The 121,896-nt window shown below is 55.1% G+C and overlaps 5 protein-coding genes across 19 annotated transcripts; 1 reads left to right on the forward strand and 4 right to left on the reverse strand.

Annotated features, from left to right (window-relative positions):
• Positions 1-8,491: 8,491 nt before the first annotated feature.
• AKT2 (AKT serine/threonine kinase 2) lies at positions 8,492-53,899 on the reverse strand. Of its 4 annotated transcripts, none has more exons than XM_037516568.2 (14): positions 53,736-53,899; positions 35,386-35,515; positions 27,626-27,754; positions 26,453-26,564; positions 17,266-17,419; positions 16,679-16,810; positions 15,120-15,185; positions 14,085-14,153; positions 13,313-13,435; positions 12,202-12,330; positions 11,812-12,026; positions 11,212-11,299; positions 11,001-11,103; positions 8,492-9,935 (listed from the first exon to the last, which is right to left on the reverse strand). In XM_037516568.2, exons 2-14 carry the CDS (start codon positions 35,429-35,431, stop codon positions 9,856-9,858), a joined length of 1,446 nt encoding a protein of 481 aa, XP_037372465.1. In that variant the 5' UTR covers positions 35,432-35,515; positions 53,736-53,899; the 3' UTR covers positions 8,492-9,855. The 4 variants fall into 4 exon arrangements, with proteins under 4 accessions (XP_037372465.1, XP_054553157.1, XP_037372466.1 ...); XM_054697182.1 differs by lacking the exon at positions 53,736-53,899 and adding an exon at positions 48,930-49,004; XM_037516569.2 differs by lacking the exon at positions 53,736-53,899 and adding an exon at positions 47,440-47,569.
• A 3,918-nt stretch (positions 53,900-57,817) lies between these two features.
• Positions 57,818-81,229, reverse strand: CUNH19orf47 (chromosome unknown C19orf47 homolog). 9 transcript variants are annotated; one of them, XM_037516577.2, is made up of 13 exons: positions 81,191-81,229; positions 79,738-79,832; positions 78,719-78,771; positions 77,392-77,443; positions 75,015-75,102; positions 74,789-74,903; positions 72,810-72,891; positions 71,200-71,337; positions 68,782-68,934; positions 67,036-67,106; positions 65,411-65,759; positions 60,892-60,952; positions 60,688-60,709 (listed from the first exon to the last, which is right to left on the reverse strand). In XM_037516577.2, the coding sequence occupies exons 4-12, from the start codon at positions 77,408-77,410 to the stop codon at positions 60,900-60,902; spliced, it is 1,068 nt and encodes a 355-aa protein (XP_037372474.1). In that variant the 5' UTR covers positions 77,411-77,443; positions 78,719-78,771; positions 79,738-79,832; positions 81,191-81,229; the 3' UTR covers positions 60,688-60,709; positions 60,892-60,899. The 9 variants fall into 9 exon arrangements, with proteins under 9 accessions (XP_037372475.1, XP_037372474.1, XP_037372473.1 ...); XM_037516578.2 differs by lacking the exon at positions 60,892-60,952 and having other exon boundaries at positions 57,818-60,709; XM_037516576.1 differs by lacking the exon at positions 60,688-60,709 and having other exon boundaries at positions 60,717-60,952.
• Positions 81,230-81,477: 248 nt separating this feature from the next.
• On the forward strand, positions 81,478-99,353 carry PLD3 (phospholipase D family member 3). Of its 4 annotated transcripts, XM_037516581.2 has the most exons (13): positions 81,482-81,531; positions 82,967-83,047; positions 91,940-92,029; positions 92,125-92,199; positions 92,284-92,426; positions 92,872-93,055; positions 94,570-94,690; positions 94,774-94,901; positions 95,956-96,156; positions 97,465-97,604; positions 98,107-98,272; positions 98,672-98,771; positions 98,859-99,353. In XM_037516581.2, exons 3-13 carry the CDS (start codon positions 92,003-92,005, stop codon positions 99,044-99,046), a joined length of 1,473 nt encoding a protein of 490 aa, XP_037372478.1. In that variant the 5' UTR covers positions 81,482-81,531; positions 82,967-83,047; positions 91,940-92,002; the 3' UTR covers positions 99,047-99,353. The 4 variants fall into 4 exon arrangements, with proteins under 4 accessions (XP_037372479.1, XP_037372478.1, XP_037372477.1 ...); XM_037516582.2 differs by lacking the exon at positions 82,967-83,047 and having other exon boundaries at positions 81,478-81,531; XM_037516580.1 differs by lacking the exons at positions 81,482-81,531; positions 82,967-83,047 and adding an exon at positions 91,164-91,375.
• Positions 99,354-100,052: 699 nt separating this feature from the next.
• Positions 100,053-105,337, reverse strand: HIPK4 (homeodomain interacting protein kinase 4). Its single transcript, XM_037516579.1, has 4 exons — positions 104,595-105,337; positions 102,975-103,331; positions 101,049-101,885; positions 100,053-100,537 (listed from the first exon to the last, which is right to left on the reverse strand). The coding sequence occupies exons 1-4, from the start codon at positions 105,057-105,059 to the stop codon at positions 100,358-100,360; spliced, it is 1,839 nt and encodes a 612-aa protein (XP_037372476.1). The 5' UTR covers positions 105,060-105,337; the 3' UTR covers positions 100,053-100,357.
• Positions 105,338-107,506: 2,169 nt separating this feature from the next.
• PRX (periaxin) lies at positions 107,507-121,564 on the reverse strand. The gene is made up of 7 exons (XM_037516584.1): positions 121,532-121,564; positions 118,289-118,332; positions 118,107-118,205; positions 117,868-117,991; positions 115,978-116,134; positions 112,094-112,290; positions 107,507-111,642 (listed from the first exon to the last, which is right to left on the reverse strand). The coding sequence occupies exons 4-7, from the start codon at positions 117,892-117,894 to the stop codon at positions 107,701-107,703; spliced, it is 4,323 nt and encodes a 1,440-aa protein (XP_037372481.1). The 5' UTR covers positions 117,895-117,991; positions 118,107-118,205; positions 118,289-118,332; positions 121,532-121,564; the 3' UTR covers positions 107,507-107,700.
• Between the last annotated feature and the right edge of the window lie 332 nt (positions 121,565-121,896).

A 121,896-nucleotide genomic window follows, 5' to 3' on the forward strand; every position in this document is an offset into this window, starting at 1 on the left:
AGAGCCGCAGCCGCACGGCGACCGGGCTCCCAAACTGCAGCCTCGGCCTCCAGCAGCGACAGCTCCAAGAAGTAGGTGGCGAGGAGCCGCACCTGCCAACACCCCAGACTCTCAGGCCACGCCCCATCCATACAGACCACGCCCCCACCCACACTGTCACGCCCCTTCCCCACGCACTGGGGGCTGCTCTCAGGCCACGCCCCATCAACACAGACCACGCCCCCACCCACGCTGCCACGCCCCTTCCCCCATGCACACGCGGGGCTGCTCTCAGGCCACGCCCCCACCCATACAGACCACGCCCCCACCCGCGCTGCCACGCCCCTTCCCCACAAACCGCGGGGCTGCTCCTCGCCAGCTCAGCCAGGAGCCGCAGGCAAAGGAGAGGGCAGGGGTGGTGCAGGCGGAAGTCCAAGCGGCTCAGGAGGCGGCGCTCCGCTCGCAGAAGCTCGGAGGGTGAGAAGGAGCCAGCGCCCAGGAGGCAGAGGGAGGCGGGCTGTGGACGGGGGAAAAGCCACTCGGAGCCTTGGGCCCCGGCTCCTTACTGCCTGCCCAGGAGTGCCCGGGATCGGCGCGGTCCCCGGGCTGCAGAAGGGGCCGTTGGCCCGCTGCCTGGAAGGCGCGGAGCAGACTCGAGTCAGAAGTTCCTAGATCCCTTCAAATCCTGCCATTGCTTTCTGCATGACGTGGACGCGCCCTGAACTCTCAGAACTCGGTTTCCTCGTCCGTGAAACGAGCTATTACTCCCACTTGGAGGACGCACTGGATGTGTGCACAGTCACTACGACGCTCACGCGGACTGTAACGCCTGCAGGTGTTCAAGGTTGAGTCCCAGTCCCAAGCACCAGGCTTTAAGCAAAGGTCTTCCTCTCCCGGGCCTCGGTCTCCTGCTACAGGGGCACCTGGGCAACCCCTACCTCACACAGATATGCTGGGGTTCCCAATTGTACGTAAAACGCTCGCTGGGCATGGGGCTTGGCACCCCATGGGCGTTCACTCGGCCACCCGGCAGGCGGGGGTGGGGTGGGGGGGTGGGTAGAGCGTTCCATCCTCACAAGCCCCACCCGAAATACCTCGGGGAAGACGCACTCTTCCATTTTGCTAGCCACGAACAGGCAGGCCACGCCCAGCAGCTGCAGGCGGCGGAGGCGCACGCGGTATGCGCGCAGGTAGGAATCGAGCAGGTGCACAGCTAGGTAGAGCGTGTCCCCCGCCAGATCCAGGTATTCCTAGGAAAGGGCACGGGTGACCACCAGGGTCCTAAGCTGAGACGCGGGCCCGGCCCTGCCCCCACCCCCGTACGTACATGCACCTGGACCAGCCAGTCCACTACTAGGGCGCGCATCTCCGGGGTCACAGTGCGGGGCAGAGCCCTCCTGGGCAGTGAGCGGCACACCTGGGGTTGGGCGAGACGGCCTCACTCTCCACACCTGGGCCTCGGCTTCTCCGAAGGAGTGCAGCAGCACCCTCGCTCGGGTTGGACGGCGCAGGAACGCAACACCCAGCGGGCCTCCAGTATCTCCTCCAAACGCGCTCCTCTTGCCCGACCCCAGCTGGAGCTCTGGACTTTATTCTGGACTCCTCCCTAGCCACCTCCCCAGCGTGTAGCCCCCTGAACATGGGCACCCCATATATATCTCTCCCCACTTTCCCAGGCCCCACTCTTGGCCACCAACTCTCAGCCCATCCCCCTCAGCATCCAGAAAGGTCTTTCTAAAGTGCAAATCTGACCAAGGAACTCTCCAGGCTAAATCCTTCCATGGCCTCCAGAGAGAATCCTAACTCCTGCAGCCCGCAGGCTCCCCAGGCCCCAACAAGCACCTCTTTCCCTCTCCCCTCCTATCCCACACTCCAGCTCCACCAGCATTCTTTTGACCCTACCGACCTCAGGGCCTTTGCAAGCACTTCCTGTTCCTGCTGCCCACACAAGTCCTCCCCCAGCTTCTTGCGTTGCTGACCTCTTCTCAGCTATTCCAATCTCAAGTAAAATGTCCCTGACTTCCTGTACTCTGCACCCCATCTTTGTCTCTGTAGCTCATCACTAGCAATTTCTTTTCACACATATTTTCACTCTGGAGATAGGCCGCTTGCCCTGTGTATTGTATCTGCTGGCCGCCTTAGGGCCGCCGGCACCAAAGGGCAGGGACTCCTGCCCGGGTCCCAGCTGGATCTCACCTCCTATCAGAGGCCCTCGCTGCAGGCGAGGCGCCCACGAGGAGAGGCACCCACGAGGTGCTGGTCAAGTAAATTCATCCCTTCAGCATTCCTCCCGACATTGTCTCTGTGGTCTTTCTAAAAGGATCACCTCTCAGGGGCTCCCTGGTGGCGCAAGGGATTGAGCACTGCACTATGAAGCAGTCCGAAGCCTCTGCAGCACAAGTTCGATCCCCGGCAGGCCAGGAAGCAACCCACATGGTGCAGCAGACCTCTCCTGTCTCTCCCGCTGCTCCCCTCAGCAGTGTATGTCATCAGTCTGCCTGTTCTGCTCCCCACTCTGTCTCTGGTGAATCCTCTCACCCCCGCATCTCTGGCCTGTGCCCCAGCTCTTGCATGCATAAATAAATCAATCTTAAAAAAAAAAAAAAAGGTCTGTGATCAGGATAAAATAAAACAAAAGGATCACCTCTGTTTGCTTGCTTGAACCCCACCCCCCGGTACACACTTCTGTTGTGCCTAGAACATGCTCAGAACCAACTTTGTTGACACATCGCCAGCGTTTTGCTGAGTGAGTGAGTCTCTGCGAGGGCTAAATCGGAGGGGCTGTGCATCACCTAGAGAGGGTCTGCCCCCGGCCTGCGGGGTCCGGGCTACGGCCTTCCCGGCGTGGAAACCACGAGGTAACGGCCAGGGACAAAGTCAAGAAGTGGAAGCCGGGGGCTGGGAAGTTAGTAGGGAGAGTTGGGAGCCGAGGCGGGGCTCATGGACCCCGAGCCTCTGCTGCCCTCCATTCTCCCCCGCCTCGGGGTCCACTCACCATGACTTCGGCGAAGATGTCCCCGGCGTACTCGCGTTCTCCCTCCAGCCCCAGCGCGCTCAGCGCCTCCTCCAGCCCTGGCGGCGCGCGCGGCGCCCCGGGCCTCTCCCGGCGCCCTGGGGAGACGCTCGGGCCGGCTGGGACGCCGGCGGGGCCCGGGGCGGGCGCAGGCTCCGGGTCGAGAGCAGCAGCGGGACTCTGCAAGCGAGGGGCGAGGGGTTCGGCGCCTGAAGAGAGGCCTGACCCGGAGGGGGGTTCTGACGCCTGCCACTCACCAGCATCCTCCAGGCTGGCGTGGGGGCCGAAACCCGACGCCCACCTCTTCCCACTGGAGTCGGAGGAGCGGCCGCCGCTTTAATTGCGCCTCGGCGCAGGCGCACCGCGGAGCTCGCCTCACCTGGGCAGGTGCCTAGGCCGCGGGAACGCTCCCCAGGCTGGCTCTGGCCCTCCAGGCTTTCTGCGTTCAGGAAGCCGCAGTCAAGCCCTCATCCTGCCACTTTCTGTGTGACCAAAGGCAGCCCCTCTAAACCTCACTTCCCTCAGCTGCAAAGCAGGGATTTGTTCAAAACTTAGCAGACTGTCCAGAGGATCTTGTAAGATTGTGTTAGTTGCATCCCGCAGAGAGCTCAATAGGGGAGCTGTCAAGCCCTTGACAGGTATTTCAGGCGGGCCTCAGTGCTCCATGCAGCCGGGATGAGCAGATGACCTGTGTTCCCTGCCTCTATCACACCTGGAGCTGAGGTTGGGGTGGAACAAACTGGCTAGTCTGGGCTAGGCCTGTGGCCTCTCTGCTGCCCTTCCAGTGGCCCCAGCCCCTCCAGTCTGTCCCCCACAGGCAGCCAGAGGGACTTGTGCACAGCGAGTCAGATCACACTCTGCCTCTGCTCAGAGCGCCATCGTGGCTCCCAACTCCCTGAGTTGAAAGTCCACGAGACCCGTTTTCTCTCTCTCTCTCACTCTCCCCTCACACCTTTCCACTCATCTTCTACCCCTGTCCCCTCGCTCCTCATTCCACACTGGATCATCCTAACCCACAGCAGGCATGCTTCTGCCTCAGGGCCTTTGCACTGGCTGTTCCCTCTGCCTGACATGCTCTTCCCCAAAATAGTCATCTCTTTTAAAGTGTTTGTTCAGATGCTTCCTTCTCCAGGCAAACTACCATCCTGAGCATTTCCTGTCCCCATTCTCTGCGTTTATTCTCTCCTGGTCACCTGTTACCTTCTAACCGTGTATTTATCCTTTTTTTTTATCGCCCTCTGACTAAAGTGTGAGAGCAGAACTTGTTTTTCTGCTTTTTTTTCCTTCTTTTCATTGCTGTATCTCCATTGCCTAGTACAGGAGTTGCCACATAGTAGGTAACTCGACAAATATTTATTGAATAAATGATTGAGCAGACTGGTGGTCTGCAAGGACCTCTCTGAGGTCACCTTGCAGCTGAAACCTGAAGGACTGCAGAGAAAGGGGAGAATATTGCCAGTGGAGGAAACAACTTGAGTCGAGGCCCTGGTGTTCGAAAGAGATTGCACTTACGTATTGAGAGATCAGTGAAGCTAGAAAAGTGAGAATGTGTGATGCAGGCTTCCTGTTACATGCACAGTAAAAACAAAACACTTTTATTGTCCACAAGGCCCATTGTTGCCTTTTAAACCTTATTTCCTTTTGCTCTTTCTCATGCTCATTCTACTGAAGACACCCTGGCCTCTGTGTTCCCCAAACACACCAGGCACCTGCCTGCCTCAGGGCCTTTGCACTTGCCATTCCTTGTGCCTGCAGTGCTGTTCCCCAGAGAACCAGTGGCTCATGGCTCACTCTTACTCAGCGCTGCTCAAATGGCACGTGACCTTCCGTGACCCTCCCCCGTCTGAAATAGCCACCCAGCCATCATCCAGCCGTTCTCCTGATCTCACATAGCTGATGAATTAATTACGTGTCTCTCCTCCAAGAGTAGGGCTGTTTGGTTCTTGTTTATGCCTGTGATTTCAGCACCCACAACAGTGTCTGGCACATAGCGCGTGCTCAGCAATGAGCAGAGTTTTTTGCACCCCTCCTACAGACCAGGGCACCACCCAGGGCAGGCTGACCAGACCCTGAATCCCAACAGTGGGGAAGAGCAAGCATCAGCAAGTGCTTATCAAATGACTGACTGAAGGGCCTGGCCCTGCTCTTGTTGAAGCTGTCCTGAAGGCCAGATGGGAGGGCTGGCTCGAACCTATATTCGCCTCCCCTTCTCTGCCTCAATTTCCTTAACTGGAAAAGGGGTAGGGGTGGGGAAGGTGGCCCTTGTCCTGGAGACTTGCACACATCCCAAGGATTTGGGGCCTAAGTTGGTGTGGTAAAGGCTTTCACATCTGCCAGAGACCCAGCTGATGGGCACCAGCAGGACTATGGGGCTTTAGTGTGAGAGTCACAGAAAGGTCTGTTTGAACTGACAGGCCCGCAGGAGCTCTTTATATTGCTCTGTCCACTTTTGTGACAAAAAGAGCAATAACCACAGGAGAACAAGCGTTCCATTGCAAGACATGAACCAGAACCCCTGTATTTCAAATCTATGACAGGACCACATGGGATGGGAGGGGGGCAGGGAGGAGCCAGTCACGTGGGATCGCAGCATTTGACTGCACACCGCCTACTAACACACAAAACGCTGTCAACAAACACGGAGTCCCCCCCGCTTGTCACGGTGGCCCGAGTTAGCAATTCTGCAGCTGCCCCGGGAATGAGCAGTCAGACCGTGGCCAGCGGGAGGCAGCCTTGGAACGGTCACAGGGTGGACAGACAAGCGGGGAGAGGGTGTGGCACGGGGGTGGGAGAGGCAATCGTGTCAAGGCTGTCTCGCCTTGATGAACGGATGAGGTCCTTATCGAAGCCCAGGTTTTGTTCAGATTCCCCGACTCTGCCTGCCCGGCCTCTGACCCCGGGTGGCCCACCACACGCAGCCTTCATTCCTACGACTTTCCCGGGTGGTGGCTGTTTTTCCACCACCTCTGAGAACGACCGGGCAGGTATTTTGTTAACAGGCTCCTCAAATGGGATTGGCCCGACGTCTCTTCTAACTGGACCGGGGCTATTTGGGGGAGAACCAGAGGTACCACTCAAACTGTCCACATGATTCGTCACCGTTGATGTGGACCCCGATCACCTGAGGGGCGAGTCAGGTTCGGGCACTTAGGTTGCCTCCTGCTTCCCACACTGCACAGCCCACATCTGAGGAAGGTTAGTGCGCCCCCTTGTGGGCAGAACAGCTACAGAAATGACGGGTTAGTGTTCACTGACCGCTTGTGTCAGTGCCTGGATCACTGACCCCTTGTATCAGTACCGACTTGTCTACTTTATACTTTGGGTAAACTCCAACACCACTGCTTAAGTTTTTAGCTATGGCCTCTGGGAGTTTCCAGCTGCCCCCGGCCCTGTGACGTGGCACACCTCCATCAGCGAGCTGGATTTTTCTTCTTTGAGCAGGTTCTTAATTTCGGGCCCTGTGAGATGCTCCATGTCTTGCTCCCCTCCCAGAATCATTTTTATACTATTCTTGAAGAGTTTCAAACTTTTCTGTAACTCTATTTCAAAATCACAGTTAAAAATAAGTGAATCATTTCTTTTTGGGAAAGCTGATATGCTTTAAAATACAGCAGTGGAATGTAGGCCACAAAAATTTAAAAAGCACAAGCGTGGTACAGATGGACTGTTGAGGTTTAGCACAGCACTGAGAGGAACAAAAAAAAACCCCAAGAAACCGGAAACCAAGTCAATTCTTGTCAACAGGGGGCGGCTGACTCAGTTGGGGCTGGAAAGCGTGACAGTGATGTGCCAGCGCACCCCCAATTGCAGTCAGGTGACCGGGGCTCTCCTATTAGTGGCAACACCCCTGATCTGTGGGGGAGGTGGGGTGAGATGCAGAAGAACAGCCTGGGCTTGGCCTTAGTGACTGGGCAGAATCATGCATAAGGGGGATCAGCCATTTTCAGGCTGCCAGGCCATCTGCACAGAAAGTAATGTGAGGGCCCATAGCCTGGTACCTGGGGGCCCTCTTTATCCTCCATGCCTGCATCTAGCGGAGTTCTCCCCCGACACGAACCTCATGAAACCATCTAAATGCACAAGACAAAGGACAGATTCATCTCAAAATTTTTCTAATTGGCAAAATTTTATTCACTCTTCTACCTTTTCCCTTCTGGGGACAAGTCCTCCCACAGAGGTGAGCAGCACCAACAATGGAAGGCCCTAGGTTCAGCCAGGAGAAGCAGCTGATGAGCTGTGGCCCTGCCCCAGGGGAGACTCAGGCTGTCCCCAGGGCGGAGGGGCAGGGAGCACCCCTGAGCTAAGGGAAGCTGTCCCAGGACACCTTCAGGGGCTGGGACTAGTAGGAGCGCAGAAGCTTTTCTTCACAGGCCTCTGCCGCTCATGACTACCAGGCCTTCATTACACACAGTGCATGTGAAGTTTGAAAAAATAATCCGTTGACTCCCAGCTGTAGTCAGAGGCAAACAAATGTCTATGAACAGGCTGCCGTTCCACTGCCCTCACCGCTGGGTCCCCAAAATAGGCCTGCGGAGCCCTAACACCTTCTGGCAATACCTGACATCAAGTCCACCAGTGCATGGCCTCAGCAGCGCCGCTCCAGGCCCCAGAGGGGGAAGTCAGAGGAATCCTAGAGGTGGCACTGCAGTGACCAAACACTGAGGTGCTCCCAGCTAACAGCACCCACACGTCCCCGACACACCCATGATTCTATGTGCGTTTAGCATGTGGAAGGGGACAGGAAGTGCCCTGCTGCAGGGTTCAAAGGCGGTGAATGGGACCTCCCTACTGGGGCAAGAGGTTAAGTACAGCACTATGAAGCAATCCGCAGAGCAGCCACTGCAGCACGAGTTCGATCCCCCCTGGCTGGCCAGGGAGCAACCCACATGGCGCAGCAGGCCTCTCCTGTCTTGCCCGCTGCTCCCCTCAGCAGTGGATTTCAGTCAGTCTGCCTGTTCTGTTCCCCACTCTGTCTCTGGTGAATCCTCTCACCCCCTGCACCTCTGGCCTGTACCCCAGTCTTTGTATGCATAAACAGCTAAATCTTTAAAAAAAAAAAGTTTTGCAACGGACACACCTCTCACTGACTTTGGGGCGCAGCAACACCTTGCACACCATCCTTGATCAGAGCCGCAGACCCTCCCACCTCTCTTCGCCAAAGCAGCTTCTGGGGCCTGGAGACTCACCTTGCCACCCCCACACCAGGCCTGGTGAGCCTTCCAACTCCTCAGCAGCCTCCACCCCGCAGCCGCCTCCCCCTACCAGCCTGAGCACACCCCCACCCACTCCCCACCTCAGCGACAGGGCCTGTGCACTGAGCAGGCAGAGCAGGAGGCCCGACTCCCTAAGCAAGGAAACGCCCAGGGTGGGGGCCCAGTCTGAAACGAGTGTTTTTATTGCTGTACCGTACAAATACAAGGACTGGGGGAGGCCGGGGGGGAGGAGGAAGAATTGTCAGATAAACATACACACACACAGAGGAAAAAAGACCCCCCCCTCCCACCCACACCAACCCCCACCCCACCCCAGGATGTCTTTCTGTGAACTACCTAGTACAGGAGGTGGGGTGGGGAGATCAAAACCACAAAAACTAAATCCAAACACCTGGAGATGTTGAGGGGGAGCAAGGGCAGCAAGTAGGACCTCGGGTGCGGCTCCCTCACTGGGACAGCATCCCTCCCCCCGGGGATGAAATGCTCAGGCCAGGGACAGGCCCAAGCCACATACACCGCGCACACTTGAGGCCGGGGCACCCTTGTCCTCACACACACACACCCAACACGCATGCCACACACAGCGCGTGCCTCGTGTCCCAGACGCCCGAGGACACGGGCCGAGACACACGCGCGCGCCCGAGCACTGACACATGTTCACCTTAAGGCTGCAGAACGTGGCCCCGAGAGGGGGAGGGGGAGGTGGTCTGACACCTCCTCAGAGGCCCCCACCCCAAGACGTACCAGACACCCCCACCCCTCCTCAACCCTGTCTCCGGGGCCCAATACTGTCTCGGTGTGAGATGTGTAACAGCCGAGGCTGGCGCCACCCCCCCACCCCCAAGGAGCGGGCGACCCTGCATGGGGCCAAGGCCAGGCCTGGGGTCCAGCGGGAGGCAAGGCCGGCTGGAAGGAAGCCTTGGTAAGGCACGGGGCTGGGGGTGGGGAAACGAGTCCCCAAATGTTCCTCCTGCCTCCCTCACAGGGTCAGGAGAGCAGCTTGGGGGCCGGCAGGCAGGGCCAGGAGGCAGTGCCCCAACGCCTGCCCCCCCCCACCGGCTCCTTGCAGGACAGAGTGGTCTCCATCCACAAGAGGGAGGGAGCCCGAAGCCCCCATCTGCAGCTTCTGAAGGCCCGGGCCGGCCCCTGGACATTATTGCTTTTCTGCCCCTGCGGAGGAGGGGCTGGCTGCCCCGAGCCAGGCCGCCCAGCCGAACAGGGCGTGGGAGGCAGCACCAGGGCGCTGTCGGCTGGGCGCCCGTCCGCGGGAAGGCAGCCTGCCGGGAGCAGCGCACGGGCAGGCGCAGCGGGCACCCCGGCCAGACACGCAGGACGGCCCACCGCGCCGAGCTGGGCCCTCACTGGGGCTTGTGTGGATTAAAAACTGGAATCTCTAAACCGCCCAAAGGCCCAGTCCTGGGGCAGGCCGCAGAGTCTCCCCGGTCCTGCTCTGGGCACAAAGGTAAGGGCAGGACAGGATCCGCTGGGACCGCTGAGGGGAGTTGGGGAGAGGGCTGAAGAAAAAAATGGAAACGGTGAGGTGAGGGATGGGGACACAAACAAAAAAGGCAAAATAAAAACTTAAAAAAAAAAAAGAAAGCAGCCCCGGTGGTGCTGGCAGCCTGCATGCGTCCGTGTGGGCCGTGCTGCTCACTCGCGGATGCTGGCCGAATAGGAGAACTGTGGGAAGTGGGTCCGCTGGTCCAGTTCAAGGGAGCCCAGGCTGTCATCTGCGGGGGTGGGTTGGAGGAGATGGGCTGAGGTGAACCCAGGGTGGAGGACCCGGCACCCCTCCTACACGGGGAGCCTGGGGAGAACTGCTGGCCGGCCGCCCCTGAGAAGGGGACATGTCAGCTGAGATCCCTTGGCCACAGCCCCAAGCCCGGTTCTGGAGCAAAGGATGCACCCCGCTTCTGCCTGCCCACTCAGCCTTCTGAGCGCCCCACCAGCTCGCCTGCTCTGCACTCCCCCTCCCCACGCACATGGCAGCTCAGCCCAGACCTTCCGTCTCCAGCCCAGTCCCTGCCCCCAACAGCCCACCCTCCTAGTCAGGTGGGGGTGAAGATACGTTGGACTTCCTACAGCCCCAATGCAGCGTTGTCCCTCCTCTGTGCAAAACCCTCCATGGCTTCTTGTGCAGCAAGTCCCCACTCCTCCCAGTGGACCCCAAGATCCTCCTGCTGTGGCCCCACGCCTGCCTGCCCACCCCCATCTACTAGCTTTGCAACTGTGCCATGGTTCCCTGTGCAGTGCTCCCACTTCTGGGCACCAGACATGCTGTTATTTCTGCTGAAAACATATCTAAGCTGCCATGTCTCCTCCAGGAAGTCCTCCTTGGCAGGCCAGAGCAAGCATTTCTTCTGGGCTTTTCTACACCCTAGCCCTGCCACCGTGGGCTACCACTCCACCCAGACTGGGCACTCCCCGAGGGCAGGCTCAGCGCATCTCCATCACTGCTGGGTTTCCAGCACAGCCCAACACTGTGGGAGCAAGAACTCAAGAGCTGCAGAATCAGTGAACCCGTCTGGCTCCAAAGGCCCAGGCAGCTGCCATCCAGCACTGATAACGCCTGCCTGGACCGCTCCCCACAGCTCTGGAACAGGCTGGAGCCATGGCTCCCGGCGACCGTCACCGGTGCAAAGGCAGACCAACTGCAAGAGCCTGGTGAGCAGAGTGCAGGTGCCGGGACACTGAGGAGGGGCCCACACACTTCCGCCCGGAGAACTGGGTCAAGAGCAGACCCCACCCCTCCACTTCCTGGCAGGCCTGCCCGTGACAGGGCTGCAGACACTCACAGCGGTCCGGGGGTGTGATTGTGATGGACTGGGCGGTGAACTCGTCATCAAAGTACCTTGTGTCGACCTCAGATGTGACCTGAGGCTTGAAGGGTGGCAGGAGCTATGGAGGAGAGGAGCCCAAGCTCAGGGACCCTGAGGACAGGAGGCCTTGACCTAAGTCACCCCAAGGGCCGGGCTGCTGTTGGGAGCAGGCGGGTGGTGGGCTCACCTTCTTCTGAACCACATCCTGCCAGTTGATGCTGAGGAAGAACCTGTGCTCCATGACCTCCTTGGCATCGCTGGGCCCCCCGCCGAGCCTGGGCAGAGACGGCCATGAACACCCCCCCCCCCCCCCGAGGCAGCCAGGTTCTGGGAGACGGGCTTTCGTTTCGGCACAGGTCCTGAACAACCTTTAACGAGGCTGTCCTGGCCACAGACCACCGCGTCACAGGATGCAACAGAGGCTCAGGGAGGGGAGCGCTCGCGCCCGGGTCACAGGACGGGAGACTGCAGCCTGGACCTGGCGCCCTCAGTGGATGCTGAGAGGACAGGCTCAGCAGAGGGCCGCTTCATATCCAGCCCCGCAACATACGACTTGGCCACCCCAGCCGGGGCCCTGTCCCTCAGCGTCCCCATAAAACAAGAGTGCCGGCAGAGGGCTAAGGAGAGGCCTCCCCACGGGAGTGCTCCCCAAGTGCCAGCAGCGGGATCAGCGATGCCCTGGGGGACAGCAGTGCACCCCCACGAGCAAGCACACTGGTGGATGCAGCCCCCTCTGGGTGAGGGGAGTGGCAGCAGGCAGGCTGGGTGGGGCGACGCCAGCCCTCACCTCTGCTTGGGGTCCTTCTTAAGCAGCCCAGCCAGCAAGGACTTTGCCTCGGGGCTGAGCGTGCGCGGAAAGCGGATCTCCTCCATGAGGATGAGCTCGAAGAGGCGCTCGTGGTCCTGGTTGTAGAAGGGCAGGCGGCCGCACATCATCTCGTACATGACCACGCCCAGGCCCCACCAGTCCACGGCCCGGCCGTAATCATTGTCCTCCAGCACCTGAGCGGGGAGGGGCAATGAGGGCAGCCCAAACCCGGACCCGGCAGCTCAGGGGCGCAGGGGCGCTCTGGGGCAACAGCGCCCTGCCCTCGGAGGGGCCCAGGGGGAAACTCCGGGTCTGAGGGTCCCCCCTCCCTTGGCCTCACATGCCCCTGCGACCTCCAGCCCCAGACACCTCAGGGGCCAGGTATTCGGGGGTCCCACAGAAGGTCTTCATAGTGGCCCCGTCACTGATGCCCTCTTTGCACAGGCCAAAGTCAGTGATCTTGATGTGGCCATCTTTGTCCAGCATGAGATTTTCCAGCTGTAGGAAAAGTCAATATATCAGGTCCATGTCCTCCCTGTGCCACTTCCTGAACCCACCCCCCCACCCCCCAGAACTTCCCAGGAGAGGGCCTTGGCCTGCTGTGTCACGTCAGGGGCTCCAGGCCGAGACACCCTCCAGGCTAAGCCCTCACCCTCTGGAGCACAGAGGGCAGTACCTCCCCAGCCCCCGCTGCCTCCGGGGAAGCCAGAGAAAGCAGAGCCAGGCCCTGCTCCAACTGGCTCCCCACGGTGGGCCGCAGTCTCCTAGCTTTGGATGTGCGGGACACCCTCTTTCTCCTATTTGTTCCAAAATCACGCAATATACAGCAGGAGGAACAAAAAACACAAGCCACAAGTGGACAACCTAGTGGTGGGCCTTGACCTCCAGTGGGTCAAGAAAACATGACCAGCCCCTGAACACCCCAGAGGCCCTGCCAGTTAATAACCACCCTCCTAGCAGAGAAGGCCCTTCACTGCCTCACTTTCCTTGAGTTTTCACTACCTTTGTCGTATACACCCTTGTATACACCCTTGTGTATGACAGACTCGTCTTGTCTGTTTTGGCATCTCGCTGCAGCCTCTTAGAGGCACCCCACTGCCGTGCGGGGCTCAGCCGCATGAGCACATGGACGCCTGGCTTATCCACATCCCACGGCAGACACGTGGGGCTGCTTCCGGTTTGGGGACAAGTGAGCAGCGCTGCCGGATGCGTGTGCAGACACGGTCTGAGGGGCACCCACCCCCGCCGCACACCCAGGGCAGAACGGCCTGCTCACAGGAAACGAGGAGGCTCTGTTCTGACGGATTCTGCCAAGCTACCTTCCTCAAGTGCTTGTCCCCTCAGCGCACCGAGTACTGGCTGGCTCCCAAGAGGCTAGGAAAGACCCCCCAGGAGTTGTGCGGGAGGATGTGGCCTCCAGAGGGACTGGACAATGGCTCAGCGACGAGACAGGACCCCACCGGAAGGAGCCTGTGCTCACCTTGATGTCTCGATACACCACGTCTCTCGAGTGCAGGTACTCCAGGGCCGAGACGATCTCCGCACCGTAGAAGCGGGCCCGCTCCTCCGTGAAGACGCGCTCCCGGGACAGGTGGAAGAACAGCTGCCGGAGAAGGGAGGTCAGACCCCGGCCGCGAGGGAAGGATGGGACCCAGCCCAGACATGGTGACACCTGCTCTATGACCCACGAGTGAGAGCAACAAGGACCAGGAGAGGGAAAGTGAGCACAGAGAAGCTCGGGGCAAGCATGGAAGGAAGGGTGCCAGCAGGCGCCGCGGGAGGTGAAGGGGGATGCAAAGAGGAACACGAGTTATGAGCAACTGACGAGATGCCCCAAGACCACGTCAGACAGACAAAGTCAAGAATCACAGCCAGGGAGTCACACCTGCACGGAGAAGGGTGTGAGACAGACGAGTGGGTGAAAGAGGGGGGCGTGAGCGACTCGCTGACAGTGAGTGGCTGATGTCTCTGCTCTAGAAGGACTCAGGCAATCAGCAGAATAAAGGGTCTTTGCAACCTTTAAGACACCCCCGCAGCGCTGCCAGCCAACCACCCCCAGCCGTCTCCACACCTCTCTGCACCTCAGGATGGAAACTGCCCACCAACTCATTACAGTGAATCTGGGCAAGCCACTTAACCTCGCTGCATCTCGGTTTCCTCCAGCCTGCTCCAGCTCACTCACAGCTCCTCCCTCCCTCCCCGCTCCCGGGAAGGAGACATCCAGAAAGCCAGGCGGGGGCAGCACAGCTCACCTCACCACCGTTGGCGTACTCCATCACGAAGCACAGGCGGTCGTGGGTCTGGAAGGCGTACTTCAGTGCCTGCGGGGAGCAAACAGCCAGGGTAGGAGGTGGGAGCGGGCAGGCTCTCTGCGAGCCTCAGGAGGCGGGGTGCTGGATTCTGTGCACACCCGCCCTGCCCTAGCCTGGGCGCAGGCCGCCGGGGCTCACACCTCAGCCTGTGGCTCTGAGGGCAGTCAAAGGGGTACTGTATTGAACCCTCCTGTCCTCTGCCTTCAAGCAAGCCCCTGAGAGGTACTGCTGGGCAGAGAGGACGTTCCGAGGAGGCACTGCTGTTTTCACGCTCCTCCTCTTCCTATTTTACAGTGAAGTGTTTTAACATTTTACAGCAGCGCACGCGCGCGCACGCACACACACAAGGTTTGCGGACTGGGAGTTGGCAATGACAATGTCCAACTCCAAAGAAAGGACAAAGAGTTCTCAAACTGTATTCCAAGGAGCCCACAGACCGTTCGTCAGAACTGCTGGGCGACAGCCCTGTTCACGACGCCTCTACACGGTCCTCTGCACGGGGGTACCTTGTAAGGTTTCGTGGAACATGCGCTATGACTAGACAGCAACTGAGCAATGAAATGACCCCTAAGTCACCCTCGGTGTGGTCCATTTAGCTAATGGCTGCTGCTCCTGATGGAGACTGTAGCCAGCCTAAATGAGCAGGTACCAGTAATCCACCTGCTTCCAGGCTTACATATTAAAATGAAAGTAAAAAAAAAAAAACAACAAACCAACATTCCCACTAAGACCAGCTGGATGAAATGCCTCTAACTCATGGGGACACAGTCACGCTCTCCTGGGGCCATCTCAAGACATGACAAGTCAGTCAGCCCACGTGCTAATGTGAACCACCCCCAACCCAAGGGGTGTTGGGTCAGACCATCTGGAGAGCCCACCACCACCCTGCCCTGGCCACCTGATGTCACGTGTGTGCCTTTTGTGACAGGTTTTGGGCCCTTCGCTGGGGCCTGTCCACAGGAGCTGACCACTCACCGTGAGGAACGGGTGCCTGGTGTTCTGGAGGACACGGCTCTCGGTGACCGTGTGGGCAACTTCATCCTGCGGACAAAGGCCAGATGAGGGGCAGTGGACAGCACCTTGCCTACCCACCCCCCACCTGAGGGTGGGGGCGACATCTTGGTGAAATGTGATTCCTTTCCTAGCTGCCATGCGGAGGGGATGGCAAGGGCGAGCATCACCGTCGCCAGCACTAGTGAAATAAAGAATCCGGAGGAGGCGCGTCGGTCGCTCTCAAAACAGGCAGGTGTCAAGGTGATGGAGACTTTACGAAGGATCAGGCCATCATCGCCTGAACCCACAGACTCATTTTAACGCAGATAAAGGAGGGACAAGCAGATGTTATGAGACCCCTGGGGTGGCGCAGCAGGCCCTAGGACTCACCAGCCAGAGCACTCTTGCCCAGAGGAGGACCAGGCCCTGAGCAAGGCGCGAGCTCACGGAGCAGCAGATCTCAGTGTGTGGTTCCCCCACCCCTATCAGCAGTGCCTGGGCACTTGGAGAAATGCATATTCTCGTGCCCCTGCCCAGACCTGCCACATCAGAGACCTGCAGGGGTGTGTCCGGCGGTGGTCTCTCAGGCTCTCCCAAGACCCTAATGCAGGTTCAGGGTGGGGTCCAGGCATGCTGCAGCCACCCGGAGAACTGCTAAAAATCCTGACCCACCTGCCATGCCAACCCTGCTCCTCAAGGGACGAGTCTGTCCCCAGGGACAGCTGCTAACACTGTCTGAAGATATTTCTGATTTCACATCTTAGGGGGAGGGTGCTCCTAGCTTTAGTGGGTGGAGCCGGGGTTGCTGCTGAACATCCCACAAGTGCACAGGATGGACCCACAATGAAGGATGAACAGGCCCAAAACGGCAACAGTGCTGAGGTTGAGAAACCCCTGCCTTGGGCAAAAGACATGGGGGATTGGTGAGTCACTGGATATGATCTAGCATCATGATTATGTTCTTTAAAACCCTCATCTGTTAAAGACACACACCTAGTATGTATGGGTAAAATTATATGCTGTCTAGAATGTGCCTTAAAATACTCCAGGACCAAAAAAAGAATCAGGGAGAGGGTGGAGCTTTGAGACAAGATGGGCCCAATGCTGACAACTGTTGAAAGTGGATGATGGCACCATGGGGGCCATGATATTTTTCCTTTGAAAATTTCGTGTTATGATTGGAGTTTTCCATTTCAAAAACTTTAAATAAGAACAAGAAATAGAGTTCCATTCTTGGCCCAGCTTCATACTGAGACACCCTGAGCCAAGCCTCCACCATTCACAAGCTCCCCACAGGTCCTTTATCATCACAAGGGACCCACTTTCGATCCTGGCAGCTCCTGCTGGGTGAGGCCCAGGCACCAGAGGGTGGGGTGCGGCTAGCCTCAGGCTCCCTTGTCTGAGGGAGCTCAAGGGGGATGGGTCTGGAGGGGAAATGAGCCTTTGGCAGCAGCAGGAGGGGTAGGTATTCCAGTCCGCAGTCAGGCTGGGGATCACAGGCCCTGGAGAGGCCAGCCAGCTGCAGGCCGGGGAGCGCTCACCTTGGCAATGATAACCTCCTTCCGCAGGATCTTCATGGCGTAGTAGCGGCCGGTGGCCTTCTCCCGCACCAGGATGACTTTGCCAAAGGTGCCCTTGCCCAGGAGTTTGAGATAGTCGAAGTCATTCATGGTCTGCCAGGGATGGGGGGAGAGAGGAGCCGTCAGTGCTGGCACATGGCCCATGGGAGGAAATTTTAACAAAGAAAAAGGAAAATCAAAGGCCACTGTTGCCAAATGGCTCGGGCATGAGCAGGAAGGGAGGCTGTGAGCGGCACTGTTCGTTCTGAGGTGGCCTTCAGACCAAGGCTCTCCTGCCGCTCAGTTCTCCTGGGCACTAGGCCCTGGAGGGCTGGGCCAAGAGCTGTGATGTGGGGGTAGAGCAGTCTTCACCACCTCCCAGGACAAGGCTGCCCCCTCCCCGGAGGCAGCCACAACCTGAAATCACCCACCCACACGGCAGTCATGAAGTCGCAGGCCGAGCCCCCGCACACACAGCATGGAAACCCAGGCACGGGGCCAGTGCTGTGGGGAGAAGGCACACAGGCCAGCAGCCCCCACCTCCTGGCCGCCTGCCGCTCAGCACTTACCACCTTGGCCCTGGCTTTACTAACTGCCACTTCCATATCCTCCGCTGCAGAAGAGTCGCTGGGGGAGCCACACTTGTAGTCCATGGGGTCCTCACCTGGGCCCCGCTGCTTGAGGCTGTTGGCGACCATCTGGATGGCCCTCATCCACTCCTCCCTATGTGGGGACACATGCACGACCGGGGAGACATGAGTCCAGGTGAGCTGGGGCCTCAGGGGAAGGAAAGGCTGAGCCCCAGTGCCTCCAATGGACAAGCAATCACCAAACACCTTTGGGCATTTGGGGGAGCTCTGTCTCATTTGAAGAAAGCCAAAGGGGCTGGACTGAACTTTTGCAAACCCCTCTGGCTATGGGGGTGATGCAGTAGGACAGAGACCACCTGAGACAGGACCTGGCCTGATACTCAAGTCAGGAAACAATGATCCAGGAGGGGAGACCACCCTTCTCCACAGCCCCTTGAACATGAGCTGCCACCCCGAGCCTTGGGTGGTGAGACAGCACTCCTCTGACCTCCTCTGGAGCAGACAAGTTCAAGTTTACACAAGTGATCGGTGTTTTGTAAAAGATAAAAGGAAGCACTGGCTAGAAGAGCTGGGTCAGAAGCACGAGCTCACACACACAGACACACAAGTCCAGGAACACCAATACCTTTGGCCGGATGCTCTTGTCTCAGGCCCTGGCTGCCTCAAGTGGGAGTCAGGGCAACGAGAATCTAAGCCTAGTGTCTTCTAACTACAAATACAGAGCTTTCACCCCCTCCTGCATTACAGATGGGAAATCAGGCAGAGATTAAAAGACAAAATCAAGAAACACAGTGATTGGGCCCTCCCTGGTGGCGCAGCGGGTTGAGCGATGCGTTGTGAAGCTGTCCGAAGCCTCTGCAGCATGGGTTCGGTTTCCAGCCAGCCAGGGAGATTCCCACATGGCGTAGCAGATCTCTCTTGTCTTGCCTGCTGCTCCCTCAGCAGTGCTTTCAGTCCGTCTGCCTGTTCTGCTCCTCACTCTGTCTCTGGTGAATCCTCTCACCCTCCCATGCCTCTGGCATGTACCCCAGTTCTTGTATAAAAATAAATAAATCTTAAAAAAAAAAAGAAACACAGTGGTTGCTCCAACCCTGACAGCTGGAAACACAGAGGGCCTGCAATCAACCACCTTTTGGGGGGAACAGGCAGGATATTCTTGGCTTGGTCGATTCCACGGTTTGCTGGACGAAGCAGCCACCAAGCGCACATGGCTTCTCAGGGTAGTCTCACTCCCAAGGTTTCACGCACCAAGCAGAGTCTGGGCCCCCCATAATGCACTGTTTGTCCAGTGGGGGCAAACATGTTGGCACACGGTGCACCCCAGCACCTGGGGGGTACTCAGTAGGTATCTGGATAATGCATGGGGGAGGGAGACAATGTCTTCATGGCCCCAGGTCCACTGTACCCCAGAGTAGGCAGCCTGCACACACTCAGAGCAGCACCGGCCTCTTCCCTCCCCGACCCAAGGTCTCAGCCAGCATTACTCAACTTGCTTTAACCCGTGGCCTCTTTGGAACAAATTATAATATAAATCCCTATGCCTACATTAGATGTCCTGTTTTTCAAAACATGAGGGCAGGGGCAAATCCCGCAGTATTTTATCAGATCATGAAACTGTCCTCTTAGAAAATTTTAAATCTGACTTTAGGTATAAGACCATGAATTGAAAAAAGTCACTAATCTTCTAAGAAATGTGCTAACTATATTAAAAACAAAAACCAGAATGTGTATGTCCTGCGTAGAATCCACAAGCGAGCTGCAGGCCAAGCCCTTCGGTGCGCTGGCGTCTTTGTTCACGAGGAAGGTGGGAGCAGACAAGCCCATCCACAGCAGCCTGAACAAGTAAATGATGGTGCACCCACGCCCCAGGAGCAGGGGAAGGAGCAGGGCTAGGGGTCCTCTCTGGGCTGCAGAGCTGGCAATGAGGAGCATGGCTTCAGAGTCACAGCAGCTGGGGCTCAAATAGCAAGTCTGCCAACTGGGCAAGCTCACCCCACCAGCCTGCACCCCTTCCTCCAGGGCAGACTCCCTGGGGTGCTGAGCTGCTAGTGCACCCCCCCCACCCCCACAGAATGTGCTCATCTAGGAAAGTATTCATGGGTGGGGGCGTGGACCTGTCCATCCATTCTGGCCCCCACTGCCCAGCCCCACAGGGAGCTGTGGAACCCAGGGGGATGCAAGAGTTTGGTTGGGCGACTAATGGGACTCGCCACTGCCCGACAAGCCCCCGATCTGTTCCAACTGGACCGAGGTTGCAGGGTTGCAGCACTCACCATTCCAGAGAAAAAGCAAGGGCCTCCATCCAGAGCACTCCTCAAGGGTTTGCAACATGTTGTCTGGGGCAGAGGGGAGCTCCCACCCAGAGCTGGGGCTGGCATGCCTTTCTCCTCTCAATGGAAAGCCCCCAGAACCAACCTCCTTCCCCCAAGAGACATGCTAAGAAAAGCAGTGTCCCACAGAGCCACCTCATTCCATACTCCTGAGAGTTCTGTGGGCAGGAGTGAGGCACACAGGAGCCCCTGCAGAGGACGCACAGCCGGATCATCTTCCAGGGATGGGTCTAGAAGGGTCAAGCATGGAGCACTGGGGAAGACTCAAGGAACAAGGGACTCCATGTTGTGGGGCACGGAAAGCCATCCTAGGGTGCTCGGATTCAGACCACCTTTTCTAGGAGGCCAGCCCACTCAACAGTAGCACAAAGGCCCTCGGCCTGGAGAGCACACTGACCCAACACCCTATCAAGTGCTTTACCTGCGGTAACTCCCTGAGCAGTCCTACGAAATAGGTTCTGTCACTCAGTTCATTCTTTACATAAACCAAGACACTGAGGCCCTGAGGGGCTGACATTTGCCCAGCTACCTCACTTGGGGTCTGGGGCCAGGGGAGGCACTTTGGGGGAGCACCCTTCACAGGGCAGGCTGCAGGTCAGGGCACAGGCTCAGGGAAACCCTAAGGGAATGACTCCTTGGGGTTCTGTCTGCCCCCTACAGACACTGGACCCTCACAGGGGCTAAGCAGACTTGGGGGTCAGATGGCCTGGCATTCGTGAATCCTAGTTGTGCCCTGCCCTGAGGCCAGGCTGAGCAGGCCATCTGACTTTCGTGTGCCTCAGAAGGCTGACATGTGGAGGGGAGCGAGCGGGCTGTGGAAGGGTGAAATGAGACACTAGATATAAAGTGCTGAGGGCAGTAGCTGGCACAGAGTAATGCCTCAAAGGGTGGTTGTGAGAATTCACCCAGCCAGCCGGCCAGCAAATTATTTCCTGAGTGCCCTGTGCGTGCCAGGCCTTGTTCTGGGTGCTGGGGGCCGCGGGAACAAGCCCCACTGGAGCTCCTCAGCCAGTGGAGACAAGTGTGTAAATGTTCCAGGGCAGGGACCAGAAAGAGAAGCCCCTCCTCAGAGGCTGTCACAGAAGGCCCCTTTGAGGTAGTGGCATGTAAGACATGACCTGAAAGATGTTCCTGGAATGAGAGCGATCCCCAGTGCTGAGAACAGACATTTGGCACACGACTGTGATATAAATGAAGTGGAGGGAAGGAGGCAGCCATGCCAAGTGCTGGGTGGGAAAGGACCCCAGGCAGAGAGAACAGCACGGCCAAGGGCGAGGAGGGAGCCGGGATGTCTGCAGAAGGTGCAGCAGGGCCAGCACGGCAGGAGCTGACAGGGGAGGGAGGGCAGCCCCGCCCACACTGGGTTCCTTGGGTGGCTATGTTAGGGATTTACGTCTTAATCCTTCACATCACGGGGAGTCACTAAAGTGTTTTACGCAAGGGGTAGCAGGATCTGATTTCTGTTTTAAGTCAGCAGCTGCTGCGCGGGGTACTGCTGGGGGTAGCAGGAGGAAGCATGAGGCCATGGCAGTCCTTCAGGCAAGAGGTGCCAGTGGCAGCGATGGAGGAACGAAAAGGCACCAAGTGCGATTCTGTGGGGCGGGCCTGGGCCGGACGCCTTCACATTTGCTTCCTCCTTCATTCCTCATGACAGCCAGGGAACCGAGCCCCACTAGAAAGTGGCACGGAGACCCACCTGACTCCAGAGCCCGGGCCCAGCCCTGGGCGATGCTGCTGAGCAAAACTAACAGAGTAGGGAAGCCTGGTGACCTGGCAGTGGCCAAGCCATCAGCAGTGCACAGGACTGTTCTGGTTGCTGCTCCGCGACTAACAGCCAACTGCCCATCTGATGGTGGCCGGGGGACTTCTCTCCCTTTCCAGGGTCCCCTCTGGCCCCGAGGGGTACTTATAGCTGGAGGATATCTGTGGTGTCTTTCTATTCAGAGGCCCTCAGATGAGCTGAGTTGGCAGATCCAGGGTCAGTCCTGCCTGGTGGGGAAATCCAGACCCCTCCCTCCAATGTTCTCTCTTTACTTCTACAGCTTTCTGTGTCTGTTTCATTATCATTCTCCCTGTTTAATACATGAGGATCTACCTCCCAGAAATGTTGTGCGGACAACATGAGTTGATATATGTATAATCTTAGAAGAGTCTGGCTCAAGAGAAAATTAGTTTCAATTTTATCTTATTTATTTAGCGAACACTTACTGAACACCTATGTTTATTCCTAGCACAAATAAATAAATCAAAAATGTCATGCCCAGGGCCTCCCTGGTGGCGCAAGGGGTTAAACACCGCACCATGAAGCAATCCACAGCCTCTGCAGCACAAATTCGATCCCCGGCCAGCCAGGGAGAAACCCACATGGCGCAGTAGACCTCTCCTGTCTCGCCCGCTACTCCCCTCAGCAGTGTATTTCGGTCAGTCTGCCTGTTCTGTTCCCCACTCTGTCTCTGGTGAATCCTCTCACCCCCTGCATCTCTGGCCTGTACCCCAGCTCTTGTATGCATAAGTAAATAAATCTTTAAAAAAAAAAAAATGTCATGCCCAGTAATAGTTACTGGGAGGAAAAATAAAACAGGTTAAGAGTAACAGAATTGGGAGGGAGGAGCACAGGGGACTGTGCTGATGAGTGAACTGGTGGAGGAACTGGTGGAGGAAATGGGTGAACTGGTGGAGGAAATTCTATGGGGAAAAAAAACACATTGTTTAAAAATGAACAATAACAGGGTCTCCCCAGTGCCTCAGCGGTTGAGCGCTGGGTTGCGAAGCTGCCCGCAGCCTCTACAGTGCCGGTTTGGTCCCCGGCCACCAGGGGAGGGTCCCACATGGCGCGCAGACCTCTCCTGCCACCCGCTGCTCCCCTCAGCAGTGTACTTCGTCAGTCTGCCTGTTCTGTTCCCCGCTCTGGCTCTGGTGAATTCTCTCAACCTCCCGCACTTCTGACTGTACCCAGTGCTGTATAAATAAATAAATCTTTCTTTTTAAATGAACAATGATGTAAAATATAAATAAATAAATTATAAAAAGTAACAGAATTATGGGGATAGGTTAGGGTGCCACTTGGGGCACCAATAAGGAGTTGGCAGATTTGAGGTTAGCCCTGCCACCCTAAGAGAGTGGCATCGGAGCAGAGGCCTCACAAAGCTAAGGCAGGAACTGCATGGTATCTGAACAAAGAAGGTTCTAAGGCAAGGAAATAGCAAGTGCAAAGGTCCTGAGGTAGGAAATATGTTTAAGGAACAGCAAGGAGATCAGGGGGGTCGCTAGAGGAGGGAACCTGAGGTAAGAAATGATTCTGACTGGGAGGCCAGATCACACAGGACTTTGCAGGGTATGGCTCAGGATTGAACTCATTCCAACTGGGGTTGAAAGTCACTCTGAGTTCTAAACACAGAAATTATATAAGACTGACATTAAATAGAGCGCACTAACATGATGTACTATTAAATGTATCTGCCAAGATCAGAGGTCTGCAAAACTCCCCTGAAAAAGGGCAGACAGTAAATATTTTAGACTTTGCAGGCTACACGGTCTCAGTCACAACTGTTCAGTGGGGCAAAGGCAGCCAGGGGCAATTTGTAAACAAATGGGCGTGGTCATGTTCCCATAAAACTTTACTTACAAGAACAGGAAGCTGGGTGGTTGTTTGCCAACCCTGCTCGGGACTTAATGCCTAGCTTACAGGAAATATAGGCACAGAGGAAGAAAGTAAACAGCGCTAAAGGTAATGTGTGGCACCCCCAGAGTGCAGGACATTCTACAAGACAACTAGCCCAGCTCCTCAGGGAAAAAGAAGGACAAGAAGACAATGGATTAATCTATGTTAAAACAAGTCAAAGAGGGCCTCCCTGATGGCACAAGGGGATAAGCACCGCACTATGAAGCAATCTGCAGCCTCTGCAGCATAAGTTCAATGCCCGGCCAGCCAGGGAGAAACCCACATGGCGCAGCAGACTTCTGTCTTGCCCGCTGCTCCCCTCCCTCAGCAGTGTATTTCAGTCTGCCTGTTCCGTTCCCCGCTCTGTCTCTGGTGAATCCTCTCACCCCGACACCTCTGGCCTGTACCCCAGCTCTGAATCTTAAAAAAAAAAAAATCAAGTCAAAGAAATAATATGTTGCTTGAGTGAATCCTGGCTTGAAAAACAACATTTTGAGAATAACAGGTAAAATTCCAGTACAGGATGGATGTGGAGAGGGTGTCAGCAACCCCCTATGAGAAGTGATCAGCTCAGGTGTGCTGACGACACCATGACCCACAGACAACGCCCTTACTCTTAGGAGGTACCTGCTGACGTTTAAAGACGAAAATATCACAGAGTAGGGACAGAAGTTCAAGATGCAGCGTAGAATACAGCCAGGGAAGGCAAACATGGCAAATGAGGAACTGGCGACTCTAGGCACAGGTATCTGGAAGCTCATTTAGTGTGCTATTCTCCCAACTTCTCTGGATGTCTGGAACAAGCAGGTAGGGGCCGGGGCTTGGGCAAGTCCCTGGAGCTGCCCCAAGAGCACAGAGAAGGGCAGCAGAGACCAGGGAGCAGGCCCCTGTAGCATCTGGGAAGGACCAGTCGCCAGGGTCACCTGGCTGCCTCCAGCCCCTTCTCTCGTCCTCTCTCCAGGCGCAGGCCATTGTGGGGCAGGGGTTGGTGAGGACAGCCATGAGCAGATCGGCCTCCCTCTTGTGGGGTTTCTGGTTCACACCTGCCCCAGGGTAAAGTCAGGAATCTGGGGTTTGGTCTCAGAGCAGTCCCAGCAGATTCCTCTCCGGTAGCAGTGGCAGGTGCTAAGTAGAGGAGGAAGGCAGGGGTTCTCCAGGCCCGCAGCCTTACTAAAGGGATTTTTTCCCCCAGCGAAGGACACGGCATCTCACTAAAATGGAAACCAGAGTGGCTCTCTGGCCAACAACACTTTCCCAGCTCCCCACTGCTCCTTTTGCCGGGCTTACAAGCTATGGGTCAGGGTCTGGCAAACCAAGGGTTTCCTCTTTATCACCACCCCCTTGGACCTTGCAGAGGCCCCACGGCATGTGCCAAGTGACTCCCTGCCTGCTGAGCCTGGGAGGGTCTCCATCTGGAGTCCAGTCCAGGCTGGGTCCGCTCGCTTCAGGCCTCCACTTCCCCTCTTCCAAGACCCCTATCCTTGATTCTCCGGTGACACAGAACCCCTGAGATGACCACCTGTCTCACCTCCCAGCCTCTGCAGATTCAGGTCCCTTTTTCTGGAGACTCCTCCTCCTGTCTCCCTGCCCAACTCCTACTATTTTTCAAAACTCAGTCCAATGCCCAGGTCCGATATACCTGGCCTGTCCCCTTGGCAGGGCACATACACTTTAACCTTGGCAAGGTCTGGTCACTACAATACAGATTGTGGCAGCAAGTATTGTGACTGTTTGTGAACGCTCTGGAGATGTGTTGCCTGGAGGGGAGGCACGACCTTGTGCGATCACTGAAACACATTACAATTTACAACTTCCATCCTTCGGGCACTAACCACGTTTCAGATGTTCCAGAGGCACGTGTGATGGCTACCATGCTGGGCACTGGTGCCAGAGAATGCTCCTGCAAGGCAGAGTTCTCTTGGAAGGCACAGCTTTAGGGGTCTCCAGAGGGTAGGCCGAGACCTCAGCCCAAAGGACGAGCTAGAGAAATGTTTCTCAAGGTGAGGTGCGAAGGGAAAAAGTGGGAAGAAAAATTCTGCTACTCATTAGCAGCTCCTTAATATAGGAAGAATTTCTAGAAACAAGAAAAAGATCAACAACCCGACAGAAAAATAGACAAAGGATCCAGACAGACAGGTCAGAAAGGAAACGGGCCAACGTCTCGGGCCCGTGTGGAAACGGGCGGAAGGACACTCAAACCTTCTACAGGAGAAAAGGACCAGTTTAAACTACCCCGAGGAGCCATTCCCCACTGACCTGACAGGTAAAAAATCCATACACCTGAAACCAAGGCTGGGCAACACTGAGACATCCCCAACAGCTACAGTTCTCAATCACCAACACGGATTTCCCGGGTCCCAGCTACGAATTCACTTCACAGATTTACCTGCGCATGTGTCAAACGAGATAAGCCCAAGGTACTTCTCTGTGGCATTGCCTGTGAAAAGTCAGAGGCTGGAAACAAGCCACTCTCGATTACAAACTGCTAAATTAACCTGGGGACAGGACACCGCGGTTGTTTGTAATACCTGTCAGCAGCAGCAGCTTTCCATACATTAAAGGAGAAAACTTCTCCCAAGATGCACGAAGGAAAAAAGTTCTGAACAGTCTGTACAATGCTCTCTTTTGTGTAAAAAAGAAAAAATGAGGAGTAGGGTGCAAACACGCTCCGTGAACAAGTGTGGCCATGTGTGAAGGAGCTCCCCGACATGAAGAACAGCACCCACTCGGGGTTACGGGTGGGGCAGGAGTGAGAGCAGCTTTCCCGAGACCCTGCCTCACACCACTGGATTTCTGCACTGGTAAATCTGTACCAATTCTCTCATTAATAAAATGATCTTCATTTTAAATTGAATCTCTGGACCACCTGCCTCAAAATCAATGGAAATGCTTATTACAAATGCAGCTTCTTGACCCTCCATGAGTCTCCTTAGGCCCCGTGGCCTGAGGTCAGGTCCAGAGCTCTGTGTTGTTAACATGCTTCACCCCATTCCAACACAACCTCTAGTCTCAGACAAAGAGGAGGGTCTATAGACTAAAAATGCTTCCCGTTCCCTGCTCCCAGAAGGGCTAGGACAGGAAATTCCAAAGCAGGGGCCCAATCTATCCATTTGCACCTCTCTCACACTGGGCCTGGCCACGCTCAAAGGGCAGACACACAGAGGCCCCAACTCACCTCTCATCGGGAGAGTCTACATGGAAAGTCCTCTCAATGACTGTGGTCCACTGCAGGCAGCGTATGACAAAGGTGTTGGGCCGTGGCCTCTCCGTCTTCATCAGCTGGCACTCTGCAGGCAGAGGGAAGGAAGAGCTGAGAAGGTGAGGGGACATTCTGCCCACCCATTGCTCACACCCAAGTCACCTCCTATGTGCTATCCGTGTACCAGGTGGGTTTAGGGACACCTGAGTGACCAAGACAGCTCTAGCCTTGTGACCTCACAGGGCTCAAGGTCCAGTGCATGTGTGGAAGGGAGCAGCCACCAGCTAGTGAAGGCTCAGCCATCAGAGCTTTAATGGGGAAGCCCTGAGGAGGTAGCTAACCTAGCCCTGGGGTGTGGGGATGGGGGAATGGCAAGGGAGGGCTCCCCAGTGGAAGGGGCATCTCTTCACTGAGGCTTGCCTGAAGGAGGAAGAGGGTGTGGTCAGGGAGAATGAAACATCTGTAGAGAAGCCCAGAGGTGGGAGAGGGCCCAACAAGCCTTGGGGAATGGCAAATACTCTGCTCCCTTTGCCACGTAGAGGACTGAAGAAGGGAGAAGTGAGAGACAGGCTGGAGAGGGGTCAGGATGAGGAATCTGGGCTCAGTCTGGGGACGGTGGGAGCCATGGAAGGCTTAAGTAGGGCGGGCACATGAACATATTTAGACAGATCCCTTGGGCTGCCACATAGAGAAGGCAGAATGGAGGCCAGGAGCCCAGAGAAGAGGCTGGGACTCTGCCAGTGCACGGCCATGAGGAGGGAAAGAAACAGCAGGGAGACGGGCCACAGGGGAGGCAGAGAGGCACCTAAGTTGAAGCCCAGGTGTCTGGCCTGAGATGGAAGCAAGGGGCAGGAGATGGCTGGGGGGAGAGGGGATCTGAAGGACAGTTTGGGACATGGTTGGTATGAGGGACTTAGAGGATAACCTCTGGAGGAAACATGTAGGAAGCTGATCAGGGCAGGTTCGGAGTTCCCGTGAGAAGCTGGGGCTGGAAAGAGCATTATCGGGGTCACTAGCACACAAGGAAAGCAACCAGGATGAAGCTACAGGCCCTGGCCAGGCCTAAGAATGGCCCAGTCCTATGTGGCCTAGAACCTAGCAGCGGTTCTTCTGGCACCTGAACTTTGGCCCACCCACCCCGAGACGCACCTGCGACAGAGAAGTTGTTTAGGGGGGGTAAGGTCTGATCGGGGGCCTCAGGCCGCTCCTTGTAGCCGATGAAGGAGCCGTCACTTTTCAGCAGGAAGTACCGAGGTCTCCAGGTCTTGATGTATTCACCTGAGCCGAGGCAGGGGGAGAAAGCTCAGGGCAAGGGCGAGCATGTGCCGTGTTGACAGAGCCTCACAAGGGGTAGCTCAGCAGGAGGAAGATGGACAAGAGAGCGGGTAGGAGAGTGCCTCTCACAGAGAAACCCTTGAGGTGGCCCCTGCTGACGCAGGCTGGGCACTGGGCTGGGCCTGACTGATCCAGAGGTCATGCCTGACAGGAAGGCGCCTGCTGAAGGGCCCCAGGGCCCCAGCTGCCTCAGCATGTGGCCAGCAGCACAAGCCTTCCCTGCCAGCACATGGCCCAGCCCCAGGGGAGGCCCAGGCTTCCAAACACACATGCCCTGTGGCCCTGTAAGGCCAAATCCCAGGGGTTGGTATTCACAGCACAGCTGTGCAGGTGGATCAGATGTCAAAACACTGTGCCAGGTGGGCTGTGACTGCTGCTGTGCCCTCCGAGTGCCCCTTGACTCCTTCCATTTGTTCTGAAGATGAGCACTCAAGCCCCCTGTGTGTGTACATACATACACACACACACACACACACACACACACACACACACACACCCCTGCTCGTCAGAGGGCTGCTAAGGATGAAAATAAGATGGTAAAACTTATATACACCCCAAACTTATATAGAAATGTCTATAGCAACATTATTCAGTTTAGAAAGAAGTAGACACAATAGAAAAATCCATCAATTACAAACGGATAAACAAAATTTGGCCTACTCATACAATAGAATATTATTTGGCCAGAAAAAGAAATGAAGCGTGGGTAGGCGCTGGAATAATAGCGGTGAGCCAGCGTGGTGTGCAAGGAGCTCATCACAAAGGACCACCGTCTGTGTGATTCCGTTTACATAAAATGTCCAGAACAGGCAAATTTAGAGAGGTAAGAAGTAGACCGGTGGTTGTCGAGGGACGGAGAAGGAGAGAGCCCAGAGAGTGATGGCCAAGGGTAGTGAGAATGTTCTACAGCTGAGTGTGCTGATGCACATCTCTGAAACCAACTAAACTTGACATGGCTGAATTGTACGGTGTGTGTAATTCTCAAGCTGTTAAACACGACAGCAGTCATGAAGTGCCACTGAGGGCCATCAATGCTCTTCACCTCAGCCCACTGTGCAAGCAGAGCGTACTGGGCCCTCGACTCGCAGCAGACCCAGGGAGACAGGAGGGCGGGGCAGACTCTCTGAGTTGTGTTTGCTATGTGGTCACCAGAAAGTGACTTCACTCATGGGGATCACCACTAACTGGTGAAATGATGATTAGATGCTACAATGTGACTGGCTACTCTGACCAGTCACTGTCCTAAGTATCTCACAGTTTTAACTTATGAAATTCTTTCAAATACATATACTAAGTGATTCTATGCATATAAAGTACAGAAACTAGCAAAATCCCATATTCATCAACAAACTGAAAAGATCCTATACCATGACTAAGTGGTTTTATTCCAGAAATATGAATAGAGCAATATATGAATAGAGCAATATATGAAAATCAGTCAAGATGATATGCTATGTTAATAGAATGAAGGAAAAAAATCAAATGATCACCTCCAACTGACACAGTTTTAAAAAAACAGAGGGCCTCCCCGGTGGCCTAGGGGTTAAGTCTCACTGCTGCAGCCCGAGTTCGATCCCCGTCTGGCCAGGGAGCAACCCACATGGCGCGGCAGATCTCTCCTGTCTCGCCCGCTGCTCCCCTCAGCAGTGTATTTCAGTCAGTCTGCCTGTTCTGTTCCCCACTCTGTCTCTGTTGAAGCCTCTCGCCCCCTGCATCTCTGGCCTGTGCCCCAGCTCTTGTATGCATAAATAATTCTTTGGAAAAAAAAAATTAGACAAAATCCAACACCTTTTCATGATAAAAATACTCAGCAAGCTAGAAGTAGAACGCCATTTTCTCCACACAATACAGGACATCTCTGAAAAACCCACAGCTAACATCGTACTCAAAACACTGGGTGATGGGGCCTCCCTGGTGGCGCAGCGGTTGAGCGCTGGGTTGCGAAGCTGCCCGCAGCCTCTGCAGCACAGGTTCGCTACCCGGCTGCTCCCCGGCCACTGGAGGAGGGTCCCACATGGCGCGCAGACCTCTCCTGCCGCCCGCTGCTCCCCTCAGCAGTATATTTCATCAGTCTGTCTGTTCTGCTCCCCGCTCTGGCTCTGGTGAATTCTCTCACCCTCCCGCGCTTCTGACTGTACTCCGTGCTTGTATAAATATAAACAAATAAATAAAAAATATTAAAAAAAAAAAAAACCACTGGGTGCTTCCCCAAAGATCACAAACCAGACTTGTGTTTCCCCCACTATCTAACTACTGGAACCTCTAGTCAAAGAGGGAAAAATAAAAGGAAAGGAATACATCAATCTTCATTTCCAATAACATGATCCTGTATATAGGAAATCACAAAGTATCCACAAAGTTGGTTCTAAATCGTTAAAACCAACAAATTTAGTGAGCTCAACATACAAAAGAGATCAACTCACGTTAGTGAATTGTGTCGGTATATACCAGCAACGAACAACGCAAAAAGGAAATGAAGAAAACAATTTCATTTACAACAGCGTGAGGAGATGAAAGACTTGTACACTACAAACTACAAAACATTACTAAAAGAAATTAAAGACCTAAATAAATGCATTCCACATTTGTGTATTCCCAAACTCAAGATGGCAACACTGCCCAAAGTGATCTAGAATCAACACACTCCCCATCAAAATTCCAAAAGCCTTTATTGCCGAAACGGAAAAGTCAGTCCTCAAATTTACATAGAATTTCAATTCATATGGCAAGGGGTCCCGAACAGTCAAAGCAATAATGCAAAAGAAACTAAAAGGACTCATACTCTCTATTCAAAACTTACTACAAAGTTAAAGTAATTAAATTAGTGTAATATAAGGAAAGACATCTAGGCCAATGGATGAGAATTCAGAATCAAAAATCAACCCAGACATCGTCAGTTGATTTTCAACAAGAGTGACCTAGACTACTCAATGGGAAAAGACCTGGTTTCTTCATCGTGTGGCGCTAGGACAACCAGAGGCCCACATGCAAAAGAACAGAAGTGGAGCCATGCCTCATACCACGTAAGAAACTCAAAATGGATCTACTTACATATAACAGATAAGACAATTAAAAGAAAACAAGGGAATATCTTCATAGCCTTGGATTTGGCAACAGATTCTTAGCTATGACGCCAGAAGTAAAAACATCAACAAGAAATAAAGCAGACTCACCAAAATTAAAAAGTCACTGCAAAGAACACTATCAAAGCAGCACAGTCTACAGGACAGACAAAAATATTTACAAATCATGTATCTACAGACAGCCCAATTTTAAAAATGGGCAAAGAACTTGAATAAAGATTTCTCTAAAGACGTACAAATGGTGAATAGCACCTGCAAAGATGCTCAATATTCATTAGGAAAATGCACATTACCCACAATGGGATGACACTTGCCACCCACTAGGATGGCTGTAATTAAGAGAGAGAGAGAACAATTATAGTTGAGGATGTGGTGAAACTGAAACCCTTGTGCACTGCTGGTATGAGTATAAAATGGTGCAACCACCACCGAAAAGTCTGGCACCAACTTGAAAAGTTAACTACTGGTACATGAATGCTCATGGCAGCACCATTCACAATGGCCAAGAGACAGAAGTAACCAGATGTCCATCAGCAGGTGAGCGCATAAATAACATGTGGTGTGTTTGTACAATGGGATACTGTTTGGCCCCTGAAAGGAATGAAGCACTAATACATGCTACAACACAAATGGACCTCAAAAACATGATGCTAAGTGACATAAGCCAGACACAAAGGCCACGCGCTGTGTGATTCATGTCTGTGAAATGTCCAGAATGAGTAAATCCATACAGACAGAAAATAAATTGGTTGTTGCCAGGGTCTGGGCAGAGTGAGGAATGGGGACTGGCTGCTTCAGGAGTAGGGTGTTTTCTTTCAGGGTGATGAAAATGATTTGGAACTCGACAATAGTAGCAGTTACACAACATTGTGAATGTTCTAAAGGCTGCTGAATTGTACACATTAAAATGGTTAGTTTTGTGTTAGTTAATTTCACCTCAATTCTTTTTTTTTTTTTTTTAGAGGCATGTTTTTATTTTATTTTATTTATTTATTTGTTTGTTCGTTTTGTTTATACAAGCACTGGGTACAGTCAGAAGCGCGGGAGGGTGAGAGAATTCACCAGAGCCAGAGGGGAGAGCAAAGCAGGCAGAAGGACCGAAGTACACTGCTGAGGGGAGCAGCGGGCGGCAGGAGAGGTCTGCGCGCCATGTGGGACCCTCCTCCGGTGGCCGGGGAGCAGCCGGGGATCGAACCGGCACCGCAGAGGCCGCGGGCAGCTTCGCAACCCAGCGCTCAACCGCTGCGCCACCGGGGAGGCCCAATTTCACCTCAATTCTAAAAAGAAAACCTAAAGCCGCCTATCCAACTCACCCCTCCAACTCACCCCTCCAACTGAAGTTAGCAAAGTGGTCGCTGCCGGGGGCAGGGTGGGAGGGGCTCTCATTCTGTTTCTTGGTATAGACCCTGGTTTGGGGTGCGCTCATGATCCAGGAACTTACCTGTGGTACTACTTACAAAACTTTAAAAAGAACACTAGAAAGAAAGGAAAAATATTCTCAAAAACAGCCCCATTTTACAGATGAGGCTCACAGCTGCTAACTGGGAAGCTAAGACTAGAAGCTGGGGGTGCTGTGTCCAGAGTTCACGGCCCTGACCATCACGGCCCTGCCAGCATCTAACCTGGCAGCCAAGGGCCTGGCATGGTGGGGCTGAGGGACTCCAACAGTCACTCCCCTTTGCCTACACCTAGAGCAGACCTCGCTGAGGGAGAGGCAGCAGGCAGGCAGGCAGGCCTCGAGGGCAGAGGCAGAGGGCCAGAGCCAAACCTCAGCGCTGCCACCTCCTCACTGAAACCTCAGGCAGATGAGTTTCCCTGCTGAGACTGTTTCCTGGCCTGTACAGTGTTCACCTCACAGAGCTACTATGGAAATTAAACAAAATTTGGCTCGTCTACAACAGAGCCAGGTCTGGGAGAGAGTGGATGCTCAGGAAATAGGCTGCTATCATTTTAACCACTAGTCATGGACTGGGGTGGGGCAAGGCAGGTAACTGAAACAGTCAGTCAGCCAGGCTCACCATGCCTTCCCACCTCTATTAGCTACTCATCAGAATGTCAGGGCCTGGGGTGCCCAGAAGTCGCACGGACACACACACACGCGCGCACACGTATACCTATGGTGCAAATCCCAGGCAGGTGTGCCAGCTAGGCTATGTCAGAAGCTCATCTGGCCTGGTGACACAAATGGAGACAATGGTGACCGAAGAGAAGCTGAGACCCAATTAATGCCATCAGCAGCCCCAGACTAGGACCAGAGACCCACCCACAAGTTTTCCAGTCACCTCCAACTCAGGAGCTTGACACAGCCTAAGACTCGCACCATGTACACAAGCAATCCCAATTATCAGTTATTGGGGCCTCTCTGGTGGTGCAAGAGGTTAAGTTTCAGCACTATGAAGCTGTCAGCAGCCACTGCAGTACGAGTTCAATCCCTGGCCAGGGAGCTACCCACATGGCGCAGCACACCTCTCCTGTCTCGCCTGCTGCTCCCTTTAGCAGTGTGTTTTAGTCATCAGCCTGCTCTGCTCCCCACTGTCTCTGGTGAATCCTCTCACCCCCGCACCTCTGGCCTGTAGCCAAGCTCTTATATGCATAAATAAATAAATAAATAAATAAATAAATAAATAAATAAATAAATAAAACAAATCTTTAAAAACAAATCATCAGTTATTGAGCACCTACTGCACGCCATCATTTTCTGAGTACTGGGACTACCTCAGTGGACAAGCCAGATCAATACCCTCCTCCCCAGGGGCTGGCAATGTCAGAGTTAAGCTGTTAATCCACTTTACAGATGTGAAGCCAAGTCTCAGAGAGGTGGCAGAGCTTGTCCAAAGTCACACCAAGAGCAAATGGCAGTACCAGGTTAGACATCTAACAAGGTTCAGAAAGTCCCATCGACAGCCCCAAACTCTAGCCCAGTCTAAATGGCATCCTTGTCTGGGAAGGAATGGAAATGGGTCTCTCCTGCTCAGTCTGATGGCGGGGGGCAGGGGGAGGACTGGCCCAGGGGAGCCTCCTCTGTCCTCACCCCTGCTCTGTGTGTGCAGGCTGGGATGGGACAGGGGAGGGTGGTTGGGGCTTCTCTGGCCCCATTCATGCGCCTCTCCAGACTTCCCCTGCACCCTCAACCCTTTGCCTCCTTCCGGTCTTTATTCCTTTCTCAGTGGGGTCCTCCCTGTCCATGCTGCTTATGAGGGCTCCCCTGCCCACCTCTCACCCCTCCTTCTCGAGGCACTCGATTTTATCCATAGCACTGACCACCAAAGAAGGCACTCGTCCACCTGGGTGCTGCTGCCCTTCCAATCAAATGAAACATACCAACACGGTACCTGTCGGGCTCAATGCAATACCCGCAGTGCCCAGTACGGGCCCTGGAACACAGCTGCTCAGCCGGTGTGCGCTGAATGAATGGACATGAACAGAGAGCAGCTCCACAGGCCTGGCACCGCCCTCCCTGAGTGCAAGGTCACAGACACCAGAACGATCTGCCCTCTTCATCCTCAGCACTTGGATGCACAGACTCTTGACACCTGCTTCGTCCCAGCCCCCCTCCCCTGGCACAGGGCAGCAAAGCTGTCTGGGGACAGACAGCCTGGGGTCTGAGAGTCCAGTTTCCTAATCTCATCTCTGTAAATGACTTCCTTTCTTCTGGTCTCAGCTACCCACCAGTACACCCAGCCAGGGCATGCTCTGGCTCACAAGATCCTGGGCTCCCAGCGCCTGAGAATTAAAGCCCAGGTCCTTTCTGTGGCTGACAGGACCCAACATGGTTCGGTGTCACATCACTGCCCACTCCTCCTACTGTCTCTGCTCATCTGCTCCAGCCCCGCTGTTCAACTTGCTGCCGCACGCACACTCCCCCCTGTCCTTCCTGGCCTATTCCAGGGACACCTCGCCCAGCTGTGTGCAGTTCGCCCCCTTACCTCCTTAGAACAGCTTTCCCTAAACAGCTTCTCCTGACCATGCCATCCCTCCCTGGCCTCTACCACTCCAGAGTTCCTACTTTTCAGAGTAGCAGTCACACCTACTATCAGCAGTCTGCTGACCCCGACCCCGTGGAAATGGAAACCCCATGAGGGCACCCGTGTCCTCAGAGGCTGGGACAGCCTGGTGCACCACACGTGCCCGGTGAATATTTTCTGAAAGAATGCATGCTGAATATTGCCACTCCGAGCCTCAGTTTCTCCGTCTACAGATGAGATCGCTGACGTACAATGCAGAATCTGAGGCCAGGCCAGAGTCCAGCCTGGCTTGGAAGCTCGACCCCAGGCAGATCCACAGAACTGTGGATCCACAAACTATCGCTAAAGGAATCCCTGAAACGAGACTGAAAGAAGCTAGTGGCCTGGGGCAGGTAGGCACAGCTGGGAGTCTGGCCTCTGGACGGCGGAGACCCTGCACCCCTGCCCCTCAGGGCCCCAGCTGCCAGGAGGGGAGCCCTGGAGGAAGGGGGAGACACGCAGTGCAGTGGGCAGCAGTGCCCCTTACCGCGCTTGTGGAGCCAGCCTTCTTTGATGACAGACACTTCGTTCATGGTGGCAGCGTGACACACTGTCACCTAGTTCGGGACAGCTCAGGGCAGCCGGACATGCAGGAAGCGCAGTGGACAGAGCACAGTCTGCAAGACAAGAGTGGAGCCGGTCAGAGTGGGAGGGGGTGCGGCCCCAGGCCCCTCCCTCAAGACTGCTCCAAGCCCCTCTGGCTGCCCTGCTCTTCTACATAGGGAAGAGCCAACGAGGGTGGGGAGCACTGCCCTCAGATCCATTCTGAGGGGAGAGGTGTGACTCTGTTCCCGGGAGACCCCAATCTGGAGGGAAAGGGCATCACCCCGCCCTCGGTGCCCTATTCTGGGGGAGCAGAGCTCCCTGCCCCTTTCAGGATACCCGTGCTGAAGAGAGACAGCCTCTCCACCCACCTGTACTCCTGACAGGGCTGGGAGCAAGGGAGCTGGGGCTCCACCCCCCATGTCACTCCCCAGCCCCATCACTGAGGTAACCTGGGATGAATCAGACAGCCCTGGGCACCTGAAGCAGTGCTCAAAGTCACCAGTACCCACCCGCTGCCCCAACACACACGCACTCTCTCCTGCCAAATGGAAGGCCCCAAGCTGCCCCCTTTAGCCAATTCGGTACCCTCATTACCCTGGACTAGCTAATCCATGCCACTTGCTCAACCCCAGTTCCCTCCAGGCCACCACTAGGTGACCGAGGGAAGAGGGCCTCAGACGCTCCAGCTCTTGAACAAGAAAGCAACCTACTGTGTATGCGCTTGCCTGGGGCCTAAGAGTCAGTCCTGGGGCCCCTTCCCCAAGATCTCCATTTCCATCCTCTGGGACCGGCAGTCAACAGACTGACAGACGCCGAGGCTACTGCTCCGTCTCAGGTTCCCAGGGCAGAGGGGAAAAGGACAGGAGGCAGTCGCCAGCTGGGCCCCTACCTGGAGCCACAGGGCTGGACAGGGGCCATAGAGCCCAAGGCCAAGACCTTATCCCTTTCCTGGTCTGGGGTTATTTGCGGACAGCAGGTCAGGAGCTACGGTGGCCCCCAGAGAAGAGACAGCTGGCTCCAGGGACACTGTGGGCATCAGCTTTCTCTCGTGCCCCAGGGGAGCTGGTAGGCCGGACACACTACTGCCTGGCATGTGACAGTGGCAGGTTGCCCAGGCCGGGCAGAGGGAAGGGAGGTAAGTGGGAGGAAGTGGGAGGAAAGACAAGATGGACAGTGGTGGGGAAGTAACAGTGGAGTGAGAATCATGTTCTGGACTCCGGAGCTGCAAAGGCAGAGTCAGGATCAGCAATAAGGGTTCCCTCCCCGGCAAGCATGACCCCAAAGGGTTCATACCCAGGACCACTGACCGCCTACCCTCAAATCCCACCAGTCTGTGCTGCCATCTCTAACGCGGCTGCCATCTCTCCTCCAGCCTCCCTATGGTCTGGTTCTGGTCCAACACTGTCCTCCCCCACACAGGTCCTGTCCCACCCCCTGCTCGGACTCCTCCTCTCCAAGTTGCCCCCCATTCAGCAGCTAAAGAGAACCCAAAACCTGATCTGTGGCTTCCCGCTGGCCTCAGGGAAGAGACAAGCTCATAAGCTTGAGATTCAAGGTCTTCAGGTTCTGACCTCTCCTGACCTTCATGCCAGACGCCTCCTGCCCTGCTCCATCCGCAATCCCCCTCCCCATCCACCTGGTGTCTGGAGGCCTCTTCCACAGGCCTCGTCCCTCCCACCGACCTTCTCTCTGGGCTCCATGTCCCTGCTCTCAACCCCTCAGGCCACTTAGTCCAACCCTGGGTATCCCTGTTCATAATCTTCCATGGCCCCCGCTCAGAATATAGATCAAAGTTCCTCCCACCACCAAGGAAGTCCTCATGAAGCCCTCATTGGGGGCACCCAGAAGGCCCCCAGTAAAAGCTACCAACTATGGCAAAGATTAGGCCTAGTGCTACCTACTTCTCCAGCCCCTCCCCTCACCCCTCTCTGCCAGGTTTCTGTCCCTTAGGTCCTTCCCTCTGACCTTCACCTCCTGTACCTTCTCGGGAGTTCTTCTCCTTCCTAAGGTCTCGCCTAGACCAATGCCTCCTCCAGGAAGCCCTCCTGACTGCAGAGCTGCACTGGGGTGCTCTCCACGCACCTACAAATGCCAACTCAGTGGAACAAGCACAGTGTATGCATGTCTGTTGAGCACGCAACAAACAAAGGAATGTAAGTCTCCCCATCAGATCCCAGTCCAGGACCAGACACAGCACGTGCATCTCCACAGTCTGTCAATCTTCTTTGAGTGTGTCCCAAGCTGGGCAGAGTTTGCACTGTCCTGGGTGCCAGAGACAAAGCACCACTGAGACCCAGCCCCTTCCCCAGTCCAGTGGGGAAGGCAGAAGAGGCACAGATACACAGAATGCCAGGTAGTGCAGGGGCGCAGAGAAGAAAAAGTAAAGCCGGGGCGGGGCGGGAGGCTGGCAGGCAACAGGGTACTGCGCTAGCCACGCAGTATCAGAGACGTGGGGGCGGAGCGTGAGCTTGCGGAGATGTAGGGAAAAGACTCTCAGGCAGGGGAATAGCAAGTGCAGAAACCCTGAAGAAGGAGGGAGTCCAGTGAGTGGGAAGAGCTGCCAAGAGGCCAGTGAGGCTCCAGGGGAGAAGTAGGCGGAGGGACACAGGGTCTGGTGGGCTATGAAAGGGGGGCAGGGAATCCCTCCCCAACACTGGGGCCACCGTGCACTTTTGCTGGTCCCAGCTCAGTTCAGAACAGTTGCAAACTCAGAGTCCAAAGGAGGGGCAGATGTGGAAGGGAAGGACAGGGGCCAAGTGCCCAGTGCGGGCTCTCCCCTCCCGTCCCCAGCCCAGCAGCTTCACCTCTCAGAGCCTCTGTGATTCTGCAGCACCAGGCTGTCAACAGCATTAAAGCACCCACTGTGTGCACAGGGCTCAGCCTCCTGCCTGGCCTCCAGTGAGCGCCCAAACACAGGGCTGCCACGGTCAGACAGAGGAAAGTGAAGGCAGCCAGGTGTGACGGCGAGTGGTCGGAGCGGCAGGTCCGAGAGCAACCGGCAGCCTGAGCAGGGGCCAGCGCTGCAGTGTCTCTCCTGAACGCTCCCAGCACTCTGCCAGAGGGCCCGTGACCATGCCCAGGGGCGGGAGAGGCTCAGAGAGGGAAGCCATTTACCTTGGGTGTCCCAGCCGAGGGAGGAGCGGCAGAGGCCCGGGCTGCTGCTCAGCACACCAGAGTCACTTTTTACATTCTCATTTCAGCGACTAAGCAGAAGCAGCCAGCAGCAGCTTGGGCAAGGGCAGGGGGAGGAACTGGAAGATCCCCTGCGTCCCGCCTGGATCCTGCCCGTCCTCCCACTGAGGGTGGCGCCTCAGCTGAGGTGTCCGTGACGCAGTCCTGCGGTGATGAAACAGCAGGCATGCTGCCAAGAGGATGGCCTGCTGGTTGGGGAGCTGCCGATGGAGGACGCCCAGGCAGAGGACAAAGACCTGCTTCTGGAAGCCAAGTGTCAGCACGCAGGGGCCTGCCCCGGCTGCCTGCTTGCAGGCAGGACACCCCAGGTAGGGAGTGCCTGCGGGGGGGGGGGGGGGCCCATTCCTGTTTGCTGCTTCCTCGGGTGTCCAGGCCTGGGTTAGCTGAGGGCTCAGGCCAGAGCTGCAGCTACTGGCTAGAACTGAGCCATCTGGGAGGTGAGGCAAAAAGAGCAAGGCCTCCTTGGAGGAGAGGACACCCACGCAACCGAGGAACAAGGCAAGCTCATCAGCTACAGGGAAATGCAAATGAAAACCACCCACCAGGATAGCTAAAATTTTAAAAAGTGCCAGTGCCAAGTGTTGACAAGGACGTAAAGCAACTGCCGTGGGGGGAATATAAAACAGCTCAGCCGCTACGGAAAAAGATTCGGCAGTGAGCACGGACACTCCATCAGGCCTACCCCAGGACCCAGCAACACCCTAACGCCCCAACAGGACACAGACTTATTTACCGAAATACATGAGCCAGAATGTTCACAGCAGCAGTGTTCCCAGTAACCCCAAAGCTGAGAACAGACCAGGCGTGGACCCCCGGGAAGAAGGGCGGCGCGTCGGGGACAGCGAGCTGTGGCAGCCCCAGCGACAGTCTGCGCCCCGCGCCGCAAGCTCCCGACAGGCAACAGCCGCTATTTGCTTAGGGGTGTCTTTCTCTCTTGTAAACTGTGCAGAAAATCAAGGAAACCAAGACCCAAAAAGTCAGGAGAGCGGCTGCATTTGGGAGGGCAAGAGGAGGGGACTTCTGGGAGCTGCCAAAGCTCCCTCGTCCTGACACAGGGCGTCGCTTAGCCGTACTGGCGCGCGCTGCGCTGTTCTGCGTGGGGCGGGACTGACGCCTTCTGTGCTTTACATCAAAAGAAGTACCTGTAGAAAACAATCTGGGCTTGGGAGTCCAGAGGATAGAGCGGGGAGCTGAAATCAGGCTTCCTGGCTCCCAGGATGCCCCTACCCCAAGACAGGCCTGCCTCAACTCTCCCCTCAAGGAGGTCAGGTCAGCAGAGGAGCCGAGGGGCTGGAGGAGGCACATCTCTACCCAGGGCTCTGCTGCTTTTTGGCTAAGCGGTCGCAGACAAGGGACACCCTCGGTGTGGAGACCCTCTCATTGCTCACTTTTCTCTGCCTGCTCAGAGCGCACCACTGGGTGCGGCGATTTTCATTCCCATTCATTTTTCTTCTGTGCAGAGTTAAATATAATCCAAACTCCAGCCCCCCCCCACCAGCCCCCTGGCCGCGGGGCGACAGTAGGCCTCCTGCGTCCTCCTGGCTGCGCGGATGGGGGGCCCTCCAGCAGGGTTGTTCTAAAGATGGGCACGCTGAGCCCTGTGCCGGGGCGGTTGTAAGGGCTCAGTGAGCTCTAGATCTCCTGTTCCTATGGTTCCTACAATCTGGGTGGACCCCAGGAACACCTGAATCAGAGTTCCTCCCTCCTCTGCTCAACACCCTCCCCCATGTCCTCCCTCCTGCGGGAGCCCCCGGACCCTAGGAGGTGTGCACTACCCCCTTTTCACTTCTCTAAACACACTTTGTTTCAGTGGTGCCTGCCTCCTGTGGCTTCTCTGCGACCCTGGGACACCCCTACCTCAGGGCCTTTGCACATGTTGCCCCCCCTCCCAATCAGAATGGTCCTAGCCTCAGGCCTGCCCCCTTCTTCAGTCTCTGCTCATATCACTTTCTTGGAGAAGACTTCCTACCCTCCCTAAACAAGAGGGTACCCACATTACCTCCCCTCACCCTAGACTGATGATAGCAAGTGCTATCGTCACTGAGGGTACCATACAGATTTATGAGTTCATCAGCTCACAGTCAACCTCTCCCAACTATCAGTTTGGTAAAGGCAGGAGCTCCTGCCAACCTCAGGTACCGATGGCTCCTCAGTACCTGCCACAGTACTGGGTATACGCTCGGCGCTTAATATTTGTGAAGTGAATGAGTAAAGCCCTGTATCCAGAACAGGCTCAAAATAACTTAAATTCCTTCCTTTGCCATTTGTCGAATCCTTTTTCTCTCGTCCTCTCTCCCTGACCTGGGTGCCAACCGAGACAGCCCAGACGGACGGGGAGGTAGGTAGGCAGCAGGGAGGCGAGGGCCCGCGTCCCCTGGAGCCATGTTCAGTGGGATGGGCGCCCCTTCCCTGTGCTGTGAAGCTGGGGAGCCGGTCTGTGCCTTATCTAGCGCTCCCAGAGAAGGAGCTGCTCAGGAGACAAAGCCAAAGCCAACAGGAACCTGTCCTTCAGCAGGCAACTTATGCTGGTGGAATCAGGGGGCAGGGCACGCCAGGCAGGGAGGGGGCAAGGACCCCTCCTTTGTCATGTGCAGCTCTGTGAGCCAGTGCCGACGCTGCTGTGGCACCTTAGCAAAGCTGAGCAGGTGGAAAACGCACAGGTCTCTGGAGGGATTTCTCCCAGAAAATGCTTATGCCAGCGCACAGAGGCCCCATGGCGAGGTTTCCCAACCTCAGCACGAGTACCATTTGCGCCAGGTAACTCCTGTCATGGGGCTGCTCTGTGCCCAGGAGGCGGTTGAACACCTATGGTCTCTACTTGCTAAAACCAACAGCACACCCTCCCTCTGGCTGTGACATCAAAGTGTCTCCAGACCTTACCAAAGGTCTCCTGAGGGGCAAAGCCACCCTGAGAACCACCGTTCTGAGGGTATAGTAGCAAACATCTGGAAGTGACCTAAACATCCCTAACAGGCGCTTGAAATTGCAATAGCGGGTAATGCAATGAAGAGAATGCCATGTGGCACTTAACGCATGCTGTGCACACCTAACCGCTCTGGACATGTGAATTCAATCCTCACAGCGACCCCACGAGGCAGGCACTTTTATGATCTCGATTTTAATGAAGAAACTGAGGCACAGAAGCTCAATGACTTGCCCCAATCGCCTGACCAGAAGTATGAAGCTAGGATGGGACCCCAGGCAGTCCGACTTCACCACCACACAGCATCTTGTCTTAGGCAGAGATGGGTTCTGGTCCCTGCTCCCCAACTTTATAGCCTCCCCAAACCTCCAGTTTCTCCATTTGTCAACGGGGTTGACAGCGATGCCTCCATCAGAGGCTCATGCACAGCAAAGACTCAATACAACACCCCACCCGGGAGGACATCCACTCTACAGAAGACAGCGGGGCCATCCTACTCAGGAGAACCGGCCCAGGGTGCTGACGCTGACCACGAGCTCTCAGTGTACTCCCCACGCAAGGACATCTGAACTGGGGGCTCTTCTGGAACACACTCACCGTATCATCTCAGTGCTAAAATGCTAACGTTTTCACATGCTAACGTTACTGAAACTGACTGGCACCTCACAATCCTGCATTCTTTTCACCTACAGCATCCTTTCCAGAAAAGCAGTCATCCGATCAGCAGCGGTACTTACAGGGAACAGCGTCTCGTGGACTGGCGGGCACAAGGAGGCACAGGTCAGCACTACATGCCCGGAAGGCATGATGCCAAAGAGCCAAAGGGGGCAGAAGAATGGGTACAGGAGTAAAGGTAGCCCCAGCAACTAAATGACAGGTTCAAGTTCAGTTCAGCCGCTTGCTGTGTGATTGGACAAGTCACTTCTTTCTTTGCCTCAGCTTCCTTATCTGTGTGTCAGACATAATCATAGTACAGACCACCACGGCTGTGACAAGTTAATCCACAAAAGTCCTCCAAACAGAGCCCAACATAGCGACCACTCCACGAGGATCAGGTATTAATGTCTCCGCTGGTGGGTGGAGACAGGGAACTTCACTGCCTACGATACATATTTCTGTAATGTGAATTTTTACCTATTCCGCCTCCTTGGTAAGGAATTAAAGATACTTTTTTCTCATAAACACCACACACTCCCCCCAACTGCCCCATCTGTCTACTTGGAGCAGGTAGGACTGGAAACAGGCTGAAGACGTGGGTGGGCTGCAGAAGACACTGGGATAAGAATAAGCACCGAACAGATTTCCTTCTCTTCTCTGCCACGCCACATACACACACACTCTTTTCCCTCACCCCACACAGAGGACCTTAGAGCACCCGCCGATAACAGAGAAACGGAGCATCCTTACCAAATGATTGGAGTCTGGCCACAAACTCCGAACCACCAAGAGCACCACACTACAGTCAAAGGATCTCCCAACCGCAGCTCTGACCCAGCTCTGATCCCTGCTCGGGATCAAGTCCAAGGCCTTCACGGAAGCTGCAGGGCACAACTGAGGTGGCCCCTGCCTGTTCTCCAGCTTCATCAGTCTGCACCCATCCAAAGTCTCTCTTTTCTTGGTCCCCTGAGGCCTCTGCTCTTTCTCACCCCAAGGACTTCGCATATGCTGGTCCCCCTATCCTACACGATGCTCAGCCGTCATTGACCAATTCTCTGTTTCCTCAGGGAAGCCTACCCTGACGGCCCCGCCCACTCAGCGCCCTCACCTCTACGGCACCTCGTCCCTGGTACGTCCACCTGGTGATTCCACAAGGCAGGGGTTGGGGGTCTGTCCTGGTCCCGACTCCCTAGTCACACCAAGCACAGGGCCAGGACCAGAGCTTTAATTAGTTCAGGACAGCTTCTGAGCTCCGAGTTTTGCCAAGTGAAACATAAAATCAGGCATTCACTCGTTCCACAGATCTGGCGCCCATGCTGTGTCCTCGCTGCTCCAGGCACCAGGCAGGCAGGGGCACAAGTGCCCAAACACAACTCCCTGCCTGGGGAGGGCTAGGGGAGGACAATTCATAGGTACCTCAGAAGCTGGCAAATGTAACGGAGAAAAACAGCACATGGAAAACTAGGTATGTGGGGAGGGGGTGAGAGTTTCTAATTTTGTATACGATGGCCAGAGAAGGGCTTGCCAAAATGGCAAAATCCAAATAAAAATCTGAAAGACAGAGGCAGCCAAGGGGGAAAAGGGGGAGCACGCCAGGCCCGGGGTTCGGCTGAGGAGGGACCTGCGTCGGACAGAGCCAGGAGGGGGTGGAGGAGCAAGGTAGGAGATGTGGCTACAGAGGAACGTGGGGGAGTCTGACTGGGCAGGGTCTGGGAGGCCACTGTAAGGGCTGTGGTTTGAACTTGGAGAGATTTGGAGAACTGGAGGGGGTGGGGGCGGCATATGAAATCCCCTGGTCCCAGGGAGGCAGGGGCTACATCCCCGCCTTCTCAGGAGGAAGCCCCACTGCAGTGACCTGCACCCCCCTCCCCGCGCAGCTTACACGCGGGCCACGAAGGCCCACACTTTACAGATGAGGACAGCAAGGACGGGAAGGATTCGGCGAGCGCCTGAGGCCACGCAGCAAGGACCCAGAAGGAAAGACTGTGCTGTCTGAGGCCCGAGCCTCTGCCCCCTCCTTCCAGCCTCTGTTCCCAAGAGATGGAGCCACCTCCCTTCTCAAGGATGTCTGTTTCCACACTCCAGTCCATCCTCCCTTAGCCTCCACGGTGCCCTGAAGACACCCCTCCCCACTGCCCCAACACACACACACACAAGCGCTGGTGCACACACGCCGGCCGCCAGTCTGGCCGAGAGGCCCCTCCCTCTGCATCATCACTGACTAACATCCCCCCTAGCCAGGAGCCAAGAGAAAGGACCTGGTCCCCATCTCATCCCCGGGGCACCTGGGAGCCAACAGGCAGGGGGGGTCCTGACCACGGCTAACACTAAGCACTCACTGCTTGTAGGCGAGCCGCCCTGTGAGATGCTGTTACTACGCTCATGCTTCAGATGCGAAAACTGAGGCCCAGAGAGGAAATCACATGCCCAAGACCACACAGAGGGTGTGTGCAGGAGACGCTGACTAGCTGAGCGCAACTGGAGAATTGAATTTGTACTTTTAATTAAGATTTGAGTAGCCACTTGCGGCTAGCAGCTGGCATGTACACGGAAGGCATAACTTTCTGCGACCTCCGATAATGACACACGGGATCCTGCAGGCAGGAGGGGTGAGGGGGAAGCAAGGGCCATGGGTGCTCACAGGAGCGTCCCACACTGCCAAAGGCAAGGTCTCAGGCTGTACCGCTGCTCAGGAGCCCTGACCTACTCACCCCAGCAGCTGAACAGGCCTCAGAAGCGCAACCCACGCCTGGAGTCCTGGTTGCAGCCAACTTTGACCACCACTTCCAGGTGACACAGGTGGCTTCTCTGAACCTCAATATCCTTGTCTGTAAAATGGGATCATAATACCAACTTGACCAAACATGTTTACGTTATCTCAAAAGGTGCTTTTTGTTTTGACAACCCAGGGTCACGGTGGAGACCCAGTCGGACGGGCTTCGCAGACGGGCAGCAATTACCCAAAGGTGAACTCCGAACTCAAGAGCCAGTCGGAGCCTCAGTCGGGACCATGGTGAGTGGCCGCCATGTTAGATCATCATTAGCTGGTTGAAAGGAATCATCCAGATGACTCATGACATGCCAATTTAAGCTTTTTGAAAATATCATCTAAATGAAAACACACAACTAAAAAAAGCAGACAGGGCCTCCCTGGTGGCACAGGCGGTTGAGCGCCGCACTGTGAAGCTGTCCACAGCCTCTGCAGTGCGGGTTCGATCCTGGCCGGCCGGCGAGAATCCCACATGGCGAAGCAGGCCTCTCCTGCCTCACCCACTGCTCCCCTCAGCAGCGTATTCGTCAGTCTGCCTGTTCTGTTTCCCGCTCTGTCTCTGGTGAATCCTCTCACCCTCCCGCGCATCTGGCCCATACCCCGGTTCTTGTATAAATAAATAAATCTTAAAAAAAATAAATAAATAAAGCAGACAACTCAAAGACACTATCCCAAAACACATGTTCAACACCTGCTACCACCACCACCCCTCCCCTGTCTTTGAATACCAGTTTGAAAAGCAGGGTCCTGGCGCACCCCATTTCCAAAGCTGAATGTAGCCTGCTCCTTGACTTTCTCCCCCTCCCAGGCCACCATCTGAGTCCTACCTCCCCTCTCCCACCCAGGTCCTTCCCACCCGCCTCCTCCCCTCCTCTTTAGGGTTAAAGCCCTGACTGCTCACCATCTCCCCAAGACCTTGCTGCTTGACCAGGGTCTTGCTCCCTCATGTTCCCTCACTCCTCTCCCCCGCTGTCAGTATCACCACACATCAAGATACACACCCCCCTCAGGGCCTTAACCGGGCGATGCCCCTGCCTGGCCAACTCCTCAGGCTCCCTGAGGCCCCTCAGTCCACAGCTCTGTTCCTTTCCTTGGCCACACCGAGGGGGAGTGATCTAGCGTGATGGTAACTTCTCTGCCTGCTTCACTAGACTGGGGCCCACGCCCTGGCACTCAGAATGATACCCGACACACACAGGTGCTCAATCAATTATCTGCCAGAAGAACGGAATGCGCAGATGACCATGAACAGTCAGTGGGTAGGTTCAGAGGCCACTCACAAATCAGACCCCAAGGTAGAGGCGAGGGGAGCACCTCCCACTGCAGCCCTTCCTGCAGCCTCAGAAGGAAGGGGCTCCATGAGCATTCGGGGCAAAAGGGCCTGCACCCCGACTTCCAAGCAGGCAATGAACAGAGCTAACCCAGTTATTTCTGGATTTGGGGCCAGTTCCATCTGGGAGAAGAAAAAGCAAAAAAGAAATCATTAGAACAACAGTCATGGCCCCAGTAAGCGTGGCCACGGCACTGGTCAGACGCACAGAGCCAGTCCTCAAAAGCAGTCAACGGAGTTGGATTCAACTATCCTGTCCATCACCTTTGGGTGAACCGAATAACCTCCCTGGGTCCTCACTTCTCACGTATAAAACGGGAAGAAGAGTTGCACTAAACTCCTTGAGTTGTGGCAAGGACTGCTGAGAGCAGGCATGTAAAGCCTTGGCACTGTGCCTGGCACAGAGAGGCCCTCTGCTAACTAACACAATCAGAATGTGGGCATTCCACGTGGCTCGCTGAGCCTCACTTTCCTAGCTACTAAATGGGGTTGATAACTGTACCCACCTCACTAGAAACATGGAGTTCCACCTCTGAGTTCCAAGCGCGGAGTGCTCAGGACGGTGTCTGGTCAGCCAGGGACCCGGCACAGGGTGTGATTAATATCCCTGACCTAAGCCCTCCCCCAGGGGGAACCTCAGCTAACTGGCCCACCCCCAAGGATCCAAACACAAACCCCCTCTGCCAGCCAACAAGCCCAGGCTGGCTGCATCGATAGCCCTTTCTCTGCTCACAGGTGCCCATCCTAACACTCTCGGCAGCCGCTCAGATCCACCAAGTGCCTTCTCAGGAGGCCCCAGGCCAAGCACTTTCTAACACATTAGCTCCCTAATCCTCCCTACAACCCCACTCTGCGGGGATGTTCCCATCTTCAGCTGAGCAAATGCACCTCAGAGGTGAAATGAGGTTCCCAGGGTTTTATAGCAACTAAGGGAGGAGCCAGGAGCAGAGCTCACACCCAGGTTGACTGCCCCGAGCCCTGAGTACTCAGCTGAGGCCCACTAATCCATGAAGGCCTTGAAACCAGGCTGAGAAGGGCTGAGGAGGGGGCATGGGTGTGGGAGCCGCCCCAGTCCGGGCCCATGAGGTGGCAAACCAAGGCAGGCTTGGATTTCTGGCCTCACCCTTAGAAACAACATCTGCAGACGAGCTTCCTGAGCAGGACGGCCGGGCTCGAGAAACTTCCTCCAGGGACCTCTGACATGTTGTCTCCCCCTGGCCAGCCACAGCTTGCTGTCCCTGCTGCACACACGCAGCACAGTCAGGCCCGGCTGTGGGTCTTGCCACCCGGGGGCCAGGCCGAGCTCCCACCCAGTCGCCCCTCCCACACCCGCTCCCTCCCTCCTGGTCCTGCTCCCAGGGCTGTCTCCCCCAGCTGGGCCTCTCACTGCTTGGCTGGTTGTCCAGAAGAGCCTGCCACGGAACCACCCCACCGTGCAGCCCAGAGGCCTGGTGGTTGAGTCTTTCGCTGAGAGCTCTGGGAAGTGGAAGAGAGGCCCAGAGAGGGTTGTCCCTGGGTCCCCAAGAGGCTCAGAGAGCAACTGCAAAAAACTCTCCTTCCCATTCCCCCATCCCAAGGGATTTCTGGAAACCCCAGGAGATTTAGTCTGAAGGGGCTTCACGCCTTCTAGGAAGATACCCCAAGACAGGTCTGGGGAAAACCACACCCAGGCTCCTGCTCACAGTGCTAATAAGCAAGCCTGAGGTACAAGGCTCAGGGGAGAGGCTGGAAGCCGTCCTCACCCACGGTTACTGAGCGCCTTCCCCGGCCGGGGGAACTCTGGAAACATCGCCCAAGTTAAGTGCCCAGTGCCCAGGCTGAGGCCCCCCAGGCCTCAGTTCTCACCACTGTAAGGTGGGAATGAGAGCCAACTGCTCCCTGCCTGTGGGGCCTTCACTCAAGTCCTCCCATGGCTCCTTCCCAGAACTTCAGTTCCTACCTACATGCCACCTCCTCTGGGGGCCCTCCCTGACCATCCCAGCTAAGACAGAAGATCCCCACATTTTCCTCTCCGACCCCAATTCTCTTGGTCCTCGTCACATCAGTCACGACCTGATATGGGAGATGTGTCTGCGGGGCACCTGTCTCTACTAGAAGGCAGCCGACGAGGCTGGTCTTCCAAGTTCTAGAGCAGCGCAGGAATGCCGCAGGCCCGCAGCATACGCAGACAGCAGACTGCAGCGCTGTCAGGTACTGCTATTGTTCTGCACTATTATTTGAAATTAGCCAGCTGTTTTGGTTGGGGAGGGGGGCAGAAAATCACCCCGAGGCGCTCCCCATCTGTCTGTCCCTAAAGGGAACAGCTATGGGCCCTGGGGAAAGTGGTGTGAAAACCACAGGCCTGCTTCTAAGGCCATGATTCTACTCAAGGGGGAAGTGGGAGGCATGTGAAACTCCCTGACCAGCTCTGTAAAATCTCCCCCTGCCCTAGGCAGAAGTCAGGGAACCTCTTTCCGGGCAAGGGGCACCTTCTAAAACCCCAAATATGGCCAAGCTCTTCCTCACGCAATCTACAAAGCTCTGCGCCCCCCAGCCCCTCAGGCCCTGACCTCTGCTCCTACCCATTCCCTCGCGCCCCAGCCAGGCCACACAGACCTGTGTAGCCCATCTTACTTCTGCAAGGTGGTCCCCTCCCACCTCAAGGCTGATGCTTCTCCTCATCTCACCGCGGCGATCTGGGATCAGCGCAGAGGCCTTCCCCTATAGTCCATTTAAAGAAGCACCGAGTGGCACCTGATTTTAACTCACTGCCTAGCACCCGCCCCTTTCACCTGCCCCTCATTTAGTCACCTGGTTCAGGACTTGTTTCCCTCAGCTCTGTGAGTTCAGGGCCTCTGTCGAGTGCACTGCTGTATCCCCAGCACCTGAAGCTACACCAGGCACACAGTAGGTGCTCAAGAAATGGTGGTAGGTGAACACATGCCTGTCCTCAGCTCTGCAGTGCCTGTGGAATCAAAGCCACACTTCCCATCAGGCCCACAGGGCTCTGTGCAGCCGGCCTGACTCCCACCTGCACTCCTGCTGGCGCCCACCTTCCACTTGCCACTCGTTGGGATTGAGGGGTGAGTCCACAAGAGCACCTATGGAAAGAGAGTTCAGCTGAGCCTGGCAGAAGCTAGAAGGGGCTCAGGGCAGCAACTGTGTGGGAGACGGAGGGCGCCTAGATGTCGGTTTTTATGTGATTGTAATCCCTCCCACTTCCAAGCCTCTAGAACTTCTGCTTCCTCCTCTGGAAAAAGTGGTGATGCTAATTTTGGTCCTGCCCTCCTGCTGGTATTATCTGACAAGGCTCTAAAAACTAGGAAGGGCCTTCAAAATCCTAGCAGAAATAGTACTAATAACAATTGTTAAGCCACCCTCTTCTTACTGTAAGCGTACTGCCATACCAGCACAGTTAGAAATGCTTTCCACAAATTATCCCATTTAGCCTCTATAATAACCTATCAAGCAGGAATCATCATCATCCCAAGATGTAGATGATGAAATGAGCTCAGAAGGGTGGAGGAACCTGCTCAAGGTCACACAGAGGCAGGCTTGAACCCTGGGCTCTGAATCATTTCGATGCATTTTTTAAAAGATTTATTTATTTACACAAGAATTGGGGTACAGTCAGAGGCGCAGGAGGGTGAGAGAATTCACCTGAGACAGAGCGGGGAACAGAACAGGCAGACAAACAGAAGACACTGCTGAGGGGAGCAGCGGGTGAGGCAGGAGAGGTCTGCCGTGCCATGTGGGTTTCTCCCTGGCCGGCCAGGAATCAAACCCGGGCTGCAGACAGCCTAACAGTGTTGCGCTCAACCCGCTGTGCCACAGGGGAGGCCTTCAATGCAGTTTTTTTAAGATTTTTTTTTTTTTACTTATGCATACAAGAACTGGGGTCTAGGCCAGAGGTGAGTGGGGTGAGAGGAATCACCAGAGACAGAATGGGGAGCAGAACAGGTGGATTTACTGAAATACACTGCTGAGGGGAGCAGCGGGCAAGACAGGAGAAGTCTCGCCCCGTGGCCAGGTCAGCAACCCGGCCAGGGATCGAACTCATGCCTCAGTGGCTGGTGATAGCTTGATGCACTGAGACTTTAACCCCTGCACCACCAGGGAAGCTCCCAATGCAGCTTTTTAGAGGTTTTTAGAGGACACCATATTCCTGGATCCTGATTGCATCAGGCTGGGGGGCCAGATACAGGGACACTTGAGAGGACCAAGGGTGGGGTGTGGGAGAGGGCAACCCCCTGGGGACTGACTCGTCGATGAACTCATTTAATCCTCTCAACAACCCGATGTGGTGCCCTTCTGGGCTCACTGCACAGAGAAGAACAGTGTGGCCCAAGGTAACACAGCGAGAATGTGCCAGCGCGAGACCTCACACACATGCCACTGTGCCATCCTTGCACAGGGAACCCCGGTAGCTGTCTCTCTTGCTGTCTTCTCCTGTCTCCCGGCATACACTCTACTCTGTATTAAAAGCTACCCAGGCTCAACTCTAAGGAGGAACCATCTCATCACAAGTCCAGAACAGCTGGACTGGCTACAGGTGGGCATCGCCACAGTCCTAGGCTCAGAGGGTAAGAGAAATGAAATGCAAAAGGACCCACTCCAGCTTGGGACCTGCTGAGCAAAGAGCACAAGGCAGCAGGGGCAAGCAGTCTCTGTTTAAACCCCACTGTGGGCCTCCCCGGTGGCACAGTGGTTGAGCGCTGGGTTGCGAAGCTGCCCGCAGCCTCTGCAGCACCAGTTCGATCCCCGGCCACCGGGTGAGAGTCCCACATGGCATGCAGACCTCCCCTGCTGCCCACTGCTCCTCTCAGCAGTGTACTTCGTCAGTCTGTCTGCTCTGCTCTGCGCTCTGCCTCTGGTGAATTCTCTCACCCTCCCGCGCGTCTGACTGTACCCAGTGCTTGTATAAATAAATCTTTTGGGAAAAAAATAAATAAATAAATAAACCCCAGTGTGGCCCCTATGGCCTGACAGACTCAGAGCAAGGCAACGCCTCCTTGGAGGCTCACTGTACGACTGCGTGGACAAACACCATATCCACCCTGCGGTGCCGCTAAGTCACTGTTCAGTTACTTGTTGACAAAAGTTTCACACTGAAATCAAACCAGGCCGGGGGTTACATCCCAGCACTACCCCTTCCAGCTGTGAGACCTGGGCCAGATCATTTTGCTTCACAGCAAGTGTTCTCAGTTTCTTCATCTCTAAAATGGGTACCATACTTCTACCTACCTCATAGGACTCTATGACAGGACGCAACCATGCCTGTCCCATGGCTGTGTTTTGAGATTTTAGTGAGGTCATGTGTGCCTGTCACATGCCTGGTGTACGGTGAAGGGTCAATAAACACTGGCTCTTCAGTTCTAAACATGACGTGTCTCCCTGTGTCTCAGTTTCGTGGTATAAAACGGAGATCATGACAACAGCACCCACAGCCTAGGATGTGAATATTCAGCAAGCTGATGTGAATCGACTGAACAGCATGCGGCACAGAGAATGCACTCAATAGATGGCAGTCCTCAACCTCAGGATTGCTGCTTATAGTGCTGCTGCTCCCCCCATCAGATGAACCCTCAAAAAGCTGTCAGGAGGAGACCAAAGGACAAACCCTCAGTGGAGTAAACTTCCACAGACACACACTCAGAGACCTCTCTCTCTTGGAACCACCATCCATGGACATCAATCGGCTTAGAAGCCAATGGTGTGGACCAGAAGTGATTGTCTGCCCCTTTGACCACATCACCAACCCATGTTACCTGGGTCAACCAGGGACTGTGGTCATCCCCCTGGGAACTCCAGACCTAGGGCAAAGGTTACAGGGCAAGCTGAGGTCACGAGATGGCCTGGGGAGCAGGGGCAGAGGCCTGCCCCAAGGCTGGCTGCTCCAAGCAACCGGTGAGTGACCAGCGTGAGAAACCAGGTCCGTGAAGGGCTGGGTTGCTCCAAGTGCTTCAGAGCAGCCTTTCTCTCTGGGTTGGGCCAGGCCATGAGCGCCCCCTCCCAAATCCCCTTGACCTATGCAGAGATGAACAGCTGGAAAAACAGCGCTCAGCCTCATCTTGTTAATGGTGAGGCCAACTGCGATGGACTGGTGGGAGCATAAACGTGCTGGAGGGCTGGACTGCTAAGCAGGGAGACACAGACAGCCTCCTGAACACACTGGTGCCTGGTCCCTTCACCCCCACCAGGACGGAACTCTCCACATTTCACTGAAAAGGAAAAGTGGACAGGTTGAAAGGCAGCCCCTTAGAGGACCTGATTACTAAGGCCAGACCTCCTGCGAAGCTCAAGGGGCCTCCAAATGAGAGGAAGAGGGTCCTCAGAATCCCAAGGATCGAGAGGTCTCAGCCACCGGGCCCTGGGGGAGAGGTATCCCTCCAAACACTCCTTCCACCTAAGTCTGAACAAGAATTCCAGGGACATAGCTCCTGGAATCCAGCTCAATACCTTCCTCCCCTCCCTAATACGAAACCTGAAGTTCAGAAACCTTCAGCCAGTGGTTTCTAAGACATCTACCCCACCCTTCCCAGGGAAAGAAAGAATGTGCCACAGAGGAGTCCCACACACCTTAAGATTAAGTTTAATAATGAAAGCGTTCTGAGCAGACAGCAGCTGGAGTGACCACGCAGAGCCCCCCGCTCAAGGAAGAAGTTCGACAAACGGAGATCCTACCCCCGCACGCCCCCAGCCCGTCCTCCACCCTCGGGGTAGACCCCCAGCCCCACCCACCGAACACAGGCGGCAGAAGCCCCTCCTCATCGGTTGGCATCACAACCTTCCCCACCTACGCCCCTGAACACCCACTTGGGCCGGTCCCGTCCCGCAGAGAGTATAAACATCGCAGCCTTCCTCCAAGCACCGCGCTGCTCTACCTTCTCAGGACGGCTCCCCCCAGCACCTTAGTGGTATAATCCACACGGCGCTCCCCCGGCCTCACTTGGTACAGTTCCCCCCCCCCCAGAAGCCCCCCAGCTCTCTAAATATACTACGGGAAAGGCTCCCACGGCCCGGAGTAAGTCCAGCCCCCTCCGCTGGGGCCGGCGCGCCCCCTCAACGGCTTGGCTCTCGCTCGCCAGCCACGCTCTCCCCGCACACCCCACTGCTCGGTCCCAGCCCGCACACACTGGGGTCTGCGCCCCCAGCCCTTGATGGTTCGGTCCTCGCACCTTTGGTATGTCCCCCCCCCAAGGCTTCGGTGGTACGGCCCGCCGCCTCCGCCCCCGGACCCTCAGGGCTAGTCCGTCCGCCCCCGCGTAGCCACCCCACTCAGTCCCGGAAGGGGGGACTCGAGGACCGCGGCCCCCGCCCGCCGGGCGCTGGTGGTACGGCCCAAGGCAGCTTGGCCCAGGCGCTAGGGTGGGGTGGGGGGTGTCCGGACGCGACCATCACGGGGGGGGGGAGCTCCGGGACACGCGCTGGCGCACTCACCTGTCACCGGCGGCCGCCCAAGCTCTCCGGCGGGGCTCTACTTCGGCCCATCGTCGCGCTGTGCTTGCTCCCGCTCCTTGTGTTTCCTGGCGGCGGCAACGGCGGCGGCAGCGGCAACGCCTTCTCAGAGCCAGGCCCAACGGCTCGCGCGGCGCGGCCCCCCCGCCCCCTCCCCCCAGCCCCCGCTCACCGCCCCCTCCCACCCTCTGGCCGGAAATACCGCCTTCCCCTGCCACAAACAGGAACTGACGTACAAAAAGCGAGAAAGGGGCGCTGAGAGCGCTAGGGCGCAGGCGCAAGGCGCGGTAGCCGGGCGACACGCGCAGAGCGCCTGCGTACAGAAGGCATGTTTGGGCCGAGGTGGCCAGGGGAGATGCCTCGCGCAGGCGCCGACGGAAAGCAGAGATAGGGTCGCGCCGGCGCAGTAGGACTGTGACGCCGGCTTTCCCTAGAGGCTGCCCTCCGTGTTACTTCCCGGCAGCCTCTGGTCCTTATTTACCTATGCTTTGATCTCGTTTACTGAGCGCTGCTCTTTGCTGCGGGTTCCGAGGCTCTTCAAAGAGCCGTGGAGCAGGGGTTAGAAGGGGTTGTCTTTTCACTGCATCCCTCAGGGTTGCGCTCCGGCTCTGAAGTCATGCACACCCGGATTTGCATGTCCTTGCTGGTGACTGTGGGCAGAAGGCTTGACAGTTTTCCGTGCCTCAGTGTCCATATCGGCAACATGGAAACAATCTAGCTGCGTCATTGGGCGACTGGACGATTTTATGTAAATAGTTTTTATCAGTTAGCCTGTGATCCCAAATTATTAACCCTAATCTCTTCCTATGTTCGATTCAAATGGCTATAACTTTTTAAATGGGATATTTTGTGCTTAAAGAGGCCTTAACATTGCCCTGCAGCAAAAAAGTTTTGCACAGATCTTAAACCATGTATTTGCTGGTGTACGAGGCAGCTGTGAGACATCTGGCTCCCAGTCTCGTCTAGGTTGGGTGGGGTTTGCTAGCTTCTGAATGTGGGTTCCAGTATGCCACACAGTTTGGCAAGGGTGCTATGGTTAGTGCAGAGTTTTCTAGAAGGCTTGACTGGGAGTTGAATCTTGGATCCACCTAAATCTGAGACTCTCAGGCAAATCCTAGTCAGTAGCGGGTGAAACTAGCCCTAGTGTCCAGCTCGCTGGTGTTCGTAATTCCTGGTCTTCCCCATCACAGTGTTGAGAACTCTGCCCATTACCTCCTCAACCACGATCCTGACCATTTTAGTCTCTTACTGTCTGGCTATAGATTGGTCACCACTGCACAGAGCCCCACAGGGGAAGACTGGCTCATTGCTGTGTACCCAACACCATGCCCAACAGAGTGGGCTCTTGGGGAATATCTGTTTCAAGAATTAACCCTTTTGGGCCTCCCAAGTGGTGCAAGGGTTTAAGACGAGGCACTATGGGTATGTCTGCAGCCGCTGCAGCATAGGTTTGATCCCCAGCACGAAAGGTGCAGATGGCCCAGCAGACCTCTCCTGTCTCACCAGCTGCTCCCCTCAACAGTGTATGTCAGTAGATCTGCCTGTTCTGCACCCCACTCTGTCTCTGGTGAATCCTCTCACTCCCCACACCTCTGGCTTGTACCCCAGTTCTTGTATGCATAAATAAATAAATCTTAAAAAAAAAAGATTTAACCCTTTTGCAACGGTCTGGACACAGGATTCTGTGCCTCCCCTCTTCGCTCCTCTCCATGCTGAACAGCTCACGGGCCATCCCTCCCCACGACCCGAAGTCTTCTTGGACTAACTCCTAGGGCACCTGCTGGATTCTCTCACTGTGCATGTGCATGCGGATAAACTCAGAGCACTAGTAGGCAAAGACAATGGCTTCCAAACTATTGTAAAGACTTAGTATGCCACAAGTATCAGCGAACCCTATTTACCTTATTTTGTATGATGCATTCTGAGATTTCACTTTTCCAGTGCTGTTTGAGATCCTGCTGAACTGCTTTCCTGCCCGCCTGCCTTGCCATTTGAAAAACACTGATGATCTGGGGAGGAACCTTGTGAATGGCTTTGGAGATGGACAGGCCCTAGTTCTAATCATGCTTGTCCCATGACCTTGTCAAAATAACTTCACTTCTGGAAGCCTGTCTTTCCTGATTGTGAAACAGTAGCAATAGTTCTTATTTAGCAACTATTAAATTGTTAAAACCTCTGAGCAGGTTCTGTTCTTAACACAGTCCCACCACTGGTGTGTTTTTGTTGTGCAATCTCAGAGTTTTTTTTTTTTTAAGATTTATTTATCTATGCATACAAGAACTGGGGTGTAGGCCAGAGGTGGGGAGGGGTGTGTGTGTGAGGATTCACCAGAGACAGAGTGGGGAACAGAACAGGCAGATCTACTGAAATACACTGCTGAGGGGAGTATATGGGAGACAGGGAGGTCTGCTGTGACATGTGAGTCAGCTCCCTGGCTGGGGATTGAACTTATGTTCAGGGTCTGGTGATAGCTCAGTAGTTCTGAGACTTAACCCCTTGTGCCACCAGGGAGGCCCAATCTCACATTTTAGATGCCACAATAGGTTTAGGGGTTTGACCAAGGTCCCGGGACAACTTGGGGTGCAGGCAAGGTTGGAACATGTGCTGTCCTGATCCAAGAGGCTGGACTTTGAATTCGGTTTATGCTGGAAAATAGATAGTATTGTCTCTACTTCTGCCCCGTGTTGCTTCAGCAAACCACTTAGTTGTCATTTGGGGGCCTTTGTCTCTCAGTTTTGACATCACGGGTGACTAAGAAAATACCCTAAAACCCAGAATTATTCTTTACCCTCTAGTCTGTGGACTCCTGGCCATAACTGTAAATATGGGCTCCATGCACACTTTTCTGGGGAGAAAGGCCAGTAGCTTCTCATGCGAAGTGTGCCCCAAGATCTCTTGATTATGAAAAAAAAGATTACGAAGCCTGCTCTGAGGGACAGAGAGGGTGCCTCCTCAAAGCCCTCCTCTGTCCCCAGGGAGTCCAGTTCAACCTTCTCACAGAGATTGGGCTCCTGATGGTGACTGGACAAGCCACGTGGACCAGCCTTAAAGAACCTTAAGTGGCCTCAAGCGGGGAGGCGTTCACTCCAATCCCATGAGTTCTGGATTGTGTCCCTGGCAGTGCTGGCGTGGCCATGGGGAGAATCCCTGCCACATGGGCAGTCAAGAGATACAAGCAGAAGAATCAGAATCCCCCCTCCCTTTCTTTATCCTAAGTGAGAATTTTCAGGGGAGAAGGTCTATTGCATGGAGCAGATTCTCAAAGAAGTCTGGAACCATTAAAAAAAAGTTTTTATTTAAAAGAGTTTCCCACGTTATACAGAAATCTTGAAATAATATCTTTGATTCCCCAGCCAGCAGTTACTAAGCCCCACCCTAGATGCTACTGTGTTGGGAAGATTCTTTTAGAGTAATATGAAGTGTTTGGCAGAAGTACAGCTAAGCCTCAGGGATTCTGTAAATGTTGGTTCCAATTTCCTTTTTATAAAATGTTTCAAAAATTGTAATAGAAGACACCATGCACGTCCAACTTGTCAACATATTGGAGATTCCCATAACATTGAAATTGTCATGCTAGGCTGACACACTTCTGTGCTGACCTTGGGAGGAAGCTTTTTCTACTCTCAAGAAAATCAACTACCTTATCAATCTCCAAAAACAGATGATGGCTTCCCATTGTCTGTCTAAAGGCCCTCCCATAGCCTTCAGGGACCCATGTGAGCTGTCCTGCCTACTCTTCTGATTTCATCTTTTTTTTTTTTTTTTAAATAGAGGCATGTTTTATTTATTTATTTGTTTGTTTGTTTGTTTTGTTTATACATGCATTGGGTACAGTCAGAAGCACGGGAGAGTGAGAGAATTCACCAGAGCCAGAGCAGGGAGCAGAGCAGGCAGAAGGACCGAAGTACACTGCTGAGGGGAGCAGCGGGCGGCAGGAGAGGTCTGCGCGCCATGTGGGACCCTCCTCTGGTGGCCAGGGAGCAGCCGGGGATCGAACCGGCGCCGCAGAGGCCGCGGGCAGCTTCGCAACCCAGCGCTCAACCGCTGCGCCACCGGGGAGGCCCTTCTGATTTCATCTTGACCTTGGTTTGCCCCTGACCACCATGTTTCTTCATCTTTTCTCCACTCTTCCAAAAAGCCAAGCTCGCTCCCACCCCCAGGTTTTGGCTCTTGCTCTTCCTTTTGCCTGGATGTCTCACCCCCTTAGTCCTGATCTTTGCATAACTGGTCCTTTCTTGTCTTTTAGAGAACTCACTTCAAATTTCACCTTTTTAGGAAGCTCTTCCCCGGCCACCCTCAAATCCAGAAGAACCGTGCTCTTTTTTATCTCATTACCCTATTAAAATTCCCTACTGAGCCCTCAACACTAAAGGATATTATTTTGTAACTATCTTCCCCCAAAGCAGAATCTAAATTTGCCCTTGAGGGTAAAGACCTTGTCTCGAGCACCGCTGTATTCCCAGTCCCTAGAACAATGCCTGGCACGTAACTGGGACTTGGGGATTAGTAAGTATGTCTTGACTGAATATGGTTTTGATTAGGAAGCTTGAAGCTCTATACTGGGCTGAATTTTCTTTAAGGTCAGAACTTGTCTACTCACAAAAAGTAGACAAGTTATTATTTGTTCAAAAAACAAATAATAATCTTCTTTTTGTCTTTATTGAAGAAGTCCGTATCAGTGACAGTGCCAGCAACTATAATATATCCATGGCCTCATTAAATGTTTTTGCAGGTAGAAGTCTGTGTAAGACCTATTTTGCAGAAGTAAACACAGGCCCAGACAGGGCAAGTCTCTCACAAAACATCACACAGCTGTAATGTTGAGATGCCCAACTCTATTCCTAAATATGTCTCAGGCCGAGTCCTTATTTTTACCCAAAGCACAGGGCTTCACCTGTGTGGGTTCAGATTTGAGATACAGCAAAGTCTTGTTTTACGCTAAAGTATGTGCATTTGAAACAAAAAAGACCTAAGACATCATTTCCCACATATTAAGACAAATGGATAACATGAATATCACCTAATTTTTTTTAGGTGATATTAACTCCTCAAGAAGGGAGTTATTTCACATCTGCCAAGGTGATTTATAAACTTATGTGCACTGTTGCCACAAGGTGGCGCCACATGCGTAGCGCATCCCTGCTGGACCCCTGCTGACTTGCAGACAGCAAGTCTTGGAATCAAGTGAGCAGAACTTTCTTCAAGCCATTAAACAATCACTGTTTAACAGGAAGCTTTTACAGAATGCCTAAATGCTACATGTGATCCAGAGCTGGGTTCTGAGCCAGGAGGGAAATTGGCAGCTGTTGGACAATTGATGACACTGGAATGTGAAGTGTGAATTAGATAAGCATACTGTGTCCAGGTCAGATTTCTTGGATTTTGATCACTGTGCTGTGTTTGTGAAAAGAGAATGCTCTTGTTCTTAGGAAATGCAAACGGAAATATTCCAAAGCAAAGGGGGCATGATGTTCTTCAACTTAATTCTCAAAGGATCCAAAACCACAGCATGCAGGTAGGTATATATGTTTATGTGTGTATATATTGGGGTGGAGGAGGGAACAGGGAGACAAATGCAGCAAATAATTGTCAAATCTAGACAAAGCACACACAGGAATCCCTTGTACTGTTCTTGCTACTTTACTATAAATTTACAATTATATTAAATAGTTACTCAAAAAGCCCTTTTTGTAGCTAATAAGAGTGTCATCAAAGGCCCTTTAATGCTGGTGCTGAAAATCATCCCTGAAAATCACTGAATTCAGTGATAAGATTAAAAAGCACTGGGCCTAGCACTGTTTTAAGCCCGTCACACAAAACTCATTTTGTCCTCAATGATCATCCTGAGAGCAGGTGCTACTTTTACTCCCATCTTCCTCAAGAGGGAAGCGAAGCACAGAGAAGTTGAGGAACTTGCCCAAGATCACACAGCTGCAGAGCAAAGTTTGTCCTCAAAACACACCATCTAGGAGGTGGATATGACTCGGGTCACTTAGGAGCAAGCATTGTACTAAATAAACATGGCAGGGGAGTAAGGGGCAGTTTGGGGGGAAATGTTAATACAGTGAAGGTAGGTGTATATGCTCTGAACCCCTGTCTCATTGCAAAAGTCAGTCTTGGGTCCTGCAAGGCCTAACCAAAATAAAAGAAGCAAATCAAGTGACTGATGATTCTGATGTGACTGAACCAGTTAGCCCTTAATATTTTTTTTTTTTTAAGATTTATTTTAGGGGTCTCCTTAGTGGTGCAAGGTGTTAAGTCTCAGCACTATCAAGCTACTAGCAGCCACCACAGCACGAGTTTGATCACTGGCCAGGGAGCTACCCACATGGCGCGGCAGACCTCTCCTGTCTCGCCTGCTGCTCCTCTCAGCAGTGTATTTCAGTCAGTCTGCCTGTTCTGCTCGCCACTCTGTCTCTGGTGAATCCTCTCACCTCCTGCACCTCTGGCCTGCACCCCAGCTCTTGTATGCATAAATAAATCAATCTTAAAAAAAATCCACAAGGCCATAGTGATAAAAATAAATGATTGAATAAGTTAGTAAGAAGGGAGAAGAGACAAAGATCCCTTACAGAAGAATTCCAAATAATTTATGTCATCACTTTGCCCTTGGGAGGTGGAACATCACACACAGACACACACACACACACACACACACACAGAGCTTCGGTGTGAGCCTTGCAGTGACTTCCCTTCAAAGCATCCAACATGGAGAAACCTGACAAATAGCAGGTGGTTGGGGTCAAGTCAGGTCAACGTAAACCATGATACACAGTACAAATCTATGTGACCAAATGGTATATACTTCTGAGCACTTCCTCTGAAAAACACAACCCTCTCTAACCATGAGAAAAACATCAGACAAATCGGAATGCCGGCCATCGGAAACTTGACCAGTGTTCTTCAAAACTGTCAAGGTCATCAAAGTCTGAGCTGCCACCATAGCCAGGAAGAACCTAAGGAGACACGACATTTGTCAACATAAATGTTTGATGCCATAAATGTCAAAGTATCCCAAAGCAGCAAAGATGTTAAAACAGGAAAGCTGAGAGCAAGGGGGGTGAGGGTGAAGAGGGGGCTGGTGGACACTAACATATCAGTACTGGTTGGTTACTTGTAACAAATGTATCAGACTAACCTAAGTTGTTAGAAACTGATGGCACAGGTACAAACTGTTCTGTAGGTACTTCTCAATTTTTCTGCAAATGTAAAGCAGATGTAAAATGTTTAAATCTGTTACTAAAAACAAGGAGGAGGCATTTCCTGTCTGGTGAGGTTTACGAAGGCTGGGTTTGCGCTCACAAAGGAGGTAATAAGGTTCAGTGTAAGTAGAGGTTGGGCCTTCAAAGGCGGGTCTGAAGGAGCTGGCTCAGATCACCCAAAGCAAAGGTCAAGCTTCCTGCAGCTCCCAGGGCTCAGGCATTGAAGGAAAGGGCAGTGGGGTTGGCCTGAGCGAGGGTCCACTGGTGAACTACCATAGGTGACAGGTCCAGGGACGACCTTGTCTCAAGATCATCATCCAAACAGAATCACCCACCTGGACTGGCTCGGATGGGGCTCTGTGGCTTGGCATGACCCCATTCCCACGCCTCCCATTCCCACGCCTAAGGCATGAGGATCAAAGTCTTGCCTTTTGTGGTGTTGCCCTTGCTCTGAGTCCGTTAACTTAGCAAAGCACTTCTTTAGTACTTCCCGGCACACAGGCAGTGGTCGGCACCCCTGACCCGCTTCCCCCAGTAGCCTCCAATGAGAAAAGTCCCATTTCTTAATCCTTTTTGAAATGGGGTGCTATGTGTGGAAATAAATCACTTGATTCTGGGAGGAGATGAGTTCAGATTTGTTATTGACCCAATATCATTATTTGCCCTGATGTGCTAACATCGGAGTTCAAATTCAGCCCTGGACCAACCCTACACATAAGCTAGGTCATGCACAGCAGCACCGCCAGGGACGGCAGGAGACTGAAAGCAGCAGATTCCCTTCCAAAAGACATGATTTTGCGCCTCCCTGGTGACACAAGGGGTTAAGACACAACCTATGAAGCTATCCACAGCCACTGCAGCACGAGTTTGATCCCCAGCCAGGGAGCTACCCACATGGCACAGCAGACCTCTCCTGTCTCGCCTGCTGCTCCCCTCAGCAGTGTATTTCAGTGGATCCACCTGTTCTGTTCCCCTCTCTGTATCTGGTGAATCTCCTCACCCCCCACACCTCTGGCTTGTACCCCGGTTCTTGCATGCATAAATAAATAAATCTGTAAAAAAAAAAAAAAGACAAAAAAAAGACATGATTCTACCAATCAGGCCGTTAATATGAGTGTGTGCTGGTTTGAGTTCACCAAGCAGGTAAATTTTAGGTAGGTAACTGCGGGTGCCATGATCCTCTGCTCATATGGATGAGTGTGAGCACGCATATACACACACATTAATATACCTACGGAAGATTACTGTAAACCTTGGTAACACCAGTGGAGGGGGCGGCTAGGAAACTGGGGAGATTTCACTGCTGAACCCTTTTTATTTTATGCATTCTGGACTCTGCGTGTGAACTGTATGTGCTCAAACATGCTGAAAACAACCAGAGGAAAAATAACCCACCCCATGTGGGTCCCAGTTGTTGGGGCTAGTTTGGGGAAGCACCAGGGATGGGGGATATATTGGAGTTCTAAAGTGGCATCTGGCTCTGGTCCCTGCAGATGGTGGCAGGAGGGGCATGACTCTCCAGGCCCAGAGATGCAAACACTTGCTGGGATGAGCTGAGGAGGGCAGGGGGACAGGGACACACAGAGAATGCTAGAAACCCAAAACCACTATCCTTATCAAGATACCCATCCCGCTTTCCAAAAGGGCCATTTCAAATCTGCAGTTGAGATAACACGACATAGGGGGGAGGGGGGAGGAGTGACCAGTGATGGGGTGAGGATCTGGGTCTGCCCCTGACATCCATCCCAGGGCTGCCACCTGCCAGCTGGGTCCAGCCCTCGCATAGAGTGGCCCTGACCAGATTTACCTCCTGCTGGTAAGGTGGTGAATGAGCCAGCTGCATTTTGCTATCGCTGCGGTTCCAATTACACATCCAGAAATGACCACGGGCTCTTAAATTTAGTAACCAGAACTCTTCTCATGAACCTGACCATTGCTACAATCACCTGAGAGGTGGAACCAGAGAACGTTTTTAAAGGGTAGGAAAAAAAGGGAGTTGAAGATCAGCTGGAACCATGCCCAGGTACGAGGAACTCTTGGTGGCGCTGTCATGAAAGAAGGTCCCGGAATCTTCTGAGCATCATGACCAGCGTTTGCTGTCCTTCTGAGGTGCCACCCCAAACAGCCCCATGAGGGTCTCACCAGGAGACGGGTCCAGCCCCTCCCACCCCAGGCCTGTGCTTGGATGCAGCCTGACTGAAAATGACCAGCTCCAGAAGATGACAGGCCTGGATGGAGGTTGTACAACACGATACACTTAACACCCCTGCACAGCTCACTGGTTAACTTAAAATTGGAAATTTCGTGGTGCCTATTTTACAATAAAGAAGAAACCAATCCATGATCAGTTCTCATCTCATCCTCACCTACTCTCCCAGCGTTCCCACCCTGGGACCGTCCCTTATCATCTCCTGAGCAGAACCTGTTCTCCACATGGGCAAAGGCCCCCAATTTCGTCTCGGTCCTCTCTATGCTCTTTTCTGAACACAGGTGTCCCCTGAGCAGGCTCTGAAGCTGTCAACCACCAATCCAGAGGGCCCCAAGCCCTGCACCCACCAGCCACTCACCTCCCAGTCAACAGAGTGAAAGCCCCAAACTTCCTGCCCCACTTGCAGCTTCCCAGATGCTTAGGGCTCCCACCTAGGCGGATCAGCCATGCCCAGCCCTCCCTGCCCCAGCTCCCCTGCCTACCCATTCCCCTGCAGCAGCCACCAGGAAAAAGCCCCTCAGATCATCTCTGGTCTGCTCCAAAGCCTCCAAAACTCCCCAAGGTCTCGGAATGTATCCAAATTCCTCTCTGGGTGAGAAGCCCCCCGTGGTCTGGTTCCTGCCCACACACCCCGGCCTGTGCTGACCGCAGGCCCCTCACTGGCTGGCCTGCCCACTCGCCAGTCAGGTCAACCACTTGGCCTTCTCCACGCCCCTCGCCCCACCTCAGGGCCTTTGCCCTGGCTGCTTCCTCTGCCTGAACACTCTCTCCTCTCGAACTTCACAGAGTCACTTCTTGTCACCTCCTCCGTGAAGCCTTCTTACCCATCACTCCGCTTTTTTGGACAGTGTGATGACCACTTCACTATACTCTCCCTTCTAGAGCCCAACCAGGTGGCAGGGGCTTGTCTGCCTTGCTGAGGGTGGGGGGCCAGGCCTGGCCCAGAGGCAGGGCTATGCAGCAGTGCATATGTGAACGATCAAGTCCACAGAAACCCATCGCCTCACAAGTGGCGCCTGCCCCTTGGACAGCCGCCAAAAGGCAGAGTGGCAGTCACAGGTGACATCTAAGGAGGGCGGGCAGGGGCCAGAACCACTGCAGCTTGCTGGGGAAAGGGAGGCCTGCCGGCAGGGTGACCATGATCGTGACTCCCTTGGACTTGCGGGTTGCAGCAAAGATATGGCCCACATGTGTGCAGGGTGCTGGACACCAGAGCCAGAGCCAGCCTCTTGGTGGATCCCCACCCACACTGTGCTCTGTGTGAAAAGCAACCCCGTGACTCACCCTGAAGGAGGGCAGGGAAACGGTTTGAAAGTCACAAAAATATATTAAAACAGCGGTCTTCTGTCTCGGCGCTGGTCTCCCATCCCCGTGCCCCGGCCCACCACCTGCCACCAAATTTCAGAGAAAAAGATGCCTGGGGCAGGAAAACGGAGGTGCCCGGGAGCAGCCCAGGGTCTGGGGAGGTCCCTGCAGCCTGGGAGTGAGGGCAGCTAACAGTCTTTACAGGTTTGACGCCACCGTCGACGAGGGGGCCGCTGGGAGGCTGGAGGTACAGGAGGGTCAGGCAGGACGCAGCGGACAGTCGGGCCTTGCCACCGGGACAGAAAACAGAAGAGAAATGAACAGAGTGAAGAGAGGCAGAGACAGAGAAATTAAAGTGGGGGAGGGGAGGATCTTGGGAAGTTGGCAGGGCAAGGGATAAAGGAGCCCCTCCGGGCCACACCGACTCTGGGGCCAGGGACTGAGAAGCTGGGGTTCCAGGCAGCAGGTGCTGCTGAGAGGAGGAAGGGGAATGTGGGAGAGGAGAGGGGGCTTGGCACTTGGGAGAGGTAGAGAGTCCTGCCCAGGCCACAGTCAGAGAGGAGAGCACAGAGGATGGAGAGGAGGGACAGTCCCAGGGCGGCCAGGCTGGGCCACAGTGACCACCTCAGACTCAGTGGAACTGGGTGAGGCCCCAAGAGCTCAGGCCCAGCCTGAATGCCCGAGGGAGACGAGCAGCATCATCCAGAAGCTTGCAGAGGTGTGGGCACGCCCTCGCTGACACCCCTAATGCAGCCAGGAGCCTGGGAGGAGCCTGTGCCCCTCCCACCCTGTGGGCTAGAAGGTCCTGCGGCCCAGTCTTTTGAACACGCTCACAGTGCCCGCGTGGTCCATCTGGGCACCAAGGCTCTCACTCGAGCCACTGCCCCGGGGCCCCACCAGAGTCCTCTTAATGGTGACCTTGACTTCGGCTGAGGACTTACTCTTGGTGCTCGTGACCTGGCTGTCCTGGGCCTCAGGCACAAGGGCAGCCTTGCCCAGTCTCTGGATGATGCTGACTTTGGACAGGGACTCTGGCTTCCTCTCTAGTCCAGGACGTGGGGAAAGCGCCAGGCGCCGTAGGGTTGGGGCAGTGGCTGTAGCTGCTGAACTTGTGGCCTTGGCTTTGACAGTCAGTGCCGGCTGGGGACTGGCCTTCGCTGGACCCCGGCTGAGTTTCTTCAGGACCCCGGCGTACTGCAGGACAGAGCTGCTGCTGTCATTGTCGCTGTCCCAAGCCAGATCCTCATCCATCTCTGGAGTGGCCCCCAGGCGGCTGAAGACTCCCGTGGGCTGTGGAAATCAAGAGATAGGACAAGTGAGTCACTAAGTCACTCAACACACATTCACAGAGAGGTAAGCCTCTGCACCTGGTCTCAGGAAGCTCACAGTTGGGAGGAACACCCTAGATAATGGTGAGTGCCTAAAGGGGAAGTCCCACCCAGAGGAGCACTGGCATGGCCTGGTGTGCTGGGTGCTGCTGGGAACAAAGGGTGACTGACACAGGCCGGCCCTACCCTCACAGGACTCATAGTCCAGTGGGAAAAAGGGACGTGGATCAGAAACAACACTAATAATTCTCTAATTTTGCATCTCTAGAGAGGGGAGAGCAGGAGACAGGGAAACCCTAATGTTGAACCCAGGCCCTTGAGGGTGAATCCAGTGGCGTGAGCTAAGCTAAGTCGCCAAGGCAGCAGTGAGAATCAGACTCATGAGCCCTGGCTAGGTCCAGCTCCTCATGGAGCTCTTCAAGTCACAAGAGCTTGAGTGTTTTTATCATGCTCATAAGGTCTTAGGAAGTGAGAAAAGGCCAGGGTGGGTGAGCTTGGCGAGCACGGGGCTGAGAGGCAGAGGCGCTGCTGGAGAGCTTCACCTGAGTTAACCAAGGAGCCATGGAAACAGTGCATGCCACGCACCAGACTCGCCGCACCACGAGGCACAGCTCACTTAATCCTCGTGACCAGCCTGAGAGGTGGGTACCATACAGATGAGGAAACTGAGGCACGATGGGCTGAGGTCTTTTGCCAAGGCTATGCAGCCAGACTGTGGCAGGGCCAGAGTCACACCTGGGGGAGGGCCGCATCCAGAGCAGGGCAGGGAAGCCTCCAGAGGCCTGTGGTGGGAGGCTGGCCTGCCCTATGGGAGAGGGGCTTAGGGGTTCATGGAGACCAATTAAGAGGCTACTGCCATCCCCAGCCAGGAAGGAGAGAAAGCTGCAGGCAGACGGTGCCATCAGACTGGTGGCTGCCTGAAATGCGGTCAATGGGACTCCCCTGAGACCAGGTCTGGGACAGCACCTTTAGGGGAAGATGCTGAGGCCAGTTGGGGACACGGTGATGGAAAAGGTCTGAGGGTGGCATCTAGGAGCCTGCTAGACCCTTGGGGCTAGAAATCAGGAAAGGTCAGGGCAGCAGACAGGGATGCCGCCAGTACAAAGAAGGGAAACTGAGCCTGGAAAGATGGGTGGGATGGGTGGGGGGCATGAGGGGTGAAAGGGTGGGAAGTCAGGAACACCACGCATGGAAGACAAGCACCGAGAGCCTGAGTGGCGCCCTCATTTCCAACTCACTTTATGCCCCGTCGTCGTGTCTGCCTTGGTCTCGGCGCCGAGGCGGTCAAACACGGACGTCCTGTGGAGACCTGGGGAGGGAGAAAGATGTCAGTCAGCACCTGCGGAGGCCTCACCGGGCACTGAGTGGGCACCAGGAGGGACAACACACCCAGGCCGGCACCAGTCAGCTCTGGAACAGGCAGGTACTGGCTTGGGGGAAGCAGGTTTTGAGTTGACTTCATGTGCTTCCAGTCGGTGTCAAATGCACAAAGGATCAACTAAAATCAACACTTCAGTTCCTTGCCCCTTAGCACAAGTGCATGACTGGTGTGGAAGCACTCTTAGTCCCTACTTTCTGGGGCCATGGGCTTCTGAGAGAATCTGATGAACGGTAATGACTCCACGTCCTAAATGACAATCCAGACAGGGACGTCTGCATAGCTTCGGGGCAGAGACGGAGTCCCCGGCCTCACAGACTTGTTCTCTCCTTCCCAGCCAGAGCCTCTCCCGCAACCACACTTGGCAGGTCCTCGGTCAGGCCAGGCAGCAGTGAGCTCCAGCCCCCTCCTTGCACTTACTGGAGCGGAGGGGCTGAAGCAGCGCTGCACATCACGTGCCCATTCAATCCAGATGTGGGTTGGGCCAGAAAGAATCACCCAGAGCCTTGGAACAAACGAGGCCCCCACGATCAACCCAAGTTCCACTGAGTGAATGAGATGACGGCAGCCTGACGGGAGACGGTCCGGACTCCAAAATGAAATGGGTCAGCAAAAGCTGTTTCAACTGACGGTCTTCCAGAAGCCATCGCACCATTTTCCACGGAACCAAGAAACACTTCCCCTTTGAATGCATGAGATCACGTTGGTGTATTGTGTGGGGGTTCACAATGATTGATACAAGTCTGAAACTTGGGGAGGAAAAAAACCCAAATAGCCAGTAGTAGCAGAACGTGTACTAAATGATAATGTGAAAACACTACGGGAGCATTAGACAGTGTGTCGAGGAAGGCAGATCCACACACACTAATGTGAAAAGATCTCAATAAAGGAGCCTCCCCGGTGGCGCAGCGGTTGAGCGCTGGGTTGCGAAGCTGCCCGCGGCCTCTGCGGCGCCGGTTCCATCCCCGGCTGCTCCCCGGCCACCAGAGGAGGCTCCCACATGGCGCGCAGACCTCTCCTGCCGCCCGCTGCTCCCCTCAGCGGTGTACTTCGGTCCTTCTGCCTGCTCTGCTCCCCGCTATGGCTCTGGTGAATTCTCTCACCCTCTCGCGCTTCTGACTGTACCCAGTGCATGTATAAACAAAACAAACAAACTAACTAACAAATAAATAAAACATGCCTCTATAAAAAAAAAAAAAAAATCTCAATAAAGAAGTCACAGAACAGGGCCTCCCCGGTGGCACAGTGGTTGAGCGCTGGGTTGCGAAGCTGCCCGCAGCCTCTGCAGCGCCAGTTCAATCCCCGGCCACCAGGTGAAGGTCCCACATGGTGCACAGACCTCTCCTGCCGCCCGCTGCTCCCCTCACCATGATTCCCTCTCCCTGGCCCTTAGGGACGAGGCATGAGCTGAGGGACTGGGGAACCCCGCGATGCTAAGGATAGGTCGAGAGGACAGAGACGGTGATGTGTCCCCTCCTCTGTAGCCATCATGGCTGCCCCCTTGGTGTAAGACCCTGGACCCACCAAGCACCCAAGGAACCGAGCCTGCCCGAGGCACTAGGCAGGGAAAAGGGGCGTGCAGGGTGTGCCCCCATGACGCAGGTACCTTTGGCCGCCTGCTGCTGCTCCAGGATCTTGCGGGTCCGGGGGGTGGTGCCTTTGGGCATGTTGATGATATATTTCCCTTCCATCTCAGCAGTGACCCGGCGCCGCTTGGCGGGGACAGCCAGGCTCTCCTCCTCCCGGCGGGCGAGGGCTGCTAGAGGGAGGAGGCGAGGGTGAGCACTTTCTGGGATGGCCCATTCTCCGGGGGGCTGCACGCCCAGCAAAGTGCACACCTGTGCTCCTCTATTTCCATGCACTCCCTTGACTGGAACCCCGTATCTTCCCAATCACCCCATCCCCACTGACTCTAAACCACTGAGAAACAGGCGGGATGGGGCACAGAAGGTGCTCAGAAACCCCAGGCAGCAGCTGGTCTCCCCCAGGCAGGCTCACCATCCTGCCCTGCTGGACCCCCTCTGACATGGGCCATGGAGGTTCCAGAGCTCCTGGCAGGCAGGGTTTCAGGGGTGTGCTCACTTTTTAAAAACCGATCTTGGGCCTCCTCTGGTGGCACAGCAGTTGAGCGCTAGACTGCGAAGCTGCCCGCAGCCTCTGCAGCGCCGGTTCAATCCCTGGCCACCCGCGAGGGTCCCACATGGTGCAGCAGACCTCTCCTGCCTCGCCCCCTGCTCCTCTCAGCAGTGTATTTCGTCAGTCTGCCTGTTCTGTTCCCCGCTCTGGCTCTGGTGAATTCTCTCACCCTCCCGCACATCTGACTGTACCCAGTGCTTGTATAAATAAATAAATAAATCTTTAAAAAAAAAAAAAACCCAAAACTGATCAAGCTGTATACTTAGAATTTTTGTGCATGGTGATTAAGTAAATTCTACCTCAGTTTTCTAAAAAAGAATCTACTGTACTGTGTCAAGCAGTAAGAAAGCAGTCTCTCCCAGCTCACTCCCTTTTAAAGTACTTGTAGGAACTAATTTTAACTTTCTTGTTTGTGGGTGACAAGTCAAAAGGTGACAAACAAACACAGCATAAAAGGCGTGCCTGCCATCGAAGCCACTGGGCGCCAGGGGCCTTGTGTCAGAATGGTGAAGCCCCTCCCGAGGCATGTTTCCAAGATCACTGTTGTGGGGATGATTCCAACCAAGGCAGGAGAGCACAGTGGACAGAAGGGCTTAGAGCCTGAAGGCCAAAGTCCCAGTCTCAACGTTGAAGCTAAGGCCTAGAGGCCAGCCATGGGGAAGAGTGCTTTGAAAGAAGGGCACAAAGGGTCAAGACCCCGTGCTGGGAAGGAGGCTGGAGGGGAGCTGAGCTGTAAGAAAGGAGAAGATGCCCAAACAAATCCCAGGCAGGGCCCTGTCAAGTCACATGGGAAGACCGGATTTCACTACCACAACAATGGGAAGTCCTGGAGAGTCACAGAAGGGTCTGAGGGGATCAGATTAAAGGTTTTAAAGTCTCCCTACGCTGCTACAAAGGTAGTTTCTTTACCTCTGACCCCAGGCAGCAAGCACAGGGCCCAGCACCAGTGCAGGGCTCAGCAACAATCTGTTAAAAAAAGACTGAGGGGCCTCCCTGGTGGCGCAAAGGTTAAGCACCGCACTATGAAGCAATCCGCAGCCTCTGCAGCAAGAGTTCGATCCCCGGCTGGCCAGGGAGCAACACACATGGCAAAGCAGACCTCTCCTGTCTCACCCGCTGCTCCCTTCAACAGTGTGTTTCAGTCAATCTGCCTGTTCTGCTCCCCACTCTGTCTCTGGTGAATCCTCTCACCCTCCTGCATCTCTGGCCTGTACCCCAGCTCTAGTGTGCATAAATAAATAAATTGTTTTTAATAAATAAATACATAAATAAATAAAAAAGACTGAACCGGGCCTCCCTGGTGGTGCAAGGGGTTAAGCACCACACTATGAAGCAATCCACAGCCTCTGCAATATGAGTTCGATCCCCAGCCAGCCAGGAAGCAACCCACATGGCACAGCAAACCTCCCCTGTCTCGCCCGCTGCTCCCCTCAGCAGTGTATTTCAGTCAGTCTGCCTGTTCTGTCCCCACTCTGTCTCTGGTGAGTCCTCTCACCCCCTGCATCTCTGGCCTGTAACCCAGCTCTGGTAGGCATAAATAAATCAATCTTTGAGGAAAAAAAAAAAGACTGAGCCACCGGGAGTCAACAACACTGCAGCATGCACTTAAAACTCTGCTAAGAGGGTAGCTCTCATGTCAAGTGTTCTTACCACAACAAAGTAAAACAGAGACTGAACCAAGCACAAACTGAGAACCGCAGGGCTCAAGTGCTTCCCACTGTCCCACGAGGGCCCACTGGCCCTGCCCTACAGATGTGGAAAGATGCCTGCATGCAGGATGTGCTTGGCACTTTGGACATCTTGGGGCCACGGGACCATGACCCCCAAATACCGTCTGCCAACCTACATTCACCTTCACTGCCTCCCACCTCCTGCCTGGGTCCCTCACCGGCAGCCTTGGCGCTCTTTGCTGCCATCTTGTTGGACACGGTGACGGATATCTTGGAGGTGCTGGTATCCGGCCGCCTTGGGGGAGTCCCGGGTGGGGAGTCGCGGTTCAGGCTGTTGGCGATCATTCGGGAAGCAGCTGCCAGGAGGAAATGGGGGAGAGTCCAGTTGGATGGGGCCAGGACGGAGTCCAGTTGGATGGGGCAAGCCTCAGGATGGAACAGGCAAGGCGAAATCACAGTTGCCCTGGGCTGCACCATCCTCATGTGGGGATGCTCGGAGTGGAGTAGGGTCCCTGCCCTGGGGACCTTTCCTGAGGTCCCGGACTATACCAGTTCCTCTCACACCTCTCCCAGCAGTTACCAGTCCTGTGCCAAGCTCGTCCAGCCCCTCCAGCTCCACCTCAGCCAAGCTGGTCTCCAGCATCTTCCTCACACCTCCCCTCAGGGCACCTGCTGCTCTAACTGGGTGCAGTTCCCAAGTACCAAAGGGCTCCCTCTGTCTCTTCATTCAGGTCGCCTCTCATATGGCAACTCCCCAGAGAAAACTTCCCTGACCACCCCATCAAAAACAGCACTCAATGGGCCTCCCTGGTGGCACAAGGGTTAAGACGCAACCTATAAAGCAATCCACAGCCACTGCAGCATGAGTTCGATCCCTGCCAGCCAGGGAGCAGCCCACATGGTGCAGCAGACCTCTCCTGACTCGCCCCGCTGCTCCCCTCAGCAGTGTACTTTGGTCACTCTGCCTGTTCTGTTCCCGACTCTGTCTCTGGTGAATCCTCTCACCAACCCCCACACCTCTGGCCATATCCCAGCTCTTGTATGCATAAATAAATAAACCTTTAGGAAAAAAAACAGCACTCCATCAAACTCTACCCTCCTTCCCTATACTCACCTCCTTTTTCTTCACAGCCTCTCAGCTTGATACTGAATTACATTTACTGGTGGATGTTCCCACAGCATTAAAGCTCAAGGGGGAGACACTGTCTATTCACTGTGCACCCCAGTGCCCACAAGGATTTCTGGTACCTCACAGATCCCTAATAAACAGCTACTGGAAAGACGAACCCAATCACCCAACCTCCGAACTAGACAGGTTCTATTGGAAACCATTTTTACAGACCAGGGAAACTGGGCGCCACGGAGGGGTCTGGTTGCAGCTGGGCTGGGGCAAGGGGGTGGTGACAGTCCTGGGCAGCCCCTGTCTCCTTGGAGCAGAGGAGGGATGTCCTAGGGTGCACAGTGGGGAGCACAGCACACAGGCCAGAGGGCCACTCCGCTGAGAAAATGCATGTGGGTTCGCTCCTGCAGGCAGGGGCTTCGGTGTTGTTGATCTATATCAAACAGGGCGTCTCGACACAGAAACATGTAAGGTTCTCTATCAATCTGTTGATGAAAATGTGAGCAGAGGTTTTCAGGAAGAAGCTAACTTAGGGTTGGCAGGGACTTGCGAGAAAGAACTACCACAAGTGAAAATTGAATTTGCATATAGTTTTCCCTAAATGTAGCCTCAGATGACTTTGCTTCCACCTCTGTAATCTGCAGCCATGCCCCTCATTTACTGTTGGGGTATAGGAACAAAGAAGAGGAGGTCTGAATACAGACTCACCACAGGAGGTGCCTCGACGAACCTCGCCTGGGAGGGGGCTGGGGCTGCAGGGCACCGACTCAGTGGCAGCTTTGCACATGTCCTGTAAAAAACAGGGGCCTCTGGGTTACCACGTGAACAGGGACATAGGCAGGGGATGAGGGGACCCAAACACCTAAATCATACTGGGGAGATCAGAGCCAGGGCTGCTAGAGAAAAGATTTCAGAACCTATCCCTTCTAAACACGAGAAAGCAGCAGATAAACCCAAACTGAGGAACATTCTACAAAGTACTTGTCAAGGTCATCAGGAACCTGGGAGGACTATGAAATCCAAAGAGACTAAGGAGACGTGATAAAAAAAAGCAACATGGGGCCTCCCTGGTAGCGCAGGCGGTTGAGCGTCACTGTCAAACGTGAAACTGTCTGCAGTTTCTGTAGTGCGAGAATTCCACATAGTGCGGCAGACCTCACCTATCTCGCCCGCTGCTCCCCTCAGCAGTGTGTTCCAGTCAGCCTGCCTGTTCTGTTCCCTGCTCTGTCTCTGGTGAATCCTCTCACCCTCCCGCGCATCCGGCCTGTACCCCGGTTCTTGTATAAAAATTAAAAAAAAAAAAAAAAAAAAGAATATATGTGACTTATTTAAATAAAATAAATGCAACATGGATCCCAGGACAGAAAAAGGACATTAGTGGAAAAACTGATCAAATCAAGTAGCTTAGTTTACAACAGCGTCCTAAAGTTCATTTCTTAATTTTGAAGAGGTTGCCATCAGGGGGAGCCGGATGAGAGAGAAAGTCTCTGCACTACTGTTGAGGTCCTCCAGTAACCCGTAACTGTTCTCCAATTTACAGGTTTAAAGAAAACGTTTTGCTCAGTGACTTCTCTGTGAGAGAGCCCTCCTGTCCCGGGGGCCAGACAGAGGGAGACCTGGCCCTGGGAAGGAGAAAGCCACTAAAAATGACAAGGAGGACCCAGCAGCCACCACTTGGTCAAGTGGAGCGTCTGAGAGCACAGTCTGCAAGTTGCCTTCTCGGGTAACTGGGATGGGGAGGAAATGCGCTTAACGCTGCCCTTACCCGGGCAACTTTATAACGTGTAATAAGCTAACGTGTGAAGGACAGACACAAGGCCTTGTGTTTGTGACAAGTGCTTGCTGAGGGTTAGCTGTGCCCACAGGACAGGCATTCACTCCAGGCCTGGCGCTCGTGCCACACACGCTCTCAGACAGCAGGCTGCAGCTGCCCTCCATGGTGGGGGTGTGGAAAGCCTGGTTCAGTGAGACTCAGGGAGGTGAAATCACCAGCGTAAAAAAAAGCAAAAAGACCAAGAATAGAAGTCACCACCTGGGTCCCACAGGCGAGCTCCTGTCCTGGGGATGGACAAGAGTCCTCGTAAAGCTATCACCAGGAGGTAAGAACTAGTAATAATAATCACGCTGAGGGCCTCCCTGGTGGCGCAGGGGTTAAGACGCAACCCATGAAGAAATTCGCAGCCACTGCAGCACAAGTTTGATTCCTGGCCGGCCAGGAAGAAACCCACATGGTGGGACTGATCTCTCCTGTCTCACCCGCTGCTCCCCTCAGCAGTGTACTTCGGTCCGTCTGCATGTTCTATTCCCCACTCTGTCTTGGGTGAATCCTCTCACCACCCCGTGCATCTCTGGCCTGTACCCCAATTCTTGCATAAAAATAAATAAATCTTAAAAAAAAATAAAATCACGCTGAGTGCCTTCCTTGAGGTCCAACTGGTGACACTGCACTAGGACGTTATATGACTTAATATACAACCACCCTGCAAAGTAGGTGTGCCTATCTACAGCTGCAGAAAGGCTCAGAGAGGTCAGACAATATGCCCAACGGCACACAGCACAAGGAGGTCTCAGCCTCAGCATCCAGATCTGCCCATCTTTGCTTAAAAATTTCCTATTGGCTCTGCCACTCTTCACCTCACTCCCGGCCCCCAAGTCCCGGGGCAGAGGGGCTGGGCATTTGTACCCACCTGGCGGTGTACCACCTTGGCATGCTTGAGGATGGCAATGATGTCACCGACCACAGTCACCCCTAGCTCATTCATGATCTCCTTGTTGAGGTCCAAGAGCATGCTCTTCTGGATTCTACGGGGGGGGGGGGGGGAGGGAGGGGGTTGGCGGTGAGGCCACAGTGGACCATGGTGAGCGGCCTTGCCCCCAGCCACCTCTCCCCACCCTGACCCTCAGCCGCCTCACCTGTTATCTACAAACATCACGGCGTAATTGACAGCAGGTCCTGGAGGAATGCCGGCTTCCTTAAAAAACTGGATCCACTCGGAAGTGGCTGGGATGTGGACAGAGCTTATTATTCTCTTTACTTTCTTTAGTGAACAGCAGCAGCAAAACCACAATATGAAACACAAACCACTCAGCAGGCCCCTAATGAGTGTTCCGTGGGGACGATGAGCTAAGCCCTCCCCATAACTCTGTGAGTTAAACAGCATCAAGACACCCCTCCTCCCCCCCACTGACCTCCCCGGTGGTGCAGCAGGTTAAGTGCAGTTCTGTGAAGCTGTCCTCAGCCTCTGCAGCGCCGGTTCGATTCCCGGCTGGCCAGGGAGATTTCCACATGGCGCGGCAGACCTCTCCTGTCTCACCCGCTGTTCCCCTCAGCAGTATACTTTGTTCTGGATTCTACGTTCTGCCTGTTCTGCTCTCTGCTCTATGTCTGGTGAATTCTCTCACCCTCCCGCACCTCTGGCCTGTACCCCAGTGCTAGTATGAATAAATAAATCTTAAAAAAAAAAAAAAAATAGGACACCCCCCCACTCTTTGCCGAGGAGGTGGAGAGAGGCTGTGCTGCTCTTCTCCCAACAACTCTGTCCTGCCCTGGAGCGTGACGTGCAGCATCCCTTCCTCATGCTTGGCCAATGACTGATTCTAGGGAGCTGGGACTCTGGGTTTTCTGCCCGGGTTCCCATCAGTGGACCCAGGTTGAGAGGTTGACAGGATCCGTAGGTGGACAGAAGCAGGGTCACAGAGCTGGCCCCTGAGCATTAGTAAGGCCCCTCCTTGCCCCAGGAGCAGCCCTGGAGAGAAACGTGGAGCTGGCGAGCACAAACTCAGAGCGAGTTCAAATCCTGACTCCACCATTCCTGGCTGAGGATATGGGGCAAGTCAAGGCCCTGAGTTTCAGTGTGCTCATTTGTAAATTTGGGATAATAGGTTCAAGAAGCATTTACTAAGCAGGAGGCCTAGGCCCAGTCCTATCCTAGGCACAAGGGATTTCACTGGGCGCAAGACAAAGCCCCTTCTCTCGTGGAGCTGACGTTCCTGTGATCATAGCGCCCACCTCCTCTGGTCACTGCTCAGCCTCACAAGAAGGTCCACACGAACAGCTTTAAAAGGGGCCTGGTCCAGGAGTCACCCTCAACCCACTGCAGTAATGACAGTGATGATGCTGCCGCCACTCCTACACATGATTCCAAAGCCAAGACAAATGAGCCTCCCTGGTGGCATAGGGCTTACATCTCAGCACTATCACTGCAATGGCCTCAGTTCCATCCCCGGCCAGGGAGCTGACCCACTGGCGCAGCAGACCTCTTCCGTCTTGCCCGCTGCTCCCCTCAGCAGTGTATTTCAGTAGATCCACCTGTTCTGCTCCCCACTCTGTCTCTGGTGAATCCTCTCACTGCCTGCATCTCTGGCCTACATCCCAGTTCTTCTGCACAAAATAAATAAATAAAAATCTCAAAGCCAAGCCCAAGATGGTAGTTTATTTCATCTGGAGGAGGGAGGGGTTTGTGATGGGATGGAGGGGCTGGCGATATTCTATTTCTTCACCCGGATGGTTAGAGGGAGTCTGCTTAAAAGCCTCTTTTATGGGACCAGAATGTGTCCCCACAAATGTACACACAAGTAGCTAGATTTTTGTAAACACACCCATGCAGCCAGCGCCCAGATCAAGACCCAAGGAATTTCCACAATGCCAAAAGCCCCTCCTATTCCCTTACTGGCCACTAATTCCTGTCCCCAGGAAAAGCCTTCCCGGTCCAACAGCACAGATAAGCTTTGCCTGTTTCTGCATTTCATTGATGTGGAAATCAAAGACATTCCATTCCAGATATCTGTTTTTCAATTGCTCATCCCCACACAAATACTTAAATGTACTTTTCTATATGTATAATAAATCTCAAAAAATAATTTAAAGCTGCCAGCTATCTCTGTGTTCTGGCAATCACAAAATAATGAGCTTCAGAGCACCAAGAGAAATGTGAGCAAGCCGTTAACATTTGCTAAGAACTATGCCCAAAAATTTATAGGCAATAATCGCCTTAATTCTTACATTCCAGGGTCTAATGACTGTTAACATCCCCATTTTATAGGTGAGAAAACCAAGGCTCTGGGAGGTCTGCGGGCCTTCACCTTCCTGGGTCTCTACAGCAAGACTGCGCTGTCAGGAGGCCAAGATACAGACAGGAGGCAGCAGGCCCTGCCCCCGCGTTCCCCAGCGCACAGCTGTTCCCGTCAGTGACCCGGCCTTCCCTCCCCCAGCCTGCCTCCCCCAACCAAGGCCATACCTCAGAAAGGGCAGTAGGGACAGGGAACCCCAGAGAGAAGGCCACAGACTCACCCATCGTCACTGAGACCATTGTCTCCCTTCCCCTGATGCTGCTCCCTGGATCCTGGAAGATAGAACGAGGGTAGAGGGCCCCTTTGTTGCCACCGGCCATGAGTGTATGTCCCTCTCCCGCTGCCCGTCTGTCTGCCTGCCAGAGGAGTTCCTGGGCTGGGGGCTCATAGCCCAGGAATAGCCTGGAGCAGCTGGCAGGAAGTCCGCAAGGGACAGGGCTGCTGCCACACTGTCATTTCTGCCTGGGACAATGCCCAGGACGGCAAATGTCGACAGCTCCATTCCCGCACACCTCAAAAGGTCTGGCTGCAACAGGAGAGGGACCAAAAAAAAAAAAAAAAAAAGACACTCCCAGCGCAAGACTTTAACCATAAATACCCATTTATTCATCCATTTGAAATTGATTTACAGAGAATGAACTATGTGTGGGCACTGACTGAGGAACTAGGATACGGAGATGAATAAAAACACAGAGATTGGCATCTCAGTGGGGACGGAGAGACAGAGTAAACAAACAAAACGGCAAGATAATATGTCAGAAGGCCTTCAGTGTCACAGAGAAAGCATGGCCTGGGAAGGGGGCGCTGCAATTCTAAAAAGGGGGATCAGGGAAGATCCCTCTTAAATGACATTTGGGGGCCCGAAAGAGGTGGAGGAGCGAGCCATGCAGTCTTATAGAGGAGGCTGCTTCCAGGAGAAGGCCCGGCCAGCCCAGTGCCTGAGTCAGCAGCTCCTCCGGCGTGTCTGAGGGGTGGCGAGGGGCCGGCGGAGCCAACAGTGGAGTGAGCAAGGAGGAGGATGAGAGGAGCTGAGGGCAGAGAGGTGAGGCACCAAGCCATAGGGTGCTCAGAGAAGAAATGGAAAAGCAACCTTCACTTAGATGAGCAGATGTTAGAGAGGTGTTAAAAACATATTAGCCCCCATGGAGACTTTCTCCTGGACATTATCAGCAGTCTTGAAAGGGAACTGAAGGAAGTAACTTTCTCACCCGATGACTCAGTGCTGTCTGTCTCCGGGTCAATTGTCCCACACGGCCCGGCCTGAACTTCCCCCTCAGCCTTCTCTCGCGTGAACCAGTCGTCTCCGCCGTGCCCTCTGCCTTCTTTCATCACCCTGCTCTCCTTCCCACCCAAACCCTCTGTTCTGATGCTTCTCCCCAGCCCTCCTCCGCCTCGTCTCCAGGTGCAGAAGGCCTCCTGTGCAGCGCCTCTCTGTCCCCCATCACACACAACCTGTACCTCCCCATCCCCCGACTTGATAGTACAGTAGTACAGAGTCAAGGCTTCAGAAGTCAACTGCAGGGCTCAAGTCTGATTTTACAACTTACTTGCTGTGTGGCTTTGGCAAGTTACTTCACCAGTCGGGCCTCAGTGTCCCCATCTGTAAATGGGGATAGTACATAACTTACCTTAGAGGACTGCCCCAGGGCTGAATGAATTCTAGGTGCATAGCACTTGAGACAGCACCTGGTGCACACTGAGTCCTCTACAAGTCTGGGCTATTTTTATCCTGCCCAGCCTTCCCTCTAACACCCTTGCCTCCCTGTTTCCACACAAAATGTCACCTGTACCTGGAATGCTGAACTGCTCCCAATGCCTGCTTAGCTCTGCTCCATTCTACTGGTTCCACCTGCTTTGGGAAGCTCTCCCCCAATCCCTGCCTCTTGCCTTGGCTAGGATCATCCTGCCTTCTCTGGGTCCCACTGCTTCCCTCATTGATGAACAAGATCACAGATATCACTCTTCCCTGGCTCTGCCTCCCCAAGATCCACGTTCCCTTCTGATTTTACCCCTAGATAAAAACACAAACAGCAACTCTCACAGAGCAGGGCCTGGAAAGGCTTTAGTAAGTTAGAACTTCAGCACCTCGCATACCAGGCACTAGCTAGGCAGCAGGACCAGAGCCAGGCCAACATGCTCACACCTCACAACCTCCCCCAGAGTTAGGACTATTATTAGCCCCATTTTAATCAACAAAATAACTGACCTGTCAAGGTACAATCATTTGCCAAATGCCACATCTAGCAAGTTGTTTTACTGGGATTTAAGAACAAGTTCTCCCTGATTCCAAACGCCCATGCACTAGCTCCTGTTGAATGCTTACAAGCCAGGCACTGAGTATGTGTGTGTCTAGCTCACACTAGAGACTCCTCATGAGGATGGGGGGGAGGGAGAAGAGCAGGAGGAATATAAATGATTCCCATGTTACAGATCAGAGTGGCAAGTCCAAGGTCACATAGCACGTAACTGTAGGGCCAAAACTTGAACCCAAGGCTGTCCCAGGGCTGTGATTAACTCCAGTTGAAGCATTACCACAAGCCAGGTGCTATGGTCAGCTGATGCTTACCAGGAGCCTTTAAGAAGTCTATAAGTGATGATATCCTCCCACTGTGGCTGCAGAAGTCTCTCCACCATTAAAAGTCCATCTCCAGCGTAGACTTTCTGAGTGGTAAGAAGTATAACATTAATAACAGGAAAACAACAGCTCCCAAAACTCAAGTAATGACCACGCATCAGACTCCCGTTATATCCAGTCTCTTAAAGGCTTGGATCCAAATCCCAAGTGTGCCACATTCTAATCCTCACTCTGGGGTGAGCGGCTTAACCTGTCTGGATCTCACGTTCCTCAATTATAAAATGAAAAAGAGTTCTTATTTAACCCTTTTAAAGTGGTTAAAGGAATAAAATGATTTCATTAATCCCAAGCCCTAATAGCAATGCTTGGAAAGTGTTAAGTGCTAAGTGCATTAAATGAAAGAAATCTGCAGTGAACTAAGGTAAGGGGAGGTCAGTCACTGACTGTCATATGCAAAGTGTGAACAGGGAACAGAGTGTAAGATAACCTGATGGGGTCCATGGAATCTGGCAAGGAGGAACCCGGCTGCACAGTTATTCTCTCCTGAACTGGTGTTCTTTCTGTTACGGTCTACAACATTTAATGAACTGTTCTGCTACCATTACATTTCAGGTTGTTTTCCTCCTTCTCATGGTCAGCAAATGCTAAGTTCTTTATCAAGTTACCAACACAAAACTCTCCTTGTTAAAGCCACTGATTAAAGGAAAATGTACCAGCAGTCTCAAAGAAAAAGAAAAATCTAACGCTACAGGATTCAGAGACATTGGCAAAAAAGTGGCAGGACGCTGATTTGCCCAACCCCAGATTCCAAGTTTTTCCTATTGCTGTCCTTGAGTTTCCTCCCTCGCTCTAACTCTTTGGGATGCCCAACTATGCCAGTGACTCTCAGGGTCACTATTATTATAGTCCCCAACTCTTGAGCTCCTACTGAATAGTGTGCCAGGCCCTGTGCTAAGGGCTTGACAGGAACGTTTCATCAGCATCCTCACATGGACTCCGTGATACTGGGACTAACAGCCCTCATTGTATCAACGAGGAAAATGAAGTTCAGAGAGGTGAAGGCACAAGCCCACTGCCACACAGCGGGAACTTGAAATCTGTCAGCCTCCAAGTCCCACAATCTTTCACTCTCTCACATGCAGATCTTCCACGCCAAGCGCAAACTCCATCACCCATAACAACAGTATAGCAATGAAGCACTGGTGCGAAGGGCCGAGCTAGGGTCTCCGGCAGGCACGCGCCGTCTTCTCACTCCGACCCCCAAGGAGGATGCTAGACTCGGATTCTGATGCCCCATTCTACAGGGGAGGAAACTAAGGTTCAGAGAAAGAAGCAGCTCGTCCCGGGCGCGCAGAGGTGCCGGGACTGTGACTCCGGAACCCCGGACGCCCTCCAACCCCCACGGCATCCGGCCCCGTCCCACCAGCCCCGGCCCGCGCCTCACCTGGCCCCTCGGCCCGCGCCCACTCGCGCAGCCCGCCCGCCCTGCCGGCGGCGCCAACTGTCAGACCCTCCTCCCTCGCCGGGGGCCCGCCCCGGAAGTACCGCCCTCGCCACCGGAAGCAGGACCCCCCGCCCGCGGCCGCTCTAGTCCGCGGGTCCACCACCACCGAGAGGGAGGCCGCCACCGTCACGTGACCCCCACCGCTCCCAGGCTCTTCCCTCCTCCCGCGCTAGCGAGGGGCGCGGCCAATGAGGGAGGCGCGTGCCGGCCCCGCCGCCCGCAGTTCCGCCCGAGTGCGCCGGCGCGGGGCTGGGTCCCGGAGCGGGAGCCGTCAGGTGCAGGTACTGTGCGATCTGGGGGTGCGGCGCCCCCGCGGCCGTGTTTGTGTGGTCCTTCCGCCTGTAATGCATATCTCCCCTCGTGTCGTCCTCGGTCCCTTTGTGTCGCCAGCCCTCGTATGTCGCATCACACTCAACTAGTCATCGTCCTCCTTGTGTCGCCATCAACCCCCTTCGCTCGCTTTCCTTCTCGTCAAGCTCCCATTACCACCCTGTGTCGCTGTCACACACACACACACACACACCCCACTTTAAGTAGCCATTGTCTTCTTAGCTTCCTGCGCGCACCTCTTGTTGCCATTTCTCCTTTATGAAATCCTCCTATCTCATAAGTCGTCATCATACCCCGTGCCGCCTTCACACCTTCTGTCACCGGCTCCTTACCTGAAGCCCAGGCTTCCCGTGTCATCCTGCCTCCCTGACACCTTTGCTCCTGTGACAGTCACCACCCATGCCTCATTGTAGTGTTCCCCAGGGAGACACCCATCTTCCCTCCCTGTCTCCATCATTAACCTGTGTCACCTCTCACATAATGGCCACCGTATGGGGTGCTAGAGCCCGTTATCTGGAGTGTGCCAGAATCCTGGCTACACCACTGAACCTCTGGGCAACCTTGACCGGCTCATCACACCTCTACAACCTCAGCATCCTGTCCATCAAATGCACGCAAGGACACCTTGTGTGATTGTGAGGATTCTGACAGTTTTTTTTTTAAGATTTATTAATTTATGCACACAAGAGCTGGGGTACAGGCCAGAGATGTGGGGGGGGAATGATACACCAGAGAGAGTGGGGAACAGAACAGGCAGACTGACTGAAATACACTGCTGCCCTGGAGCAGTGGGTGAGTCAGGAGAGGCCTGCTGTGCCATGTGGGTAGCTCCCTGGCCGGCTGGGGATCAAACTCATGCTGCAGAGGCCGCGAATTGCTTCATAGTGTGGTGCTTAACCCTTTGCACTACCACAGAGGCCCTTCTGCCAGTTTTTTTTCTTCTGCTATGCCCAGCTTGACAGGGTAGTTGGGAGGATGTTATAATTAACCATGTCACTGTCACCCTCATCCACACTCACCCCCCCCAACAGCCCTCACCATGAATCATACTCATCATTGATACCTTCTATCATAGCAACCATCCCTTGTCACTCCCTCCTTATTGTCCTCACCTCTACCACATCACTACACCCGAGGGGATGGTCCATCAACATCATAAACCTTGCACATGGAAATACTTAATCCCTCTCTTTTTCCCTGGTTAAATTAGGTGATTCCCCATCCTCTGTGGGGAGATCATTTAGCCAAGGTACAGAGAGATGAAGTATTCAAGTATGTGGCTAATGTTGCCAAATGCTGTAGCACCCCATACTCCATGGGAGTTGAGTGGGGGCATCTTAGGGAGGGGGGAGATTCAAAGTAATTTAGACTTCCCTTGACTTCTAGAATGGGGGTAGAGAGAGGATGAAGCAGGTCCCACCCACATTTCAGTCATCCCTCAGCAACACTGAATCCCCAAGTGAAAAGGTAAGTGTCTTACTAGCCTGTCTTAGGGAGACAGTGTAGGACAGTAGTTAGCAACATGCCCCCACGGCATGTATTATTTAAATAGCTGTGTGACTTTGGGCAGGTGACTTAACAACCCTGTGCCTCAGTTGCTGCACCTGTCACATGGGAATGAAAAGGGAAGTTATTCACTCAACAAATAGTTATAAAGCGCTTTCTACATGCCCAGCACTGTGCTAGATATTGGGGCCACATCAGTGAAAAAACAGACAAAGATCCCTGGCCTCGTGGAGTTTACATTCTATCGGGGTAACAGAGAATAAACCAACAGGTAAGTAGATTATATGATGTGTCCAAAAGGGGGTGAGGAATACATGCTAAAGGTTGTAATTTTAAATAAGGTAGTCAGGGAAGGTTTACTGAATAGGTTATACTTGAACCAAGTTAAACTTAGAGGAGACTTAGGGAGAGTGATATGGCTGTCTTGGAGAAGAGCATTCTAGGCAAAGAGAACAATATGTGCAAAGGCCTTGAGGTAGGAGTGTGCATGGAATATGGCAAGGAAGAATGGCAAGGAAGCCAGTAAGGAAGGAGAGGGGTGAGGGATGAGGTCAAGGGGTCATGAACACAGATCATCAGGGGGTCACATGAGCTGTGGAGAAGATTTTGGCTTTAGCCAGAGCGAGGTAGTATCCGCGGCAAGATTGGGAGGAAAGGAGGCATTTGAGCTGATCTGATGTGATATGACATGACCCTGTGACAACTCCAGGACTTGTACCCAAGATGGATTGGCAACAGCAACCAAGAAGAGTCCTCATCTTAATGCTGCACTCACATATCCTTTGTATCTGGAGAAAACTTCAAATGTCCCTTTCAGAAATGGGGAGCAGAAGGGGGGAGGAGCTGTAGGTAGAATTTTTGAGAGGCCACAGCCTCTGGGTTCAGCAGGTGTCATGGCAGGAGGGAGGACATCTACAAGTGTACAAATGCTAAGCAACAAAGCAGCAGTTGTCTACACCCGGGACCTGGAGGCAGCTGGAATTCAGATCCTGTCTCCACGATTGCCTTGCGGTGTCCCTTTGTGCCAAGGACTTACCCTCTCTGGTCTTTACTTCCCTTATCTGTTAAGTAGGAGTGGGGGGTGGGGGGAAAGACAAGTTCTTCGAGCCCTGGCTGGGGCAATACGCAGAAGAAACCTGCCCACATCCTGCCCTTGTACAGGCTCAGGCCTCCCTCAGTGTACCAAGGAAAAGACATTAGGCCTTTGGTTCAACAGGTCGTGGTTTGAAAGAGAGCTGAGCTCTGAGTTCCGAATCCCAGCTGACAAACCCATACCAGGGAAGCTGAGCCCTGCCATGTCATTTGAAAAAACAGGGACAATCACACTTCTTTGTCCCAGTCCTGCTGTGTTTTATTGAATGGAGCCATCAATCCTTTTCAGCTGTGATGTCACCATCTCCCGCCCCTGTTTTATTGTTTTTCTCCAAGCACATTCTATTACTCACTTACTTATTAACACGCGCGTGCACACACACAACATCTTTACTAGGGTTTGGTGTTGTTTGTTTTTCTGTTTTGTGCTGTATCCCCTGTTCTAGACATGGCTTATCAGTGAATGGTTGCTGAATACATAGTAGAAGGAGCAGATGAATGGACCGGCCGGACACTGGGCACCCACTGTGTGCTGTCCCTGTGCTGGGTGGTACTGGGGACATGGTAGTAACTGAGACAGGTCCTGCCTTCCTGGGTCTCCCAATCCAGTGGAGAGACAGACCCATCACCAAGCCAGGATGGAGAAGTACAGACAGGGATCAAGGCTGCGATAGAAAAGCCCAGTGCTCCTGGGAGGCTGCCTGGAGGAAGTGGTATCTAAGCTCATAGTAATGAGCAGCCAAGAGAGAAAAAAAAGATATGCTAAGCAGGAGGAGTAGCTGTGGGAAGGTTGGGTGGTGAAAGTGGGGTTTCGGTGCAAGGAAATGAAAGACAGTAAATACGACTGGGGCATAAAAGATGGGGAGAGAGTAAGATAAAGAAGTTATTAGGGGAAGATCATTTGGGGCTCCAGGAGCTACAGTGAGAAGCTGGGACTTTGTTTTAAGGACACTGGCAGTGGGGGAGGGGGAACTTACACTCAGAGCGAAGGTTGGAAGAGTTAAGTGGAGGCTGGGACCCAAAGGAGATGACTGGAGTAGGGACCCACGTGTGGGCAGCCAGGTCTAAGCCATGCGGGTGAGGAGAGAGATCCTCAGAGGACAAGTTGTAAGGGATCTGCAACAAGACCTGGGGCTCAAAGGTAATCAGGGAGGGCTTTCTGGAGGAGGTGGCACCCAGCCTGAGACCCGGGGGATTGTTGCGCTACTTGTTGCTCATTTCTCTTAGCTCAGATATGACCTCCTCCAGGAAGCCTACTTGAAATGGGGCCTCAGGGGCAGTTTGGGAAAGAGGTTAAGGACACTTGAGAACATGGTGAGTATAAGGGGCTGAGGACACCTGGGAGGAAGTGTCTAAGAAGCCATGGGACTTCCAGAGCTGGAATTCAGGAAGGTGTGGGGAGTTGGAGACAGCTTTGGAGTCAAAAAGAGAACTGAAGCTGTAATAATGCAGGGGTCCGGAGGGGCTCAAAGGTAATCAGGGAGGATTACCTTTCATTTCCTTGCACTGAAACCCCACTTTCACCACCCAACCTTCCCACTGATACTCCACCTGTGCAAGTAGGGTCCTGGGAGACAAGAAAAGAACATTTGTACTTAGTCCTGAGGGCAGTGGGGAGCCACAGAAGGGTTTTGAGCAGAGGCAGGACAGCTTAGATTTCAAGTTCCAATTCAGAAGTATTCACCATTCGTGATGGTGTGTTGTTATTATTGTTGTTTTACATATTTAATGATTTTCAGATCAAGCCTTGTCTCCTAATTGAGGCACCTTCTAGGAGCCCTTGGAAATAAAGGTTCTGCTCCTCAAAACAAAACAAAACAATGCAAAAAAACACAGTTTGTCACACCTGTGCTCTGTTCTCTTTTCTGTAGACTTGACTACAGACAACTGATTATTTAAACCAAGGAGTCTGCACAACCAAGTGAAAATTGGCTCCTCTAAACACGAGAGTATTTTTGTTTTGAACCCTAAGGACGGTCCGTAGGTTTGTCAGTGTCTCCTGGGATGGCTTAAATTGACCTTAAATTTCACTTTCAAGCTGTGATGCCCTTATCTGAGCCCACCCAGTCTGTCTGGGCTTGGAACATATACAGTTAGACTCAGAGGGAAGGTTGGAAGGGTTATTATTATATATAAAGTACATGTCTCTGGTTCTAGAGAGACATCAAAGAGAACCTTTTCCACCAAATTTTCCAAATACCCATACAATGGTTTTCACATGCTGGGCACCGGGGCTAGAGGAAGAGATCAGACAGGGCACTAGGGGACCTACAGATCTCCCCTGCCAACTTGTATTGGGGATTTCTGGCTACCTGCCTTCCTAGATGGATGGTCTCATTAACATTTCCCTGGAGACATGAGGCTGGCAAACCCATCTCCCCACTGGTCAGAGAAAGAAAATGAGGCATGGAGAAGAATGCCTCTTCCCATTTCCACTCAAAGCCAAGATGTGAATCAGGGGCCTTGGGGCTCTGAGACCCAACCCCTAAGTCAGTCAAGGGTGTTCCAGCCACCACCTTCTAGCCAGTATAAGATAATCCCCCTTTTATACATGAGGCCAGCAACACTCAGACAAAGCCCCAAGTGGAGAAAGTGACAGAGGTGGAATTTGAACTTGGATTCTCTGAGCCAAAGTTCTGCTGGTGGATGAGAAGTCAGGTCCCTGACCCCCCACTCTCATGGGGGGAGGAGGCAAGACCAGGTTGCTGTGACCAAGCTCAAGGCCTTTCTTGAAAGCTCATTGGGTTTTGCTTCCTCTTCTGTGGGCTGTGTTATCACACCCCAAGACAGGCACTGCCACAAACCAAGGGGGCTGGAGGGGATATTCTGTGGGCTGGGAGTGGGCACACTTGCTGGCAAGAGCTCGCCCCACTTCACCGAGGCAGTGGAGCGCAAGGACCAGCCTGGGTGTTGCCCTGGGGCCCCATCATGGGGTTCTGAGTCCCTGAGAGCACAGGAACTGAGCTGAGCTGAGTACTGCCTGGATCCCCAGCCTGACCAGTCAGCTCTACCTTGCTCCCCCCACCCCCCACACAGATGTAGGAATGGGGGTTAGGGGGCTACCAGATACTGCTCCAGCTGAGGCCACAGCCCTTTTCTGAAGACTGGGATGTGGGAAAATAAGCACCCCAGCTAGGACCCCAAGTCTTAGAATCTAATTTCTGTAGAAGTTCTATGTGCATGGTTAAAAATTAAATAGTAAAAGCCTGTAATGAAAAGTGAGGGGGGCAGGAACGGGGAGGGGGACAGGCAGAAGGATGCCTATTTGGGGCTTTAGGATCCTTGACAATCATGTATATTGAGAACCCCTCCTCCTATGTCCATTCTATGCACTAGATATGTGTTCATTTCTTCCGTTCAAATAACCCCCTTGGATTTTAGACAACTCAAATTTTATATGTTCAAAACATGTACATATACATGTATGTGCATAGGTATTTACTTGTTCATTATTTAGTCTTGGTCTTTCCCCCCAACTTACCCCTCCATCTGTCTTTCCCAGAGCAGCTATTGGGGCCTCCCTTCTTGCGATGCTCAGCCCCAAGCCCCAGGAGCTATCCTGGAGTCTCATCATGACCTTGAATCCACATCAGATATGACTGGAAATCCCTTCTGGTCAGCTCCACCTTCAGAATGGATCCACACCCCACCTCCTCTCTGCCCCTTGGCAGGCCCCACCCTAGTCCTGCCCACCCTCTCCCCAGCTGGGTCATCTCTCCACCCCTCCCCCTAGCCAGAGAGCCCGTGAACACCTATATTACTGTCCCAGGGCTGCCTTAACAAATCAGGCCTCAAAAAAAAACCCAAAAAACAAATCAGGCCTCCAAGGTGAAGGTGTGGGCAGGGCACGCTCCCTCCAGAGGCTCTGGGGATCTATTTCTTACCTGGTCCAGATTGTGGTGACTCTGGTGCACCTGGGCTTGCAGCCCCATCACTCCCAGATCACGTGGCCTTCTCTGTCTCTTCTCTGATGTCTCTTTTAGAAACACTTGTCATCTATCTAGGAACCACCCAGGTAATCCAGAGTGATCTTATCTCGAACTCCTGAATTTAATTACATATGCAAAGGGCCTTTTTCCAGATAAGGTCCCATCCACAAGTTTGAGGGGTTATGCCCATGTGGGACAGTATCTTTTCTGGAGGCCACTATTCTACATACTGCAACAACATCCAAGGCATTACATCGCTCTTCTGCTTCTAACCTACCTGTGGCCCCACTCTCCTCCTTGCCACAGTCTCTAGGTGATCTGGCTCTGACTCCTGTCCTTCTCCAGCCACCCCCTCCACTCCACTACAGACACATTGCCTCCTTGTTCTCCCCCCTACACACCAGGCACATTTCTGCCTCAGCACCTTTGCACTGCCTATTCCCTCTCCTTGGAATGCTCTTCCCTAAGAAGGCTACTTAGCTAGAAGTCTAGCTAAGTAGCTCCCTCTGTTCCTAGAGGTTTTCTTCTTCAGGTGTCCCCTTCTCAGTGATGCCGTCCCATATTCCTCATTTAAAATTATAAACCAGGGCCTCCCTGGTGGCGCAAGGGGTTAAGTCTCAGCACTATGAAGCTATGGGCAGCCACTGCAGCACGAGTTGGATCCCTGCCAGGGAGCTACCCCATGGCGCAGCAGACCTCACCTGTCTCGCTTGTTGCTCCCCTCAGCAGTGTATTTCACTCAATCTGCCTATTGTGCTCCCCAATCTCTCTGGTGAATCCTCTCACCCCCCACACACACACCTCTAGCCTATAAACCAGTTCTTGTATGCATAAATAAATCTTATAAAAAAATTATAAACCATCCCCACCCCTCCCCATCCCTCTTCCCTAATTTTCAACAGCACTTATTACCTTGCAACATATAATTTACTCTGTATCCTGTTTTTTGGTCTCCTCCTGTCTGTTTGCTCACAGTGGTATCCCCAGTGCTTGAAACAATACCTGGTGCACAGTAAGGTCTCCATAAATGTGTAAAATTAAGGAACAGCCTTAGGAGAAAAGGATACTATGGTTACCATGCCCATTTTGCAGATGGATGAAGGAAGGCACAGATGCATAGTTACTTCTCCAAGATCCAACAGTCAGTGCTGAGGCTCATCAAATCAGACATGTGGCTCGGCCACCCACAATTTTAACCGCCTCCCCAGTCAACTCCAGCCTAAACTACCTCTCTAGTACCAGTTTTCTTTTTAAACATTTTCTTCGGTGTGTTGCTTTGATAAAAATATAACGGAAGTTAAAATTAAACCTGTAACTACAGAGCTGCCATCACCGTGAATTTGAAACCCAAAAGGTCACTAACAAGAATGAAGTCCATCAATTTTCTTCCTGCTTTTGGTTTGTTACTGACCACCCCAGCACCCCAGAATCTCAGAGCTCCATTCCACCCTCACTTTTCCACACCCCACCTCTTTTCCAGTTTTATTTGCTCATCTTTGCTTCCCTAATTTCACACGGCTTGCTGTCCCAGCCATTCTTAAATAAAACATTTCTCACCAACGCTACACCAAAAAATAAGTAAAAGGCAAATGTTTCCTGCTCCCCATCTCCGCCCACCCACCCACAGCCCAGCCGGTAAGCCACCTCCGAGACTCCTCTGCTTCTCCTGTGACCTCTGGAGCTCCAGATGACCTTGGTCTGTGGCCCTTTTTTGCTGGATCCACCGGACACATCCCCATTTGTCTCCCAGGAGACGCTCTGCCCTTGCCAACCTGGGGGTGGGGAGGTGGGGGTTGCGGAGGCTTCCAAATTGTCATTTCAGATCTGGGCGGGATCTTGGGGTGAGGGGAGAACCCGACTCCCTTTTGGAATTCTCTTCTTTTTTTAAAATCTCAGTAATGCACCCACATGAATTTTTTTTTTTTTTAAGTGACAGAACTTGGGACAAGGCAACATCTGTCTTGGTTTTATAATTAGGTCCTAACTGCCTAGAGACGTTTTCGATACTTTTTCTGTAAGTTGCTTCTATTTCACAATTTTAAAAAGAAAATAGGCTACAATAAAAAGCAATCCTGATCTACCCCTAAACTTTCCTCTCAAGGTAACCACTACTGCCTGCTGCTCCTTCTCGCTGTTGTTGTAGAGCAACCCCGTTTCCCCCTAACACTGTGACAAGCCTTTTCTGTCTTTATCCGGGCTTCCCGCCCGGGGCAGGGGTCCCCCGGCTTTCAGGGAGCGGTGGGCGCTGAGGAGCGCACCCACTTATTTCTCCCCTGGGATTTCAATCCTGCTTGTGAGACAGACAAGAGGAGGAGCCTCTGTTACCTCCAGCCGGAGCCTGGACTTCGAAAACAGCATTTGCAAAATCCCTATCAAAATATCAGTTGGCTGCCTTTAAAAAGTCAAATACTGTGACTTTTTAAACCAAACACTCGGACAGAAAACCCACTTCTCTCCACACCCCGCCCCCCGCATCGCAGGGGCTGTGTCTGCCGCTGAGCTTACTGCTTCGCCTCGAAATCATATTCTTCAGTCGATCTGCCCATTTTGCTGTCACGCTTTTTTTTTTTTTCTTTTTTTTTTTTTTATATTAAATTTTATTTTTATATTCCCCCATACAATTGCAAACGCCCCATTCTGACCCCAATCCTTCCCCTCCCGCCCCCCACCCCCCAACAAGTGTCTCTGGTTCATAGTTTTTTGTTGATTTTGATTTTCACTTTCTTATATTCATTTTCCTGGTCCCTTATTTAAGTTTTCTAGATTCCTGCTATGAGTGAGACCATCCGGTATTTTTCTTTTTCTTTTTGGCTTATTTCGCTGAGCATGATCCCTTCCAGTGCCATCCATGTTGCTGCAAATGCTGTCACGCTTTTTAAAATCATTCATTTCATTTATATATTTTTTCCACTGGGCAAGGTGCATGTCCACGCTACAAAAATTCACGAGGTTTGCCGCCGAGGAAAGATGTGGCCCCCCTAACGCACTCTGGGGCTCTGGGGTGGAGCGTGGCAAAACCCTTCCCCCAGCCGTGCCATCTCCCCAGCCCGGGCCAGGTTGGCGGGACCCCACTGGGGCGCCGGGTCCCCCCCTCTCCCTGCGGGAGCCCGGGTGGGTGCGCGCATTGCGCAGGCTCCCCGCTGCAGTGGGCGGGGGCTCCGCGCGCCCCGCCCCCCGCCCGCCCCTGCTCAGCCTGTTGGGGCAGAAGCTTGGGGCCCGGCGGAGGTAGCAGCTGCCGCCTGCGGAGCAAAGCCGCGGCCCCTCCGGGGTAGGGTGAGGAGGATGACTCGGGGATGGGTTGGGGAGGGGGCTGGGGGCTGGCGGGGAGGCCCTGATGGTCCTGCGCTCCCGGACGGAGCTGCCTGGTGGGTACCTGCGGGAGAGAACAGGGGGGCCACCTGGGAAATGCTCCCTCGGTAGTTCCAGGGCTCGGAAAGTCTGGCACACAGATATCGGGCTCTGCCGACCCCATTCCGAGCCGTCTTTTTGGGGACTATCTGGATGAGAGCTCAGAGAAGAGAAGGTGCTATTGGGAAGCTGTGCGTGGTGGGCGTTAGGGGGACAGGGTGGGCACTGAAGGGGTGCAGGGCAGACCACGCACGCAGAGGGAAGGGAAGAAAGCAGAGGCATTGACCCCTGAGGGATTTCGAAATTCCTGCTGACCAGCAGTCAGCTTCCTCCTTTTGGGGTGGCTGGCGTGGTGCCAGTGGCCCCTGTGATCGCGAACATGGAGACTCAGTGAATCCCATGAGTCCGAAGACTGATCTGCCTTCTGTGATGGTCCCTCAAAGCCCAAAACACCCCACACAGTGCCAGCTTTTGTTCCCCACAGTTTGGAGACGCTGACACACCCACTTTCCCACCTGGGCTTTGACGCCCCTGGCTGCCTGGCAAGATGAAGCCTAAACTGATGTACCAGGAGGTAGGTGGAGGGGACTCTGGGGGGATGGCCTGGACCAGTGGAGGGTAGGGTCCACTGAGCTGCCCTGTCATTCCCCCCACTTTCCCCTCCCCCAGCTGAAGGTGCCTGTTGAGGAGCCCACCAACGAGCTGCCCATGAATGAAATCGAGGCTTGGAAGGCTGCAGAGAAGGTAGGAGCCCACCGCCATGCCCAGCCTGTCTCAGGCAGAGGCTGGGCCGCGCCCCTTGGCTGACCCATGGTCTCCTCCCCCCAGAAAGCTCGTTGGGTCCTGCTGGTCCTCATCCTGGCGGTGGTAGGCTTCGGAGCCCTGATGACTCAGCTGTTTCTATGGGAATACGGCGACCTGCATCTCTTTGGGCCCAACCAGCGCCCAGCCCCCTGCTATGATCCTTGCGAGTAAGTGGGGGGCCTCAATGGGGTGGGGGAGTGTGAGAGGACCTGCTAGGCCAGGGACACTTAGATACACACTAAGCAGAGCCTGCACTCAGTTTCCCCCAGGGCCCGTGACAGAGCGAGGTGACTCAGATTTCCAAGCGCACCATCAAAGGCTCTTCCCTCTGTGCCCACCCCCTTCCCACACTGTTTCCATGGTAACCACAGCATCACCTTCTCTCCAGGTCTGTGAACAGACAGACACACATGGCATCTCCATTCACACCTGTGGACACACACACACACAGGGCCACCCCACCTCTGGACAGACAGATGCACAGACACACAGACTCCTGAGTACAGGCACACACAGATATAGTTTCCATCCTCCACGTGTGGACAGGTGAGCACGCCATGCCAGCCAGTCCTCTCTGGTCCCCTATGGCTGATGCCGCCCCCTACCCCCCAGAGCCGTGCTGGTGGAGAGCATTCCTGAGGGCCTGGACTTCCCCAATGCCTCCACGGCCAACCCCTCCACCAGTCAAGCCTGGCTGGGCCTGCTCGCCGGTGCCCACAGCAGCCTGGACATCGCCTCCTTCTACTGGACCCTCACCAACAATGACACTCGCACTCAGGAGCCCTCTGCCCATCAGGTACCTGGCAACCTGGGCCCGGACTGGCAGCAGAAGTGGGGGGAAGAGGGGGCATGGTGGGAATCACCCTCCCGCGGTCCCAGAAACAGTGGGCACGTCTCATACAGTGAGTTGGATGCGGGCATTTGGAAGCAACTGTCTTCACCTGGCCTTCTGGACCGGGGGCGTTTGTCACGGTCATCAGGAGGCCGCTGAATGTCAGCGTGCGGGTTTGGTTACGAGGGATTAGGTTGCCAGAGGTCAGCAGCCCACAAGCTGCCCAGCCCCATCACACAAAGAAATGCAAGAGCGAAGTGAAGGACAGTGGCGAGGCCCCAAGCCAGGCTGCCACTTCCCAGCTGTGTGACCTTGGGCAGGTCACCCACCTTTCGGATGTAGTTTCCTTATGTGCTGAATGGGACTACTAGCGCCCTCCTCTGATGTCACAGCAGGGCCAGTGGACAGCGGCCCTCCGCATGAGGCTGCAGCGGGCTAGCCCAGGCGTGTCATAGCCGGTGCCTGACACAGAGTCAGCCGTCCTAAGTGTGTGCAATTATTATGTCCGTGCTCTGCTCTGCAGGCAGATTTAAAAGCCATCATGCTTCAGGGTTTGAAAAGGAACAGCCTGAATGCAGATCCCCGTCCATTAAAAGACAGTTTTTCCTTCTTGGTGACAAAGGGGCTTAATAGTGACTCAAGTTGTGGGGTTCCTTAAGCACAGTCTAAACCACGAATGCCAAAAGTTAAAGACAATATGAGGTCCACCTCCACGCTGGCTCCCCCTGGAGGGAATCAAAGCACAAGCACAGACGGTCTGAGTGCGAGTCCTGCCTCGCCGTTGAGTTCTTGGCGCTCCTTTTCCACATCTGCATCTCAGGTTAGAGCCCATCTCATCCTGGAGACCAGTGAGAATTCACTGACTTCGGACACAAAGGGGCTTAGAACAGGGCCAGCTCGCAGTACTGCCCGGGAGTCGATGGCAGTCACGGTCAAACACCTTACACCTGCATCGATTAACGATGCTTGGGTCCACGGTGCAACGTGGAAATGACAATGGTGCCGTTAGGCTGTGTAACCCAGCCTGGGTGTGTCGTAGGCCCCACCTTCTAGGTTTATCTAACCACACTCTGTGATGTTCATACGAGGACGAAATTGCCTACCGACGAATTTCTCAGAAACTAGCCCTGTCATTAAGTGACAGGTGACCATACTGTTAGGCATCACCAAGCCTTCCCGACCGCCAGCCGGGACACCTGGAGGCCCCTGTGATGCCAGGCATGGATACTTCCAGGCAAGTCCTGGAAAGGGCAGGAGTGGCAGAGAGGCCTTAGTGGGATGCAGAGCAGCTGATGATTGAAATAAATAACAGGTCTTCATGTGTTAACCTGTAAAGCCTTCCTAGCCATTCTGGCCAGCGTGAAGCCTGCTCACACCCGCTCATCTCTCAGAGCCCAGTCTCAAAACAACCCCATGGGGAAGGGGGAGCGTTGGAGAACTGGCTGGCCCAGCCCCTCATAGGCTTCTCCTCCCTCCAGGGCGAGGAGGTCCTCCGGCAGCTGCAGACCCTGGCGCCTCGAGGGGTGAAGGTCCGCATAGCCGTGAGCAAGCCCAACGGGCCACAGCCACAGGCGGACCTGCAGGCCCTGCTGCAGAGCGGTGAGCTAGGTGCAGCTGGGGGTGAGCTGGGCCTGGAGGGACCCAAGTCAGCCCCTGACCACCCCCACTCCTATTGGTCGCAGGTGCCCAGGTCCGCATGGTGGACATGCAGAAGCTGACACATGGTGTCCTGCACACCAAGTTCTGGGTGGTGGACCAGACCCACTTCTACATCGGCAGTGCCAACATGGACTGGCGCTCCCTGACCCAGGTCTGCCTGCACCTTGCCTGCCTGCCCTTTCACCCCACTCCCTGCTCCACAAGGCATGCATCTAGCCTCCAGTTGCACCCTGCTGTAGAGTTCTATCCTGACTCTGCAGTGGCTTCCTTCCCACCTACTACCAGACCTCCCTGATCATCTCCCATCCAGCCCTCTACCGCCTTCCCCTGCTCTGGAAGTCTAGGATTCCCTCTGATCCCTAGTGGCAGCTGCCAGCTTGGCACAGGGCATTTGAGGCCCCTTCCACCCATTTGCCCTTCCTTATTCACTCCCTGAAGGTGCTCTCCACCAAGGCCTGTTCTGTGTGATGTTGGGAACAGCAGTCCAGTGCAGAGGCAGGCCTGGGACCCAGAGTGGTCAAGGGAGAAGGGTCAGGCCAGGAGCAGGGACCCAACTTGGGGTTGTCATTATCTAAATAACAACCTAATGCATTACCTGGAGGAACTGCAGAATTAATACAAGATGGCAAGGAGGGTATAGGTTAGGCAATAATAATTTGTTCAACAAATATCTCCCAAGTCCCTAATGTCACCCATTCTACAGGGAGATGCTGATGTTACAGCTGAGGCAGAGTCATCCCTGGTGTCCAGTGTGGGGCTAGGTTTGGTGCCAGAATGAAGGATGAGGGAAGCCTAGGGATCATGAGAGCCCAGGAGAATGCCTGATGCAGTCTGGTCAGTCAAGGGAGGCTTCATGGAGGAGGAAACTCAGCTGGGACCTAAGAATGAGTAGGAGCTTGCTAGGTAGAGAGTAGAAGCAAAAGCCTATACAGTGGTTCAGGAAACCTAGAGCTTTGGAATAACAGAATGATTTTCACCTAAACTTAAGTTGTTAGCTATGATGGGAGGTACTGGGGGACCAAGTAGCAAAAACAGGGTAGATGAGTGCAGAGAGAGCGGTGGGTAGATTGAAGGGCAGGAAGGGGAGCCAGGGGCTCAGGAAGAGAGAAGGGGGTGGCTGAAGAGCAGGGAGAGGTAACTGCAAGTGTCCATGTCATCTGTGAGCACCAGGCTAGGCCCCCGGGCTCAGCGCTGCCCTCCCACAGGTCAAGGAGCTGGGCGTGGTCATGTACAACTGCAGCTGCCTGGCTCGAGATCTGACCAAGATCTTCGAGGCCTACTGGTACCTGGGCCAGGCGGGCAGCTCCATCCCATCAACCTGGCCCCGGCCCTACGACACCCGCTACAATCAAGAGACCCCAATGGAGATCTGCCTCAATGGAACTCCTGCTCTGGCCTACCTGGCGGTGAGTCGGGGAGGCGGAACCTGCCTTGCCCTGGTCCATGCTCTCATTCACAGCCTCCAAGACCAGTGAGCCATGGGGCATGGGAAGCAGGGGTTCCCTACCACTAGCCCTCACACCTGCTTGCTCTGCTTGGTCAGGGTCCTGGATATGTCCCAGCCCCTTTCGGCCTCAGTTTCCTGTGGAAAATGGATGTCAACATATAATCTCTTGGCGCTCAGAGGGAGGTGCCTTTGGTGTCTTCTTATTGCCCAATACAATGCATGTGCCTCTTCCTATATTCAATTATAATTAAATATAGTCCCCTAAAGCACAAGATGGGGTTAGGCTGCCTTCAGATGTAAGTTAGGGGAGGGAGGGAATCAGGCAGCCTGGAAGGGGGGATGTAAAGGCTAAAATAAAATAAACTTTAGCCAAAAAAAAAAAAGCAAAAATTAATGATTCAGTTCTTCAGTCATATTAGCCACACTTCCAGTGCTGGGTGGCCACATGTAGCAAGTGCTGCTAAGGGTACAGAGGTTTTATATCACTATGGAACATTCTATTGGACAGCTGCCCCTGGCAGGCATGGCCTCTAGATGAGGCACTGCTTTTAGCTGTTGACATTTTCACTCATTGGGGTGGGCAACCTAGGGCCCCACCAGTTTCCACCAAGCGAGTTACCTGGCCAAGCCCAGGAGTGTTGTGGGGGCGTAGATGCAGGGACACAGGACTCCCTGGGGGTTCTTTGCTCTAGCAGTCTCCCCCAGGGGGAGCGCTCCCCCTTTCTTCTGCAGTGAGAATAGAGAGAGCTGGGTGAAGGGCTGTGTGGCATGGGCACGGCAGGAGTGCCGTCGGTGTGGGTGGGGAGCAGTTGGGGACTAAGGGGGTCCGAGCAGAGGCTCTCAAACCTGAGCTGCATCAGAGTCACCAGGAGGGCTTGTTGGTACGCAGATTCCCGGCCTCCACCCTGATTCGTTATGCTCTGTGCCATGAGGCCCAAGGATTTATAGTTCTAAAAGCTTCCTGGCAAAGCTGTTGCTGCCGAAACAGGGACCTTATAGCAAAGGTTTGGGTTAGAGCATACATTTTGGAACCAGACAGCCTAGATTCAAATCCCGGCTCCGCTCACCAGCTGCGTGACCTCAGGCACATCACTTACCCTCTCTGAGCCTTAGTTTCCTTGCCTGCGAAATGTGAAATAAATGTAGTCATTACGGGGCTGAGGATTCACTGACACCCAGAGGACCTGGCTCATGAGCTGACCGTACACTATCCACTGTGGGGTGTCCCCAGAAGGCATGTGTCCTGACTGTCCCCTCCCCCCCATAGAGCGCACCCCCACCACTGTGTCCAAGTGGCCGCACCCCAGACCTGAAGGCCCTGCTCAATGTGGTGGACAATGCCCGGAGTTTCATCTATATCGCAGTCATGAACTACCTGCCCACCATGGAGTTCTCCCACCCGCACAGGTACCGCTGGCACGGGGACAGGGCTGGGGCAGGGAGCTGATGTGTGCAGGGGAGGAGGCAGGAGAGAAAACAGCTGGGGGCCAAGGCAAGGGGATAGGGAGGGGAAGCCATGGGAGAGGCAGAGGGGACAGGGAGGGGCACCTGGGCAAAAGATGGGGGCTAAGAATATTCAGGTTTGGGGCAGCAGGTGTGGGGTTTGTGACCTGTGATAGGAAGGGGAAATGAGTGGACTTTCGGGGAGACAGAGTAGTCTGGGCAGTAGACAGGCAGTGGACAAGACAGTTGGAAGACTGGGTTTTGGGGGCAGGAATGGGAGCCAGAAACAAGGGGCTATGGGATTTAAGGAGGCAGGACAGGATGGAGGGGCAGCGGTGGGGTGGCCCTGGGTTTGGGGGCCTTAGAAGCTGAAGCAGGGCCTGGGCCTAACTCCCTAAAGCTAAGGGTGAGATTTGTGGATAAAGCCACTCTCTGAGTCAGGTACCCCGCCCCCCGCCCTGCCAAGGTTCTGGCCCGCCATTGACGACGCGCTACGGCGGGCTGCTTATGAGCGGGGTGTCAAGGTGCGTCTGCTGATCAGCTGCTGGGGACACTCTGAGCCGTCCATGCGGGCCTTCCTGCTCTCCCTGGCGGCCCTGCGTGACAACCACACCCACTCCGACATCCAGGTGGTAAGCGTTGGCCCAGGCCACCCCTTGGCCCCAGGACTGGGGGCACAGACCTCCTGCAGCTCACTTGTCACCCGAGAATGTGACATAAGGGGTCCCACGGGTCAGGGGGGACTGAAGGACACACAGAGGGGTCATGCCCAGTATGGGGAGGCCCAGAGGAAGACTGGAAAAGGGGGTGTCTGATGTGAGACAGAAGGGACAAATAGGAGCCATTCTCGAAGTCACAGCATAGCGAGTAAGGGGACTGGGTCCTCCCTTTCGGCTGGCATTACCGAGTCCTCACTGTGCTGCCCCCTATTCTAGCCCTGAGGGTTCCGTAGGAAGCAGCCGAGTTCCCAGTCCCCAAGCAAGACCCCCACCCTGCATCTCACTCTCTCCCTACCCTCTCCTCCTTCTCAGAAACTCTTTGTGGTCCCTGCGGACGAGGCCCAGGCCCGAATCCCATACGCCCGCGTCAACCACAACAAGTACATGGTGACCGAACGTGCCACCTACATTGGTGAGTGTCCCGAGCATCACTGGGGGTACCGGGATGAGGGCAGGGGGCCCTACCATGGGCCCTGACTCTCTGCCCCCCACCCCGTAGGAACCTCCAACTGGTCTGGCAGCTACTTCACGGAGACGGCGGGCACCTCGCTGCTGGTGACACAGAATGGGCGGGGCGGCCTGCGGAGCCAGCTGGAGGCCGTTTTCCTGCGGGACTGGGACTCCGCTTACAGCCATGACCTCGACACCTCAGCCGACAGCGTGGGCAACGCCTGTCGCCTGCTCTGAGGCCCAGTCTAGTGGACAGGCCACGGCCTGCAAGGCCCCCACCAACCCAGGTGTCCTGGGTACCAGTCCCTATCCCTGTGCCCCAGCTTCTGTCTACCCCATTGTGGCTCTCCAGGCTCCCCCCTGCTCTCCCACCTCTACCTCTGCCTCCACCGGCCTGACGCTGTGGCCCTAGGACCCAGCCGAGCTGGGGGAGGGATCAGCCCCCGAAGAAGTGGGGGTGCATGCTGGGCCTGGCCCCCTGGCCCAACCCCCTCTCCAGGGCAAAGAGGGCCCAAGATTATAATAAGTAAATAACTTGTCTGTACAGCCTCTACCTGGCTGAGTCGCATGAGGTGGGGGCAGGGTGCCTGGGCCTGGGCCTCTGGTGGGGTCATGGCTGTTTGTGCGTCTGTCCTGAGCCCTCAGCGTGTGACTGCGTGCGCTGAGCCCTCAGCACACAGCCAGCGAGGGTGTCTGCACACGGCGCCCATGAGCCTGAGTGCACCAAACAAGCATCATGCAAGCTCGTGGGTCAGTATGAACCGAGCTCCTGTGGTATGCGTGGGAGCACGTTTGCCCAGCATTTTCCAGCCCAAGGAGCACACACTGAACCCGGCCGCATCCCAAGGGTGGGCTCGCATGTTGGGATGCGGACTCCTGCCCCAAGAAGCGTGAACGAACCCCTGCCAAGGGAATTTACATATCACATGGCCCAAGCACGGACGAGGGCATGCCTAGCCGGTAACTTGGCAAGTTAAGGTCAACAGACGCTGAGACCTTGACATTTTGGCCAGCTGGCACCTGCTGAGCACTGAGAATATTCTGGGGATGGATTCTCAGAGCCAAGGACTTAGTGGGGGACGGGCCAGTGTGCCAAGTGCAGCCTTTCCCTCGAAGTACCACGGCAGCCCAGCCCCCTGCCTGAGCCAGTGGCCGACCGAGCACAGTATCTCAAAGTGGGTTGCTGGTGCCAGCCTGAGCCCCACCCAGCTGCAGTCCAGAGCTCAGGCAGGGATGACAGGCATGAGCAAGACTGAACAGTTCTTTATTGAAATAGCAGAAGCAGCAGGACCAGGGTGTGCTCAGGACCAGCAGGGTGTAGCCCCCTCCTGCGCCCCTCTGATCAAGGGGGCCACGAGCCAGACTCCAAGGCCCTCCTGCAGTTTGGGGTACATGTGCAGGCAGGCGCTATGGGTTAAGGGGGAAATGGAGAAATTCTGGAAAACTCTATTTCTGTAAGAATAATCTGTGGGTTTGGGGATGGCTCTGAGGAGGGGATGCCAGCCCAGCTAGCACAGCCCCCAGTGATGGGGAAAGGTAGGGTCACCATCAATGGTGCCCGCCAACGTGCTGCAGAAAGCTGGTGGCTCGGGGTGGACCGTGCGGGTGGGCGTGGCGGGGCGGGAGGCCCTGAGCCCGTGGCCCCCTGACGCTGTCCAGGGTCCAGTCTGGCTCACTCAGCCATTCCCCGGAACAGCTGCTGGGGTCGAAGAGCTCGGGGCCTGGCCTCTGTGGGGGAGTGGAAAGAGGGCCATCAGCCAAGAAGCTCCCCACCCGGGGCACCTCCAGCCTGTGCCTCTTGGACTCCCTCGCTCAGGGCCCACCTGGCCCTCAACACATCTTGGGGGCTTAAGCAGTGTGTGCTGAGAACTTCCAGTGTCCTGAGGGTTGTTAGTGTCTCTGAGGCTGAGTCGCAGCTTCAGCCGGTGGGTGAATGAGTGCCTGGGCCCTGGGGAAACTTCCTCTAAGTGGACTGCCATGTGCTGAGTTCACAAAGTCTGAGGGTGGGTCAGCATGTGCCGAGCCTGTTCGAGTCTTAATTATATCCCGGATATGGGTTGGTGTTGCTGAGCCTTGCACGAGGCTGGGCTAGGGGGTGTTGGACCCTGGACCAGCTGCAAGCAAGGCTGTCGTCCAGGAGGCCAGGCCAGAGCCATGATGCCCCCATCCTGCAGCTCTGGGGAGGCCCTGACCTAGACCCTGCTCCCAGGCTGGGCGCCAGCCCGCCCACCTGGCTTACCTCCGCCTCCATGGCCAAGTCCTTGATGTCGGGTCCATCGCCGTCCCGCTGCGGGATGGTGGACGGCTCGGCGGAGCCCCCACAGCGCTCCCCTTCTGCCCAGCCGCTGCTCCGGCAGGGCCCATCGTCCTCGGGCGAGGCCTGGCTCAGGCGGATGAGATTGCTGAAGTTGGAGTCAGACTTGGAACCTGCAGGGGGCTTGCGGGCTTTGTGGCGGCCTGCCAGGCGGCTGCCGTAGAAGGCCAGGATGGGCTCGGGGCCTGCGTCCGGCACCCGGCGGGCAGTGGTGGCCACCTTGAGTGGAGCTAGCATGTCGGGGACTCCATCGGCCCGAGTCTCACCCCACAGCCCACGCCCCGCCTCCTGCAGACTTAGGTCATCCATCTGGTCGATGGCCCTTTGCATGCCTGGCGCCTTCTCCTCACGGAAGTAGGGCCCACTGCCCATGCCCACGGCCTCCTCTTCCTCAGCCAGACGGTAGTAGGGGGGCCCATCTTCCACAGTGGCCCCTACAGGTGTGGGGGTCTTGCCTTCCACCTGCAGCGAGAGGCGGCAGCCGCGCAATGAGAGCTGGTAGTAGCGGGTGGTCTCGTGGGCGCTGCGCAGCTGCTGCATGGACACGAAGGGGTGGCGCAGGGCCGAGCTGGGGCTGATGCGCTCATGGGACTCCCACGTTAGCATGCGCTTGATCAGCTCCACCATGCTCTTGAGGTCGGCGTGTTCAGCCAGTGCCTCACGGTCCGGGAAGGTCAGCCGGCTGGCGGCTCCCCCGCCGTTCACTGTCTCAATCTGGTCCAGCGACTTGAGCATGTATTTGCGGCGCTCTAGGGGGCGTACCTGGAGGGGCACAGTGGGCAGGGGTTGGCCCCGAGTCCAGGCCTGAGTCCTAGGCCCTCCTGCAATGGGGCACACATAGGACACCCTAGTTTCCAGTCTGCCCTCCAGTCCTGTCCAGAGCTCTCCTGTTGCTGCGAAGTCTGCACTCCTGAACCCTGAGACTTCCGGTTCTGCCCACGCTCTGACCTGAAACTTTTTTGCTGCTGGGAGGGCCACACCCGTTCCCCACCCCCCCTTCCCAGTCTCATGGGGAGCTCTCCTGCTGTGCAGGAAGGACATCCAACTGTGTTCTTGGTCCTCCTGTCAGCTAACCCAGAGCACTCACTGACCCACATTTTACAGCTTGCCTGAGACTGTCAGATGTATCCAGAGGTGGGTCGAGCAGAGTCCGTGCCTACCAGCATCTAGCAGAGGGTCTCCCCTAAACCTCCAGTCTCTTCAGAATCAAATTCAGACACCTCTTGCTGCTACAGCCCCCAGACCCGATCCCAGCCCTCAAGTCCAGATGCTCCTCGCTGCGATAGTTGGCCAACCCTCACCGTAGCGCTACCGGAGGAGCTGCCATACATTTTTCAGGCCCGCCTGTGAGCTCACCCAGACGCCTCTCGTTGCGACAGCCCCCACAGCTGGCCAGACTTCTGTCCTCTCTGCTGTCCAACCAGGCTCTTCCAGCATAGATCACTGGTCTCACCTGGGGCTGGGCTCACCTGGGGTCTCACTCAGCTCCCTCTTTCAGTTGCCACTTTCAACCCAACCCGACCTCCTTTCTTCTCTGTGGTCTAACCCAGATCCCTCATGCCTTCACGTGACCCCAAATCTAAAGCTGGCGGAGGAGATGCCTTCATTTTCCCAGTCACCTCTTGCTTACAGTTCCTACCTCCGACCCCCAGCTTCCAGTCTTCTCTGGAGTCTCACCTAACTCTGTCCTGCTGCAGCAGCTCCCAGAGTCAACCCTGCAGCTTCAGTCTCACCCAGATCTCCTGCTGTGATGCCCCCACAGCTGGCCTGCCAGCTCCCAGACCTCTCTGCAGTGTAACCGAGATGCTGTTCTGCTGCAGCGGCCCCCACACCGTCCCACCTGCTCCCTACCTTGGTCTCAGCCAGGTAGTCGGCCGAGGACTTGAGCTGCCAGGGGTTTGTGGCGTCGGGGTGGGGGTTGCGTTTGAAGAAGTGGTGAGCCTTGCGGGCAGCATGCAGCAGGTGGGGCTTGGGCAGGCCCTGGGTCTCGCAGATGTAGCGCACCTGGTCGTACTCGTTGTTGCCCGGGTACAGGGGCCAGCCCAGGTGCAGCTCGGCCATGACGCAGCCCAGCGACCACACGTCCACCTTCTCACAGAAGGGCAACCCCAGCAGGATCTCGGGGGCCCGGTAGAAGCGCGACTGGATGTAGGGCTCCTTCACGTAGCGCACCTCGCTGAAGATGCTGGCTGAGCCGAAGTCGATCACCTGTGGGGGCAGGGAGGCGTGTGGGCGGGGCAGCCAGTCCATGCCCCGGCATTTGTGGGCCTCAGTCTCTTCTGTGTGTTCTGTCTCTCTGTTGCATGTTTGTCTTTGTTTCTCACCACAGGAACTTATGCCATGAGGGGGAGGATCCCCCCTTTTCTCTCTCAACCCGCAACTTGCCCATCAGCAAATCTTGCTGGTTTTACCCTCTGCAATCCATCCACAGTCCCTGGCCTGGTCTTGCCCACCATCATCTTCCACGTAGACTAATGCAGGAGGCCTCCTCACTGGACTCTAGACCAGGGGAAAGGACCCTTCTCCCCAAGTCTGTTCTTCCAGGTACCCCCCCCCCAAGGGATCCTGTGAACACCTCGATCAGATCACTTGAGTCCCACCCCTGCTCAGAACCCTGTGGCTTGACCACATCCTGTGATAAAAGTTGAAGTCCTCACTGTGGACCTGAAGGCGCTAACAGTCTGCCGTCACCTCCTCCCACATTTCCCCTCATTCATGTTTTCCTCCAGTCACTTGGGCCTCTCACTTTTTAAATTTTTTTAAATTTATTTACAAGAACTGGGGTGCAGGCCAGAGGTGTGAGAGGATTCACCAGAGACAGAGTGGGGAGCAGAACAGGCAGACTGACTGAAATACACTGCTGAGGGGAGCAGCGGGCGAGACAGGAGAGGTGCCATGTGGGTAGCTCCCTGGCCAGGGATCAGTCATGCTGTGGTGGCTGCGGATAGTTTGACAGCACTAAGACTTTAACCCCTGCACCACCAGGGAGGCCCTCACTCTTTCTTCTTAAACAAGCCAGATGCATACCCGCCACAGGGCCTTTGCATCCACACAACTCACTTCTCTCTTCCTCTGGCCTTTACTCAGTGAGGCCTCCCTGACCAACATGTCTCAAGTTTCACTTATCACCATTCCTCTTGCCCCAGTCACCACCCCATCCTCTTCCACCTGATCTTTTCTCCACACTCGCATAACCACTTATCCTGCGAATCTGTCTCTCCTACTGGAATGTCAGCCCCACTAAGCCAGGGCTGGGTCAGAGGAGCTGAGCTAGGAATTGAACAAGGGTGGGGAGCCCCGGGGTCCGGTAGGGAGATACTGTCAGATTGGGATGGGGAGTAGGGGAGAGGCCTCATGGAAGTGAGGGCGGGGCCACCTCAGGGCTGGGAGGCCAGTCCAGGGAGACATCAGCATCCAGGGTTGGGGGGCTGTGAGAACAGGGATGCTGCTGCCCGGGGCAGCCCCACTCACCTTGACCCTGAAGGGGCAGCGGGTCTGGTCCACCAGCATGATGTTCTCGGGCTTTAGGTCGGCGTGGATGATGGCCAGCTCCTTGAGCCTGGCCAGGGCCCTGAGCACCTGCAGGGTGACCGTGCGGATGTGGCGGGCGGGGAGGGGCGCGAAGTTGTTCTCTTTCTGGAATTCAAAAAGGTTTTGTTCCAGCAGCTCGAAGACCAAGTAGAACTTGAGGGCGTCGTGGAAGAACTCGAGGAAGCGGATGATGTGGGCCTCCTCAGGGTCCAGGCCCCTCATGCAGCGCAGCAGCTTCAGCTCGTTCTTGATGATGCGGTTGCGGTACGCGTCGTTCTTGAGGATCTTGATGGCCACCATCTCTCCCGTGCTCCGCCGCCAGCCCTTGGCCACCTCCCCGAAGGTGCCCTTGCCCAGCACCTCGATGATGTCATAGCAGTCGGTCTCCGACTGGATGGTGGCCATGGCGCCTCTGCCGCCGGTCACTGGCCGGCCGCCGCCCCGGGTCCACAGGCTCTGCTTCCGAGGTCTCCCACCCCGCCGCCGGCCCCGACCCCCCCGCAGTGGGGGAAAGAGAACCTCACTAGTGCCTCCCCCTGCGAGCTTTGCCCCCGTCTTCCTGGCACCCCCCCAGCCCCCTGGGCCACACCACGAGTCTTCCAGGGGCCGCACCCCTCCCCTGATGCCCTCCCGGTGTGGGACCAGGGGCCCCAGCCCCCCCAAGTGGGTTCCAGGTTGCTGAGTGGCTCCGGTTCTGTTGTTGGAGACCTGAGCCCCTGGCTGGAGTGGGGGGTGGGGTGGCAGGCTGAGCCCCCTCCCCCGCCCAGTGGCGGAACCCTGCAGGTCTGGCAGGTGACAGAGGGGAGTGTGATTGTGGACCCTGGCATGTGGGAATGGGACCTTCCTAAGCAGAGTTGAGGAGATGCAGGCTTTCCGAGCTAGGGGGTCGTGTGCGTGTGTGTGTGTGTGTGTGTGTGTCCACTGTGGCCACCAGGCCACCATAGGGGAGGTGTGGCTGCAGGAGACCAGGTCGCACCAGGTCTTGAATGTCAGGCTGTGAAGTTGGGACTTTTGGTATGAGGACCCTGGGGAGCCACAGAGGAGCTTTGCGCGAGGGAAGGCAGGGTCATGTCAGAAAGCTACTGGGTGAAGAAGGGTGGATTAGAGGGGATGAGAGGGGAGGCCCAAGCTTGGAGCAGGGCCCAGGTAGAAGACTGGGAGGAGAGAGGAGGCAGGTCACACTCAGGAGACCAGGTGACCAGGTGACCAGTGACAGGACAAACAGGTTTGGGGAGGAGGAGGGAGCCACCCAAGGGTCTAGCCTGAGTAAGGATGGTGCGGACATGGACAAGGAGCAGTTTGGAGAGGAGAGGTTAAGGTCTGCTTGGGAAATTAGAGCATTTCAACACTACCAGTGCTTTAGAAGTCTTATCTGATCTTAAAACATTCAAGTTTCTTTGGGGTAGCTAATTTTAATAGCTCCTTTTTTTACAGTGGAGAAAAAAGGGTGAGGGAGGGGATGGGGGTGAATGAGGGGATGGGGGTGAATGAGGACCTGGGACGAGCCCTGGGGGCCCATGGAGGGGAGAGGAGAGACTCTGGAAGGAGGGTCCCAGAGAAGTCAATAGCCGGGAGGCAGAGGAAAGGTGCCTGCGGGCACTGACGCAGCAGCCAGCATGGTAGGAGGAAACCAGCCCCAATGCTGGGGCTGAGCAGGGGCCTCGGACCTCCAATATAATTCCTGCCATGTTTGGGGGAGACAGAGAAAGCACATGTCATGTTGGGCAGTGACCTGAGGGAGCAGGCGTGAAGGGAGGTGTGGGAATAAATGGGGGTGTTGACAACGGCCCTTTAGCCTCTAAGGGTGGGAGAAGTCAGAGAAGGGAAGAGAATGGACAGGCAGATATTTTGCCCTGGGAGGAAATCTGAACAACTGCCTTCTTACTCCAGTCTGGGGCATCACGGAAAGACATGGAGGAGTCCAGAGGCCCTAGTGGGGGTTAGGGGCTGAGATCCAGATTCGGGATGGGGTTTGTATGTGAGAGAACGGCCCCTAGGCCCTAGGAGCTGAGGTCCAGCAGTGACAGGGACTGAGGAACCTGGGACTTAGCCCTTAACAGGCAGCCAGCAGGCCTCCCTGATGGCCTAGGGGTTAAGTCTCATCACTACTACCATGAAGATCCACCTCCAAGGCATGAGTTCAATTCCTGACCAGGGAGCTGACCCACATGGTGCAGCAGACCTCTCCTGTTGTGCCTGCTGCTCCCCTCAGCAGTGTATTTCAGTAGATCTGCCTGTTCTGCTCCCCATTCTATCTCTGGGGAATCCTCTCAAACCACACACACACATTTCAGGTCTGTACCCCAGTTCTTTTATGCAAAAATAAAATCTTAAACTAATAAAAAGAGACAGCCAGTATCTGAGGTGAAGCTCTGAACCCATGATGCTAGAGAGGGGACCAGGAGGGACCTTTCTGGGTGGGGCTGGGGTGCAGCAGGTAGTTAAACCAGCCGGACCGGAAAGGGACAGTCTTTACAGGGAGGTGCTCTTGGTGGTGAGGAGGTGGCCAGCAGGGGGCAGGCGGGGAGCAGTTGTTCAGTTTCCTCAGGACGCCTGTCCTGTCCCCGTGGGAATGCGTTTCCTGGTAGGTCAGGTGGACTTGCTAGCACACAGGTCCCCCAACTATGCTCTTGGGGGTAACTTCTCAGAGTCCCGCTCAGTGGCCCCTGAGACTTCTGAAGGGCTAGGGCAGGCTCCCTCCTATGGGGCCACCCCCACATCTCGCTAACTCTTCTCTACCAGGGCTCCAGTGCGTCCTCAGGTTCCCCCACTTTCCCCCTCAGGGACTCGTTTCTCTGCACCCTCCCCACCCTCCCCTGGTGCAGAGAGACCGGACACATGGCAACCTCTGGATTACTTTATTCACATGGCACGATATGGGCACTCCTGCCAACGAGACGGCGCGAGGCGCGAGGCCTCCACGGCCCTGCCCTGGTCAGTAGTCCACCTCCTGGCCACCCCCGCCCCCAGGGTTAGTGCTAGTTATCTCACACACAAAACAAGGGGGAGGCGGGATGCGAAGACAACGGGGAGTCTCCCTGTGACTTCAGATGACAGCGGCCTGAGCCCCCTCCATCCTGGTAGGGCCTGGAGCCCCTGACTCCGAAAACCCCACGCTGGGCAGCCTAACCCGGAATCCACCCTCTTCTTTGTCCCCGCTCCTGCTCCGGGACTTGGGGCTCAGGGACACCCGCGGGAAGCGGAATTTGGGCGACTTCTCCCCACCGGGGGACTTGGCGGCTGCCTCACCCTCCTGCCCCCGAGAGGCCCTGGAAGGGGAAGACAGGCCCACACGGGGCAGGCGGACCCGGCCTCGCCCTCGGCGGCCAGAGCTCCCTTCTCCGCTGGCCTCCTCTTCCTCCTCCTCGGGGCTGGGAGAGCCATCCCTCGCGCCCGCCTCGCTCTGGCTCTGGCCGAAGCCCACGCGGGGCAGCCTGAGTTTCGGGCTCTTGGCCTTCTCGCCCTCCTCGCCCCCCTCCCTGGCCCGCACCAGGCCAAACCGCGGCAGCCGCACCTTCAGTTTGTGCCCGGCGTCCGCCTCGCCCTCTGTGACCTGGTACTCAGCATGACTGCCAACTGCGGGCGGCGAGAGCTCCACATCGGGCAGTGAGAGGTGGAAAGTGCGCTCGGCCCCTGGAGGCTGGGCCCCAGGCGCTTCTCCCCTAGCCCCGGCTTTGGCCTCCGGAGCAGGCATCTTCAGCCTCAGCCCACCATCGCCCGCGGCTGCCTCGCCTCCCTTCGCCTCTGCTCCCAGCCCCACGTCCAGCTCAAGCTGGGGCACCGTCACAGCAGGCATCTTAAAGATGCCCTCGCCCACCAACAGCTCACCACCTGCTCCCTGCGTCCCAGGCTGGACCGAGGTCACTTGAGACGTCTGGATCCTGTAGCCTGCTGTGCCCTCTGCTAAAGAGGCTGCACTCTCAGCGGGCTGCTTGGGGGCGGCACCGGCAACCACCTCCCCAAAGCTGGTCAGCTCTACCTGAGGCAGGGAGATGCCCAGTGGGGGCATCTTCAGCGCCCCCTCCTGGCCTTCAGCGCTCGCTGGCCTACTTGTGGACACTTGCAAGTCTGACAGCTGCACTCCACCGGCCACCACCACTCCAGCTGGCCCCCCTTCTTCCTGGCCCCTCAGCGTGATCAGCTCCACCTCTGGGATCTTAAGCTGCCCAGCTGTGGACTCTGGCTTTTCCCCGGGGCTGACACGTCCACTCTGAATTTCTGATTCCTTCCCTCGAGCTAGCCCAAAGGAGGGCATCTTCAGCTTGGGCATCTTCATCCTCCCATCCCAACCCCAGCCCTTGCCCTCCGACTCAGCCACCCCTGTCACTAGATCCCCTGCTTCGGTGTCTCGGCCTCTGATGCCAAGCTTCGGCAAGGCGAACCTGGGCCCCTTGAGCTTGGCATCAGCCCCTGCCACTTCCACCTTGCCTGTGGGCAGATGGGCATCCAGGCTGAGATGTGGGATGGACAGATCGAGAGCAGGTAACAGGCCTGCCTCCCCTGCCCCTTTGGCCTCAGCCTCGGTCCCCACGCGAGCCTTGGGGAGTGAGATGGTAAACTTGGATACCTTCAGCTTGGAGGCTCGCCCAGCCCCCTCAGTCTCTGCTTTGGCCACCTTTGGCCCTGAGAGTCCAAACTTGGGCAGGAAAAACTTGGAGGAGGGCTTGACTTTCATCTCCGTCACCTCTAGCAGCCCTTCGCCAGCCTCCACTGTGGGCAGTTGTGGGGTGACAATCTCAACAGAGGGCATCCGGAAGGCCCCTTCCTTGACCCCTGCTGCCACCTGGGGGCCCTCTGCCCGCTCCACCTTGCCTACTGCAGCTGCTTGGACCTGTCCCTCCAGGCCGAGGGCTCCTGGCAGATGTAGCTCCACAGAGGGCAATGTAAGAGAGGGAGCACCCCCACGAGCCTCGATGCCCACCTCTGGCTGCAGACAGGGAAGTGTCACCAGCTTCCCCAAGACCTCAGCACCTGCCTCACCTGGCTTGCCTCGTGATGGGGACCCTGCCCTCCCTAGCTTGGGCATAGTCATCTTGGGCATTTTGAAGCCAAATTCCTTCCCCTCTGCCTGTTCTGCCCTGGCAGCTTTCAGCTGCACCTCTGGAGCCTTGGGCAGCTTCACCTCGCATACCTTCGGGAGGTGAACCTCTGGGACCTTTGGCACTTCCATTTCTGGCAGCCGCATCTCTGATGCTTTCGGCAGCTGCACTTCTGGGAGGTGCACATCAGGCACGGCCATCTCAGGCACCTTTGGGAGTTTCATCTCTGGGAGCCTCACGTCAGGGACTCTCATCTCCGAAACCTTTGGCAGTTGCACCTCTGGGAGGTGCACATCTGGCACAGCCATCTCAGGCATCTTCGGGAGTTTCATCTCTGACACTTTCGGCAGCTGCACGTCCGGGAGGTGCAGGTCTGGCACAGCCATCTCAGGCAGTTTGGGGAGCTTCATGTCTGGAACTTTCGGGAGCTGCACCTCTAGGAGGTGCACGTCTGGCACAGTCATCTCGGGCAATTTCGGGAGTTTCATGTCTAAGACTCTTGGGAGCTGCACCTCTGGCAGATGCACATCCGGCACAGCCATCTCAGGCACCTTTGGGAGCTTCATCTCTGTAACTTTCGGGAGCTGCACCTCTGGGAGGTGCACATCCGGCACAGCCATCTCAGGCACCTTTGGGAGCTTCATCTCTGCCACTTTCGGGAGCTGCACCTCTGGGAGGTGCACATCTGGCACAGCCATCTCAGGCACTTTTGGGAGTTTCATCTCAGAAAGCTTCATCTCTGTAACTTTCGGGAGCTGCACCTCTGGGAGGTGCACATCTGGCACAGCCATCTCAGGCACCTTTGGGAGCTTCATCGCAGAGACCTGTGGCAGCTGCACCTCTGGAAGCTGCATTTCCGGCACAGCCATCTCTGGCACCTTTGGGAGTTTCATCTCTGGAACTTTTGGCAGCTGCACCTCTGGGAGTTGCACATCTGGAAGGGCAGCCTCAGGCATTTTTGGGAGCTTGACATCAGGGGCCTTGGGGAGACTCACTTCGGGCCCCTTGGGCATCTTGACCTCAGGCACTGAGACCCCAAGGCCAAGGGAGGGCATCTTGATGCTGGGCAGTTTCAGCTTGCTCTCAACTTCAGGGGCAGTGGGACGGGGTTCCAGGAGAGAAAGCCCGAAGGTAGGCATTCGAAGTCTGGGCCCCTTCGCCCTGGTCTCCGGGCTGCCCTTGGCCACTTTGACCTCAGCAACTTCCTTTCCTCGAGCCCCAAAGCGGGGGAAACTGAGGCGGGGCATCTTCAGGGCCACCTCAGGCACCTCTCCTCGGGCCTCTACCTCTTTGCCCGGCAAGGTCAGGTCCACTCCCACAGCAGGCGCTGCCACATCCAGGGTGGGCACTACGACCGTAGCAGCCCCTTCTCGGGACTCCAGGCAGGGAAGTGTGGGCAATGTGGGTAGAGAGGGCAAGGTGGGTAGCTCCACTTGGGGGACCTGGATGCCTCCAGCTATAGGCTCCACAGCAGGTGCAGCAGGGACTCCTAACCCTAATGTCGGCAGATGAAGGGCAAAGCCACCAGCTGCCTCGGCTGCTGGGGCCACCTCTCTTGGCCCCTTGGGGACTGAGACCTGAGGGACACCCACCTCGGCACCTGGCAGCCTAGGTCCAACCAGCTCCACCTGGGGGGCTGTGAAACGGGCTCCTGCTGCTGCTTCAGCCTCTGCTTTGGCCTTTCTGGGGGGAGGAGCGGCAGCCGCCAACCGGGCTATATGAGCCTCTTCAGCCACTTCTCGGACTCGAAGCCGAGGTAGCTGGAGGCGCCGGCGGGTGGGGGCTGCTGAGACAGGCCCCTTGACAACCTCAGCTTTGAGGCCCCGACGCAGACGGGAGAACTTGGGGAAGGAGAATTCCACATCAACAGGGGCCAGGTCTGCAGGGGCCCCCAGGGCCCCAGGCATCATCATCTTCTTCTTCTTCACGGGGGACAGACTCTGGATGTTCTGGGGAGAGAGGAGAGAGGCGGGAGGCGGTGGGACAGTGGGAGGCCCAGGGTGAACAGGGGAGCCCCACCCGGTATTGGACCAGGCTGGGTGGAGCATCTTGTCCCCCAAATGCTATTCCCACTTCCTGCCGTAGTTCCACCATTACTGCCCCAGAAGGCAAAAGATGTTCATTTAAAATATCAACAAGAGTCCAACAGGAGTGTAGGAGCTGATGGTGAGGATGTCTCCCCAAGGTGGGTGAGAGCCCTGGTCTGGGATGGGTGAGACCCCTCCCCAGGGAGGAGTTTAGGGGCAAGAACAGGAGGCATAAGGTGAGATTAGCACTGGGTTAGTGACAAGACAGAGCAGGAGGCTGGCCCATGCTGTGGGGGGACAGGGCTCACGGCGCAGAGACAGCATCGCTGGGGCAGTTCAGGGCCAGGACCGGGGCCGGGCTAAGCACGCGTACCAGCTTGGCCACCTTGGCCCGTGGGCCTTTGATCTCGTAGCCGGCCACAGAGCCAGGCCGCAGCGCCAGGTCCCCGGTGGGCACAGTGCGCTTTAGGCAGAAGGAGACTTTGTAAGGCTCGGCGCATTGCAGCAGACGTAAGGCGTCCTCGTACTTGAAGTTCTCAAAGAAGACGCGGGCGCTCAGCAGCTGATCCCCTGCAGGTGAGGAGGTGGTGGGCAGGGCGTGAGTCCCTCCAGGCTCCGCAGACGCCTGGTTCCACGAACCCGGCTCCAAGCCCCGGCCCCGCCTCTCCCTGAGCGCTACATTGAGACGCAAAGTCCCGCCCAGAGAGAAGCCCCGCCCACAACATTATCCCCGCCCACAGAGCAAAGCCACGCCCACTTGGGCCACGCCCATATCCTCACATTTTAGATACTGATTTTACTTCCTTTACTGAGAGAATAGAATCAGAAGGGAACTTCCAGAAATTCCCACCCCACCTCCCACCCCTACTCCTATGGCGACTTACTCCACACTCAACCTGTTCTTTTTTCCTTTTCTTACCCTCCTCCACTGCATCCCCTCACCTCCCTACCTGTTTTGTTTTTTTTTAAGATTTATTTATTTATGCATACAAGAGGTGAGGTACAGGACAGAGGTGCGGGGAGGGGTGGAGTGAGAGGATTCACTAGAGACAGAGTGGGGAGCAGAACAGGCAGATCCATTGAAATACACTGCTGAGGGGAGTAGCCAGCGAGACAGGAGAGAGGTCTGCTGTGACATGTGGATCAGCTCCCTGGCCAGGATTGAACTCATGCTGCAGTAGCTGCTAATAGTTCTGAGACTTAACCCCTTGCGCCACCAGGGAGGCCCCTCCATCTGTTTTTGAGTTTTATTTTTTTTTTTTTTTTTTTTTTTTAGAGGCATGCTTTATTTATTTATTTTATTTGTTTGTTTGTTTTGTTTATACATGCACTGGGTACAGTCAGAAGCACGGGAGGGTGAGAGAATTCACCAGAGCCAGAGCGGGGAGCAGAGCAGGCAGAAGGACCGAAGTACACTGCTGAGGGGAGCAGCGGGCGGCAGGAGAGGTCTGTGCGCCATGTGGGACCCTCCTCCGGTGGCCGGGGAGCAGCCAGGGATAGAACCGGCGCTGCAGAGGCTGCGCGCAGCTTCGTAACCCAGCACTCAACCGCTGCGCCACCGGGGAGGCCCTCCCTCCATCTGTTTTTAAGGATGAATTATCCCCACCCCTAGCTCAGGTTAATCCTCCCTCCCCTGATCTCTCAGGGACATCCTCTGGCAGTTCTCTCTTCTACATTACACTCATTAACATACCACATTCTGTGACTTCTCCCCTAGAAGGCTGTGTCGACCTCACTCCCCCTGGAACTCCTGCTCCATTTATCTGTCCACCTGAACAGCAAGCTTCCTTGAGTTATCTGGTTGCATTACTCATCTCTCCGACCACACTTTCCACCTCTGAACTTCCCTTCAGGTTCCATGCAGTCAGCTCCCTGTAGCTAAATCCAGTGGCCAAGTCCCAGACTTTTCTGTTTGACCACCTTGCCTCTGGCAAAACTTCACTCTCTCTCTTTCATCCACTTGCTTCACTCCCAGGGCTTCACACCTCTGGCACCTCTTCCTTCTCAGCCCCTCTCCCTCCATGACTCCATGAAGACACACTGGCCCAAGCTCAGGTTCAGACCTTGTCTTCTCCATCCACATGCTTACGCTCACCCCTTTGAGAAACTCATCTAGATTGAGGATTTTAAGATCATACACAGGCTAACCACCCCCAAGTGTCTTAGACTCACACAACCAGCTACCCCCTCCACATCTCTGTCTTGGTATCAACAGACACCTTCACTTAATAGACCCACACCTCACCCCTGGTCTGCCTCCAAGTGAGCTCCAAACCCAGTGTTCCCTATATTCAGCACTACCAACTCTATCCTCAGATCAAGAATCCCTGGACACAACATCAATCCCTCTCTCTCCATCACACCCCATGTCCCATCCGGCAGACTCCTCCCCCCAAATATATCCAGAATCCTGGACCTACCTGGCAGCGCGAGGGGTTTAGCACAGCACCGTGAAGCTGTTCGCAGCCTCTGCAACACGAGTTCGATTCCCGGGCCAGTCAGGGAGCTGCTCACATGGCGCAGCGGACTTGTCCTGTCTTGCCCACTGCTCCCCTCAGCAGTTTATTTCAGTCAGTCTGCCTGTTCTGTTCCCCACTCTGTCTCTGGTGAATCCTCCCTCTCTCTCACACACACACACACTCTCACCCACCTCTGGCCTGTATTCCAGTTCTTTTTTTTTTTAAAAAATATTTATTTATTCATGCATATAAGAACCAGGGTACAGGCCAGATGCACAGAAGGGTGAGAGGATTCACCAGAGTCAGAAAGGGGAACAGAGCAGGCAGACCGACAGAAATACAACCCAAGGGGAGCAGAGGGTGAGATGGGAGAGGTCTGCTGCGCCATGTGGGGTATCTCCGGCGTGGGCTGGGATGGAACCCGCACTGCAGAGGCTGCAGACAGCTTCACAGCACTGTGCTCAACCAGCTGCGCCACCAGGGAGGCCCTGTATCCCAGTTCTTGTATGCAGAAATGAAATAAATCTTTAAAAATAACAACAACAAAATAAATCCAGAATCTAAACCCTTCTCTTCACCTCTGATGACACCATTTTGGCTCTGAGACTCACCATCTCTTACCTGGATAATCACAGTAGCCTCTTAGTTGGTCTTCTGGCTCCCCATGCTGCCCCCCTACATTCTACTGCTAATGCAGCAGTTTAACATGGTTCACTCATGTTCTTTCTCTACTCACAACCCTCTCAATTTAAATCAAATCCTCAACATGGCCTGTAAAGCCCTCTAAAAACAGCCCTTCCCCTTAGCTCTCTGCCTCATCTCTTACTCTCCTCTTCACTAACTCTGTTCCATCTATACTGGCTCCTTGCTGTTCCTCCAAGAAGCCAGGACTTAGGGCCTCTGCACAGGCTGTTCTCTCTCTCTGCCTGGCATTCTCTTCCACACATAGCTGGTTCTCTTATACCTCTTTCAGGTCTTTCCCCTTGTCCTGGTCCATTTGGTTTGTTAAAAATTCAGCTTCCCTCCTGGCATGTGTAGCACTTATTGCTTTCTGACTATGTATTTTACTGATTCTGCTTAAAAATGCCTCTCCCACTAGAATGTAAGCCCTCTAAGTGCACAGTGTGAGTCTGGTTTGTTCACTGCTGTAGCCCAGGTATTTAGAATAATGTCTGGAAATAGAAGGAGCTTAATAAATAGTTGTTGCATGAATAAATCACATCAGCGTCACCTCCGGTTCCTAAAACATCCCTCACTAAGGTCTCCTCCCCACCTCCTCCAAGTTAACTCCACCTTTTTTTCCAGCCCCAACAACAAAAACAATAACTAGCCCTTACTTAGTGCTTACTAGGTGCCATTTAGCTATGTTGCCAAGTGTTTTCAAATACTGACTCATCTCATCCACGTAATAACCCATGAGGTTACTAAAATTATTCGCATTTCAGAGATGGGAAAACCGAGGCACAGAGTGATCACAAACCAGTAAAGCGCTGGGATTTGAATCGTGGCAATAAACCCGTAGAGCCGGCACTAGCCAACACGGAACCGACACACGAAGTCCCACTCCAAGCCCTTAAGGCCTCCTGCAGGTCGCCGGCCGGCCAGCCCGCCCCGCCCCGCCCGCCCGCCCCGCCCCGCCCGCCCGCCCGCCCGCCCGCCCCCCCCGCCCCAGGAAGCCCCGCCCATCCCCGCCTCCCTCCCCGCCCACCCGCCCTCTCCAGGAAGCCCCGCCCCTCCTCGCCTCCCGCCCGCCCTCCCCAGGAAGCCCCGCCCCGCCCGCCCCGCCGGCCACGCCCACCTTCCTGCAGGCTGAGGCTCCGCGCAGCGGGCGAGTCCTCCCGCAGCTCGCGCACGAAGATGCCCTCCTTGCCGCCGCCCGCCACGTTGATGCCGCTGACCCCCGTGTGCGCCTCAGTCTCCACGATGATCTCCACCAACTCCGTCCGCCTCAGCTCCTGCCGAGGGAGGCGAGGGGTGGCCATGGGGCCCTGGAGCCGGGTCTCGCCCGGAGTCTGCCATGGCACCTAAAGCGACTCTTGAACGGGTCCGCGGGGCGCAAGCCCCTCGGCCCGGCTTAGGCACCCACTCTGGCTTGTCCCTTTTAAGAGTTCTTTTTTTTTTTTTAATAGAGGCATGCTTTATTTATTTATATTTGTTTGTTTGTTTATACATGCACTGGGTACAGTCAGAAGCGCGGGAGGGTGAGAGAATTCACCAGAGCCAGAGCGGGGAGCAGAGCAGGCAGAAGGACCGAAGTACACTGCTGAGGGGAGCAGTGGGCGGCAGGAGAGGTCTGCGCGCCATGTGGGACCCTCCTCCGGCGGCCGGGGAGCAGCCGGGGATCGAACCGGCGCCGCAGAGGCCGCGGGCAGCTTCGCAACCCAGCGCTCAACCGCTGCGCCACTGGGGAGGCCCTGGCTTGTCCCTTTTAAAAAAGTGGTTCAAAGGCTCAGTCGTGGAGTCCCCTGAGGGCGCGGTGGGGGGTGAAGAGAGGCAGGGTGGGGGAGACTCAGGGCACGTGAGCGGTGGGCGAGTGAGGACTGGACGTGCCCTGGGGTGCGGGGCCCGCACGTGGGGGCGGGGCTAGGGGTTGAGCACAGCCTGGGAGCACTCTGGGGTAGAGAGCACTCTCCGGTAGGGAGCACTCTGGGGTAGGGGGCACTCTGGGGTAGGGAGCACTCTGGGGTAGGGAGCACTCTGGGGTAGGAGCACTCTCGGGTAGGGAGCACTCTGGGGTAGGGAGCACGGCTCTGAAAGAGGGGTCACATCAGGTATAGAAGTGTGCCAGAGATGGAGAGGTGTGTGGCTTGAGTATGTGTGAAGGCAGGACAGGCACCCATAGTCTAAGGGCCAGATTGAGCTATAGGGTGGGGTTGAGGAAGGGGTTCCCGTGAACGGGCTGGAAACTGGAAACATAAGTGATGAGGGAGGGGGCGCAGGGGAGTGAGGAGGGGGGTGGGCTGCCGCCTTGGAGACTTGAATGTGTGTGACACTGTGCCCTATTGTGGACTCTGACCCTAAGACCTGCATGACGCCCATGGGAGAGGGAATCCAGTGAATGGGAGGGGTGTGGGTAACCAGACGTGGTATCCCTGGTATTTACTGTAAATGGTGCTAACCTGGCTCTGGCCCAGCAGTACACGGTGGCATTCACAATGGGGCTTTCCAGAAGAGGCAATGAAAGACCCCCCGCAACCATCTAGAAACCCAATCTGCTGTGTCTCTGGGGGAGTACCCACTGTTAAGCTGGGTGACATGTGTGCACCAGAAGGAATCACTGGCTCTGAACCAAGACCCAAAGCAACAGGGAGCCACGGGGTACTGTGATGGGCAGGGCATGGAGACCAGGAGTCAAGGCCAGGGCTTGGAGCCAGAAAGCAGCTCTGGGCCAGATACCCCAGAGCAGAAGCTTCCAGAGCCTGGTAGGAAGGGCTCCTGTAAAAGGAGACCCGTTCTGTGCCTGGTCTCTGGCAGGAGGCAGTCAGTGCCTGTTCTCTCTCCGTAACTGACACCACTGATATTCGAGGGGCTTGCTAGGCACCAAGTCCTGTGCAGATGGTTCAGGTGTAAGTCCTCCACACCCTCAGAGATGGGGGCCATTGCTGTATTTGTGTCCTTGCCCTCCCCCAAGTCTGTGTCCCCGACCCAGACCCCACAAGGCCCCCTTGTAGGATGTGTGGGTGCTCACCTCGGCACTCCGACTCCTGGCCTCCATGGCACTGCTGGGAGTCACCTGGGCTCCAGACTCCTGCTTCCTCTCCCTTCTGCTGCAGGACCAGCTTTAGTTCCGCATGGAGCAGCTGCCTCTGAGCCTGCGGGGAGAGGGATGGGGGCTTGAGACCAGCAGAGGATGCATGGGTGCGGGGTTGAGAGGGAGAGGTCAGGGTGGGTATCAGAAGGGGAGTCACATCCCAGTCATTTTCTCACCGCTGCGTGGGCACAAGCACCCTCTCTTAACAGATGCCCAGCCTGGGGTGCTGCACAGTCGTCCACGGGCCTTGTGTCCTTCCTCTGGGGTCTTGCTGCCTACCAGGGAGAGACCAGGACATGAGGCTGCAGTCAGGCCACAAAGGGGCAAGGAGGGACGTGTGGCACCAGCCAGTGCTCACCTCAAGGTCACCTTCAGCAACTTGGGCCTCCTGGGTCCGGGGCTCTAAGAAGAATAACATGAGTATTACTGTGAGCCTGCACCCGCTGCATGCTTCCTGAGTGCCTGACCCCTTCTGTGCTTTGTCAGTACCCTCTCCATGGTGCAAATAGTAAACTGAGGCTCGGGAGACCTTTACCCAGCTACACAGCTCGAGGGCAAACAGTAAAACTGAAACTGACTTCTAGACCTGGACAACAGGGCCCTGAGCCTGCCACCCTGCCCATTGGGGGAGCCAGACTGACTATAAAATAATTATAGCCACTCCCATGTCCTCCCCTCTTTCTGTGCCTCAGCTTCCTCAGGCATAAAACGGAGAGAGTGAGAACTGGGAGGGTAAGATGAGTTAGCAAATCGGAAGGGCCAGGCACCCGGCAGGCACTTCATTAAGCCCTTGCTGTCACTGTCGCTAAGAACATCAGTGGTTCTGACCTGGTGTCAGATGTCCCACAGGGACCACTGCCCACGGACCTCAGAACACCCTGTGAGGTCAGCACCGTCACTGAGCCCATGGCCGAGAAGACACCTGAGGTTGGGGGAATGGAGATCACTTCCCCAAGTCACAAAGGCTAAGCCTGAGCTGGAGCTAGACCAAGAGCTCCAGCCCCTTATATGGGGAATAATAACTAGCAGCCTGGGGTGCTTTGCCAGTCCCTGGGCCAAGCATGGGTTGAAAGTGCCCTAAGACGTTCTCTTCGCTCCATACCATGGAAAACTCCACCCCTCAGAGAGGCCAGCAACAGTGTTCAGGTTCACATGGCACAGGGAAGAGGAGGCAGGGCTGGGTTTCCCTGCTGCCTCCCCGCCCAGGCCCTCCTGGAGAAATGGGGATGGACACTGTCTCCCCCCAACCCCGATTCTGGCCTTGTCCTCCCGGCCCCCACCTGGCATGCCAAGCGTCAACCCCCACTGCCCAGGGAAAGGTCAGGCCTCACGAGGCACATTCCCTGAAACAATGGCCCGTCTGCTGTGCCCGGTCACATTCCGCCCCTGCCCACCCACCCCCAGCCACACAATGGCCTTTCAGAGCCCACCACTGGCCAGGGGAGAGGCACCGGGACCCCTCAGTGCTTCCGCTGTACCCACTCCACTGCCAGGCCCCCACAGTGGCAGGAGGCTGCTCTCCGTATCTCCTAGGCCTTCTGATCTCCATGCCCTCCCTGGTCTCCCCACTGAGCCCCCAGTCCTTCCAAATAGGGTACAGACCTCTCCTGGCAGAGCTCCCACCTCTGGGCATTCCCCAGAGCTGGGCCCTGTGCCAGCACCCATGGGCCTCGATCCATGGGCATCACCCTGAACATGGTGGCTGTTTTAGGAGTGGAAACTGAAGGTCAAAAAGGGGAAGTGACCCATCTGGGGTGACACGGCTGGGGACAGTGTGCTTGACCTCAGCTCTGCACCTTAACTTGCCCTGGTGGCTCTGAGGGCTGGAGGAGATCCCTGGGAAAACACCTGGGCCCCGGGGCTGGCTTGGGCAGAGAGGGGCAGAGGGGGCCAGAAACAGGCATTTTTTTAAAGGAACCTCATTGGTCCCAACCCTGGACCGGGCAGATATTTTACGGATACGGCCATATGGTACCTCATTAGATTGATGAGTAAATGAGAATTAAGAGACAGGAAGGCACAGTGATGGGGTCAGGACTTGAACTCAGATCTGAAAAACTAACTGTGAGTCCCTGACACAATGTAGCATCCTGAGGTTGGCTGGGAGAAGCAGGGTGCTTGTAGGAGCTAGTGGACATGCAGGGGAGGACCCCCTGTGCCCCAGAGCCTGGCTTCAGGCCCCGGGCAGCAAGGGTCACACCCAGAGGCTGGCACAGGAAGCTCATCCCCTCCCTCCTCATCCCTGCCCAGGACAGCTGCCCAGCCCAGGTTATATTTAGCCCAACTGTGCCTTTCCTGAGCGACGTATCGAGCTCCTAGGTTGGGGTGGGGGCAGCTTCGGAAGGAAGCCCACCCTCCTGGAGAACTCTCTGTTCCCAGCTTTGCCCATCCCACTAGGCAGGGGATGTAGGGTCTGAAGGGTTCCCTATGTTGAAGCAAGGCACAGTAGGACTTTCCAGATGCCAAGGACCAATTTCTTAAGCGGTTACTGTGACACCTCCCTGGTACAGAATTCCCGAGTTTCCAGAATTTTCAGAGCTCCCGCCCCCCCGCCCCCCCCCTCACCGCCCCAATTGCTTGAGCATTTACTATTTGCAAAGACATTCTTCTGCCTTCCCCTCTGGGGAAGGTAGAACTCAGATGTTCGTTTAAGATGCCACTCATGCTTTCAGACTGAGGGGTTGTCATTCAGGCGCTGCACCCCCTCTGCTGAGCTAGAGCCTGATGAACTATCTGCACGCCCCTCCGCACCTATTCCCGCAGTGGCATCTGTCAGCTTTATTTGGGAATTCTCCCCACCCAGAGCCTTGGCTTCCCCAACTCCTGTGATCTGGTGTCCCCAGAAACGGGAGTGGGGGTTCCCCTGACTCATCCAAGCCCCTGGATTATCTGAAGCCATCAGTGGGGCAGTGGGGTTGGGGGGGCAGTGGGGGGATGTGATGGCCCTGGCTCCCTCTGCTGGTCCCTGCTCCAACACAATACTTGGGTAAGGTATTTTACTGCTTGAGGCCTCAGTTTACCTCTCTGTAGAACGGAGCCAATAAGAGTGGCTTTGAGGATATGAAGAAAACAACAGGTGCTTGGAGTATCCCCAGTATATAGTAAATGCTTAAGTAAAGTAAACTAAGGGGGTGCAGGGCTGCGCATCTCACAGCATCTTGACTCTGTTGCTCCCCTACCAAGGGGGGACTTCGGGTGAAGGACTAAGTTCAGCTGGGGCATCGGCCTCCCACCAACAGGAGCAGGGCTGCCTCTCTAGCATTGTATTCCAGGGACCAAAATGCCCTCCCAGCATGCTGTCCCACCCCGTTATCAGCATAATTCCTTTACGCTCACCTCAGCCCTGTGAGGCAGCCTTCACAGCTCATTTTAGAGCTGGGGAAGCAGAGGCACAAAGGGTGACAGCATCTGAGCCAAGCCTCACAGAGAGGGAAAAGTTGGGATTTGAACCCAGGGGCTGGCTCTAAAATCTGTGCCTTGAACTCCATACCACCCTGCCTCCTGCACCCCAGGGACCCTCCCAGGACCCCCCAGGACCAGGGTCTCCTTCCCAAAGCTTGTCAGCCTGACCAGGGAGGGAAATAGCCCGCTGATCTCTTACCGCTAGATCTCCAGTCACCTCGAGAGCTCCCGGTCGGTCTGCTCAGCCCCAGCCCCAGGCTGGGGGGGAAAAGGCATGGGGAGGGGGAGGGCGAGACCCTAGCCATTGGCTGCTGCCGCATGACATCACCAGGGGGTGGGTGGTGGGGAAACAAACATCCCCCTCTCCCAGCTACATCCATCCGCAAGGGGGTGGGGGAACCACCAGCCAGTCAGTCACCTCTCCCTTGCCTGGCTGACACCTCCTCCAAGAGCCTGCCCGGTTGATTTGCATGTTGCTGCCCCTACTTGGGGACTCAGCACCCACCACCACCATCTCCTGGCTTCCGGACCCGGCATGGCCCTGCTGGCTCTTGAGGCCCCTAA

The sequence above is a fragment of the Talpa occidentalis genome, unplaced genomic scaffold (genome assembly GCF_014898055.3).
Source record: "Talpa occidentalis isolate TD23 unplaced genomic scaffold, MPIMG_talOcc4v2.1 talOcc4.17, whole genome shotgun sequence".
In the NCBI taxonomy this organism is placed as follows: Eukaryota; Metazoa; Chordata; class Mammalia; order Eulipotyphla; family Talpidae; genus Talpa; species Talpa occidentalis.

What these genes read in the sequence shown, in the direction of transcription:
- AKT2 (XM_037516568.2), bottom strand. Translation starts at nt 35,431, where the DNA reads ATGAACGAAGTGTCTGTCATCAAAGAAGGCTGGCTCCACAAGCGCG. An exon ending in CCAGGCACCCGTTCCTCACG is followed by an intron (nt 14,154 to 15,119) that starts GTGAGTGGTCAG and finishes TGCTCCCCGCAG; the next exon opens with GCACTGAAGTACGCCTTCCA. An exon ending in AGGATGTGGTTCAGAAGAAG is followed by an intron (nt 11,104 to 11,211) that starts GTGAGCCCACCA and finishes TCTCCTCCATAG; the next exon opens with CTCCTGCCACCCTTCAAGCC.
- CUNH19orf47 (XM_037516573.2), bottom strand. An exon ending in CCAAGGTGGTACACCGCCAG is followed by an intron (nt 72,892 to 74,788) that starts GTGGGTACAAAT and finishes TGTTTTTTACAG; the next exon opens with GACATGTGCAAAGCTGCCAC. An exon ending in AAAGAGCGCCAAGGCTGCCG is followed by an intron (nt 68,935 to 71,199) that starts GTGAGGGACCCA and finishes TCCTCCCTCTAG; the next exon opens with CAGCCCTCGCCCGCCGGGAG.
- PLD3 (XM_037516582.2), top strand. Translation starts at nt 92,003, where the DNA reads ATGAAGCCTAAACTGATGTACCAGGAG. An exon ending in CTAAACTGATGTACCAGGAG is followed by an intron (nt 92,030 to 92,124) that starts GTAGGTGGAGGG and finishes CCCCTCCCCCAG; the next exon opens with CTGAAGGTGCCTGTTGAGGA. An exon ending in CGAACGTGCCACCTACATTG is followed by an intron (nt 98,772 to 98,858) that starts GTGAGTGTCCCG and finishes CCCACCCCGTAG; the next exon opens with GAACCTCCAACTGGTCTGGC.
- HIPK4 (XM_037516579.1), bottom strand. Translation starts at nt 105,059, where the DNA reads ATGGCCACCATCCAGTCGGAGACCGACTGCTATGACATCATCGAGGTG. An exon ending in GCTGCCCCTTCAGGGTCAAG is followed by an intron (nt 103,332 to 104,594) that starts GTGAGTGGGGCT and finishes CTGCCCCCACAG; the next exon opens with GTGATCGACTTCGGCTCAGC. An exon ending in ACTACCTGGCTGAGACCAAG is followed by an intron (nt 101,886 to 102,974) that starts GTAGGGAGCAGG and finishes GTGCCCCTCCAG; the next exon opens with GTACGCCCCCTAGAGCGCCG.
- PRX (XM_037516584.1), bottom strand. Translation starts at nt 117,894, where the DNA reads ATGGAGGCCAGGAGTCGGAGTGCCGAG. An exon ending in CCAGGAGTCGGAGTGCCGAG is followed by an intron (nt 116,135 to 117,867) that starts GTGAGCACCCAC and finishes CTCCCTCGGCAG; the next exon opens with GAGCTGAGGCGGACGGAGTT. An exon ending in GGGCCAAGGTGGCCAAGCTG is followed by an intron (nt 111,643 to 112,093) that starts GTACGCGTGCTT and finishes CTCTCTCCCCAG; the next exon opens with AACATCCAGAGTCTGTCCCC.